Raw genomic sequence first — 144,179 nt, forward strand, 5'->3', positions numbered from 1 at the left:
ACTGCCATATCTAGTGGCTTTTTCTCAGTCATCATTCCTCTTGACCTTTCAACAGCCTTTGACACCAATAATTACTCTCTTCTTAATACTCCCTTTGCTAGATTGCTCCCTTTTTCCTGGTTCTCCTACTATCTGTCCACTCTCTGTTACCTTTGTTGGATCTTCACTGACATTATGCTCACAAATATATGGGTGTTTCCAAGGTTCTGCCATCAACTTTTTCTTCTCCACCTTTTATACTATTCTACTAGGTGATATTATGTGCTTCCATAGATCCAATGGCTCATGATTCTCAAATCTAGTCCTGACCTTTCTGTTGACCTACAGTCTTGTGTCCATCTGCTTAGTAGACATCTTAATTAATTGCCAGATCTGATGACCTTTTCTCAATCATCATCCTTCTTGACCTCTTAACAGCCTTTGATATCATCAATTACCTTCTTTTCCTTGATACTCTCTTTGCTAGGTTTTTCATAACTCCTCTTTTTAGATGAAATATATCTGAGATGAAGATAACACATATTGATAGGAGACTGGAGTTTACTTTTTTGGTAATTGCATGCCTATAACTTAGCATAATGCTTGGCATATTATAAGGAATTAATAAATGCTTTTTCATTCAAAAAAGGAGATTAATATTAAATATATAGATTTGAGAGTTCATCTACAGATAGATGATTACTGAACTCATGGGAGTTCATGAGATGACCAAAAGAGAGAATATTGAAAATAAAAAAAAGGTATATTATAGCGCCTTAGAAGGGAATGCTTAATTTTAGTGGGAAGAAGTAAGATAACGATGTAGGAAAGAATGGAAAGGAAGTCAGACAGAAAGATAATCATGAGAGGACAGTCTGACCCTACTTCTGTAATCACATCAGCACTGGGAATGGCATCTACTATGCTTTATCATTATGAAGTCTTTCTTTTTAAAGAAATATGTTTATTTATTTAAAACTTATTAGTATTTTTTTTGAATTAATGCAAAGATATTCATCAACATTCACTTCTGAAAACTTTGTATTCTAAATTTTCCACCCTCTTTCCCCCTTCCCCTGGCAAGCAATCTGATATAGGTTAAACATGTGCAATTCTTCTAAATATATTTTCATATTCAATATACTGTGAAAAATCAGATCAAAAGGGGAAAAGACATGAAGGGAAAAAAGACAAGGAAACAAACTAAAATATGAAATGATGAAAATTTGATCTATATTCAGTCTCCATACTTCTCTCTCTGGCTGTGTATGGCATTTTTCTATTATATGTTTATTGAAATTGCTATGGATCCCTTCATTGTTGAAAAGAGCCAAATCTGTAACAATTGATCATCACATAATGCTGCTGTTACTATGTACAATGTTCCCTTGGTTCTGCTCACTTAGCTTAACATCAGTTCATGTAACTTTTTCCAGACTTTTCTGAAATCAGCCTGCTCATCATATGAAGTTCTTTCAAATAAATTAGTCCACATAATTGGATCTTCACAATGGGGAGGGGGAAGAAGCAACTAAAACATTGAAGATGCCTTCTTGAGAATATACCATAAGAACTGATGCCAGTATGAAACAGTGGCTAGAATGCTTGATTGGATGTTAGCAAGATCTAATTTCAAAGTAAAGCTAAAAGTAATGGTCCCTGCTCCCTTCATGCTACAAAGCAATGTGTCTGCATGACAATTTCTGGGCATCTTATCAAATCAATGATTCTCACTAGTTTTGTGACTATGGAGAAGTCATTTGTCCTTTCTAAGACTCAACATCCTCAGTTGAAAAATGAGAATAATAATAGTACTTGCATCATTATAAAGCTCTGATGAGATAATATATGTCAAGCCCTTTGCAAACCCCGTGTTCTATTACTGGGAATGGTTCTCATTACTATTACTACAGGAATGAGGTTTGACTGCAGTTCCCAGCTGAGCCATTCTGCCAATCTTCTTTGCAGATTATGAGAAAAGCGGTAACATTTCTCTACTTTGTCTGTTCATAAAGATTCCCCATTGGCAGCAGATGAGAAATGGAGTTTCTTTGCCCAGAGGAGTATAAAGAATGGCAGATCTACATACAAGTAATTTCATAGCACATAGGGATCAGGGGCGATTGCTGTTAGCTTTATCTAAAATTAAGCAATAACCTTGCAAATCTTCCAGTGTGTGGATAAACCAATCTAAAATTTGGCTCCATATCATAGCTATACGAGAGAAAGAAAGACTGGAAGAAAAGACCCAGGCTGGAGAGAGCTATTAGAACTCAAGTACTCTACCTCTTCATTTTCATATTTTCCTCAGATATATTTGAACAAAGATTTGGAACTCCAGTCACTTCCTAGTTGTGTGATTCTGGGCAGATTACCCCATTTTGGATTCCTCATCTTTAAAATGGAGATAGTAATAACATCTCTTTTTTGTGCTGAGATGAGATAAAATATGCTGTTGTTCAGTTTTCAGTTTTGTCTGGCTCATTGTAAACTCACTTGGAATTTTCCTGGCAAAAATACTGGAGGAATTGACCATTCCCTTCTCCACCTCATTTTTCGGCTGAGGAAACTGAGTGAAGTGACTTTTCCAGTGTCATACAGCTAGGAAGTGTCTGAAGACATATTTGAACTCAAGAAGAAGAGTCTTCCTGACTCCAGACCTGATACTCTGTATGCTGTGCTATCTAGTTTACTATAACATTTATAGAGGATGTGAAAACCTTAATACTCTATATCAAGCATTCTTAACTTAAGCTTGGAGGATTAATATACTTGGATAATAAAAAATTATTTTTAAAGTGTTTGATTAACTTATTTTGACTAATATCTTAGAAATTTAACATTTCCTTCAATTATTTAAAAACACTATTCTGGAAAGGGAATGAGCATTTATATAGGATCTACTATGTTCCAGTAAGTGTAATAAGCCTTTTTTACAAATAGTATTTCCTCAAAATAACTTTGCAAGGAAGGTGTTATCATCATCCCTAATTTATAATCCAGGAAAAAGGCAAACAGATATTAAGTGATTTGTCCTTGTTACATAGCTGGGAAGTATCTGAGGTCACGTTTGAACTCTAACTCTAAACTCAGTTCTGTATCCATGGCACCACCAGATGCCTCCCAACAATTCTTTTTTAGAAAGAAGTCCATGAGGAAAGAAGGAAGGAAGGAAGGAAGGAAGGAAGGAAGGAAGGAAGGAAGGAAGGAAGGAAGGAAGGAAGGAAGGAAGGAAGGAAGGAAGGAAGGAAGGAAGGAAGGAAGGAAGGAAGGAAGGAAGGAAGGAAGGAAGGAAGAAGAGTATAAGGAAAAAGAGGGAAGGAGGAATAAAAGAGGGAAAGTGAGAAGAAAAGATGGAGAGAAGGAAGAAGGAAAATTGGGCTCTGGGAAAGAAGAAAAGGAAGAAAAAAAGGAAAGAATTTAAAAGTTTAATAACCTCTATGAAAATGTTTGTTTTATCTTTAATATGAGGATGTAGGACCAAATGACCTCTAAGATCACTGCAAGCTCTACACCTTTGCTTTTATGATTCTATATAAGGGGAAGCTATTCTTAAGGAGTAAGAAACCAAATGGCAGGTCAGGACACAAAAGACTTAAGGGAAGTGAATGAGCTTTCATTTTTTATCTGCCCAGAAAGAGAAGTGTGTTTTTGACCCAGGTATCACCAATCCTCGGTAAATCCTTTATATGAGTTAGAATTATCCCAAGATTACAGATACCATATCTACTCATTTTCTTTTGGAGCTCCAACATGGAATCTGATCCAGCTAGGTAATACAGAATGGATACAGTTGAAGATTTGGTTTAGAAAGCTCCAAATTAAAATCCAGTCTCAGACATTTATTGGCCATTTGACCCTGGACAAGTTACTAACTTCTTCATGCCTCAGTTTTCTCATTTGTAATAGGAATAATAATAGTACCTACCTCATATGTAAAACATTTTGTTAATCTACAGTATATAAATATATAATCACATTTAAAAACTGCATCTTTTTAGGACAGTACATAATCGCAGAATGATACATGGATAACTAGCAAGAAATGACTAGTCTATCTTAGGAAAGTCCTGTACAATTTTGAGAGATCTGATATCTCCATGAAGATGAAGTCAGGCTAACATGAAAGCCATTTTGCTCCTCAAACTGTGATAATAGTTTAGCTATGGAGCTTTTGACTCCACTACCCTGAGTCACTGAATGCATGTACTATGACAACAGAATTAAATAAGGAAAACATTTATCCCAAAGGGTTTTCCAAATTCAAAAAGAATGACCAAACAACCTGGAAACACAGGTGCTTTAAGTCAGAAGAAAACTAAGAAAGCATTTTTCTGTGGAAACTGGCCAACTCCTGTTAGCCTCCTCATTTCCTTCTTGTCTGCTTCTATCAGTCAGACACACTGTTTCCTCCCAATTTGGAATGAAGTTGGAAGAAGGGCACTCTGTACTAAACTCTCATGCAGGTAATCCAAAGAGAATCCAGGACCCACATTTTCTTTTCCTGTGCTGAGGAAGTCCATGTAAGGCTGTGTCATCTTACCCGCCTCAAAAGAGGGCCAATTAAGGGCAAATGGATCATTTCCTGTAAGTTGGAAGCTTGCCATTATTTAATGCTTTCATGGAGTAGTCCTCTATTGCCTAAAGGGACCGGACTTTTCCATTTATAAACGTGTTTGCTTGAAATACATTGAGTCTCTAGAGAATTCTTATGGAACACTGAGTTCTCATTCTATATTAGATCTTAATTTATCTTGATTTGGAACAAATGATTTAACTTCCATGATTTGACTTTGGAAAATTAATTTTGATGAAGTTGTTTTTTGAATAAATATACAAACATGGAGTTTACTATTTCTAGCTTGTCTCTTTCCCTTCCTCAATGCTGCCTTTCCCTACTGCCTATTGGCTTCAAATTTCTACTTCCTTCATTTTTATTTATTCCGTTCTTTCATCTTTATTTGTAGGCAGACATTCTCTTTTCTCACACATATTTTCCTTTCTCAGGAACCTTCTCTTAATACAATCTCTCATTCAGTTTCTCTCAGTCTGGTTGTTTAACACACATAGTTTCTCTTTTCTGAGCATCTCACATAAAACGTGATTTTTCATTCATGTGCACTTATTCATACCTTCTCATTCCCTTAGACTCACCAGCCTCTGATTCTCCCACAACTTCTTATGCTTCTCCATATTATCAGCAGCTGAGGTGACAATTGACTCTATCCTCACCAGCTACCACAGACATGAGGCAGTGATGGATTAATCTGAAACACACATTTCAAGAAGAATGGATTCATGGGAAGAAGTGGGAGCAGCTGCCCCTGATTGAAGAAATAATGATGACTTAGGATGAGCTAAGGTAATAGAATTAGAGTTGTTGTTTTTCCTACCTCTCCCATCCCCAACAATGGCGTATAGGATAGTGGTACTTTTTTTTCTTACTGTCACTAACATTAACAGACTGAGCTGACAACCAGAAGTGTAGGTGGTATAGAAAGCAAGGAAAGCTGATGGGAAAGGGGAGAAAAGGGATGTTTTAATAGTCACTTGGGGGGGGGGAATGGATTAAGTGCTTATGAGGTATAAGCAGCAGTATGCTGGTTTGACAGCCAGCTCTTGAAAAAAAAAATATACTACACATGACATATTCTTAAATTTGATCCATATTAGTAAGATCTTCTCTGTTATTTTCTTAAGTCTCAACAATCAACAAAATAATACATCAAAACCTGATTTGTAGAATTTTACAATTTCCAAAATATGAATGCTCACAATGACAGCTTAACAACTGGCTTTAGCAAGGCCCATTTAAACTGATGCCATCCCATAAGATCAGTTTTAGGTTACATAGATTCAGAATAGGAAGGCCATAAGGGTCTATCTAGTCCACCCCCTCATTTAGAGCTGAATGAAAACTAGATGTCATCTAGTTCATCTTCTCTTAACTTATAGACAAGGAAACTGAGACCCAGGTAGACAATGATGAAAGATGCTTTATGACTGGTAGTAACAGCAAAGGAACAGATAGAGAAGATAAAAGAAAAAAGATCCTTGTTTGGTGGAATATCTGTGGAACTGAACACATAAGAATTAATCCTCTAACTGGTAATTATAGTTGAGTGTAGTAATTATCTGGGTTTCCTTCGTGCCTTTTTAAGAGATATTCTAGAGAGTAAAACAAACCAAACCAAAAAAAAAAAAAAAAAAAAAAAAAAAAAAAAAGAATGAGCTTGCAGGAAATGTCAATTGGATATTGGCTATTTGGGATCAATTAGAGTAGAGTCTGAAGTTGGGGTTAGTAGGCCTAGGTGTGATTGGAATGAGTAAAATAAATGAATGGTTCCAAAACAAGTTATCTGTACAAATGATGGATGGTAGATCTATTTCCTGTTCTATATTGCTTGAATATGTTATCTCTATTTGTCCTTCACCTGTTTAAGTCATTCCAACTCTTCATGACTTCATCGCATTTGGGATTTTCTTGGCAAAGATACTGGAGTGATTGGCCATTTACCTCTCCTGTTCATTTTACAGATGAGGAAACTGAGGCAGATAGAACTAAGTGCCTTATTCAGGGTCACACAACTAATAAATGTGTAAAGATGAGTCTTCCTGACATTAGGCCTGGCACTTGTACACTTAATTAGCCTCTTTTAAATCACTTTTCAATCCCCTGTAACTTAGTTTTCACACATCTCATCACTCAGCTAAAAACTGTTCTCATTCCGTCACTGACAAAATATTCTCTCCTTGGTCCTCATTCTTTGTTACCTCTATAATATTGGACACTATTGACAAATCCCTACTCTTAGATAGCAACTCTGTGCTAGATTTTAGCACAGAAAACTTGTCTTAGCTGGTTCTCTGCCTAACTTCATGCTAATCATTCAGTTTCTTCAGTTGCTAATGCTCCCCCATGTCTATTACTTATTAAATATTTTATATTTATCTGTGTTCATTCTATTTCCCCTAATAGAAAGGAATTTCTTTGAGGGAACAAATTTGATTGGCATCAGTTTAAATCTTTATATCATCAGAGAGGGTGTGTACATGGTGATTAGTTTAGACATGTAATAAATGTTTATTGAATGAATGAATAAATAATCCCTCAAATATTGATAATGAATGATAGCTCTTCAAATATTAGCAAAAGGTTATTAAATCTTTATAAACTATGAGATATTATTTAAAAGTCAGAGAACACTCCTGCTTCATTTAAAAACCTTCAAAATGAGTTATTAATTACAATCTATACCTCAATTTATGCTTGATCTCATCTTGTGCATATAAGTGAGCACACTTTTATGTCACAGGGGGTGTTTTAATGGGAAGGCTATGATAAATCATTGGGAAGTGACAAATATAAAAGTTTCAATAAAATACATTAAAGAGGAAAACTGATTTTTTTTAAGAATTCCCCTCACCCTAAACTGACTTCTTAAGACTAAGGGCTTTCCACAGGCCCAATTAGTGAGAAAATATTAACAAAGCTCTTAATAGTTCTGGATTTTCCTTCTGGCTTGGAGAATCCATGAGATCTTCAACCTGGCATCTCCTGGATAAGAAGCTGATTTGGGAAACTATTTGAGTCTTGAAATAAAATTGATCTGAAAACATAAAATGGAGGCATGACTAAAAAGATCTAGCATCAAATACCAAGTACTCAATGATCTTAAGGAACACCCCAGATCATGGGAGTGGGGGCATTCTTGGCACTGTCTGGAACATTAGAAGCAGGTTCCAGAACCTGTAACAAGCTTGCCATTCACAGAAAGCTGCTGCATAAAACACGACTCCCTATCCCTTGAGAATATTTGAATTTGATGGCAGCTGCCAGGCAAGTAATAGAAGACATGTTTTTCCTATAGCTGAGTTTGTCCCAGGAAGCAGAGAACTTTTCTTTTCCATTCATTTCTTTGCACAAAATTAGAAGAGGAAAAAGAGATCTCTGAAGGAATCTTGGCTAAGCCAGTGCCTGATTTCTTCTTCTGTGCATTTAAAAAATAGCACACCCAGAGGAAATTTTTTTGCATGTTTAGATTTTATCAGCTGCCAAGTACTTACTTATTTCTTACTTTTGGTATAGGATTTCTTTCTTTTCCTGGAAGAGTTAGTCGTACAGCATTCCTTTAAAAATTCTATCATCTTCCTCATTATTGCACATGGTGCTTTTTTTTCCCAGAGAAAGGGATACTCAAATACCCCCATGACTCTAATATGGAACTCCATGGGATATCTTCTTTGCTTTTTTTAGGGACATTCCAAATATCCCAGGGTAGTTCTATTGGCCTTGTAATCAGTATTTTTATTACTCAATCACTCTTAAATATCAAAGTAATTATTTTCAAAAGTCATGAAACCAATCAGTGCTACTGAAGATCATAGATTTTTTCCTTTTGTTCAACTCTTTTTGATTCATTGTAGAAACACAAATGTAGTCAAAGGTAAGAACCTAATCAAACTCATATTTGAAGATCCATTTTACTCTGAAACAAATTTCATTACATCCTTACTTTCTCTGTGATAAGATCAGTAAATCTATCTTAGGGGTGAAATAAGTCTATCTGAAATAAACTATTAACTAATGGACTTGTTTCTTTTCAACAATGCAGTAATTCAAGGCAATTCAAGAGACTTGGAATAGAAAATACCATCTACATCTAGAGAAATAATATGGATCAAAAATTGAATTTTTACCTTTTTTGCTATTGTTTTCTTGGTTTTTTTCTTCCTCATTTTTTCCCTTTTGATCTTATTTTTCTTTGCACAACATGACAAATATGAAAATATGTTTTAAAATTGCACATATTTAGTCTATATCAGATGGGGAAAAGGGAAATTAAGTGAAGAAGGAAGAAAATTTGGAACATTAAATTTTACATAAAAGTAATGTTGAAAACTATCTCTACATGTGTTTGTAAAGGCAAAATACTATTTAAGAAGGAATAATATATCAACAACAAGGGAAAGTGAGGAACTATATGAACACAACTACAAAACATTTTCCACACAAATAAAGTTAGATCTAATCAGTTGGAAAAATATCAAGTGCTCATGGGTAGACCAAATGAACATAATAAAAATGACAATGCTACCTAAATTTATCTTATTACCAATAAAACTCCTAAGAAATTTCTTCACAGATATAGAAAAAATAATAACAAAATTCATCAGGAAGAACAAAAGGTCAAGAATTTCAAGGGAATTAATCAAAAAAAAATGCCAATGAAAGTGGCCCAGTTGTGCCAGACCTAAAACTGTATTATAAAGCAGAGGTCATCAAAACCATTTGGTACTGGCTAAGAAATAGAGTAGTAGATCAGGTGAATAGGTTAGGTTCACAGGACAAAATAGTCAATAACTACAATAATCTAGTGTTTGACAAATGCAAAGATTCCCAGCTTTTGAGATAGGAATTCACTATCTGACAAAAACTGCTAAGAAAATTAAAAAATAGTATGATAGAAAATAGGCATTGACCCACACCTAACACCATATACCAAGATAAGGTCAAAATGAGTCCATGATTTAGACATGAAAAATGATATCATAAGCAAATTAGAAAAGTATAGGATAGTTTACCTCTCCGATCTGTGGAGAAGGAAGGAATTTATAACCAAACAAGAACTGGAACTCATTATTGAACACCAATAGCTAACTTTGATTATATTAAGTTGAAAAGTTTTTGTACCAACAAAACTAATACAGACAAGATTAGAAGGGAAGTAATAAGTTGATAAAACATTTTTACATTTAACAGTTCTTATAAAGGCCTTATTTCTAAAATATATAGATAGAATAGATTCTATATTGATTGATAAGAATTCAAGCCAGTCTCCAATTGATAAATGGTAAAAGGATATGAACAGAAAATTTTCAGTCATATGAAAAGGTGCTCTAATCATTATTGATCAGAGAAATGCAAATGAAATTCTGATATACAGCTTCCTGATTGACTAAGATGACAGGAAAAGATAATGACAAATGTTGAAAGGAAAGTGAGAAAAATGGGACACTAATACATTGTTGGTGGAGTTGTGAATGGATCCAGCAATTCTGGAGAGCAATTTGGAACTATGCCCAAAAAGTTATCAAACTGTGCATTCCCTTTGATTGAGCAGTTTCTACCTAGGCCAAATCCCAAAGATCTTAAAGATGAAGGACCCATATGTGCAAAAAATGTTTGTGGCAGCCCTTTTTGTAGTGGCTAGAAACTGGAAATTGAGTGGATGCCCATCAGTTGGGAAATGACTGAATAAATTATGGTATATGAATGTAATAGAATATATTATTTGTAAAAATGATCAGCAGGAGATTTCAGAGAGGCCTGGGAGACTTACGTGAACTGATGTTAAGTGAAATGATCAGAATCAGGAGATCATTATACATAACAATGAAAAGATTACATGATGATCAATTCTGATGGAGGTGACTCTTTCCAATAATGAAATGATTGAGGCCAGTTCTGATTATCTTGTGATGAAAGAAAGCCATCTACACCCAGAGAGAGGACTGAGTGTGGATCACAGCATTTTCACCCTCTTTGTTGTTATTTGCTTGCATTTTGTTTTCTTTCCCTTTTTTCCTGTTTGATCTGATTTTTCTTATACAGCAAGACAATTGCATAAATATGTTTACATATATTTGATTTAATATATATTTTAACATGCATTGGATTACTTGCCCTCTAGGGGAGAGGGTTGGGGAAAGGAAGGGAAAATTTGGAGCACAAGTTTTACAAGAGTCAATGTTGAAAAATTACACATGCATAAGTTTTGAAAATAAAAAAAGCTTTAATAAAAAAAAGGATTAAATCGTTCACTTAGAATTGGTCCTAATAAAAAAGCAAGATGATCTATCCTAAAAAAGACTTAGGGAGGCAGGTACTAAGATATTTATATAAAATCACACAAAATGGACTTTTATTTGTGCAAATAATTTGAAAAGATTAAGGTCATATACAAAAGGTCAAAGGGAGGGCCCTTGCTTAATTAATGCCCATCCTGCCAAGTATATTTCTAACTTAGGAAGATATGATTCTTTTAATGGTTCACATTGTCAAGAGTCAGAAACCTGGACAGATTTGAAAAGCCGCAACCCATCATAAAAGTAGATTAATTACCTCCCTCATAATAGCAAAAACTCTGCCCTTCCCTTCTCCTTTTTATTTTCAGCCAAATTCAGATTAAGAGCCAGGGGTGTAACAAAAGAGAGAGAGAGAGTGAAAGAGAAAGGGAGGGATGGAGGGAGAAGGAAGAAAGAGAGGAAGGGAAGGAGGTAGGTAAGGAGGAAGGAAAGGAGGAAGAAAGGAAGGGAGGGAGGAAGGAAGGAAGGGAAGGACTGGAGGGAAGGAGGGAGGAAGGAAGAAAAGAAGGAAAGAAGGAAGGAAGGAAAGAAGGAAGGATCGAGGGAATAGCAAAATTAAAATCTTTGAATAATAAAAGAAGGATTTACTGGGCTGAAATTTATGTGTGAATGATTGAGATATATCCAAAAGAACTTACTCATATAGTTAAAAATACTTTATAGAAAATAGTGTTTGCTCTTGCCATCATTGCACCCAAGATTTTTTTAAATGGCAAGTAGAGGCTCATTAAATATTTTGACAAAGTCCCAGATACTGAGGTTTTGGAGGAAAGCCATCACAGTGTCTGGCTTGTAAAGGTTTCCTTCTATCCCCACCCCAAAGTGTGATCGCTATGCACAATTAATCTCATCCCATTTGTTCTGTTTTTATTGACCTCCCTACTTAACCCAGACCTCCTTTCTGCCATATGAATTACTCACCTGTCTAGAGCCCTTCATTAGTTGACTTTCTAATATTCCTGCCTTGTGGGATTTCCTTCACCCCAGGTAACCTACCATTCTCTGATTTCTTTATTCTGACTCAGGCTAGTCAGTGTACCTAGAATTGATTGGTTCCACTACAAATTCAATTATTCTTTCCATAGGATTTAGTAAGCTTTTTATTCATTTCTTTGTTATATCCTATGGCATTTCTCACCGAACTTTACCAAATCTTTCCCACCTTCCTTAAGAATCTCACCCTACCCCTTGTTTTTTCCATTCTACCCACTGAAGCTATTTTCTCATCTTTATTTTCTCTTTACCATCCAGATTTCCAGGGTGGTCTATATTTTCTGTCTCTGCTTCCTCAACTCTCACATTGTATCAACCCCTTGAAATGTGGCTTCTCACTCTTACTGCACTTCCACTCTTATTTCCATCCTCTTCAACACAATCCACCAATGTGCTACTCTGCCCAACACTTCCTCATGTTCTACTTCATTTTGCATTGGTTCATATACCTTTGTTTTTCTTTATTTGTAATGTTTAGAAGTTTGTTGCAATAAAAAAGAATAATGCATTACAATTATGAACAGATACTAATTAGCTATTCCCTCACAAATGTAACTTTGTTTTCAGTTCTCTCCTATTACAAAAAGTGCTACTAGAAATATTTTGGTTTTTATATTTATCATGGGTCTCCTTAGGCTATATGATGAGCAGTTGAATATTAGGGGCAAAGAGTTGACATTTTAATTATTAATTATTCCCATTTTTGTCATCTCTACCAACTTGCTGTATATGAGATTAAAAATTCAGAAATTATTTTTAATGTCCATTTTTCTCTTATTATAAGTAATTCAATATGTTCTTTCAAGTGACTGTTAATATTTTGAAATTCTTTTGAGAATTGTTTCTTCTTATCTTTTGATCATTACTTTTCTTTGGAAAGGTTTTTAATACTATATATATATATATATGCATATATATATATATAATTATATGCATTTATATTTTGGATACAAGGCCCTTATTAGAGATATTTGTTACAACTAATTTTCCAAGTTGGTCAATTCACTTCTTACCTTATTTCAATTAATTTCAAGTGAAAATTTATTAATTTCAAGAAATTTAAATGATAAATATTATCTTTTGTAACTGCAACTATCTCTTATTTAAGAAATTGTTCCTAATTCCCATAACTGTGAAAAAAGTATTTGATCTGCTTCTCATTTTATATTTTTATTGTACGGTAGTTAATATTTAGGTTATATATTCATTTTGTTTTATTATGGCCTATGGTATAAGTTAATGATTGTATAAACTAATTTCTACCATAATGCTTTCAAATTTTCCCATCAATTTTTGTCAAATAAAGAGTTCTTTCCTAGATAAACAGCAAGGTGGACTTAGAGTCCAGTACTGGACTTGGAGTGAGGTGATCTTGGGGTAAAATTTCCCAAATCTTTTCTAGCTATAATTCCAGGCAAGTCACTTAAGTTTTTTCAGCTTGGTTTCCATATATGAAAAATAAGTATAAGAGAAAGGAAAACAATGGCACTTATTTCTCAGTGTTGTTGTAAAAATCAAATGATACAAGTCATTTACATACATATAAATAACACTTTATAAATCTAAAGCATTATATATGTTATAAACTTATGTTTTTCATGAACTAGATGCTCTTTGAATGATGTTTCCCCACTTTGATACCTTTTTGGAGTATATTTCATCACCCTTTATAGAGACCATGTACAGAGACCATTCCTGGTGCTCATATGGAAATTTAAGCATAAGTTTATTTCTTTGCTTTGCTATGAATGACTCTTTAGTGGGTTGAGTCTTGTCATGCTACAATAGCATTCTATGTAAATACTAAAAGGTCAATCTGCCCCCTCAGTACTCTCCTTTTCCTGCTTGAAAGAGTAGAGATTATTTGCAGCTTTGTACTCAAGAGTCTGAGTAGGAAAAATGATGAAAAATTTAACAGGAAGCCTTTTTTCCTCATTCCAAACAACTATGAAAACATATCCTACCTACAGCAGTTTGTGTTGAGTTGGAGGTGATTGCCTTTTTTTTGTTTCCCCAACTACGTGACTGAGCAGTAATCTCTAGATGGATGCATCCAAGCAAACTTGTGACTTTCAAAAAAGCCATGAGATTTTGTGAGGTGAGCAAGGCAATAACTGTAGTATCTGCTGCATTGGTTAACAGTTAGAATAGTAGCAACAGCAGCAGTTGTGCTTTTAGAAGTTCCAAATGAAGAATCAGCCGTAAAAAAGATAGAAAATCAGAAACAAAGATGATGTTTGAATCAGACTTTTGAGTCTTCTTATGCCTTACTCCTCTCTATGTACTCTGCAGTCTAGCAATGGTGGAAGACCTGATATTCTTCCCACAAAGTATTTCATCCCATATTGTATTTTCACTGTTTGTTCCCCAAGCCTAAAATTCACTTGTCTACCTTCTGGGTTTCCTTCAAATCCCATTTAAATTTTCAAGAAAACTCTCTTTGTCCCCCTTAATGCTAGAGTCTTCCTTTAGTAATATCTCCAACTTACACACACACATACAGACACACACACACACACACACACACACACACTAATATTTGTGTCTTATTTGTACACAGTATTTGCATGTTATTTCCTCATTTACACTGAGCTCCTTGATTGAAAAAACTGGTTTTTTATGAGTGAAATGTCCATATTCATAAGATGGCTTGAGTACTTCTTTTCTTTTCTCTCTCTTCCCTCAATGGGAGAGACCCTGAACAGAAAGAAAAAAAATTGTCCCCAGCATAGTGACAGTAAGGATTGGATACCAATGACTATGAGAATAGGAACCTATTTCCTCCATTGAGAAGTCAGTCAACTCCAAAGTTATTAACCATGGGCAAATGGTGATGCCATTTAAATGACAAAAATTGTTAATTGTCGCCAACCTCCATGTCCTCAGCCAACCAGTAAACTAGTGAGGGTTAGATCACATTTACTACTTATTTCTGGTACTTCCTTTTTTAATCTGTTCTATTGATTTGCTTTTTCTATTCTTTAGTATTAAATGGGTTTCAGGATTTGGGTATTATAATATGGGGTGTCCCCCAAACTCTTAGTGCAGTTGCAAGCTCTTTAAATTTCAATGACTAGTATAATTTGAAATCTGGTAGTTTTATTCCCCCTTCATTTCTACTTTTTAATCATTGTTTTCCTTGATATCTAGTTGTTTCCTTCCATTAAATTAATTTTATTTTTATTTCATCTTAATCTGTAACATGCCTGCTTAAAATCTTGAAATAGTTTTAAATCTATGAATTAATTATAAAAGTTTTATCATATTTATTGAATTGTCATGGTCCTGAAGGGATATCCAGTGCTCATAATAATGAGCACTGGATATTCTTCCAGTTATTCACATTTTTAAAGAACATTTTGTTATTGCATCCATACAGCTACTGAGTATATTTTGATAGACTTTCTCCTTAATATTTTCTACATTTTATAGTTACATAATTATAGCTTTCTTTTCTGTTATTCTCTCCCAAAATTTTTATTACTGTATAGAATACTATTGATCTTTTGTATTTTTAGTTTGCAATCTACTATTTTAAGTTATTGATTTTATCAATTTATTTCTTTTCTGATTCCCTGATATTTTCTAAGTAAAACATCTTGTAATGAGCAAATATGGATAATTTTATTTCTTCTTTGTCTATCCTTCTCTATTTAATTGTCAGCATTTCTAGAATTGTAAAATAGCAGTAGAATAGGAGAGCAGCATTCTTACTTATTTTTTCATCTACTGGGAAAAATTATCAGATTTCATTGATTTTAGAGACAGTTTATCAAATTAATAATGTCTGTATACACATACACTTTCACAGAGACAGAGACAGAGAAACTGATTTTTAAGATTCATAGAGTTCTTAACATGAGCACTATATATTTTAAAAGTTTTTTTCTTCATCTACTGATATGATCATACAATTTTATATATTTTCACTAATTATATTTTCACAGTCATTTTTTTCAAAATTTCCCCAAAGGCATTTTACCAGGAGAATTTTTTTCTGTTTCTCAGAGACTTGTACTGAGATTCTTTTTCCATTCCCTCTAGATGCTAGGAGGGACATATGATTATGATATGAAAAAGGCAGGACATAGTTTCACATTGCAATTCTAAATGTGCTTTAAAGGAAAATAGTTGAAGCAAAATCAAACAACAAAGGTTCACTAAATCCTTCATAACACCCCAAATTGGATTTTTGCATGATTTCCCTCATTATTTTAGAGCCCTTTTATTCAGAGACAGAGATACAGAAAGAAGACAAAGTTGGAACAATTCATGATTATTGAAAAACATTCTGTTAGAAAAAGAAGTAGGGTGACTCATATAATAGACAAAAGTATAGAGAAGATACATGTTAATAGAGTTGGTTTATTTGAGAACATTGCTGTTTCAGAGTAAAGGATTGAATTCTATGGGGGAAAAAAAATCAAAAAGTGGGACTCCATGAAATGCAAAGTAGATTTTTTTTCTACAAACTCATCATTCTTACTGTTTTATGGAATCTGTATTTAAAAAGTGAACTGTCTGTTACTGACCATCTGTCAGCTGTCACACAGATCATGGAATGGAAAGAGAATTGGCACACTGGTTCCAGTTGGCCAGAAGGTAGGAAATGTAGCAGAGTCACAAATGGAAACTATTCAGGCTCAAAAACAAGTTTCTGGGGGGAGTGTGACAGGAATGAGTATGAGGCATCTTTAAAATGTTTGCCTAAATCTAGCAGTATTGGTGGAGTGGAGAGCAAACAATGCCCACATCCACAGATGGTACTTAATTAGGAGAATGTGACATCACTCATTTATTAAAATTTTTGAATTGAAACATGTATAAGGAATCATGAAGCCAAGGTAAGAGAGACAAAGATTACACAAAGGACTGACCTAGTAATTGAAAAGAAGTATTATTATTAATGAGATTTTTGCTTTATTTTGTTAATAAGATTTAATGTCTCCTGGGTATTACATATTGAGAATATTGATAAGCCAGATCAAATGGAGCAGAAAATGGCTAGTCTTGAATTGGATTACCTCTGGGAAATTACAAAACTTTATTACATCCAATCTTATTCTTGAAACAGACTTTCTTTTTATTTAAGACTGGTGTTCAACTGGACATAATGTTCTCCAAATAAGTGAAATTGAGAATCAAATAAGGGGTGATGTAAAAACATATGATGATGTAAAAGACATACTATATAACACAACACAGGAGAGGTGAGGTAGAGAATGTTCTGAAGGAAATGAACAACAACAAAAAGGAAGATATATATATATATATATATATATATATATATATATATATATATATATATATATATATATATATATATATATATATATATATATATAATGAGAGTGGGGGAGAACTAATAGTAAAAAAAAAAAGTGCTCCACTATGATTCTTATGATGTCTATAGAACACAAGGAAAGATCCAAAATTATTACATATATCCCTTGTATATAACTGGGGGCAGTATATTCACAAGTATTTCTTGAGATGAGTAGGAATTATTAGGGGGAAGATCCACATGATCTAATTACAGATCTATTGGAATATTGGAATATCACTTCTTAATAATCCCTCTTTTTAACTCTGCTCCATTCCCCACTCCATCCAACCATACCATAATAAGTGACATTGCAAAACAAAAAACAAACAACAAAAAAAAAGTAAGACTGATTATAACTGACAAAGCAAGGGTTGTGAATCAAAGATACATTGGTACATGTTTTATAACTCTTTGGAGGGGGAAAGTATATAAGATACACTTGCATTATTAATATTTCCCCCATAACTTCTTAAGTCTGTATGATAAACAAAACAATAAATCAAGTCCTGATTTGTAGCAGTTGCTGATTTATACAGTGTAAAGTCTCCCACTAAAATGTAAAATCGACTCTAATGATCTGAAAAAAGCTGAGTCCAGCACTTCCCTGGTTGTAATGTTATTGGATAAAGTATATATTAATTTAGTGGGAGCATGATGATTTTTTCAGATCTTGATGCTGAACATTGAGTATCTTTGGTGAGTGTGTTGCTTCCTGAAAGAAATAGTGTCTTTTTTTTCTTGTTTTGTTTTATTTATATATCTATATGTGAGTGATGGCTTTTTTTGTAATCTAACTCCAAGAGATTTAATATTTTTGTTTATTTTTGATAGGATTCCCTTTTTATCATTTCCTTATGGCTTATCTTAGAACTTTATAGAAATTCTGATTTTGTGACATCATTTTATAATCCTTTAATGAAATTGTTGAATTCTTTGATTGATTTCTTTTCTGATTCTCGGATTTTTCTAAGTAAACTTGATCTTATCTACAAATGGAAATGATTTTGCTTCCTGTTTGTTAATGTTTTTTGTTTGCTGATTTTTCTTTAGATTATTTCTTACCTCATTGCAATGACTAGTATTTCCAATATTATGTCAAATAAATATTAAAATAACAGAATTTTTGACTTGGAAGTACTTCTGGTATGTATTTAATCCAAGTCATACACATAAAATAATCCTAACTATGTTTACAAGTGGTTACTCTCAACTCTTCCTCTTCCTTCAAATCCTATATGCAACCAGTTGCTGAAATCTATTATTTCTCCTTTCAAAATCTGTTTTTAAGTGTTTGATTCTCTCCATTCATGCCATAATCACAGTTCACATATACTTATTTCTCTTCTGTATAGACTTTTAATTGTTGTACCTGCTTTTGTCCCTCCTTTCAACAATGTATCCTTGATAAAGTTGCTATATCAGTTATTTCTAAAGCCTAGATCTGACCATATACCTCTACTTATCAAGAAATTCTAATGCCTTCCAACTAACAATATAAAACACAAATTCTATCATTTAATATTTATAACCTTAAAAATCTATGAACTCCATCCTCCTTGTCCAAGCCTTTCCATTAACTCTTTGCACATTCAATATGCAATCATGATATTATTGATCATATCCCTCTAGACATAATATTCTCCTGTTCCCCTATCTTTTGTACTGGGTATTGAACTTGCATTATTTATTTTCTGGGGTATTGTGTGTTTCTGAGAACTACTTTCTCTACCCAGAGAAAAGATTTATCTTATATACCTGCTAGTCTCTGAGAATTCTAAAATAGTACTTCACTCCCAGGAGAACATTCTGTGAAGGTCTTACAGTATAAACTTTCTACAGCCAGAGCTTGATTTCTCCCTTTTCCTCTCCCTCCAGCCTCCTCCCCTCAAAACTCTATGTTCCCCTAATGTCTATAGGCAATACAAGGAATAATGACACCATCCCCTCTCCTTCTCTTATCCAGCTCAGGCAGTTATATTTCCACATTCCTTCAGTTCCTCTCTATCTCACTGTTTTATTTGAAATTTTTAAAAAAATGAAATAAATCTGAAAAAAAATTTCTCTGTGTTATCTTCCTCATAAATGTTAATATATTGGAACGTATGATGAATTTGAATCAGAGATGCCACTGTTCACTCATTTTAGTTGTGTTTGATTTTTTGTGACACTGTCAGACCTCTCTGTCCATGGGATTTTTGACAAAGATTTTGGGATGGTTTGCCATTTCTTTCTCCAGCAGCAAATAGAGTTAGGTGATTTACCTAAGGTTACACAGTTAGGAAGTTTTTGAGGCCTTGGCAAGGAAATAAAAATTAAATGGATACCCATCAGTTGGGAAATGGCAAAATAAGTTATGGTTTATGATTGTAATCATTTTTAGAAGAAATTTTAGAAGAATTGCATGTTTAACCTATGTCAGATTGCTTGTTGTCTAGGAGAGGGGAGGGAAGAAGCTTCCTTTTCCTGAGGATAATAATAGCACTTTGCTTAAGATTGTTGAAAGGATCAAATGAAATGTTTAAAAATAAAATATATTGTATGTAATAGTTTATATTTCATATAATATCCAATAAACTACTATATATGTGTATATGTAACAGAAAGCATACAATGTATACAGCTATTCATGTGTTTTTCTTTTTAACTCAAAAATGATGACTATTGGGGAATGGCAGAATAAGTTAATGTACATGAATGTAGTGGAATATTATTATTCTGTAAGAAATGATCAGCAGGATGATTTTAGAAAGACCTGGAGAGACTTACATGAACTAGTGCTAAGTGAATTGAGTAAAACTATGGGCACTGAATGTAGATCACAACATAGTATTTTTATCTTTTTTTGTTTTTTGCTTACTTTTTTATTTTTATTTTTTTCCCTTTTGATCTCATTTTTCTTGTGCATTATGATAAATGTGGAAATTTTAAAAATTGCACATGTTTTGATCCAGCAGTGTTACTACTGGGATTATATTCCAAAGAGATATTAAAGAAAGGAAAAGGACCTATATGTGCAAAAAGTTTGTGGCAGCCCTTTTCATAGTGGCTAGAACCTGGAAATTGAATGGATGCCCCTCAATTGGAAAATGGCTGAATAAATTGTGATATATAAATATTATGGAATATTATTGTTCTATAAGAAATGACTAGCAGGATGAATACAGAGAAGCCTGGAGAGACTTACATGCTAAGTGAAATGAGCAGAACCAGGAGATCATTATACACTTCAACAATAATACTATATGATGATCAATTCTGATGGACATGGCCCTCTTCAACAATGAGAGGATCCAAATCAGTTCCAATTGATCAGTAATGAACAGAATCAGCTACACTCAGCAAAAGAACACTGGGAAATGAGTGTGGTCCACAACATAGCATTTACACTCTTCTGTTATTGTTTGCTTGCATTTTTGTTTTTCTTCCCAGGTTATTTTTAACCTTCTTTCTAAATCCAATTTTTCTTGTGCAGCAAGATAACTGTATAAATATGTATACATATATTATATTTAACATATATTTTAACATATTTAAAGTGTATAGGACTACATGCCATTTAGGGGAGGGGGTGAAGGGAAGGAAGGGAAAAATTATAACAGAAGTTTTTGCAAGGGTCAGTGTTGAAAAATTACCCATGGATTGCCTGTCATCAAGGGGAGGGAGTAGAGGGAGGGAGGGGATAATTTGGAAAAATGAATACAAGGGATAATGTTATAAAAAAATTACTCATGCATATATAATGTCAAAAAATGTATAAATAAAATTACAAAAAAAACAAAAAAAAACTACACTGAAACACCTTAAAAAGAAAAGAAAAGAAAAGAAAAATTATCCATGCATATGTTTTGTCAATAAAAAGCTATAATAAAAAAAAATTTAAAGAAAAAAAGAAATGTGCAGTTGGACATAACCAATAAACATTTCAGAAGCCTGGTGTTCAGGGGAAAAAAATTGCACATGTTTAAACTATACTGGATTACTGGCTACTTTAGGTCTCCTCTAAGGGAAGGGAAGGAGAAAAGTTTGGAATACAAAGGGTGGATATTGAAAACTATCTGCATGCATTTTGGAAAATAAAAGGCTATTATCAAAAAATGATGATTAGATATTTAAATGAGCTCAAATATGACATTTGTATAAACATAAATTTATTATACATATAGTTATATCATATATTAGGTATAAACTCTACCATTTATATAATTATAATTTTATATACATAATTATGATATATAATATATAACTTATATATCTACCATATATTTTGCATATGATTATGTCTATACATACATATGTAGTGATTTCCTAAACTCAAAACACTATATAATATTAGTTACTAATATATTATACATAATGCTTTCACAGTTATACATTATATAATACATACCTTACTTTCCTGTGATTAGTATAATGATTAATTTATTGGTATGTTGAAAACATGACCTGTGGCACTTTTGGCTCAGCTGAATAATATTGACTTATTAACTTGCTCCTGTTTTTTCCCTCCAAGTGGCATTCCTCAAGGGTTTGCCCTTGACCTACTTCTCTTTTCTCTATGTTTTGGCAATATTTTTCATCCTTACAACTTCACTATCACTTTTTATAAACTCCTATACCTTCATCTTTTGTTATGACCTCTCCTCTGAACTCCATACTAGTAACTTCTGCCTATAAGTAGAATATCTCGATCTATATATCTTTCCAGCATCTAAAATTAAAAATGTCCAAAATTGAGCTCATTAGCCTTCCCTAAAAACTTGTTCTTCATTGTTTTCTTTATTTTTGTCTATGATTCACTTGTCTTCCAAATTATGTGTTTTAGCTCTTTTCCTTTTCTTTCACTGGTCATAGGAAATTCTTTTGATTCTACCTCCTCAGTGGTTCTTTTGGTCTCTGCTATCATTCTAGAATAAGTCTTTAATACGATCCATACCTCCTTATCTTTACTATCCACCTCCTCCAGTCTACCGTTCTTAACAATTGTATGTAAAGATCCATTCATCATTTTTATGTTAAAAAATGAACAAAAAATGTCAATGGCTCCTTATTACCTACTGAGTAAAGTTCAAATTCTTTTGCTAGGCTTGCAAATTTATCCTCATTATGGAAATCCAGTGTGGTACAGTGGGAAGATTGCATCTGATTGGGGAATCAAATGACTTGAGTTTGCATCTTGGCTCTGTTACTTGTTGAACAAATCACTTAACCACTTTATCCTCAGTTTCTCTAACTATAAAATGAGATGGGAAAAAGCAGACTAGGTGGTCTTTAAATATAACCGCAATAGTTCAGAGTAATGCACTATTAAATTCTGGTAATGATTGGTCTTCCTGAAGAGAGAAACTGAGACTCAGAGAATTTTGACAACTTGTATTGGGACCTTCAAAAAATCAGAGTCAGAGTTAAGATTAAAGCCTATACTCCTCACTTCTATAATGTATCTAAGATTGGATGCAAATCTGTGTTCCCCAGATAATTCTGTAGAAATGTTTTATCCCTAAAACCTGAGACAGATAAAATAGCAGCAGGGAAAGATGGAAGCATGCTTTTTCAATGCACAAATTTATATAGTTAAATTCATGATGCCAAGGTCTCATGACAGTACTTGGAAGTGATTGAAAGAGAGTTTTCATTACTATCTTTGCTTTTTTCACGTGACTATTAATTGAAAGTATGAGATCAGCCTTCTCAGAGTAGAGTTGGAGGCACGTCTAGTGGCTAGTTTCCTAACAATTGCTTTTCATTTGCTTTCCTTGGTCATTTAGCCAACTCTCAAGACTCCAGGGATCTTGGAACTAAAAGCACAAGACTTCAAAAATGATACAAAAAGTTAAACTAGTGAGTAATTTCAGTAAAGCACATCTTGAGAGGGCATAGGCCACAAATGGAACTGATTAGATGAGAAAATCAGACTAGATGCTAAAATGAAAATGCTAGGAGTCATAAAATATTCAACTAGGTTCTTAATTCATTGACCCTTTTTGTGGATTATACCTCTCCCAGGGGCATTTTGATCCGTTAGAAAGATGACAAGTATTGTGATATATAGCTCCACAGGCATTATTATTAATGTTAATAAATTGACTCATTTGGCTCAGGAGTTTGTTATAATATGAACATGTAACAAATGCTTATTGAAGGATGAATGAAGATAGCTCAAGGTATTCTATGCCTATGAGGACTTATGGCACATTCCTTATCATGGACCATTCAACTGTTCATCTTTTGCTTCCAGATAGGCATTTACTCCCTAGAATAAGTTCAAATAGACTGATGGATTCTGAAGATACAGTTTGTGATCTCAGGACTATGATATGCAAAATTAAAACAAATAATGGTCAACTGTGCCAAACACAATTTTAATGAGTCTCATGGCTCATGATATATATGATTCATATAGGTGTGCCTGAGTGAATAGAAAGGGCTCAGATGGTATGGTCAAGTATGCTGCTGGCCCTGACAAAGTTACCATAGTCCAGTCTTTTAATATAATCTCTCTTGAGATTCTCAAAGACCTTGCGCTATGGCTCAATGTATGAAATATTTCAAAGGAATTTACACCTCAGAAGGACACTTTTAGACACACAGGAAATATATATGTATATATATATATATATATATATATATATATATATATATATATATATATATATATATATATATAGTAAGACTCCTGACAATATGCACTCCTTCCCAGTTTCATAACACAAATCTCTGCCTTCCTGATTGTGGTAATCAAGAACTCATAATATGAAAATAACAAAAATAAATGGAACTAAGACCCCAAACAGGAGATTATGCAAATGAAAGACTGGGGGAAAGGAAAAGCTCTCAGAAGTCAATAGGAGTACAGAATGGGATTAGGAAAGAGTAGAAGGATCATTGGCTTCTATTGCGACAAAGCCTAGTTGAAGGGGGAATCTCATACAAGATGGAGTAGAAAGTAGACCAGAGGAGAAGATATTTCCAAATACCATAAAACCTCAGTTGACCTTGGGTTTTGGGTTGATAAAAAATGCCAAGTCCAGTTCCTGAGGAGTTTGCAGCCAGAAAATAAGGTTATTAGGTTATAGCTAGAGGCTTCTTGTCCGTAAGATCTCTCTCTGTTCTACCACTGTGGCTATAGACACCAAAACATGTTTCTCACCAACAGCAGGGATCAGAAAAAGGAAAAATAAGTCTTATAGCTATTGCATTGGAAGGAAAAAAATCTCCTGCATTTTTATATGAAAGATTTCATAATCTGATAATATGAAACTGAAAAATGAGCTAGCTAATACAAAAAATACTTTATTTGTAATATAATTTAGTTTAACTAAACTGTGGACTCTTTCTCCTTGGAGAATTTACAAATAGGATCATTTACATTACTAGGTTAGGGATAGTCTTGCCCAGAGGGAGAAGAATGGATTTAGTTGAATTTAGGAAGGAAACTGCAACCCAAGAATTACAATGAATTAAAAATTTTTTAAATCTATGTATCCCGAGGCAACTGATAATAGTGGTATTTTTATTTCTATAGGACTTTTATGTTTTTTCAGAGCATATTTTGCATCTAGGGCCAACATCAATCATCCTGTTCTATATCTTGCCACTACACCAGGATGGTTCTAGAGGAGAAAAGGAAATTGAAAACTGTAAACAATCTTCCTTGATTTAAATCCGACTCATTTGTCTGTCAGTGTATCACTTTTTTGATTTGATGGTAAACAATAACTACATAGTGCACACACACAAAACACACACACATACACACACAAAGATATATAGATATAGATATAGATATAGATATAGATATAGATATAGATATAGATAGATAGATAGATAGATACATATTTTTTTCTCCACAATACTCACAAGGCATTTTTTATAAATTGTACTCTTTTAAGACATGTGCAATGTTCTTTTGTTTTATAATCTGTCTGAGTCACAAATTCCAGACTTGAATGGGTGTTTAAAGAAAATTTATCATAACTCCATTTTATAAAAATTACGCTGGATTTTGATTCAGAAAAGTTAGGATTCAGAAGATCCAGTTCTCTCACTGTACGACCTTGGTTAGAATCAGCCTCTGTTGTTATGTCCAGTTACAAATCAATGCTCTTATAATGGTAAATGGGGAAAACTCAGGCTAAAAAAAGTTTCCAAGATCTCAAAGTTTCAGAAATTATATTGAAATTCAGATCCATTGATTCCAAATCTAACAATCTTTCTACCTAACAAAGCATAGCTCCACATTTCTCTAACATGTATAATATTCATGACTTAGCATTAATGATTATTTTGAAGGAAAAAGTCAGCATTCAGATCCCCAATCTACAGAATTTATTTTTTAAAAAAAGAAATTATGAGAAAGTTAACATAGTTTACCTTTGAAATGAATTAGTACTTTCAATCAAAAATAGTACTCAACATTCTTGGGAATCAAACTAAGATCCTGAACATAAACCCCCAGTTGCTTTCCTAAGTTTCACAGATCTCCTTTACACATCTCTCTAGCTATGCCGAAAAGCAATAACTAAGAAACTCGTCAAATTCATTGTGAATGTCTATGTTTACTTGGGACTTCCGACAATAACAAGAGGAACATAAATTTTAGGTTTGCGATCTAGAGAAAAGAAAGAGGAAGTAAAGTTCATACATTTTCCATGCTTCACATTATAAATTGGCAAGAAGCAGAAAACATTTTCTTTGTTGTTGTTCAATCAAAATAAATACCGTGTGAAGGTTCTCTTTAGTCTTAAATGCAGTATGAAATCATCTGTGCAAGTGGTATCAGTTACAGATCCTACTTTCTCCATTCTTGCACACACACACACACACACACACACACACACACACACACACACACACCTTATAATGTAAAGATGAAGAAATCAAAAGCAAGGCTAGAGAATGATTCAGAAAGGTGAATGATCATACACATCCTTAAGTATGGGAAATGCTCATTTCCTAAAAAATAGAAAGAAAACAACTAACAAAGCAAAATTTACAAAATTTTGGATCCTGGACTTGAAGTGCAGTTGGAATTAGGAGAAAGAGGGTGAAGCTAAGGTCAGGCTTTTACAGCAAAAGCTCTGCTTGGTTGTAACCAGATGTGAGCAACATCTCCATGGTGATGGCCAGTCAGATGCCGAGGTTATTTTTGTGTCTGTATTTAGAAGGATGGGAATTTTAATGACTTATTGATTCCATGGCTTTGGGATGAACCCGGATTTTTATCCAGCAGGAAAGAAACACTTGATGGGGTCTGTAAACAAAGCAATCTGACCTCATGTAAACATGTAAACCAGAATGGCTCCTTGAATTCACCCAAAAAGATAGTGCTGTGATTTCTGAAATATTGCTCCAAATCCCTTTTGCTGCTTTTTCATTTCAAGCATTCAAAATAAGCATCATCCTATTCTTTTTGTAGGCCATTATTCAATTTATCTGTATTCAAAATTGAGTGCTCTTGCCATTCCCACTGAACCAGGAAAGCTGCAAAATCCAGAGGAGAAGTATATTTTTGACTCGAGTCAAAGTTGTTGTTACTATTATTGTTGTTGAATCATTTAAGTTCTGTCTGATTCTCCATGATCCTATTTGGGGTTTTCTTGGTAGAAATATTTGAGTGGTTTGGTATTTCCTTATCTGACTTATTTTACAGATGAGAAAAATGAGGCAATTGTCTAAGGTCAGACAGTAAATGTGTGAAGTCAGATTTGAACTTAGACCTTCCTGACTCCAGATCTGGCACTCTACATGCTGTGCCACCTAGGTGCCCTAAAGTCAAAGTACTTAGGTTCAATTTCTGCCTCTGAAGCTTACCAACTGCCAAATTTGATAAAGTCAATTAAACTATCTGAGCCTCCTTTTTCTTATATACAAAATGAAGAATTTGGAGTCAATGGCTTCTGAGATAAACTTTCTCCTCTAGATTTTCATAAATCATGTGTTATACTACTAGCAAAAGGAAAGAAATCAGGAAGTGAGTCATGAGGGAATATAAGGGGGAAAAGATTATAATTACAAAGATCTCAAGAAAAAGAAAACTCAATTAAAGACCTTGCACACAGATAAATCGACCATGATGATGATAATTACAAAAAAGAAATATAGCTTTTACATGATTTAAATGAGTCCCAATATATTTGACTGAACAAATAACTATTAGGATAGATGACTTTTAAAGTTCCCAAGAGCATGAAAGCATAGAAAAAGCAAAGAACTTAGAATCATAGAAATAGAATTGCTTACACAGCAGAAATAATTGGAATAGAAACACGAATTCAGAGTGGCAAATTTCACTAAAGAAATATTGAGAATCTTTGTATTAACACATAGAGGTGAATGACAATCTGAAAGAAAAGCAAAAGCACAGTGAGATGGAAGGTAAACTTAATCTCTACATAATCAAAACATATTGATCTTAAAGACAAGCTGTATAGAGACAACTTAAGCACCATAGTGTTCCCAGAAAGACATAATAAATCCAAAAAAATGAACACTTTAATGCAAGTCACATCATATTCACATTTGTATATCAATTTACCTATGACAGTTTTTTGTGCATGTAATTATGTAATGAAAGCTGAAATTGCAGCTCAATAGCTCAGCTTTTCTGGAGTGTTAGGGTTAAAATTGTATTCAATTGGCACCATTTAGTGTATTTAATTATGCCATTAATTATAATTAGAATACTTATAATTGTCCATTTTTGTTGTTCAGTCATTTTCAGTCATTTCCAACTCTTCCAACCTGAAAATAGAAACAAACTTTAATATAAATTTCAAAGTCAAGAAATAGGCTAGATAAAGGAGCAAGTGACAAAAAAGAACGTAATCATAAAACTCCACTGTGATAAAAGAAAAGCTCAAGATACAAATTCAGAAGAAGACAATTATGTAAAAACAGACACAAGCAAAGCCTCAAAAAGTATGAATTGAATAGAAGCTCATTAGAAATTCCTGGAGGAAATAAAAATGGTTTTTAAAATAAAATATGAATGGTAGAAAAAAATTGGGAAAAGAAATTAGGTAAATGCAAGAAAATTATGAAAAAATAATCAGTAGCTTAGTAAAAGAGGCATAAAAAATACTAAAGAAAATAACACCTGAAAAAAAATAAACAGAGAATGAAATGAAAGAGATACAAAAGCTTACTGAAGAAAATAATATGTAAAAAATTAGAATTTAGCAAGTGAAATCTAATCATTCTCTGAAACAATTAATAAGAAACAATAAACAAAGTCAAAAGTTTTTTTAAAAAAGAAGAATCTATTGCTATTCTAATGAAATATTTCATTAGAAAAATAAACTGACCTAGAAAGGTAAATGCAAGAAAATTATGAAAAAATAATCAGTAGCTTAGTAAAAGAGGCATAAAAAATACTAAAGAAAATAACACCTGAAAAAAAATAAACAGAGAATGAAATGAAAGAGATACAAAAGCTTACTGAATAAAATAATATGTAAAAAATTAGAATTTAGCAAGTGAAATCTAATCATTCTCTGAAACAATTAATAAGAAACAATAAACAAAGTCAAAAGTTTTTTTTTAAAAAAGAAGAATCTATTGCTATTCTAATGAAATATTTCATTAGAAAAATAAACTGACCTAGAAAATTATCAAAGAGAGATGATTTAAGAATTATTAGACTCCCTGAAATCCAGGATCAAAAAAAGAGCTTAGAAATTATATTTTAAGAAATTATTAAGGAAAACTACAGTAATATCCTAAAACCAAATGATAAAATGCAAATGTAAAGAATCTACTAATCACATCCTGAAAGGTATTTCAAAATGACAACTCCCAGAAATAGTATAGCCAAATTCCAGAGCTCCCAGGTAAAAAAGAAAATATTACAAAGAGCCAGAAATATAATGAGTTTGTAGTCAGATTTAAAATTTAGGAGCTGCCATGTTAAAAAAGAGTAGAGGTTGGAATATGACATTCTGGAAAGCAAAGCTAAGGTTACAAATCACCTGCCCAGAATAATCCTTCAAGGGGAAAAATGGAAAATTTAATGAAATAAGGTAATTTAAAATATCAGAGATGAATAGAAATTTTTTATTTTCAAATATAAGACACAAAGAGCATAAAAATATAAACATGAAAGAAACATCATAAGAGATTTAATAAGGCTAAAATGTTTATCATCCTATATTAGAAGATTACATAACTCATAAGAACTTAATCATTTTTAGTACTTTAGATAGACAGAGAGCAGTGTTGGAACTTGATCTATTGAGATAATCTAAAAAATAGATTGGCAATTAAGATGGATTCACTACGTACGAGAAGGGAGAAGACTAGGGGAAATATTACATTAAAAAGATAAGCAGTGAGCACTCTTTGTGGTGGCCAGAAACTGGAAACAACGTGGATGCCCATCAGTTGGAGACTGGCTGAATGAATTGTGGTGTATGAATGTTATAGAATGTTGTTTTGAAAGAAATGACCAATAGGATGATTTCAGAAGGGCCTGGAGAGACTTGCATGAACTGATGCAGAGTGAAATGAGCAGGACCAGGAAATCGTTGTATACTTCAACAACAATACTATGTGATGACCAATTCTGATGGATGTGGCCATTTTTAACAATGAGATGAACCAAATCAGTTCCAATAGAGCAGTAATGAACTGAGCCAACTACACCCAGCAAAAGAACTCTAGGAGATGATTATGAACCACTACATAGAATTCCCAATCCCTCTAATTTTGTCCGCCTGCATTTTGGATTTCCTTCACAGGCTAATTGTACACTATTTCAAAGTCAGATTCTTTTTGTACAGCAAAACAACTGTTTGGACATGTATACATATATTGTATTTAATTTATACTCTAACATAGTTAACATGTATTGGTCAACCTGCCATGGGGGGGGGGAGGGGAAAAATTAGAACAAAAGGTTTGGCAATTGTCAATGTTGTAAAATTACCCATGCATGTATCTGGTAAATAAAAACTATTAAATTTTTTTTAAAAGGTAAGCAGTGGAATTAAAAAATGGAGACGAAGCAGGCAAACCTGGAACCTCAACCTCTTCTGAATTGATTCAAAAATATACAGACTCAATTGCATATAGAACTCTTACAATGCCAAGTGGAGACATAATAGGAGATAGAGTAAAAGATAGGGGAAATGATAAAAGGAGATAGTGGTCAGACTTTTCAGAAGGAATAGGGTAAAAAGAGAGCAAGAAGGATATCATAGGATGAAAGGAAGTACCTAATTAATAATCATAATTGAGAATGGAAATAGAATGAACTCACTTGTAAAAAGCAAATTAATAACAGATTGAATTAGAAACCAGAATCTAAAAATATAGAGAGTTAAAATAAGGGGCTAAAGCAGAATTGTCTGTGTTTCAGCCAAAGTTTAATAAAAAGGGCAAGGATAACAATCATGATCACAGAAAGCAAGGTTAAAATTTTGTCATTATTCATTTGTTTCAGTCATGTCCAACTTTTCACGATCACATTTGGGGTTTTCTTGGCAAAGATACTAAAGAGGTTTGCTATTTTCTTCTTCAGCTAATTTTGCAGATGAGGAAACTGAGGCAAATAGGGTCTAGTAATTTGTCCAGATACCCAGATAGTAAGTGTCTAATGCCAGGTTTCAACTGAGGAAAATTTATTTTTCTGGCTTCAGACCTGTCACTCCATCCCCTGTACCATTTACCTTCCCTAAAGCAATTTTCTCCAGAGGTCTAATTAAAAGAGATAAACAGGAAAACCCGCATCTTGTTTAAAGACAGGATAGACAATAAAATAATATCAACTATACATATGTGTGTATATATCTATGTATGTATTTGCCCAAAACATTATTACATCCAAATTCTTAAAAGAAAAGTTAATTGACTCTAATTTATAAGAAATCAAGCTATTCTCCAATTGATAAATGGTCAAAGGATATGAACAGACAATTCTCAGATGAAGAAATTGAAACTATTTCTAGCCATATGAAAAGATGCTCCAAGTCATTATTAATCAGAGAAATGCAAATTAAGACAACTCTGAAATACCACTACACACCTGTCGGATTGGCTAGAATGACAGGGAAAGATAATGCAGAATGTTGGAAGGGATGTGGGAAAACTGGGACACTGATACATTGTTGGTGGAACTGTGAATACATCCAGGCATTCTGGAGAGCAATTTGGAACTATGCTCAAAAAGTTATCAAACTGTGCATACCCTTTGATCCAGCAGTGCTACTACTGGGCTTATATCCTAAAGAGATTTTAAAGAAGGGAAAGGAACTTGTATGTGCAAGAATGTTTGTGGCAGCCCTCTTTGTAGTGGCCAGAGACTGGAAACTAAGTGGATACCCATCAATTGGAGAATGGATGAATAAATTGTGGCATATGAATATTATGGAATATTATTGTTCTGTAAGAAATGACCAACAGGATGATTTCAGAAAGGCCGGGAGAGACTTACATGAACTAATGCTGAGTGAAATGAGCAGGGTCAAGAGATCATTATATACTTCAACAACAATACTATATGATGATCAATTCTGATGTGGCCATTTTCAACAATGAGATGAACCAAATCAGTTCCAATAGAACAGTAATGAATTGAACCAGCTACACCCAGCGAAAGAACTCTGGGAGATGACTATAAACCATTACATAGAATTCCCAATCCCTCTATTTTTGTCTGCCTGCATTTTTTATTTCCTTCATAAGCTAATAGTACACTATTTCAAAGTCTGATTCTTTTTGTACAGCAAAGCAACCGTTTGGACATGTATACATATATTGTATATAATTTATACTTTAACATATTGTCAACCTGCCATCTGGGAGGAGGGAAGGAGGGGAAAATTTTGAACAAAAGGTTTGGCAATTGTCAATGCTATAAAATTACCCATGCATATATCTGGTAAATAAAAATTATAATTAATAAAAAAAAGAAAGAAAATCACAACTACTACACAAAGGTTAAAAAGAAAGAAAAAAAAAAAAAAAAAAAGGAAAAGTGAGTTACAGGGGAAAATAGATGCCAAAACAATACTAGTAGCACTCTTATAGCTACATAAATCTAATTATAATATAGGTAAGTAAGAAGTTAAGGAGATTAATAAAATCTTAGAAAAGTTAGATATGATAGTCCTCTGAAGAAAATTGAAGTTATGTAAAAAATGTCCATAAAAGTCATATGAAATAAAACATAAATCCCACTTCCCCCCAAAAAATCCTCTTAAGTAGAAAAGTTTTTAAAAAGAAAATTATTTGATCTGTATTCAGAACAATCAGTTCTTTCTCTGCATTTGCATAGCATTTTTCATCATGAATACTTCAGAGTAGTGGTATATCATTGTATGGCTGAGAATCACAAAGCCATTCACAGCTGATCATTCCACAACATTGCTATTACTTTGTACCCAATACATTTTATTTTGCTAAATTCATGGAAGACTTTCCAGGATTTTCTGAAAGCATTCTACATATCACTTCCCACAGAAAAACCATATGTCATCATAATCATATGCCATAATTTAGTCATTTTCCAATTTATGGGAATTTCTTCAATTTCCAATTCTTTGTCCTGAGAAAAGAACTGTTAAAAATATTTTTTTGTACCTATAGCTCCTTTCCTTTTAAAAAATTTTATTTTATTTTTCTTCTCTTTTGCAATTCCTGTCTAGTAATGGTATTGTTAGGTCAAAAGATATACATGATTTTATAATCTTTTGGACATAGTTCATATCTGTTGACTATATGTAAATTGCATCATTTCTCATTTCTCTTCTCGATTTTTCCTTTCTCTCTCTCTCTCCAACTTGATTCTCAAAATCCAGACTTGTGCCCTCTGTCTATATATATGCCTTCTAATTGCCATAATAATGCAAAAGTTCTGAGTTGCAAGTATTATACTCCCATGTAGAATGGGAGTACATTCTTCCATGTAAACAGATAAGCATTATTAAGTCGCTTATGATATCACTTTCCTGATTACTATCTTATGCTTCTCCTGAGTTCTTTATTTGAAAATTAAAATTTCCATTCAGCTCTGCTCTTTTTATCATGAATGCTTGAAAGTACTTTATTTCATTGAATATCCATCTTTTCCCCTGAAGGATTATACTCAGTTTTGGTAGGTATGTAATTATTGGTTGTAATCCTAGCTCCATTGTTCTTCAGAATATTGTATTCCAAGCCCTTTGATACTTTAAATTAGAAGTTGCTAGATCTTGTGTTGTCCTGATTGGGATTTTATTATACTTGAATTGTTTCTGGATGCTTGCAATATTTTCTCCTTGATCTGGGAGTTCTTGAATTTGACTATAATATTCCTGGGAGTTTTCATCTTAAGATAACTTTTAGGAGGTGATCAGTGGATTCTTTCAATTTCCATTTTGCTCTCTGGTTCTAGAATACCAGAACAGCTTTCCTTGGCAATTTCCTGAAAAATTATGTCTAGGCTCTTTTTTATCTTGGGTTTCAAGTAGACCAATAATTTTTAAATTATCTTTTCTGGATCCATTTTTCAGGTCAGTTATTTTTCCAAGGTAATATTTCACATCATTTTCTATATTTTCATTCTTTTGATTTTGTCTTTTTTGTTCCTTGATTTTTCATAATTCACTAGCTTCTATTTGATCAATTCAAATTTTTAAGGAATTATTTTCATCAGTAAACTTTTATACTTCTTTTCCCATTTCTACAACTTGGTTTTTTAAAGCATACTTCTCATTAGCCTTTTGTATTTCTTTTTTCATTACTTTCATTTCTCTTCCCAATTTTCCTTCTAGCTCTCTTACTTGATTTTCAAATTCACTATTGAGTTCTTCCATGGTCTGAGAACAATTCTTAATTGTCTTGAAAGCTTTAAGAGGAGGAGCTTTTACTTTGTTATCATCTGCTGAGAATGTATTTTGATCTTTTTTTTGTCATCATAGTAGCTTTCTATGATCAGAATCTTTTTTCTGCTCTTTGCTCATTTCCCCAGACTATTATTTGATTGTTAACTCTTAAAACAATGCTCTGTTTCCAGAGTGGAGGGTATAGTTTCCCAAGCTTCAGGGGATTTTTGCATATGTTTTCAGAGATCATTCTAGGGATGTAATCCACAAACAATCTTTCCTGCCTTAGAACCTTGAGGAGGGTTCCTCGGTTACCACTGTGGCTGTAAATTCTTTTGTGCTAAAGCAACAAAACCTTCCTCAGTAAGTAAAGAGGCCTCCTGTTATGGACCAGAACTCTGAACTTGAAACAAAGGATTCTTACAAGGTACTAAGTCAGTGGAATTGATAGAGACAATAGTTATCTAATTTAGCATTGTTCAACATGATGGATTTAATCCTACAAGGAGATGTTATGGGTCAGAACTTGAAACAAGTTACTAAATGGAATTGAGGAGACAATAGTTAAATCTAGTTTAGCATTGATTTAATCCTACAACAAATAATGGTTTCCTAGTGATAGGAAATACTTATAGGATTAGTTTGTACTCAGTGTACAGCATATAAGCAAGAAGCTTCAGGACCAGAAAGGACAAATGCACTATAAGCTCTTGGAGACTGAGACCCATTCATTCCATCTTCCACCTTTGTAGTGGCTGGAGGCTAAAGCCTTTGAATTAGGGGAGATTCAGAAGCTAGAGAAGGCAGGCGGGAGCTCAAGCTCTGGGAACCAAGGAGAGAGAAAGACCTCTAAGAAAACTAGCTGAGCCCCAGGAAAAGAGACAAGACTTTGAAAGAGATAATAAAGGATTTGGACTTTAACACCTGACTACTTGTGTGGAGATTACTGAACTGAAATTAAGGTTGCTCCCAGAGACCCCAAGAAAACCTCAACAGAGAATATTACATTTTAGAGAGAATATTACAATCTCCTATGGGTGGAAGCCTCCAGAAGCTTCTACTGCCACTGCCTGCTCATAATTTTTTGGTTTCCCAAGGCTCTCTCATTCTGGTTGAGACAAATCCTTCCTGCTGACTCTCCAAGTCATCTTTGGTGTCTCTAGGCTGAGAGGACTGGAAAATTTCAGTACTGCCACTGGTTCAGAGACCCCAAGGTCTGTTCCTGCATCAGTGGTACTCAGGCTGTGATCAGGCCAGAGCTGCACTATGATGGCCTACACAGAAACTGTATACTGGACTCCCACCCTGGTGCCACAGACCTGCTGTCTGACCAATCTTTGGCTAGAAAATGATTTTACTCCTTTTTTTGTGTGTTCTGGTGTTCTAAAATTTGTTTACAGTCAATATTTAAAGGAATATGAAGGGTTTTAGACAAGCACTCAGGTGAGTCTCTACCTTTACTCAGACATCTGGGCTCCAATCTCCATTTCCTTTTTTATGATATCTTTGCCACAGAAATCTAGTGCTGATATTACTGAATAAAAGTGTATGCACAGTCTTATAGCCTTTGGAGAATAGCTCTCTAGATTGGTTAGATCTATCCACAACTTCACCACCAATGCATTAATGTTCCATAAATTTCCCAGATTAACAGAAATAGAAATAAATGTATCTTAGAAAACTGAATTAAACAAACAATAAATGACTTCAATAAGAAAATAAACCCCAGAATAAGCTGGATTCATTAATGAATTCTACCAAATACTTAAGGAACAATTCATGCTAATATTATATGAACTACTTGAAAAAATAGGTAAATTCAACACCTATTCCTATTAAAAAATACTAGGAATCCCAGGAGTAAGTCATATCTAACTAAAACCAAAAGCAAGCACTATCTGTAATGAAGATAAAAAGAATGCTTTCCAATAAAATAAGGGGTGAAACAATATCCATTATCACCACTCCTATTCAAAACTGTCTTGGAAATAGTACCAATAAGACAAGAAAAAAAATAAATTGAAGGAATAAAAATAGGCAGAGAAGAAACAAAAATATCATACTTTGTGGTGATATGATGGCATTTTTAGAGAACCTTCAAGAATCAACTAAAAAAAAAACAAACTAGTTGAAAACATTAACAAAGTTGTAGTATGCAAAATAGACCCATGTATATGAAGTCCTATAAAATACCAAAAAACTCACAGTAGGAAATAAAAAGACAAATTCCATTTAAAATAACTCCAGATGCTATAAAATATTTAGATGTCTACCCACCAAGACAAATCCAAGGACTATAGGAACACAATTACAAAATCTTTTTTCACATAAAAAGTTTTTCTAAAAAACTAGAGAAATATTTACTGCTCATGAGTCAAACCAATAACTAACTCTCATAACTTTAAATTTTGCTGAAAGGACTCATACACAACCAATAAATGTATATATTCCAAATGACAACATTTAATTATCTGAGCTATAAGAAAACATTGACAGCAACATAATCATGACAGGAGTCTTTATTATTCCTTTATTAGCTTTGAATAAGTCTAATAAAAAGACAAGCAAAAGGGAAAATATAGAACTGAACAAATATCTAGAGAAGTGAGAAATTGCCTACACATTTTGAACCAGAAACCCCTTTGCTAGATTTATATGCCAAGGAAGCTATTGATCCTCCTTCCCCTCCTTCCAAGCAATTCAATATAGTTTATACATGTACAATCATTTTAAACACATTTCAATGTATGTTATGTTGTGAAAGAAAAATCATAACAAAAAGGGGAAAAAACATGAGAAAGAAAAAGCAAACAAAAAAGGTGAAAATCTTAGGCTTCAATCTACAAGAAGACTTGTCCTCTTTACAATACTTGTTTGCCAAGGAAGCCATTGAAAGGAAAAAAGTCCTCACATACTCCAAAATATTTGCTAACAAATATTTTGTGATAGCTAGCAATTGAAAACAAAGTAGGTGCTTATCTACTGGGGAATATCTAAGCAAATTGTGGTATGTGAATATAATAGAGTTTTATTGTGTTTTAAAAAATAATATGTGTGAAGAATATAGATAAGCACAGAAAGATCTATATGAACTGATGAAGAATGAAGTAAGCAGAACAAGAAAACAATATACAAAATAATTTTTATTTATTTATATTTATAATTATTTTTACAGCAATCAAAATGGAAAGAATGGTACAAAAAATCAAAAGTAAAGGCAGCAAAAATTATAAAAATCAAACCAATATCCCAGATGAAGGGATTCGAGAGAATATCCAACTCATCCCTTTATGGAAGTATGAGATTCACAGGTGTTATGAATTTCACTTATTTTCAAACTTTTTCTACATATTACTGAGTTGTGATTTTTTTTTTCTTTCCAAATATACTATTTTCTGTATGTAATGGTTTTCTAGGAGGGGTGATGATTTAAGAAAGAAAAGATATAACTAAAAATTATTATTTTTGAAAACACCTCATATATAAACTTTTTTGGACAAAACGAAACATATGGAAAATATTTTTAAAAATATTGATGATGCTGGGCTATTTCTGTAGAAAATTAATCATGCTATCAATAGAGCAGAAAGCACAGGGGAAATGTCAAAGAAATGGATTGTTTTTTTCCTTTTCACTCATGCAGTATTTTGAACCAAGAAAACAAGGTTTCTTTTGTCTTTCTAGACAAAGCATTGTCAGCAAGCACAATTAGTTTGTAAATCAACTGACATTCTTGGAGCAAATGACCTTAGATATCAAATTTTAAAAGACATGAATTCATTGTTCATTTTCAAAAAAAATAGTGACTCTAAATAACCAATTGAAATAATTGATTAACATTCTGTCTTTCATCTCCCTTTATTTAAATATTTTTGAAAAGAGAAAAATATTCCTTAAAGACTAGTTAGAATGTCACTATTCTTTTCTAATTTCTCATTTAAGTTAGTAGTATCTTTACTTCAAGAAGATTTGAGTTCAAGTGCCACTTCTAAAATACACTGTACATGTGATTTTTAAAAATTTATTATAGCTTTTTATTTACAAGATATATACATGGGTAATTTTTCAGCATTGACCCTTGCAAAACCTTCTGTTCCAACTTTTCCCCTCCTTTCCCTTACCCCCTTCCCCAGATGGCAGGTAGACCAATACATGTTATATATGTTAAAGTATGCATATATGATTTTGGGTAAGTCCTTCAACTTTTCAGTGCCCCCAATTGGCTAAGATGATTAGAAAGATGCCAATCTACATTAATAGAAGGATTTTCTTTACTAGGTGCTCCCAAAATCCAATCAACAAAATCATACTTTTGCAGACACTTGGTCTCCCAACCAAACAAGTCCTTAAAACAAGGCTCATCATCATTTTACCAATAAATGGATGTTTCTCAGATGCACATATCTATAGATTAGTGAAGTCTATTTGCCAATCACATAGAACCCGAGTCAGGAATGAAGCTCGGCATTTCTGCTTCCCAGACTTGGTATTGCCCCATAAGGTCTCTCTTTTTGCTTCTTCTAAGTTGACACTGTTCTTTTACTTAACATCATGGGATTCTGCTCTGATTAACACAGCTGGCCATTGCAAGTCACTGCTGTTTGATAGGAGTTGAGGCCAAAAGGAGTTTAAAGGTTGATAGAGTCAAGGCTGCTTGCCAGTGAGAATGTCTTGTTGTCCATGTTCCACAAAAAGGGAATGGCCTCAAAATCCCCATAATTTTGGCATAGTGCTTTTACTTCTGAAATCCTGCTTTATCTGTCTGGGGAAACCACTTTGTGGACATTTCTAGGATAGAACATATGAGCCAGACATGTCATTTCAGAGAGAATCCCAGAGGGAGAGAAATCATGAAGCAGTATTGAATGAGACCTGGAACTCACAAAGCAATATAATAAGGAAAGCTCAGAATAACACAACAGATTAGCAAGGTCCAGAATTTTAGTACCTCTCACATTGATAAAGCTTCTGAAACCTCCGACTTCAAGGGGTCTTCAAATACTGAAGATACAGAAAGATTTCCTGATTTTATTTATTTGTTTGTTTTTTAGGTCACCATGTCTTTATTAAATACTTCATCTTCTCTCTGCTCATTTCAGAGATTTGCCAGGGAATCCTCATAATACAGCTTGGGATTAGTTTAGCCCAGATCCTATTGCATCATTCTTAAACAAAAGCACAAAAAGATCAGTGATTATTTCTTTTGTTGTTGTTTGTCTTAAAATTTATTTATATAATATTTCCCCAATTACATTTAAAACAATTTTTTTTACATTTGTTTTTAAAACACTTGAGTTCCAGAGATCAGTGATTATTTCAAGATCACAAAAGAGGTTCAGTTGTAAAGTCAATCAACAAGTATAGTAAATACATCCTAGCCACGAAATTAGGCACTGTACATGTAAAGAAAAAAAAAAAAAAACACAAACAAATAACCTCTGTCCTCAAGAAACTTTTATTTGGAGAAAAATATAGACAAAACATGCAAAAAATAAATATAATACACTATGCTGTTAAGTTCATGTTTTTTTCTTTGAACCAAAATTACCTTTTTCAGGAACAGAAGAAAGAAAAGTCCTTTTCTTTCCCCAAGATCCTCATATTTCCACTTTTTCCTTTATTCTCCATATCATCAAACATAAAGTCCTCTTTTTAGTCTAGAATTTTCTTAATGAAAAAAACAGAAAATGGATAAGGCATCGAATATTCTTTGTTCTCTACAGTAGTCCACAGGATTCTTTTCCTCTCATTATATACACATTCACACTGAATACTTAAGGACAAGACAAAGGAAGAGGAAATCAGATTTGCAACTTGCAATCAAAAATGGGAATGACAGTTTCTCCATTGATATTTTTGTCTCAACTCCAGCTACACCTAAAAATCATGGCTCTTTTGAACTAGAAAGGACTTTAGAAGCCATCTATCCTAAACCCTACTTTACAAATAAAGAAATCAAGGTCCCCAGAGAAATTACTTAATCAAAATCACACACATGATATCAGAAGTAGAATTTGATTCCAGATCTTCTGATTCAAGTATCCTTTCCACAGTACTCACTTTCTCCTTTTCAGTTCTCTGCAGACCAAGTTCTAATTCCTACATAGAAGAAAAGTACCGTACTATGATACATTCTCAAGATCTGGGGCATCCTAGAGATGGAAGTGAGGAGAAACAATGTATCAGGTTGGATGGGGATAATCCTTTCCCAAACTAAGGTCTTCTCTACTGTTTTTTAGTGTAGTCTGTCTTCCAGATTAAAAGCAGTAGTGTCCTGGACCCAGATGCAAAGGGGAGAGTGAATTTGCTAAATTTTCAATATATATTATAAACCAGGACTCTATTGTTTTGTTGATTATCTAAACTTATGAAAATGTAGATTATTCAGACAAAATTCTGTAGTGTTTGCATAGAATTAGTTGTTAAACATTTACTAGAATAATTCTAGCAGAGATCATTTCAGGAGAGGAAAAACAGAGGAGGGAGAGAGCTTCTTAACTTACGTTACACAATAGCTTTCTGGGGACACTTCTTTCTTTACTTCCTATCTGGAGACTTTTTATTTCTCTTGAAGTCTGGCTCCAGAATGTGTGCCTATGGAATGAGCAAAAAGGTTCTTGGCCTGCTAAGTTACTTGTCCTAAGTACAAAGATCTTCCCCTATTTTGGAAGTGCCAAAAGTCTATAAAGAAAGTCAGATGTCTTGAAGGGAAAACTGCTGGACCAGGAATAAAGAAACCTGATCCTAATTCCAATCTTAGGGTCTAGGAGAGTTAGGCTTCATTTGACTCCACCACAACTGAGAAAGCTGAATGAGTTTTCCTCTATTGACTACATGCAAGTCTCAGTTTCTTCTTTTTTTTAAGATGAAGCTATTGGATTAAGAGGTTCCCAACCCCCCCATTCACTTTTATTAGGAAAATTTGAGTTGGGCTTTTTATGAAAAATAGCTCCTTAAAATCATCTTTTGCTCTCCTCCCCCAAAGGATAGATAATATATTTTAAGAGTTACTATTCTGCATCTGGCACTCACCAATCAGGCTTTATGAATATCAAGAGTAAAAAAGAATGAACCTCAATGCCTAGCTATCAAAAATTATTAGCTGAAATGGAAGGCTAAAAACAGTATCTGAAACTTCTGGGAGGTAAGATGGGTATCTTTCCTAGACTATGATATCCCTGCACTACTAAGGCTATAGTGTCTACTTCTCTTCTCTTATCCTTCCCCTTCCAACATATGACAGTCCCTTTCCTATCACATGGTCCTAGAGTTATCTATGTAAGCTCTATGCAAAAATTCCTAGTTATGACTCTAGCTATCCATACTACTGGCAGAGAATTGGGTTCAGCAGATGGATGTGATTTATCACATTATCATGTAACCAAATTTGAAGCTGGATTTTGATTTAGAAATACTCCTTAAATCAAAAATCAGAAATTGATGAATATTTTTCAAAACTATACATTGTCATCATGACAGAAATTTATTTGAATTCAGAGTAGCTTTGAATACACAGAGATTCAATCAGTCATGGTTTAAGTGGTAAATATCTCAATTGATACCTGTTAAGTCCAGGCTAGCTCCCTGAGGGCTCAGAATCAGCCAGTCAGGATAAGCAAAGTCTTTGCCCCATGTTGGGTGCCAAAATGTAATGTTCAAGTTCTTCTTTAAATTGTAAATCGTTCTCTGGGGGCAGATCTCTTGGGGAGCTTCTGGAACCAGCCTTAGTTTTAGTTCCAGTATCAATAATCCCCAAAATGCAGCCAGGAGTTAAAGTCCAGATCCTATATTGTATCCTTCAAAGTCTTGAATCTTTTCCTGTCAGAAAGTCTCCAGCCAGCTTCAGTCTCTCGATCCCTCCAAATCCAAAGCCTACAGCCAGCACGAAGGTAGACATGGGAATGAATGAGACTCTGCCTCCAAGAGTGTGGGATTGTGGGTTTCCAAGAATTCAATCCTAGATGTGGATCTCCAGGAAGTCCATGAGCAGGCTTTTCTTTTAGACTTGTAAATCTGCTGGACTTGCGAATCCACTGAATCCTATCTCTGAATCTCCTCCAGCTTCTCCGAAGTGCTCCCCTTGATTCACTCCAGATTCCCAGAGAGTGGGCTTTTATATCCTCCCAGAGAATGGGCTTGTGGGTACTCCCTGGGCTTGTGGGAGCTCCTTAAAAGTATGTTCTCTTAAAGGTGTGAAGTCTGATGTGTGAACCAATGAGTGAGCTCCTTTAAAGGTGTAAACTCCTTTAAAGGTATGAACTCCTTTAAAGGTGTGAACTCAGCGTATAAGTACCTTGTAAGTTATAAGTACCTAACAGATACTCTCAAATAATAAAGCTTTTAAACAAATTCAATTGGGAACCTGACCTTACGGAAAGACCTCTGACATGTAGATATTACATTTTGGTGAAGGGAGATGGGCATAGATGGTAAGACAAACCAGAAAATCATAAAGCTACTTCAGGAAGTTATTTTGGAGAGAGAACAGGATAAGATCAGACCAAGGAAGAACTCATCTGGGGTTATAACACCAGACGAAATATCCACCAGGCAGAATCCTATTAAATTATTCTTGCTCAATAAATGCTATTTGTTTATATCAAAGTTGTGATCATACTCTCCAAATTTTAGCACCGTTGGTTATAGCTGAAATCACCTCAGTCTAGTTAAGGATATTCTAAGAGTATTAAGCAGGGAACCAAGCAATACTATAGGGAATTGAAAACACAGAGGAGTTGAGATTCTTGTTTTATCATTAAAGAGTCCTTGCAAAAATTAATCATTAATCAATCAACAAATATTTATTAAATGACCACTGTATGGCCATATATCAGGTATGATTCTAAGCACTGACAGAATCAATAAAGTACAAAGAGTGAAACAATTCCTATGCACAAGAAACTTACATTTCAATTTTGTAATAATAATTCATTATTTAGTTTCTAAAATTATTGGGAAACCAAGAAAACAGTCTGATAGAAATTGAGCATAGACCAATATCATATACCATTCACCAAAACCATAATTCTTTACATATGTTAAACTACACACATAGTGTGTAACTATATTCCTTTTGGTACTATAGAATGTATGTCTACACTGTACACTGATCTACCTTTCTATTTCATAGTCAGTAATACATAATTGTAATAATTACTGCATTATAATATAGTGTAAAATCTGGTACTGTGAAACTTTCCTTCTTTACATTTTTCCCCAATTAGTTCCTTTTCTATTCTTGTCCTTTAGTTATTCCAAATGGATTTTGTTATCATTTTTTCTAGTTCTATAAAATAATTTTTTAGTAATTTAATTGGGATGGTATTGAATATATAGATTATTTCAATGAGCTTTTTAGTTGAATTTTTTAGGGTTTTCCCAGTATGTCATCACATTATCTGAAAAAAAAGAAAATTTAATGTTATTACTTCATTCTTTATTCTGATTCCTTCTATTTCTGTTCCTTCTCTTATTGCTATTGTTAGGATTTCCGATACAATATTGAATAATATTGCTGACAGTAGGAATCTTTACTTCACTCCAAATTTTATCTTTTTCTAATTTACCTGATTCATACCTAATTTTAGCTTCTCTCCATTACAGATAATGAGTTTAGGTGAATGCTTCTTATAAATTTAAGGAAAAGTCCATTTATGCTTATGCTTCAAATGTTTTTAATAGTGTTGTACTTTATCAAATGTTTTTTCTGCATTTATTGATATTATCATATGATTTTTGTTTATTATTCAATAATTAATTATGTTAATAGTTTTTATGTTAAACAATCCCTGTATTGCTGTATGATTCTCACTTGGTCATAATGTATATAATCTTTGTAATATATATATAATATAATAATATAATATATATAATAATATAAACTTTTAGCTAGTATTTTATTTAGGATTTTTGCATTCATATTCATTAATGAAACTGCTTTATAATTTTCTTTTTCTGGTTTAGGTATCAGTATCATATTTGTTTCATAAAAGGAGTTTGATAGGACTCCTTTTTGCCTATTACTCCAAATAATTTATTTAAGATTGGAATTAATTGGTTTTTAAATGTTTGGTACAATTCACTTGAAAATCCATCAGGTTCCAGTGTTTTTCTCTTAAGCAACTCATTCATAGCAATTTCTTTTTCTAAAAATGGTTTATTTAGATATTTTATTCCCTTTCCTGCTAATCTAATATTTTTGGGCAGGTTGCATTTTTGTAAATGTTCTTCCAGTTTATTTAATTCATTAAATTTATTGGCATATAGTTGGGTAAAATAACTCTTTATGATTGCTTTGATCTCACCTTTTTCATTTTTGCTATTAGTAATTTGGTTTTCTTCCCTCTTTTTAAATATCTTATTAACCAATATTTTGTCTATTTTTAAAATACCAATCACTAGTTATATTTATTAATTTTCAATGGTTTTCTTAAATTCAATTTTATTAATTTCACCTTTAATTTTTTAGCATTTTTAGTTTAATGTTTAATTAAATATTTTTAATCTTGTCTTTTTCTAGGCTTATTTAAAAATTACATTCCCATTTCTATTGTCTGTTCTTTTTTTTATTGATACAAGCACTTAGATTAATAAATTCCCTCTGATTACTACTTTTGCTGTATCCTATAAATTTTGATAAGTTGTTTCATTAATGTCATTTTCTTTTATGAGATTACTTGTTTCTATTTTTGCTCTTTAATTCATACATTCTTTAAGATTAGGTTGTTTAGTCTCCAATTAGTTTTCTGTTTCCATAACCCTTATTAAATATATTTTTATTACAATGTGGTTTGTAAAGGAAGCATTTAATATTTCTGCTCTTCTGCTTTTAGCTATAAAAATTTAGTGTCTCAATATCATGGTCAGTCTTTTTAAAGGTGTATATTTACATATACATAAACACATATATATATATATATAAATTCAAAATTTTATTCACTTTCTTAATTTCTTTTTAATATTTTTGTCAAATTTGTTTAGTTCTGGGAAGGGATAATTAAAATCTCCTTTATTATGGTACTCCTATCTATCTCTACCTGTAATTCATTTAACTTTCTTTTTAAAAATTTAGATTCTATAGTACTTACCCACCTATGTTTAGTATTGATAGGGCTTCAATTTTCTATGGTACTTTTAATTATGATATAGTTTATCTCCTTTAATTAAATTTATTTTAATTTTGACTTTTTCTGATATCATGATTGCTAAACCTTAACTTCCCCCCCCCCCATTGGCTGAGAAATAATACATTCGATTCCAGCCTTTTATTTAAACTCTGAAACCTCTTGATTTTAAATGTATTTCTTATCATTCTTTGTATGCCTGTAAGCAGCATATTGTCAGATTATGAATTTTTTAATCTATTTTACTATCCATTTCTGTTTTATGGATTTATCCTATTCATATTCAAAGTTATAATTGATATTTGTATTTCCCTCTATCCTATTCGTCCTCACTATTGTCCTCAGTCTCTTTTTTTACCTTATTCCTTCTATATTTTAATTGCTTCTAATCATGATCTTTCTATTCCACATCCTTTTAAAGAATTGCTTCCTTATTTTCTCCCCTTACCCTCCTTTCCCTTGTTCTATCCACTCCTTTAAGGATTCCTCCCTTTTCTTCTTCCCTCACTCTTGCAAATTTTTATGTACCCTTCAATTCCTTGCTCTTTCTCCTGTTCCCTCACCCTCCACACTCTCTTATTTCTTTAAGAATTTAGACTTTTATACCCTGATATATATATATATGTGTGTGTGTGTGTGTGTGTGTGTATACATATACATATATATTTATTTATATGTATACACATATACATATATGTTATTCTTTCTTTAACCCAGATCTGATTACAGTAGGGTTTTAGTACTAAAAGTCTTCCACCCCAACTTAACTTCTCTATATCAGTTCTCCCTCTTATACATCATTTGTATGAGATAATTGTTCTTTTTCACCTTTTCTTACACAGATTTGCTTTTTAGAATGACCATGATATCAGAAAAAGTCAAAATTAAAGTAAATTTAATTAAAGGAGATAAACAGGTAAACTATATCATAATTAAAAGTACCATAGAAAATGAAGCCCTATCAATACTAAACATAGGTGGTAAGTACTATAGCATCTAAATTTTTAAAAAGAAAGTTAAATGAATTACAGGTAGAGATAGATAGAAGTACCATAATAAAGGAGATTTTAATTATCCCTTCCCAGAACTAAACAAATTTGACAAAAATATTAAAAAGAAATTAAGAAAGTGAATAAAATTTTGAATTTATATATATATATATATGTGTGTGTGTGTTTATGTATATGTAAATATACACCTTTAAAAAGACTGACCATGATATTGAGACACTAAATTTTTATAGCTAAAAGCAGAAGAGCAGAAATATTAAATGCTTCCTTTACAAACCACATTGTAATAAAAATATATTTAATAAGGGTTATGGAAACAGAAAACTAATTGGAGACTAAACAACCTAATCTTGAAGAATGTATGAATTAAAGAGCAAAAATAGAAACAAGTAATCTCATAAAAGAAAATGACATTAATGAAACAACTTATCAAAATTTATAGGATACAGCAAAAGTAGTAATCAGAGGGAATTTATTAATCTAAGTGCTTGTATCAATAAAAAAAAAAGAACAGACAATAGAAATGGGAATGTAATTTTTAAATAAGCCTAGAAAAAGACAAGATTAAAAATATTTAATTAAACATTAAACTAAAAATGCTAAAAAATTAAAGGTGAATTTAATAAAATTGAATTTAAAAAAACCATTGAAAATTAAATTAATTGACATTATTTTTGGTGTGATCCCAATTTTTCTCCTCTCCTATCTTCTAAGTTTGTACTTTTTGGATTTTTTTGGACTCTGATCTTCTGATGTTTATGAATTTCACAGGATGCCTTACTTATTTTCTTAGTCTATCTCCTCTTAGGACTTTTTAAAATGATGACTTTTAAAATAATAAGATTTCTGTGTGTTTAAGAATGAAGTGGAGCAATGATACCTTATCCTGCCTTTCTTTCTCTCATCATTGATGGGTTTGCTTGGATCATATTTATAGTTTCTAATCCCAATTTCTTTTTAGAATCAAACAGGTTGCATGATGCCTGTTCTCTACTACCATTTCTAATAGAAATGGCCAAGCTCCCAAGAATGAATATCTTTCTTTATGTGTTCTGAACTCTTGTGATCTTGTAATGTTTGGACTCCTTCAAGATTAGGGAGAAGTTGGAACCTGAAGCCAGAACAATATTTTTCAAATAGGAGCTGTGGACTCTGAACAGTAGATAGGGAATGAAGTATCTCTTCTGTTTTCTGGACCCTCATTTCAATGAGGTATAAGAAATGCTTATAGAAAATCTTCTAAGCATCTTCCTGATTTGCAGACACTTGGCATTTTGGCCACTTCTTCAAGACCAGTTGGATCTTTTTTTGAGTGTAGGGGGGCCAAGGGCCATGAAAGTTCTCAAAGGAATAAACCATGATGACACAATTTAAAATCCACTGATCTAGCTGAAAGCAGATTTGGGGCAGGCTGAAAGCATTATTAGCCTTTAATTGACTGAGACAGATGGATTTGTCTTTTCAGAAAGGTGTGTGTGCTTGGGAAGCTTCAGCTTCATGTTACATTACAGGCTATAGTACATGTATAAATATCATTTTAAATTAAAAAAGAAAGTCTGCCAATCCATGGAATGTCTTTTTTAAAATTTGGGATATAATTAACATTGTTGGGTAAATTATATTTGGTCATGATCTTTTTTTTTTTTTCTCTTGGATATACAGTATTCCAAGTCTCTTGATCTTTTAGGATAGCAGCTGCTAAGTGTTGTATAATTCTAACTATGACTCCACAGTATTTGAATTATTTTTGACTGTTGCTCATATCTTCTACTTTAACCTGGGTTTTTTGGGATTTGTCTATTATATTCCTATATGTTTTCCTCTAAGGATCTCTTTGAAATGGTGATTGGTAATTTTTTTTTTCTATTTCTACTTTCCCTTATTCTAAAACTTCAGGGCAATTTTCTCTGTGGTTTTGCTATTGCATCAAGATATTTTTATCATAGCTTCTAGATAATCAAAATATTCTTAAATTTTCTTTGCCTGATATCTTTTCCATATCATTTTTCTTATGAGATGTTTTATATTCCCTTCTACTTTAAAATTCTTCTTTTATATCCCAAAGAAATACTAAAGAGCGGAAAGGGACCTGTATGTGCCAAAATGTTTGTGGCAGCTCTTTTTGTAGTGGCTAGAAACTGGAAGATGAATGGATGTCCATCAATTGGAGAATAGTTGGGTAAATTATGGTATATGAAGGTTATGGAATATTACTGCTCTGTAAGAAATGACCAGCAGGACAAATACAGAGAGGCTTGGAGAGACTTACATCAACTGATGCTGAGTGAAATTAATAGAACCAGAAGATCGCTGTACATTTCAATGCTGTATGAAAATGTATTCTGATGGAAGTGGAAATCTTCAACATAAAGAAGATCCAACTCACTTCCAGCTGATCAATGATGGACAGAAACAACTACATCCAGAGAAGGAACACTGGGAAGTGAATGTAAATTGTTAGCACTACTGTCTATCTACCCAGGTTACTCATACCTTTGGAATCTAATACTTAATGTGCAACAAGAAAATTGGATTTACACACATGTATTGTATCTAGGTTATACTGTAACACATGTAAAATGTATGGGATTGCCTGTCATCTAGAGGAGGGAGTAGAGGGAGGGAGGGGATATTTTGGAAAAATGATTACAAGGGATAATGTTATTTTAAAAATTAATCATGCATATATACTGTCAAAATTTATAATAAAGTGACTTTGTTTTCAATAAAAAATTAAAAAAAATTCTTCTAACTTTTGATATGTTATAATGTCATTCACTTCTCTTGTCCAATTCCAGTTTTCCAGACATTTTTTTTCCCTTAAGATTCTGGCTCTCCCTTTCCAGATAATTGGTTTTCTTTTCATAATTTTCTTTGTTTTCTTGAATTACTATTTTTTCAAATTTTTGCTTTGCCTTACTTATTTGATTTTTAAAGTTATTTTTCAAGTTTTCCCAAGATTTCTTTTAGGAAGGATGACCATTTAATATTACCCTTTGGGATAGGAAAGGGTTTGTTGCTTCAGTATCCTCTGAAAATAAACCCTGATCTTTTCTATTTCCATAGTAGCTATCTGTGGTTTGGTTCTTTTTTCTTTGCTTATACATTTTTGCAAAATAATAAAATAAGGGGCAGGTAGGTGATACAGTGGATAGAATACCAGTCCTGAAGTCAGGAGAACCTGAGTTCAAATCTGGCCCAAGACACTTAACACTTCCTAGCTGTACGACCCTGGGCAAGTCACTTAACTCCAATTGCCTCAGCAATAATAATAATAATAACAACAATAATAAATACAAGACAATTTTAGAGGGACAGATCTAGCAATTGGGAGAGATCATACAAGGATTCATGAAGATGATATTTGGGCTTCATCTTAAAGAAAGGGAAATCCACAATGAGGTAGAAGTGAGGAAGGAGTGCTTCATGAAAATGTGGAATGGCCACAGTGCCAAATTCCAGCAAAGAACTAGAATGTTGTGAGTTATATCAAAGAAGACTGGTTAAATTGGGGTCATGTGATATAGAGCTTTAAAATCTAAATAGAGGAATTTATATTTTAGCCTAAAGGCATCTGAAAGTTACTGGAATTGATTGAGTAGAGAAGTAATATAGTCAGATCTATTTAACCCTGTCATGTCAAGGTTTAGGAAAGAGAGAAAATCCATCTTTGATTCTTAATCCAATCATCCATCGTTGGCCTGAAGAAGATAGGACATATTAAGAGGCTGATTGCAGACTTCAAGAAGATTGCAAAGGCCCTGTCTTTTTAAGTTAACAAGGATGGAAGAATTGCCAGCAGAGAGCACCACACACATATGTAATGGGGAGAATAGCCTTGTCAAGGCAAAAACAATAGAGAAGATGCTTTAAATACACAGTGGCATTTAAAATCAAACAGGTTCTTTAACTTTCTCAGACCTGGATAATGACTAAAAGATCAGGGAGACTAAGGAGATAGTCCAGTACTTATTGTTACAGTACTTGTCTGCCACATAATAAGTGTGACACCATAAATATTTCACAATCTTCCTAAACCAAGAAAAATAAAGCCTTTCCAATTTTATTTTAATTACTTTTTGGAATTCCATTCATTCAAAAATGCCAATGCATTTTTCCCAGTACTATTCCCATCTCTGGAGAGAAGGCCTGGAGAAATTGTGGCATGTGACATACATGTAGGAGGAGAAAACAGCCTCCTAGTTTTCTGTTCCTTTAGTTTTGCTTTTAAAAAAAAAACAAACAAAAAAACCTATAGTGAAATTCTATTATTCTCCCCTACACATACCTCATTCCCAAAGTTGGCCTTGTTAATTCTTTTTTTAAAACACAGCACCAATAATCCTATAACTGACATTTCCTGAAAAATAACTAAAGTAGTTTTGGATGGTTTCCTTGAAAGGAAGCTCTGATTAAATAAAGTTGTATACACAGAAGCTTTCTGATAAATAATGCATGCGTTACATAGCTTCCAGCCAATTCATTTGGCCTGAACAAATAGACACCTTCCCCACCTCCCAAATACACAGTTGAGGGGACAGAAACTACACAGTTTCACTGTGTCCTGCTATGTCATCAGCCAATGTTCAGCATTCTCTCTTCCCCACAGAAACCTCAACATTGAGCCCTCACTTGCATACTGTACATACAATAAGATCTTTCATTGCAGCAGATCCCAACACTTCCTACCTCAGGGCTACAATCACCACAGAAAGAAAAGAGAGGGATCTTCATGTTGGGGATCTCCCTTCTAGCTCCCTAATTGGGAGGAAATAGACAAAGGTAGTTAAAGAAGGCTTTGGGGAAAATTCTGCAAAGAAGTTCTCCCAACCACCATGATCCTACAAAACTGCAACAGTAGAAGGTGGAAGAGAGCATGTCAACTTGGATTAATTTTGAAATATGTCTGTGCTTTGGCTGCTGTTTAAGTTTCTAAGGTTAAAAAAACAAGAGAATAAAACAAAACTAAACTAATAGAATTATAGCCAACCTTTCAAAGGTGAAACTTTTAAAACTTAGCAAGAACTTGTTCTCAGATGATGGACTCAGTGATAAATTGTTTTCCTTTACATGGAGGAGTGCTTCTAGATGATACAGTAGACCAAATGCATGGCCTAGAATCAGGAAGACATCTTCCTGAATTCATATCTAGCCTTAGATACTTACTAGCTATATGAGCCTGAGCGACTCAGTTAACTGTCTCAATTTCCTCATCTGTAAAATTAGCTGGAGAAGGAAATGATAAACCATTTTTGCTAAAAAAAATCCTAAATGGAGTCATGAAGAAACACATCAAAGGGGATATTAATTCATCAGGGCGTATGGAAACTCATTCCAGTAAAGTAAATATGAGGAACATCAAATCAAAGAGAATTCCCTGGGGAATTGAGTAATTTGCCCATGGTCACAGAGCTCAACTTGAACTCAGTTCTTCCTGAGTCTAAAGTAAGCCTGCAGAAGACTATATCATATAGATTCCATCAATAAATGATCTCAAATTCTTCATTAGCAGCTCCCCCAATATATCTAACGATAGCTTTATATTTAACAGTCACAAGTACACTAGATTTTAATGTTTTCAAAATTTTTAAGATGAAAAAAAAAATTATCTTTGAGGTTTATTTTGCAAAAAAAAAATATATATATATATATATAACTCATTATAAACCAATAGTTTACAGAGTTTATGAAATGATACTCCTTTTTTGCAGAAATATCCCCACTTATCATTTTCTCTAAAAACTATGTAAATAATTTTCTGAGCTTGTATTTCATTTATGTTTAAATATTTGTCACAGCTTTATAACACCCAAACTAATCTTCAACATATAACAAAATGGCATACATGGATATTTATTGATAAAATCACTTATGATTTCTATAACATAAAATAATAACCATAACAATGTACTAGGAGGTATCTAATTCTATGGATTTTGCCTAGCCTAGGGTCTAGTTGAAATGCAAAGAGGGAAAATGGGAAAGAATGTTGGAAATGATGGTATTTTTTTAATCAGTAAAAATAATAAGTATTTGATGCATATTATTAACATTTTAATTTCTCTCTTGATTTCTAATAGAGCTGTTTTAAGTCTCAAGCACCTCAGTAATGCCTCATTCACAACAGTTTAAATCCTCATGCTTTGGGGAATTAATGGTTTTAGTCATTTGTGTATACTCACCCACATGTTCACAGACATAAACACATATCCACTGAACCCAAAATAAAGTGAAAGGAGTGGTCAGAGTTTTGTTAATACCAGATGAATGCCACTTTCTGTAAAGTGTTTTGCAAACTCCAAAGTATGAAAAAATGTGATCCCATTATTATTCCAGAAGCCAGTCTTAAAATAATTAGATTTTTTGGTATAATAAAAGGTGACCTCTCCCTGATGCTTCTATTCAGCATTCAGACCTTTGTCTGGAAAAATAATTGTCCCAGTGAAGAAAGCTATTTTTTGGAAAGAATGAAACCATCAGAATAAATCAATTCCTTCTAGAATCCTATAAGAGAACACCACAGAAGGATCTAATGTTCTTTATAAAGAAAGACTAAAAATAATAACTTCACCATCAATGGAAGTGAATACTTGAAGCAATTATCCCATCTGGTTCAGGAAAAAATATTCACAAACAACCAAGTTCACTGGAATTGACTTTAAGGCTAATAATTACATGAATAATTCAGGAGAAAGTGGATATTTTTATCTGAAGAGGTATTCTGGAGCCAGTTTGAACTTGTGAAAGACACTGTTAAATTTTCATTGCGAGCTTTTGCCCCTCAGAAATAGGCAAAGATGATAAATAAGACTTGATTTATTATTTTGCTGATTGTGTGTTCTGAAGAAAGTGTCAACAATGCAGATTAAACTAAAAATGCTGTACATACTTTTAATTTTCCTGAGAGTCAGGTTGTTAAACATTTACTGTCACACCCCTGGGCTGCCTCATAAACATTAGTTGAGCCCAGCAGGAATGCCAAAGAAAACTGAAAATGAAGTCATCACCAGACTGGAGGCCTGGTGACTGGAGGCTAATAATAATAATAATACCTGTTATTTATGTAGATTTGCAAAATGATTTATATCCATTGTCTCATTTGAACCTCACAGTATTCCTGAGCAGTGTGAATGGAGAACTGACTTTAGGGTTAGAAAGAAATAGTTTCTAGGACTATTAATTGAAGGAAAACTGTTGATCTGCTTTGGGGGAGAGAATTTTCTCCCAACACTGATGAAATTACTGGTTCAGGAATAAAAAAGAAAAAAAGAATCACATCTAATCTGCTATAAAGGACTATATCTGCTCATAGTGTCAAAGATCAGAATTGTTATAGCAGATAAGTACAATTTATTTTGATACAAAATTTTACAACAATACAAGCAGGCTTCTAAATAAATTTAAAATTCTCAATCAGCTCTTACTTTTGTCTGACTCTTTGTGATACCATTTAGGGTTTTCTTGGGTTTGCCATTTCCTTCTCCAAGTCATTGTACAACTGAGGCTAAAAGGGTTGATGACTTAACTCAGTGTTGTTATAGCCAGTAAGTATCTGAGGTCAGATTTGAACTCAGGAAGATTAGTTTTCCTTATTCCAGGTCTTGTACTATCCATTATGGCTCTACCTAGCTGCCCTTTCAACTCTTACTTATTACTATCTAATTGGTCTTTTTATTTTTTACCTTCAGTCTATTCCCACTCTCCAATAGATACTCCATGCTATCAAAATAATGAAGAAGGCTGAATCAAATTAGATTATTAGCTGCTCCTCAAACTCTGCTTTTCAAGCATTCACTTAAGACTGTCCCCTCATGCTTAGAACACATCTCATCTGTATTTTGAAAAATCCCTCTTGTGCTTCAAGATATAGTTCAGGCATCGCCATCTAGGGGAGGGGGTGAAGGAAGGAAGGGAAAAGTTGGAACAGAAGTGATTGCAAGGGCAATGTTGAAAAATTACCCATGCATATGTCTATATATATATATATATATATATATATATATATATATATATATATATATATATATATATAGTTCGGGCATTATCTTCTCCATGAAGATTTTCTTAAATTCCCGCACCATAACTGGCCTCTTCCTCTTTCCAAGAGCACTCTGCCTGGATCTGTCCTTTGTCCTTATCATATTTTATCTCATATCATATTTGTTTACTTGAGTATGTTGAAGCAGTGAGTTAAAATGGAAAAAGTGTTTCATCTAAAGTTAGATGATCTGGGTTCAAATGCCCACCTGTCTTTTACTACTTATGCCATTTTGAAAATTTCTTAGCTTCTTGATGCCTCAGTTTCCTCATCTATAAAATGAAGAAGTTACATTAGATGAGCTACTTCAGGTCAAAAAGATCTTAGTTTAAATCTGGCTTCAGATACTGGCTGTGAAACCCTAAGCAAATCACAACATCTGTGTAACTCAGTTTCCACATCTGTAAAATTCACATAATAATATCACTTATCTCTAAAAGCTATTATGAGAATAATATGTGATAAAATTTGTGAAGTGCATTGTAAACTTTAAAGTAGCATATAAGTGCTAATTATTATAATTTATAGAACTCTTCACTTCTAATTCTTTGATCAAATGTCTTATTTTTCTTTGAAATGGTAAGCTTCTTGAGTGCAAGGATGACAACATTTTTCATCTTTATGTGGATCAGATCCTACCACAGTATTATGTATATTTAATAAATCCATCCATGAGCATTTATTAAGCAACTGTGCTTAATAAGCCTTCTGTATCATTAAGTTCTATGTACTAGAAAGTATAGGAATTTAATAAATGTTTACTGAGTTTAATGGGGCACATAGGTGCATCAGTAGATAGAAGAGCTGGAGTCAGAAAGACTTCTTCCTGAGTTCAAATCTGACCTCAAACACTTACTAGCTGTGTGAGACCCTGGGCAAGTCACTTAATCCTGTTTGCCTCAGTTTCCTCATCTGTAAAATGAGCTGGAGATGGCAAATAACTCCAATATCTTTGCCAAGAAAATTCCAAATGGAGTCATGAAGAGATGGAAATGACTGGACAATAGCAACCAAAAAAAACAAATTCAATAGGGAGGAGGGGCTATTTTGCTAACTCTAGAGGAGCAATTTCTCTTTCACTTCTCTCCTAGTCTTTTTTCCCTAACTCTCTAAACTTTTCTATTATGTTTCATCTGTTCTTTACCACTGGAAGATTTCCCTATCCCTGTGGCCTTCTAATCCTGGAAACCCATCCATCTCTGGGTCCCTTTACTCTCCAAACTTCTATTTTGAGGAAGGATTTATTCCAACCATCCTTCAATCCTCTTCCAGGTCCTCTTCTGACTTGGCCTTGAGCATCATAGTCTTCTCAAAGACTGCCTGCCTTTCATCTCCCTTCTATGTATTATCTATCTGAAAAACAGAACATCTAACAAATTTCAGTAAAAAGATTATAAAAAGATGCCTATTAACAAATGAACATTCTCCAAAATAATATCTAACTATGATATATAAATATAAATATAAAGAAACTATATGATATATAAATCACATGTGGCTAAAGCAGGGTTGGTTTTTTTTGTTGTTGTTTTTTGTTCACAAATTCTTGGTTAGTTCCCATAGAATGAGTTGCACATCTGGAATGACTCATTGTAATTAAATAGTTTGTTGAAGCAAAAGCATTCTGAAGGAATTCCAAATATACTGTTGTTTTTCTGCATTGTTGGCCCTTTCTTGTAGAAAGGTCTAGTACACAATCTTTTTTTTTTCCTTAGAAAAGGGGGAATTTTATTTCAAATAATCTTCAACCTACAAGGAACTTTTGAAAATCACTTAGCTAAGAAAGCAATGTAGTACAATGGAAAGAGTACTCTATGTGGAATCAGATTCTTTAACTCTGCCATGATGCCTGTTTGACATTGAACAAGTAACTCTATCTCTCTGAGACTCAGTTTCTCCATTTGTAAAAATGAAAGAATTAGTCAAGATAATTTTGACATTTCTTTCAGATCTCAAACTATTATCTTTTAACTTTAAGTTCCTTGCTATGAGGCAAGACAACAACAAGAACAACAAAAAGATTTGTCATTTATCTCCATTAGTTGAATAGAAAGACTTAGATTAGATTTAAGATATTTTTATTTTATTCCTAGTTTAGACACACAGTAGCTGTGTTACTCTGGATAAATGATAAAAACTCTCTGAGCCTCATGTTCTTCATCTATAAAATTAAGGGGTTAGTCTAGATGACCTTTTATATCTAAATCTATGATCCTATAATCTTTGGTCCACTATCATGAGAGAGGACTATAATTACTAAACCTACTGGGCCTACAATTACTGACTCCTCATTTTAAAAACAATAAAAACTATGACTACTAAAGTCTTCCTGACTTCCCTGGAAGGTATGGATCCTATCTGATCTTTCTAGGGTTATGATTTCTCATCTATAAAAGGAGGAAGATAAATTTAATGACTTTCATGATTCCTCCCTGAGATCTTGGACTCTACTAGATAAACTTTTGATTTAACTTGCTTGGTATTCATCTGTTTCCAAATCATGAATCCAATCATATGCCTTCTTGCCTGCAGCAACCTCCTTCTAGCTCCTCCTTATGTGTTATTCCCTACGATTAGATCTCAAGCTCCATGAGAGTAGATGCATGTATTTCTATCCCTAGAAATTAGTGTGGATGCTTGGTATATAATACATATTCAATAATTGTTGCATTAATTCTTTCATTCATTTTAATTCTGTGAAGATGAAGTAGAATTAGTTTAAGAAAGTGGGAGGAAAGATATATAGTATAAATAAATAAATTAAAACTTTTTTTTTTCCTTCCTCTGGAATTTCTCTTGGCCTTATTGTTATGGAAGTAGCTCTTGCATGATCAAAATAGCTAATTCTGGAGAACATATCAATGAAGAAGCAAATGTACTCTCATTATGACCTCCCAACTCCATCTTCCTTACAAATAATAGAGATATGTATGGGAAAATGAAAGGATGCTTAGTATTTAATTAACATATCTTTTGTTATTGTAAATCGTAAGATCATACAATCTTTGTTTTGGAAGGGATACAAAGTTTTAGAAGTTGAATCCATTCTCCCACCCAAATAAAGATCTGAATTGTACTATACCCAACCAATGGTCATTTGTTATCTGATTGAGACCAATGGTGAGGAACTTAAACCCTACTTGGAAACCATTCTTTTCAGAGATAATCTTTTTTCTTATATTGATAATCTTTTCCTTTTATTAAGACTTCTCATCTTTACCCACTGATTACAGGTCTCCCCTCCTAGAGTAAAATTTTCTTTTACTCATTCACCCTTCAGATATTTGAAACATTATTTCATGCCTCTCCCCTTGAAATCATGTCTTAAACAGGCTAAAATTCTTACCAGGTGGCAGCCTATTACTAGAACTTAGGACACAGATCTTTTTTTACTTAACTATGGTACATGATATCTATCTACGTAACAACAGAAACAATTGAAATGATAACAATGCCTTAAAATTTGCAAAGCACTTTGTAAGTATTTTTTCATTCAATGCTTAGAGAAGTTTTATAAGGTAGGTGATAGTGTTATTATTCTGCTGCTCACTAGTCATCTTCCAACTATGTCTCCTGCATAGTTGACTCCATGGCTCCTTTTTGAATCTTCAGCTTCTGATTGGTGAAAGTTTTTTACTATGAATCTTTCCAAAGGATGCTATGCTGCCATTCCTTGGCTACTTTCATGTCATGCTTTGTCTTTCCCTCCACTTCTATTGTAATGCCAGAGAAACTGAGGCAAGATAGAGATTAGAGAGTATTTAATAATTTATCTAAAAGAGAGAGATTTACTGGGACCAAATGGATCCATGGTTTGGTCCCAGGGATGAATGAGACTATCGTCTCCAAGAATCCAGCAAACAATGTGAGTTCTCAATGACATATATACACATGGCTCAGACTCAGGGGGTAGACTGAGGCAGGGGCAGAGTCAGAGTGCTGAGAACAGGAACAGGACTCTGACAGGGTGGGGTGAGCCACCAGAGAGGGGGATGACATAATAGGGGGCGGCACCCCAGGAGATGGGGAGAGGCATCTTGATAAGATGGCCTTTGATATTCTGATAGCTTGGGATGGGAAACTGAGTTGGGATGAGAAAAGAGAACTATTTTAGACTAGGAATCAATCTGATGCTATCCATTTTAGAAAAGGACAGTTCAATTTAATTGCCCAGTGACTTTGCCCACATCTCTGGGACTTCTTAGCCTAAATTTCCCTCCCTTACTACTATTCTATTATTTATATATGTTGTCTTCTCTTATTGGAGTATAAGATTTTTATGTGAGTAACAAGATGACCTTCTAGACATTTTCTTTCCAGAACTCTCAAGCCTTTTCAACATAGGAATTCTGCTATAAAGATAAAGCAACTTCATTTATCTTCATGGTCTAGGAAACCCAGAATCTAAAAGATTAAAAGAAAATCTTTTAAACTGATGAACTTACTAAGTTCACTTAGCAACTGTATCCTATGCTACCAGAAAGAAAACTGAACCAACAGACCCAAGGACATGCCACAGCCATAAAACAAAACTCACACCTATTCTCACCCTAGAACTTCTCTTTTTTTCCAATGTTATGGAGCCCTCTGGCTCCAGGCTGTAGAAATTTGCTAAGGGAATGACAGCCAGATTGACCACAGCCCATCAGAAACAAAAGTTTGCTGGGAACTGCAATTCTATAGCACTATTGCTGCAAAGCTCTGTGCTGGGACAGAGAATTGAACAACAGAGAGAGGGACAAGGAATCACAGCAGGATACTGTGGGTTGAGGGTGGAAAACTGGGGGAAAGGCTGTACACAGAATCTAGCTGATGACTGTTCTGATCACTCAAAAGTTCCTGAGGAAGAGACCTAGGCAAGTGAACCACTAACTGTCCAACATGGGAGGAGGCTGAGATACTTTGAGATCTAGATCCCAAGTAAGAATAGAGGGAAGAGTATCAGAAAGTGAATGATAGGGGAGATAAAACTGAAAATACCAAGGATACCAAAGAAAACTCAAAGAACCTGTACATAAACAGGAAAAAAAATCAACCAAAGGAAAGATAGCCTCCAGATTTAGCAAACAAGTTCAGACTTCTATAAATAAATGCTGGAAAACAAAGGAAAATAATCCAACATTTGATGAGATAGAAAATCATGTGGAATGTAAAGAGAACATAGAAACACAACATTGTTTTAGTATGATCCAAAAGTTAAATTAGAATCATGAGAGTAAAATAGAAAAGATGGAATCTTTAAAAGTAAATCTCACCAAATAAACAAAAAGACAACAATGCAAATACATAAAAGTGAAGGATAATCTAGATGAAGGGAAGCAAAAAAAAAGTACACATTAAAAGAATATATATACTCTGTAGGCCAGCAAAATATACAACTTGAAGACAGTATGTATAAAGACCACTTAATTGTAGATCTCCCAAAAGAATAAGAGAGAAAAAACCTTAACACTTCATGAAAGAAATAATAGAAGATAACTAGTGAAATTTCAGTTGAAAGAATTCATAGATCACCTCCAGAGCAACAACAACAACAAAACCAAAACCCAAAGCTACAACTACACATCTTGATTACATATAACAATTCAATTCAGAAACAAGTTTTGTAAGCTATCTGGAAAAAAGCCTTGAAATTCAGAAGAAAGGACATTGGAACAAAACAAAACTATTTTGAACACTAAAATGTGGAAGGAAATAGAATGATGTGTTCTGAAGAACAATGGAACTCATGATGTAACCAGGGTGAACTATTCTGAAATCTGAACTTAACCACATAGAACAAAAGATGGATGGCCAATAATAATGAAGAGTGCAAAATGTTTATAGAAAGAACATTAGAACTGAATAAATTATTTACTTCTTGAATATCTCAACCAACAGAAATGTAAGACTATGGAATACATGCAGCAGGCAAGGACAGCAATAGCAAGAGCAACAGAACAACAGAGAAAGAGAAGAGTAGAAGAGTCTCTAAATGTACACAAGGAGATGAGGTAAAGAAGGAAATCTGGTACAAGAGACAATGAATAAGAGGACAAAAGGTATTATGGACATAACAGGTAAAACATTACCTACAAGTAAATGTTATTTTTATGGGACTGTATTAGAACATGGGAGAGTCTATGAAGGGGAGGAGGGGAACGGGGTGAAAGAGAGAAGTGTGAGATGCATCCAGGTCAAATCAAGGGCTAGCGAGGAGGGAAAGTGACTTCAGTGGTCTCAGAAACAGGAGCCTATAGAAATGAGGGTGAAGAGGAAGGGGGAAGATTATAAAGGGGAAAAGGAGGCCTTCTCTGGTGGAGGTTCTACTAGTAGTGTTCTACTGATAAGAAACGTATAGAAGAGGAGTGGGTCGCATAAACAATTTTTAAAATAGTATAAGCTTCTTGAGTGGAGGAAATGCATTTTTTGTGACAGATACTTCAGTGAATAAAATGCTAGAAAACTTGAGTTCAACTGTACTATATACACTTAGTATCTGTGTGATTCTAGGTGAACCGCTTTGCTCTTTCAACCTCAGTTCCCTAATCTGTAAAATGGGTATAATAATGGTACTTATTCTATAGAGCCTCTTAAATGTTGGGAAGATCAATTGAGATAACAAAAGTAAAGTGTTTTGCAAACCTAAAAAGTACTATGTAAATGTTAGCTGTCAGCATTATCTTATATTTGTATTTCTATTGCTCAGCATTATGCCTAAGAAGTGCTTTTCAATTTATTATTTTACCAATTATAAGTGAAGAAACTTGAGACTGAAAAGGTTTAAGGGGCTAGTCACATGCTAGGAAATATCTGAAGTAGGATGCACAGACATTATCCTAGTCCTTGTATCTGGCACATGGTAAGTGCTAAGTAAATACTTATTAGACTTCTTGCAATTGCAGTTTCATATATTTAGAGCTGGAAGAGACTTTTAGAAGCCATGTAATCCAACATCCTCATTTTATAGATAAAGTAACTGAGTCTCAAGGAGGGTAAGTGATTTACAGGCAGAAAGGATCAAAGAAAGCATCTGAATTTGATCCTTTGACTACAAAGTCAGGGTTTTTTTCTGCACTACTCTGCTTCCTAAGAGAGCTCAGTCTATTGAAAGGTGGTCAAGTAGGGGGTCTAAAAGATCTTGTTTTCCCTATATTACATTTCAATACTATAAAGTTTTTGAATCCATTTTCCTCACTATTCACCTTCCTCCCCATCTGAAGTCCACATTTCACTTCTTTACTTTCTCCATGTTTTGTTTTCAACTTATCCATCTACTCCCTTGTTTGTTCTTCGAGCCAGACCACAAAAGTTAAGTTAATTGAGGCTTTATGGTTGAAGAATTTTCCTCCAGGGGTGCATTTATATGCTCCTCCTATCTATTCAGACTTCCACCTTTCTCTCAGCTTAAAATCTCCTCTTCCTCCCTTGCTCAAGTTAAATGAGGACAGACCCACTCTGTTTGAAAGAAGGAAAAAAAAAAGTGGTGAATGTCTTTATTTTTAAGTGGAAGAAAACAATAGGATGACAGCACTCTTAAGAATGAGAGAGAGACAGACAGACAGACAGATACAGAGAAAGACAGACAGATAAGGGTGGAAGAGATAGACAGTCAGAAACAGAGACAGAGAAATAAAGAAACAGAGAGACAGATGAGGGCAGAGAAAGACAGTCAGAGACAGAGATAGAGAGATAGAATCAGAGAGAGAGACACAGAGAGTCAGACCAAAAAAGGAAGCTAAGTTCTTTCCACATTAAAGAAAGACTATTTGGACTATTATTTGTTAACTATCAAAAAAACATAGAATAAAAGGCAACAGGAGGATAATTTGATCTATGGAAAGTCTATTTAATACTTCAAACCTCAGACTAGGCCACAGGTCAAGACCTGTGGTTATATTTTTAGGCAGGGACATATTTATATATTTCTTTATCATTATTTACTTATTTACAAAAGTATCTTTGATACAAGAGAATAGTTATGAAATGCATTGCAAGTTTGAAAGAGGGGTTCACTGAAGTCATTAAGAGTGGGGTTATTTTAAAAAACAATTTATGGCAGGTAAATCAAACCTGAAAGTTAAGGTCTCCAATTATCCAGTCTATTATTCCTCCTATTAGTAGAATGAAATTGACAACATCAATCTGAGTTACCTGGCACAGATGATGACTTTCAAGACTAGCTATTTGCAAGCTCACTTATAATCTAATTATGGGGACCACCAGTGAAGTTGCCTTGAATTATCATTAGTGAATTGCTTCTTTAGCCCTTAAGTTCAGAAAAATCATTCTTATTTCTATGTTCAATATTTCCAATTAAGAGTTCATCACAATATCTGTAAAATGGAATTCAGTTCAGTTACATGGATAGAAAAATTAGTCTTATCCCTGCCAACAAATATGTGACCTAAAGCAAAATCGCTTAATTTATTTCTGAGAATCTCAGTTGGTGAGTTCTCTTGCCTTTGTGCTGCTGAACTTGAGGCAAAAGAAATAGTTGAAATAGTACCAAAAAGCCATTTTTGCCATATTACAAAGAATGTTAGAGCTAGAAGGAATCGTAGAGATCTTCTAATCCATCTGCCTCATTTTACAGATAAGGAAACTGGAAATGGATAAGTATTTTCTTAAGGCTACTTGCAAATCTGTAGCCAGAACCCTGGACTCACATCTCATCATAACATTTTTTTACATTATAATGTGCTCCATTATTTGTAAACGTCCATTTTTCTTCATAATAATGATGTGAACTCTTATAGATTCAAGTCTTAGCATTATGCAGATGACTCCCTGATCAGCAAATAGTAAATACTTTAAAATGTTTTTTGATTGATTTAATCTTAGTTTCCTCATATAAAAAGGGGATAGATCTTCCACTACATACTGGATCAACACTAGGCATTTTGTCTTATGTCTTGCCACTGAATTCAGATGACTCTGGAGGAGGCAGTGAAACTGATGACTTTTCACAACTATGTCTCACTTAAATCAAATCCACTCACAAGTCAAGACATTACCTTCATGGTATCATTGGTCCTCTTCAAGAATGAAGGACAAACAATAAACAAAACAACACAAAATGGGAATAAAAATGGCAAATGAGAGTTTTAAAATTTTTAACATTGTACCTGGCATATGTAGGCATTTGATAAATGCTTACTTCTTTCTTCCCCCTGATCTTAACTTTTTTTTTTTCTCTTTCAAGGACATTGGCATCCTTCTGGTCATTCAGATATGAAAACTGAATCATTCTCAACTTTTTTCACTTACCTCTTCATAGGGATGACCATATAAATGAAATTCATGAATGTTTTTAATAAGAATAGTATTATAGAAAGCTAAGAAATTTTTGTTATTACATGGCTTACATAGGAGAACATTTGTCCTAGTGTCTTCATTACAATTTTTTATACAATTAACTGCAGCAGGTCTGGATTGCCCCCAAGAGTGAAGTATTCTCCAAGGTAACCAGAGCTCTAAGCAGTGAGAATTTATCTCATATCAAGCAAAGTGATTTTCCTCAAGGAGAAACTAAGGAATTAAGATAAGTCTCATAAGATATACATCTTGAACTGACCCTTGAAAGGAAATAGAGATGAACTGGGAGAGTATTCTAGTCATCAGAAGGGCAGCCTGTGTGAAAGCATGGAGAAATAAGATGAGATTTTATGAATGGAAGATAGAAAATGGAGAAGAGAAACTTGCATCCATCCCAAAGAGGAGATGCAATGTGATTTAGTGGGAGGTGCACTAAAATTAAAGTTAAAGAACCTTGAAGACAGTGTGACCTCTGAGTCACTTCAAAATACTTGCTTACCCACCTCAAAGGACTCTCGCTAGGAAAAAATGTACACTATAAGTGGCCATAAAAATGTGAGCTATTGTTCCAATAATACAATCATCTGGTGAAGGTTATTGCTGACAATTTCAGGAATCATATTTTTTAATATTGTTGGTGACACTCTTTTCTTGCCCAAAGTCCCCACCTCGCTCTGGTATGGACTGACTTTTGTGACATGAAGGTTTGTCTACCTTCCTAGGGGTGAAGCACATCTGTCTTTTGCCATTGATCCCATTGTTATTTTCAGTGGTTTCATAAATGCTTTGCTATGTGGCAAGTTTATAAAAAGCCTTGCAATGTGGGAAAGCATTCTGCAAGATGGACACTGGAACCAATGAGAGACTCAAGCATATTTTCTTTGGAAAATTATATGAAAAGGGATCAGAGAATCCCTGGAGTGACAGAGATGTCTCACAGTGGAGTGGTACTATGGAAGGCTGAAGATTATAGAATCTAGAAAGGACCTGGACTCAAATTCCAACTCTTTCATCTATTATATGTTTTCAGCTTCCTCATCTATAGTATGAGGATTTTGAATTAGATTAAGAGTGTCAATATTAAACAAAATAAGTTTAAAAATACAATTAAATATGAATAATATTAATATGTATTTAAGTCAGTATGCATCTATAATCAACATGCATGGTTTAGTGGCCCTTGCTTCTAATTTGAGTTCATCACCACTATACCAGATAGCCACTGAGGAGTTTTCTGGTGCTCTAGCTGTGATCTAGAATAGGGCTTCTTAAGCTTTTTCCACTTGCAACCCCCTTTTTGCCTAAATTTTTTTTTACATGATCCTGGATACACAGGTATGTAAATTAGGCAAACACAGCAAATATTTACTGATAATAAATCATAATTTCACAACTCCGCTACATTCCCATATAGTAACACAAATTTAAGAAGCTAGGACCTAGAGAACTAGCAAGTGACCTCATTTCAGGAAAGGAGAAAAACATATTTATTAGACATGTAGAAGTATTACCCTAGTAATTGGCACATAATAGGCACTTAATTAAATCCTCATTGATTAACTGATTAAAAGCTGGTGACATAAGGTTTTTTGTTTTTTGTGTGTGTGTGCCCTGGCATTGAGGATATTTATAAAGTAATTTTTCACAAAGAGGACACTAGAATCTAGGGAATCAGAGCAGACTTCAGAGAATTTAAGACTTGAACTGAACTTTTATAGAAAGTAGAGATAAAGAGAGAGAATATTCCAGACATGGAAAGGGCAAAGATATGGAGCTAGGATATGGAATGTTTTTTATTGAAGATTTTTTTTTAATTTTCAACTCCTCTTTCCCCTATCTGTTCCCCAGATAGCAACTAATCCAATATATGTTAAACATGGTAAAAAATATATATATGTTAAATCCAATAGAGGCATGCATATTTATATAATTATCTTGCTACACCGAGAAAAATCAGATCAAAAAGGAAAAAATGAGAAAGAAAATAAAAGTCAAGCAAACAACAACAAAAAGAGTGAAAATCCTATGTTGTGATCCACCCTCAGTTCCCAGTCCTCCCTCTGAGTATAGATGCCTCTCATCATCACAAGATCATTGGAATTGGCTTCAATCATCTCACTGTTGAAAAGAGCCATGTCCATCAGAATTGATCATCATATAATCTACTTGATTATATGATATACAATGATCCCCTGGTTCTACTCATTCAACAGGGAATTTTGTTATGTGGAGAATAGAAAATAAGGACCAGAAAGTTCCAGATTAGTTGGAACTTCAAATTTATGAAGAAGAGTAATCTTTATTAAAGCTAGAAAGGTTTATTGAAGTCAAAGTAGGGGCCCAGCTATTCTCTAAGAGTCCTTGTTAAGGAGCCCATAACAAATTAATGACAGCAGAATGAATTGTTCAGCCAGAGCAACTTTTGAAAACAATAGAAGGTATAAATGGAATTATGACAATGGCAGAGGAGTGTATATATATATATATATATATATATATATACACTCTGATAAAATTGAAAATAATCACAATAATTACAACAAACATTGATTAAATGAATTAAAGTTAGTGAAGAATTTTAAATATATCTTCTCATCAAGCTTCAAACAAGGACTCTTTGAGATAGATATTATTCTGGTTCTTTTTATTCACTCTCTTATAGGCATTGGCTTCTCCAATGAGAATATAAAGTCCTTGAGAGCAAGGACTATCTTACCTATATGTATCTTCAATGTTTAGCACATTTTCTATGGCTAAGACTGAATGAGGAAGCCATTAATATAAGTAATTCTGGATGAGAAAACTTTTTTTTCAATACAATTGAGCACCTGCCCTTTAACTTACAATCATAGATAATATCATGAGGGCATCAAGAGGTTAACTGACTTGCCTACATAATAAGTGTCTGAGGCCAAATTTGAATATAGGTATTCCTGACTCCAAGGCTTATCTACTGTTCTACCTAACTGCTGGGTAGGAGTTCAAAAGTTACTACTCTGGGAATATGGACTCCAAAGAAAATTTTAACATGGCAATCATTCAACATCTATAACTAGTCCATGATAACAAATTTTCAAGAGGCCAAGTTATTTGTTCAAAATCATGTAAACAGAGATATCTCTTCTTATTTAGTGTCAGACAAAAGCTTTCTAAATGATTCCCCTTCCTGTTTTCCTGGGCATTGGGTCTGAGAACTGAATATCTGACTCACTCTTTGTGAAGCTCCAGAGGGTGAAATTATATAATTCTCCACAGGTATTTTGGCAACTCCTTCCGACATTTGACTTTCTGCTCATCTCTATCTCCTAGTGAAGAGAAAAGACAAATCTTCCTTCATAAGATTCAAGCTTCAGGAGTGGACAGAATTTGTTGACAAAAGAACTTTGGTTCCCCTTCTCTCTTATACCATAGAGATATTTCAAAGCAGAAAACAAATGAACTTCTGCTGATAAATTCAATATTTTACTCTCAGAGAAAGTAAGGCACAAACTCTCTCATAATGAACCCCTTTAGTGAGTTTGCTCCTCTAAGGGGTACAGAAGATTTGAAAGGACACTTACTGAAAATATCCCTTTGTCACTGGTGATTTTTCTCCAGATGTGAAGAACTCAACCCAATTTGTTCAAGCAAAGTAAACAATCAACAAAGACTCTGGAGTCTTGAGTCAAAATCTTGAAACTAAATCCTGTATAATCTTGGACAAGTTATTTAACTCTCAAGACATATTTTCTCATCAATAAAAGAGAGATAACAATATGCCTTATAAGATTGTTGTGAGACTCAAGCAAAGAAATCAATCTAAAGCATTTTGAAATTTTAAAAGTGCTATGTAAATGTTAGCTATTATTATTATGACCAATATTTCACATTTATATAATTATGAATAGTTTAGAAATCTGACCTCAGAAGCTTTGAAGTTGTATGATCCTGGGAACATCAGTTGCCTCAATTTTGCCATCTATAAAACGAGCCAGAGAAGGGAATGGCAAACCACTCCAGTATCTTTGTCAAGAAAACCCCAGATGAAGTAACAAGAGATTCAGACACGACTGAAACAATGCAACAACAACCAAATAGTTTATAAAACAGTAGGGTCAGGAAGACCTGAATTCAAACAACCTTAGGCATTAGACTCTGGGCAAGTCACTTGTTTTCTGCTTCAGTTTTGTCATCTATAAAATGGGATAAGATCAGCACCTGTTTTCCAAGGTTATTGTGAAAAGGAAATGAGATAATAAATTGTGAAGTACTTAATACAGTACCTTTTACATAGTAACTACTATATAAATGTAGTTTATATAGCACAGTATGTGGTACATAATAACTGCTATATAAATGTTACTTAATATTATTATAACTTGACTTTCAGAAGTCAGTTACTCTCTGCTTCAATTTTGTCAAGTGTAAAATTGGATAATAATAGCACCTAGATGCCAAGATTATTGTAAGGAGGGAATAAGATAATACATTGTGAAACACTAAGCACAATGCCTGGTACATAGTAACTGCTATATAAATGTTATTTACTATTGTTATTACTTAACTTTGGTCAAGTGAGTTAACCTTGACCCATCTTAGTTTCCTTAACTGTAAAATCATTATGAACAGTATCACTCCTCAGGTTGTGATGAGAACAAAATGAGATATTTACAAAAACAGGACCTGGCACATAGAAGGCATATAATAAGTGCCTGTTTCTTTTCTCATTCTGTTCAATTAAAGAAATAAAAAGACACAGAAAAGGTACAAAACTTTGCTCTAATATCATACAGCTAATATCATATCATTGCAGGACTCAGGTCATGTGACTCAACCCAAAGAGCTTTTAGCCAGACAGCTTGCTCTTTTAGGATCATAGAATTAAGAGCCAAAAGGAATTTTAAAGGATCTAATCCTCTAATTTTATAGATAAGGAAATTGAGCCTCAAAAAGGGAAATACTTTGCCTATGGTCCCATACCTGGACTAGAATTCAGACATTCTAGAACAATCTGATATTCATCATTATACTTCCCTTCCTGCTCCACTGACATTAACCAACCAGAACTGTTCTAATACAGCTATGATCTAGTACCTGCTGTTATTGGGAGATCATTTGGCCAGTTGTAGCTGGTGGTGCAGTGAATAGGGCTCTGGAAATGGAATCATGGAGACTGAGTTTAAATCTGACCTCAGACACTTTCCAGTCATTTAACTTCATTTTCCTTAACTCTACAAAATGAAAATTTTAATAGCACTTACCTCTGAGGATCACATGAGATATTTGTAAAAAGCAACTAGCAAATAGTAGGTTCTGTATACATACTTATTCCCTTTCCCCTTGTAATTCCTGTGTATTGATATCAAAGGAATCTTTTTATTAACCAAAAAGTAGCAGGACCAACCAAAGATAGAGAAAAGTAGAAATACCATGGAATGGTGTTTAGAGCATTCTAGGTGTAATCCTGATAGACAAATCTCTTTTGGTTCCTATTCCCTAAATTGGCCCCATGCCAGGTGGTATAGAGAACAAATGCATGTCATAGACTAGGCTAGAAAAAGGGTATACACAGGAAATATGCCATTGTCTAATAGTGTATGCGTATATAACACTTTAAATTCTGCAGTGTACTTTCCTCAAAATAATTCTGTGAAATAAAACAAGTATTATTATATCTGTTTTACAGATGTGGAAATTGAGGCAACTGACAGGGGCATGGAGATGGGTAGAAAACTAAGATTTCTAAATCCAAAGTTGAGTATGATTCTATTACAACATACTGCAATATTTTTACCATCTCAGTGTTATATTTCCTTCTCTTTCTCTCCCTGTCTCTGTCTGTTTCTTTCTCTGTCTCTTTCTCTCTATCTCTCTTTTTCTGTCTTTCTCTTTTTTCTCTTTCCAACCCTATCTCTCTCTCTCTCTCTCTCTCTCTCTCTCTCTCTCTCTCTCTCTCTCTCTCTCTCTCTCTCTCTCTCTCTCTGTATAAATATATATATATGCTTTTGTCTCTATCTTTAGAAACAACAAATTTTGTTTGTTCAATTGTCAGTTTTTTTTCAAATCAAAGATGGGGAAAAGATGCTTATTATTCACACACACATACACACAAACACACACACACACACACACACACACACACGCGCGCACGCACACACATACACACATGACCTTCTATAGAAGTGGAGTAATAGAGCAGAGATGCCAAAGAGGAAAAAAAAAAGAATAATATTAGTCCCAGGAAGAAAAATTATATATAAAAACAAAGGGATTAGATGACATCATTGTTCTCAGTTGCTCTGGAGAAAAGGAATGTTGGAAAGTAAATGGCAAATTCTTGTCCTAAGGGACAGAAGACAAGTTGAAAACCTGTTACCATTAACCATGCAAGTCTAGCAGGGCTTAATCTCACCAAATACAGTTCTAACCTTAACTAAATACAGGTAAATACCTTTGTGTTTATTCACCTATCATCTGTTTTCCATCTGTGCACAAGATAACTGTAAAGAAGAAAATAGTTAAGGATGACTTATTGAACCAATTTCAAATATGGTCTAAATTGTTTCTCATACTTAGGCCCTTTGGAAAGCATTCAATAACTTTCCCACACCAATTATACTAGTGGCTTGAAGTATTCAAGAGTCTCCCAAAATAGACCTCCATAACAGCAATTGTCCTAGAAGAATATAATATGCCCAATCAATTTGTAAATTTGAAAATTTAGCATTCAAGAAGTTCTTTATATTCTTGGATAATTTACTTACAGTTAGGATGTTATCAAAAAAAATCTCAAATTTTCAGCACTATTCTTTGATTCTGATTAACTGAATTGTGTGTTTTTACAATTTTATTTGTGAAAAAACTTATAAAATTATTTATTAAAACTCTCAAGTTTAAATAATGTCAAGAAGTACTCTGCTTAAAGACAATAGATTTTATAAAACAAGAAGGGAGGAGAGGGAAACTGAAAGTGCTTCATCAGTCTGTTAAGTTACTCCCAATTTCTGCCTAACCCATTCATATTTCTATCTCCAAATTTTATATATAATCTTCCTAACTTGCCATGAATAGTTTTCTTGGAATTGGACCCTTCCTGGGTTTATTTATGACTGAGACTTCTGACAACCCTGATATCAAAAGCTTGTTAAGTGCTCAGACTACTCACTAGGGTTTGAAAATCATTTCTATAATTGCCTTCTTTCAAGACCTGCTGCTTCATTCTTTACAGGCTATGGTATGAGAGAAAGAGAGACAGACAGACAGACAGAAACAGAGAGAGATCTTTATTTATATCTTTACTTATATGACCATATATGTATATTTATATAATTATATCTCTCTATCTCCCTTTATATATCTATCTCTATCTCTTCTCTGTATATCTATATACTTCTGTCATTTCTCTCAGACAGAAATAGGTAACAATAATTCCAATGGTAGTGATTACTTAAACTTTAGAAATTCTTTTGTGGCCTGAAACTTATAATTTGGTCTTTGATACTACTGCTGCTTAATGAAGTTCTATCTTAACCTTTAAAGAGACAATTGAATCAATCAATCAATTACCTCCTCCACTTTAAGTAAATGTTATGATGATAACTTTATAAGAAAAGAAAATAACTTCTCATTAAACTCAATCAATCATAGATTGTAGAAGTGAAGTGAAATATAAGGGAAGAAAAAGTTCCTTATTGAATTTGATGTCCTTGAATATCATTGAATGGGAAGCCAAAATAGCAACAATCTACTTAAACTCTCTCAAACCCTTTCAAACAACTTTAAAATAATTTCTCAAATACAATTTTGGAGTGGCAGAACCAGCAGAAAATTAAAGTGAGAAATTTTTCCATCCTTAGAGCTCAACTTTAACATAAATTTCAAAGTTAAAGAAAAAATCGGTATGGAAAATGAACAGACAACAACTGAAACAACAATAAAAAGGAATTGACCAGAAAAGCATCTGTGGTGGCAGGGAAGACTAAAACACAAACTCAGAAAACAATAATGTTGAAAATCCATAGAACTGATTCCTCAAAGAAAATGCTAATTGGACACAAGACCAATAAGAATTCCTGGAATAGTTAAAGAAAGAAATGAGAGGGGGCAGATAGGTGGTGCAATGGATAGAGGACCAGCCTTGAATTCAGGAGGACCAGAGTTCAAATCTGGTCTCAGATACTTAACACTTCCTACCTGTGTGACACTGGGCAAGTCACTTAACCCCAGCCTCGGGGGCAGGGGGGAGGGGCAAGAAAGAAATGAGGATGATAGAGGAAAAATTGGAGGGGGGAATGAGTGATGTTAGAAGATTATGATCAAAGAATTTGATCTTTGGAAATTGGAAAGAGACACAAAAATTCACTGAAGTAAATAACACAAAAACAGACTAGGTCTAATGGACTAAATTGATTTTTTAAAAAGCATAAAGAGAACACCTTAAAACATAGAATTCATCAAATGGAAAAAGAGGTCCAAAATTCAGAACATAATTTTCTACAAATTAGAACTGGGCGAGTGGAAGCTAATAACTCCAAGGGACATCAAGAAAAAATAAAACCAAGTGAAGATAATGAAAAAATAGAATGAAATGTAAAATATCTCATTAGAAAAACAACTAAGCTAGAAAATATATCAAGGACGAGTCACTTAAGAATTATAGGACTCAGAGCAGCTAGATGACATAGTGGATAGAGCACCAGACCTGAAGTCAGGAGAACCCAAGTTCAAATCTGACCTCAGACACTTAACACTTCCTACCTATGTGATCCTGGGCAAGTAATTGCCAATTTACCCCAATTGCCTTTGGGGGAGGGGGAAGAAGAATTATTGAATTCTCTGAAAACCATGATGAAAAACAAAAAACAAAAAAGAACCTAGACATCATATTTCAAGAAATTATCAAGGAAAATTGCCCTAGTATTCTAGAACCAGAGGGTAAAATAGAAATTGAAAGATTCCACCAATTATCTCCTGAAAGAGATCCCAAAATGAAAATTCTCAGGAATATTATAGTCTAATTCCATAGCCCTCAGGTCAAGGAGAAAATATTGCAAGCAGCCAGAAAAAAAAAACAATTGAAATATTGTAAAGCCACAGTCAAGACCACACAAAATTTAGTAGTTTCCATTTTAAAGGAGTGGAGGACTTTGAATATAATATTCTGGAAGGCAAAGGAACTAAGATTATAATCAAGAAAAACCTACTCACAAAACTGAGTATAATCTTTCCAGGGCTGGGTAGGGAATTAATATTTAATGAAATAAAGGACTTTTAAGGATTCTTGAAGAAAAGACCAGAGTTGAATAAAAAATATGATATTCAAACACAAGATTCAAGAGTGCTATAAAAAGGTAAGCATGGAAGAGTAATCATAAGAGATTCATGTTTACATTCCTATCTTTATTAGGGTAGTTCAAAAGAGGGATTCTACGTAGACAAAAACATGAGTGCTAAGCTTTCAAACTTACAAATTGATAGGTTATGTTGGATTCTTTTAGGACATCAGATGCAATCTAGACATCATATTTCTTAGCTTGGGAGACACTTGAATACTTCAAACCAGTCCCAAGATGAAGGGTGAGGATTGGGGGTAGAAATTGGGGTAGCTGATTCATTGCCTTTGAAAGGCCTAGCTATAAAAACAATTTAAGCCATATTAGAATTTCTTTCAATAAGTTATCCTTACTATTTTCTTCTCTGGGGTTATTTCTTGTCTACAAATAGAGAACAAAAGATGAGAGGTAAATACAAAGGTATTTACCTCTAAATATATGTTTACCAAATGCTCATTCCTTTCTCCTATAATGATTTGGCTTCCTCTACCATGTTCTGAGTATTACAATTTGTTTTTAAAATATTTATTTAATTGAATTAATCATAAAATAATTGAATAAATTGAATTTAACTGATTCCTTCAGTTTTTCCCTTTTCTGGAATATTTCATGCCAGAACCTTCTTCCATAATACAACCCTGCTACCTCCTTCTCTACTACATTAGAAGAGGAAAGTCAATCATTGAAGATTCTAATCATCTGCATAAACTTACCAGTTGTTCTCAGCATCCTTAACATGCTCTGTTGCATAGTGATGATACAGTATTCCCGCTTAGTGGAAGAGGGTCAAGAACTTAATATTATTACTCATGTACAAACTCTTCTGAAATGTCATCATTGATTTCCTTCTCCTGAAATGTTCAGAAGACCATTATAATTATACTATTCTGGGTTTCATTTCTTCTCTTTTCTTGCATGTCTTATTTTGCAAATGTCAGTTGCTACCTTTATTGGCAAGGAATGAGAAAGGAACGAAACTCCCTTATTTTTGAGGTAAGGGGCTGCTTTGCTTTTTTTTTCCCTTTTGCACTTGTATCCCCTGTTTCTTCTCCTTAGATGCCTTTATTTAAACCACATAGAATTGACTTAAAAGACAATGAAGATAGAAGGTGGTCTAGTTCCTCTGCAAAAACCTTTTTAATTTCCAAACCCACTGTATGACAATAGAATAACATAAGTAGCACCTCAAAATTCATATGCAATTCTCTCATTTGAAGTTATTATTCAACTGTTATCATAGCTCAATGGCCTGCACTCAAGTTTTCAGTTTTACCCATCAGCAATTGGTTCAAAACAAAGGCATTTAATGAAACAGGATAGTAAGAAATGTAACAATAAAATATTTTCTCTTTAACTCTAGGACACATTCTTCCAGAAATATACAAGCTAGCAATGGGAAGTTTATACACACAGGACACCCACATGGAGGACACCCATATGAAGAAAATATGTTCAAAGCTTAATGACATATAGAATACACAGACAGTAAAACACATATGGACAATGTAAGAGAAACATGTGGTTAGGGTCATGAATGATGGGTGTGATCCTTTGATGCTACTGGGTTGTCAATTTTTTTAAACAATATCATTCCACTGTTCCCCTTGGACCTCCTTCTTATTAGTATTCATAGTGTGTATCTTCTATCAGATAGGTGTTCTCTACCAAGCATTGCTCTTTGCTGGTCTCACAAGACTGCTTCTTAACATTGCTTTTCTGGCCCAGTAGTAACTGTCACTGTCAAAATTGCTCCACTAGACACAAAATTGTTGAACTCCTCTTTCTTTCCAATTTCTCATTTCAGTAGAGAATCTATGTTTTCCTTGAAGGAAGATGAGTTGATTCTGGTATCACTCTTTTACTTGATACCTATAGTTCCCCCCCCAGTTCCTATCCTTTATTAGTATAACTCTTTTAGAAATATAAAAGAAAAAAAAACTGTTACCTTAGTCCTGTTCTCTTAAGGAATAATGCTTTTTTTTTCAGATCCTTGACTAGAAAGGACTTTTCTCTCTAGGAATCTTTGTTCCCCATGTCAAGTTCTCTAGAATGTAAAGTAAAACTGTTCCTACCTAACTGATGACCTTAGGCTCATTTACTATTTTTGAACTGTATTTTCTGGTCATTGAGGCCTGACTCTCTGCCAGATACCATTCTTTAATGTGAGATTTGAAAGTCCACATATAATTCTCTCTATTTAACTTGAAATAGCTCAACTTAGATCATAATTTCCAAGAGCTCTGTGGTTATGGTTCCCCTTAGTTTATAAATTTCAAGATTCTTTTGTGTCCCATATAAAATGATTGGTAGATGAAGCATTACTAAGTAATAAGGTTAATATATTCTGTCCCATGTCCATCAATTGGAGAACGGCTGAACAAATTGTGATATATAATTATGATGCAATTTTTTTGTGCAATAAGAAATGATATGGGAAATGGGTTCAGAAAAATCTGAGGTGATTTACATGAACTGCTGTAAAGTGAAGTGAACAGAACCAGAACATCAAACACAGTGACAGCAATATTGTAACAATGATCAACTGGGAAAGACTTAGCCACTCTAATTAAGAGAATGATCTAAAATAATTTCAAAGGACTCATGATTTTTAAAAAATGCTATGCCTCCAGAGTGAGACTGATGACTTCTGAGTGAAAACTTTTTCTTGTTCTTGGTGATGGTGATGATGGTGGTGGTGGCTTTGCAATATGGGTGATATGGAAATATGTTTTGCATGATTTTTCAAGAATATTAGGTATCATGTTACTTGACTTCTCTCAGTGAGTAGAAAGAGGGTGGCAGGAGGGAAAGACCTTGAAACTCAATTTTTTTTTTAATTTTAAAAGATAACATTTTGAAAAAGAACTAGCATTTAATTATCTAAACCCATTCATTCTCAGACTCAAAAATAGCTAAATTAGAAAATCTTTTTCAAGCTATGAGCTTTCTTTGCATGTGATTTTATACATTATAGGTACTCAACAATGAACTCAACAAGAACAGACATTGTGTTGTATAATAATAATAATTATGTAGTGCTTTAAGATTTGCAAAATATTTTATAAATATTATTTCATTTTACCCTTACAACAAATCTGAACAATAGATGTTATTGTTATCTCCATTTATGGATGATGAAACTGAGGAACAGAATGGTAAAGTAACTTGTCCAAAGTAGCATGGCTAGAAAGTGTTTGAAGCTAAATTTGAACTCAGGACTTCTTGATTCCATGTCCAAGACTGTCTATTCTTCCTCCTAACTGCCATGTGGACTTTATAATCTCCTCCAAGACCTAGCATAGTATGCTGACCATGGTAACTAATTAAAATTGGTTGTGTTCCTTTTGTTTACACCTTACAATTAGTTAAAATTAGTTGTATGGGAACTCTGCAAAGAAAACCCCCTCTAGTAAGGAAGATCAGCTACTGTTCTGCAACTTCTGGCTCTTTTTTCTGCCAAGAAATTAAATGACTTGTCCAGCTCACAATCTATTGGAGTTTATTGTAAATTGAATTTATTTCCTTTTGGCCACTGATGGAAATGAGAAGGCACAGAAAACAATGACCACTTGTATTTCCCCATATACACATATCCAATTCTTCCTGACCAAACTATTGACTTCAAAACTTCCCAAGTTTACCCCATTCATCAGTAAGTACCTAAATACTCCAGTGGTTTATCTAGTAAACTGAGTTACATGATTAATTCATTAATTCCAGAAAATAAAAAGAAATGGGAAAAAACAAATACAAGTAAGTTGAAGCATTGCTTTAGCCTTACTGGTGGCTGGCAAGGATAATAATAATAATTGTACAAAGCCAGGAAATCATTTTTGGAAAGCCAGGAACAGAAAACAGGAAAGGCAGAGCTTCTATTCACTCTCATTTCAAAGTTCCTCTCTCATGTTGTTGGGCCATTGAGGATAATCCTAGTTTGTTGGAATTTTTGTAGAGTCTGAGTCTAAGAATTAGACATCAGGATCTGGCATTTGGGGTTGAAAGGTCCTGGACTTTGATTCCTTCTGGAGTCAAACAAAAGTCTTTAGAACCAGACATACTGTTCTCTAACCAATCAAAGAAATTATAAGATCACAGAATCATAGATTTAGAGCAGTTAAATGGAGCAAGGAATAGAAATATAAAGCTGTCAAGATCTGAGTTCAAATATGACCTCAGGTATTTACTAACTGTGTGACTCTGGAAAACACACTTAATTATCTATCACTGGCCTCAGTTTCCTCATCTGCAGAATTGTCGTAAAAATAATAGTACTCATCTCATAAAGCTATTGAATACTTCATTTTACAGATGAGGAAACTGAGATCCAAAGAGACTCATTGAACCTGCTTAAGTTCTCACAGATAAGAATCAGCAGAAATAGAATATAAATCAAAGTTCTCCAATTCTTACAGGCTCATTGCACATTACTTATTTCCTCTTGCTCTAGGTTCTTACAAAACCATCCTAGTAATGTTCCCTATACTAGACCACTTTTTGTCTCAATTCTTACCCAGTTCTTAGTCATTAAATGGGTATTGACTTAAATAAACTGAGACCTGGAGACCTGAGAAAGATCTTAATTTTAAAAGGACAATGTCACCTACTGCATCCTGGGTCATCACCAGTCATCTTAACTTTTATTCTGCCACTGAACTTTGATGACGCTGGAGAAGAGAGTAAGACAGATGACTTTCCACAATTCTGCCTCACTCATATTCAATATACCTGTTAGTCAAGACATCTTGGAAAGTCAGTTTAACATTTGACAATATACCTCTCTATTTGTGTCTTGTTGTTGTTGACTTTCCAAGAAAAAAAAATGTTAATGACAAACTTTGAAATTTAATCTGAATTTTTAGTGTTTTCGTCTCACTTTTTTAAATCTAAAAATCAACTAAACAATAGCCAGGTCCTCATATGTAGCATTTGCCCATTTTTGAGATGTAAATACTCACACTGAAAATTTGACAATTAATTCTCATAAGTCAGTCCAAGTTGATTCCCATACACCTTTGCCTGTATGTGCTATACCACCTTCCAAATGTGTACCTCTGATTGAGTCTAGAACATACACTTATTTTCACCTCTACTTTTAGACTCTTAATTTCCTTAAAGTCTTAGCTCAAGTACTACCTCCTACAAAAGGTCTTTTTTAACCTCTGAATTTTTTGTCTTCTATCATATTACTTTGTGTGCTTTTAAAAAATAAATTACCTATGCTTTAATTCTTATGTTCTCCTCACTCCAGGAGAATACAAATTTCTTGAGAGAAGAAGCTATTGTATTTTTGTATCCCAGGATCTAGTGCAGTACCCAGCAGACAGTTGTTTTTGTTATTATTGATCCTTCATTTTCAAAGACCAATGACTTGGTAATATATTGACTTGATGTAAATTGGATTTAAGTAAGGAAAAGTTTCACAAAGGTATCAAAATCACTCTCTCTTGTAGAGTTATTGTAATCCAATGTCAAGACAAAAATCAAAATGATGGCAGTGGCTTGAGGTACACTGGATGACCTTAGCATCTTTGATACCTGACCAAACTTTAAGCACTCCATAGAATTTGCTTCAACTGCCTTCATGACTATTCTCATCTGCCCATTCTGCATAGCACACAATAGCTATTTAATAAATAACTTAATTAAATTTTTAGAAAACCAACTTAGATAATCTTCTGTATATCCCATTAAAGTTCAACTCCAGTAATTCCTCATGGCATGAACGTAATACTGCATTAAGAAAGACAATGACAATGGAAGGGTAGCTAGGTAGCATTATGGAGAGAGTACCTGACCTAAAGTTAGGAAGACTCATTGTCATCAGTTCAATTCTGTCCTCAAATATTTTCTATGTGACCTTGGACAAATCATTAAATGGGATAACAAATAGTAGGACATGACTGACAAACAACTGAACAATTGAATGCCAATGAAACTTTTTTTTTTAATTAAAGCTTTTTATTTTTCAAAACATATGTATGGATAACTCTTTGACATTAACTCTTGTAGAACTTTGTGTTCTGATTCCCCCACTTCTCCCATCCCTTTCCCTAGATGTCAAGTAGTCCAATATGTGTTAAGCATGGTAGAAATATATGTTAAATCCAATTCATGCATTCATATTTATACAATTATCTTCCTGCACAAGAAAAATCAAATCAAACCAGAAAAATAAATGAGAAAGAAAATAAAACGCAAGCAAATAACAACAAAGAGAGTGAAAATGTTATGTTGTGAACCATACAATCCTCTTTCTGGGTGTAGATGGTTGTCTTCATCACAAGATCATTGGAACTGATCTGCATCATCTCATTATTGAAGAGAGCCATGTCCATCAGAATTGATTGTCATATGTTCGTCTTGTTGCCATGTACAACGATCTCCTTGTTCTGTTCATTTCACTTCGCATTAGTTCATGTAAGTTTCTCCAAGCCTCTCTGAAATCATCCTGCTTATTATTTCTTATATAACAACAATATTCCAAAACATTCATACACTATAACTTATTCAGCCATTCTCTAATTGATAGGCATCTGCTCAGTTTCCAGTTTCTTGCCACTACAACAAAGGCTGCCACAAACATTTTTGCACATGTGGGTCCCTTTCCCTCTTTAAGATCTCTTTGGGATATAAGCCCAGGAGAAACACTGTTGGGTCAAAAGGTATGCACAGTTTGATAATTCTTTGAGAATAGTTCAAAATTGCTCTCCAGAATGGTTGGATCCATTCGCAATTCCACCAACAATGTATGCTAATGAATCTTTAAGTAAGGACCCAACAATCCAAAAAACAGTTGAGCCAAATTGAAAAAGGCTGATTATTAGAAACTCATCTATCAAGCACCTAAAATTATCAAACCTGAAACTGTATTATAAAGCAGTAGTCATCAAAACCATTTGGTACTAGCTAAGAAATAGTGGTGGATCAGGGGAATAGATTAGGTACACAATAATCAAGACCTATAGTAATCTGGTATTTGATAAAACCTCAAACTCTATTTTCTATTTTATATATATATATATATATATATATATATATATATATATAACTCACTATTTGACAAAAATTGCTGGGAAAACTAGAAAATGATGTTGGAAACTTGACATTGACCTATATCTCACACCCCATACCAAAATAAGATCAAAATGGGTACATGATTTTGGGATAAAGGATGATAACTTAAATTAGGAGAGCAGGAGATACCTATCAGATTTTTGGAGAAGGGAGGAATTTATGACCAAAGAAGAACTAGAGAACATTATGAAAGGCAAAATGGACAACTTTATTTACATTAAATTAAAAAGGTTTTACCCAAACAAAACCAACAGAAACAAGATTAAAAGGGAAGTACAAAAGCTGGGGGAAATTTTTATAGCTTGTATTTCTGATAAAGGTCTCATTTTTTAAATATATAAAGAATGTGGCAAATTTATAAGAACACAAGTCATTCCACATTTGATAAATACTCAAAGGATTTCATGAAATTAAAGCCATTTATTATTATATGAAAAAATGCTCTAAATGACTTGATTAGAGAAATGCAAATTAAAACAGCTCTGAGGTATCACCTCACATCTCTCAGATTGGCTAAGAGACAGAAAAAATAATGATGAATATTGGAGGGGATGTGGGAAAACTGGGATACTAATGCATTATTGATGAAGTCGTGAAATGTTTCAATTATTCTGGAGAACAATCTGGAATTATGCCCAAAGAGCTATAAAACTATACATATCCTTTGATCCAGCAGTGCCATTACTGTGTCTGTGTCCCAAGGAAATCAAAAAGGAGTGGAAAGGACCCACAGGTGCAAAAATGTTTGTAGCAACTCTTTTTATGATAGCAAAGAGGAAAATGAATAAATGTCCATCAGTTGGGGAATGGCTGAACAAGTTGTGGTATATGACGATAATGGAATATTATTGTTCTATTGATGAACAAGCTAATTTTAGAAAGGCCTGGAAAGATTCATGTAAATTGATGCTGAGCAAAACAATCAGAACCAAGAATACATTGTATACAATAACAACAAGAATGTGTGATGATCAACTATGAAAGAGTTGATTCTCCTCAGTGGTTCAGTGACTCAAAGCAATCCCAATACACTTTGGACAGAAAATACCATCTGCATCCACAAAAAGAATTGTTGAGACTGAATGTAAATCAAAATATGCTATGTTAACTTTTTCCCTGTTTTTTTTTTAATCTCTCCCATGGTATTTCCCCTTTGTTCTTATTTTTTCTCCCAACATGATTCATAAAGCAATGTATTTTAAAAATAAATAATTTTTTTAAAAGAAACTTATTTATCAGTTGATGACAATAGTAATTCTCAGAGATCTAAGACATCTTAAAATGAGGAAGGGATTCGAATGAGTATCCATAGAAAGAAAACCTATACTTTAGGAAGCAACCTAGTACAATAGAATCAGCACTTCTCTAAAGTCAGAAGACCTCCATTAAAATCCTGACTTTTGTACTAATCACTTGTATGAGGCAAATCACTTTACAAAACTGAGGGTCAGTTTCTTCATGGACAGAAAAAAATAAATTGGATTCTGTGAGTCTGAACTCCCTTCCAGAGCTGAATCTGTGATCCTATAATTAATATGTGGGTCTTTTAAAGCAGTAAAGTATCAAGATTAGGAAAGTTAGCAATCCAATTTTACCCTTAATATTAACAAAGTATAACTTCAATTCAATTTCTATCTATATCTCTGGCTCATACTCATTTACTTGGAAGACATCTTTAATGACCAGTTGGTGACTAGAGGATGTCATACAGATTTCCCAAACTGTATTCAATGAAACCCAAATACATTAGCATAAATATTATTTCCATGAGAAAATATCAAATGTGATTAAATTACCAAGCACGGTTTCAGAGAACTGATGATGAAATATGTTATCCATTAACTGATACAGAAGTAATGGTACAAAATGATACAGAATAATTTTGGACATAGTCCAATGTTGATATTTGTTTTGCTTAACTAGGTGTCATGATTGCAAGGATTTTGTTTATCTAAATTTTTTTCAACAATGGGGATACAAGAAAAAGTTAAATTTTTGTTCACTGAAAAAAATTAAAATACTAAACATGAAATTAGTTATCAAAGTACTTATTGTTTGGTAAGAAAATCTACATAATTTATTCTTCTCTGCTCCAAAATGTCCTTGATTCCTTTTGTCCAAGACATATCCCATACTTAAAATCTCTTGGACCAGGATTTTTGACTTCTGGTTTTCTATGTCCTGCTCATTGTATATGGCAAAATCATTTGGTGAAAATAATGGCCTCATGTAATTGGAAATCCTACATAAGATTTATAAGAGAAAAGAAGAGGCACATGGAAACAATCAAAAATGTTGAGATCAGAGGATAAAAGACTAAGGCCCAGCAGCATCTTGTGAATATTAAACCTAACTTTCATGTAGAATTTTATAGCTACAAAGCATTTAACACACAGTGTCTTACTTATTTGATTCTTACAACAACCTTGCCAAAAAGGTAATATGCTCCACTTGGTGGGTAATGACACAGAGGCTTGAAGACCAGTAATTACCAACCCATGGCTCATTCCACTCCAAAACATAGTATCCCTTGTTGACACTTCATTAAGGAAAGTCAGCCCTGGGGAGTTTTACGTATTCCCAGAAGGTAGAATTGGAATTTTTTTTTTATTCTTTCCCCTTTGACTCACATATGCTATCCAGAAGCCCCTAAATCCACTAAAACATTTATTAAGAATCTCAGATATCTTAAGGATAATATTCAGACACCAGCATCCCTGGACTACAGTTCCAGATGGTCAGAGGCCCTCTCCTCCATCTGAATCTAACATTTGTATTTGGCATTGACACACACAGTGTCACACAGTGAACAGGGATAGAGACAGAGAGACAGACAGACAGAGACAAAGATACAGACACAGACAGAGGGAGAGAGAAAAAGACAGAAAGAAAGTGTCAGTGAAAAGACACAGAGAAAGACAGAGATAGAAAGTGACAAGCAGATTCAGAGAAAAGGAGATAAGGTCCCAGGGAGAGACACAGATAAACAGAGAGAGAGAGAGAAGAGAGAGAAGATGAAGAGAAGAGAGAGAGAGAGAGAGAGAGAAACAGAGAGAAACAGAGAGAAACAGAGAGAAATGAAGAGAAAAAGAGACAAAGAGAAAGGAGAGATAGACAAAGAAAGGTACAGTCAGAGACAGAGAGAAAGAGAGAGATAGAGACAGAGAAAGACAAGCAGACAGAGATATAGGCACAGGGAGAGACAGAGAGACAGACTGAGACTTCCTTAGAATTCTAATGAGGGCTAGGTTCTTCTCTGAATAATAATTTTAAATACATAAAATGCACCTTGTAGGATTATAAAGGAAACCAATCAAAATGAGATAAAGATGTAACTTTTTTCCCATCCAAGTTCACTGAGTCCCTGAAGGCTCCAGATAACTAATCCTGGTGCAGAATGTATCCATAGGGAACACTCAGTGGGTCTCCTCTGCAGTTGGGTAATATAGCAGAGAGAGCCCTGGATCTAGAATCAGGAAGAGCTGAATTTGTATCCTGCTTCAGATACTTATTGTTGTATTACCCTGAATAAGTCACAACCTCTTATAACCTAAGTTTTTTCATCTGCAGAATGAAGGCAATAATAGTCCCTCCTAAGGTTATTGTGAGGACAAAACAAGAAAAAAAATTAGAAATCTCTTTGCAAGCTTTAAAACACAATTTAAATGCTATTATTATTGTGCCATGCCAAAAGAGTCACCAATCTTAAACTCCATGCAGTCAGATCCTGGGACCTTTTTTTTTTTTTTTTCTTTCTCTTGAATCTGAATGATTGATCTTATATTTGTGTATCATATTTTGCAATAGGTTGCAAAGGACAGTTGACTAGATCAGAGATTCCATTAAATGTGGTCCTCTACATTAAATACTCTTGCATATTCTACTAAACATAATCAAAGAATAAAAATGGAATGAAAAAAATGTTAAACAAAATGGCATGACCACTCATGATCCCAGAGAGCTGATGCTGAAGAATGCTTCCCACCTCTTTAGATTCAGTTTCTATAACATGAATTGTCTTGTCCTAAACACTTGATTCAGATCTTTTTCCTATTGAGCATCCTTGCAAAGCATAAAGAGAGAATCTATGTAAATTTTTGTGTGCAAACTCCTTCCCTCCTTCCTCTCCTTCTACAATTTTGGCCTTCAGTGACAATGCCTCATTTTTGAGACAGACAGCTCCAGTTTGTCCATTCCTAGGAGAGTTGGGGCTTCAGTACAAAGACAGCAGTTCTTCAGAGGGGTACTAATTTCCTTGGGGAACACAGGCTCAGCACATACGGGATTTGGAAACCAGGCTACAAAGAGAAGACTCTAGAAAGTAGCTGAGAGGAAACAGGTGGTAGAGTTGAGGAGGAAAACTGTTTTATCAGCCAAGACACTAGTTAATTCTTAAGGGAGAAAATGCAGGAGGAAAGCAAATAAGGATGGCCTCTCTGACTAGACAGGAACTCAGATATGAAAATCCAGATTAAGAGTAAGATCAACCTATAAGATTTTTAACAAGACAAGAAAGAATTAGAGCTTGTTTTGTAACTCCAGGAAAAGCAGCTTGGGCATGAACAGTAGCAGGGAAATTCTGCCTGTGTCTATATGGAAGTGAGGCTTAAAACAGTTTGAGGGAAACATGGATAAGATTGAATAAGAAAAGTCTAGATGGTTATTAAAATCTATAGAAGGGAAGCACAATTAACATATTCATAAATCATGTTTTTAATGTACCCTTTCACTGTTAAGACTGAGCATCTATTAATTTACACAGGTTATTACGTCTTTTTTTCTATTTATTTTTTATTTTTTATTATAACTTTTCATATGCAAAACATATGCATGGATAATTTTTCAACACTGACCCTTGCAAAAACTTCTATTTCAACTTTTCCCCTCCTTCCCTCCACCTCTTCCCCTAGATGGCAGATAGTCCCATATATGTTAAATATGTTAGAGTATGTGTTAAATATAATATATGTATACATATATATATATATATATTTATACAGTTATCTTGTTGCACAAGGAAGATCAGATTTAGAAAGAAGGTAAAAATAACCTGAGAAGAAAAAACAAAAATGCAAGCAAACAATAACAGAAAGAGTGGGAATATTATGTCGTGGTCCATACTCATTTCCCAGTATTCTTTCTCTGGTTGTAGCTAATTCTGTTCATTACAGATCAATTGGAACTGATTTGGATCCTCTTATTGTTGAAGAGAGCCATGTCCATCAGAATTGATTATCATGTAATATTGTTGTTGAAGTGTATAATGATCTCCTGGTTCTGCTCATTTCACTTAGCATCAGTTCATGTATGTCTCGCCAAGCCTCTCTGTATTCATCCTATTGGTCATTTCTTAAAAACAATAATATTCCATAACATTCATATACCACAATTTATTCAGCCATTCTCCAATTGGTGGGCATCCCTTTAATTTTCAGTTTCTAGCCATTATGAAAAGGGTGGCCACAAATATTTTTGCACAAATGGGTCCCTTTCTCTTCTTTACTATTTTTTTTGGCATATAAACCCAGTAGTAGCACTGCTGGATCAAAGGGTATGCACAGTTTGATAACTTTTTGAGCATAGTTCCAAACTGCTCTCCAGAATGGTTGTATCCATTCACAACTCCACCAACAATGCATCAGTGCCCCAGTTTTCCCACATCCCCTCCATCATTCATCATTATTTTTTCTTGTCATCTTAGCCAATCTGACAGGTGTGTAGTGGTATCTCAGAGTTGTCTTAATTTGCACCTTTTCATATTTCTAGAAATAGTTTCAATTTCTTTATCAGGAAATATTATATCCTGATTACAGCTGAAAGCATTGAAAAGCAGAATGTAGATCCCTGCCATTAAATACATATAAAATACTCACAAAATTCAAATGCAACAGCACTTATTTTATAAGTAATTTTCTAAAGTTTTTTATATGAACTAGTACCACCACTGCAAAGAACTTTACTTAAAGCAAAACATTTTAATTAAGGCAAATATATAATTAACTTTGATGGTAAATAAAAAAATATGAAACTACTTTATTAATTCTCAAATTTTCCAGTTCCCGAAACTTAGATGCTAATATATGGAGCACCATGTAAAAGATCCTTTAGTTTTTAACATTTTTTTCAGCCACACAAGTTACTCTTTACTTTCAAACTTAACTCATCTATCACAAAGCTGTCACCACTTTCAGATTCTGCTCTGTTTTTTTTTTTTTTTCCACCATTGAAAAGATTGACTTATTGGTTACAAAAAAGGGGCTTATTTTCCTATCCTCCCACTAAATGGCTTTCGGACTTCAATCAATAGCTAAACAATGAATCCCTTATTGCCATCTTTCAATAAAATTTTAAGAAAATTCTACCTATGAGTTGCTGACCAAATCTATATAGAAAGGTAAAAAAAAGATTTCCTTTATTTAACCCTTTATTATGTTCTTGGAGAACTATCATTTCTCTACTTCAGTTAGCAATTAGCTTGTTTCTAATATCCAGGAAGAAGACAAAAAGATTAAAAAAAAAAAAAAGGAGGAGGAGAAGGAAGAGGAAGAGGAAGAAAATGAGGCAAAGGAAAAGGAAGAGGATAAGGGGAGAGAAGAAAAGATAGAAGAAGAAAATTACTTAGACCAATTATGTGGGGTCCATATCCATAACTAAAGGAAGGTCATCTTGCCACATGGCAGAAAAATTAATGAGCTCTGACAAAGTTATCTCTGAGTATTTGTTTCCTTCCTTAACTCTTATCCCATAATGGTAGTAGTGGTGGATGTAACCTCATCCCTGAATGTGCTTCCTTCCCCTCTTTTTAGTCTTAACAACTTGTGATATCCCAAGACCATCCCTAGCCTAATTGCTTATCTAAAGGGCAAAAGTTGTAAATGATAGTATATGCATATGGCATTCAGTCCTTTAGCATAAAGTAAAGTTTTCTAAACCTTTTTTATTTATATCATGGACTTTGTTAATATTGTAGTGAAGCCTATTGACCCTTTCTCAGAATATTTTCAAATGCACAAAATAACATATATAGGATTATAAAGTAAATCGGTTATATTGAAATAATTATCATAGTATATTTTAGCATGTTCAAAGACTTTGGTAATTAAGAACCATTTGGTCTAAAGAAATTTAAGCTCTTTATATACAATACTGTATAGTGGATAGATAAGATTCAAGATGATATGGGTTCAAATCTAGCTTCAAAAGCTTAAAGCTGTGTGACTCTAAGCACATCCCTTTACTTCTATAAGCCTCAGTTTTCAAATCCATAAGATGAAGGGGTTGTGTTCATTTGTCTCTATTTTCCCTTCTAACTCTAAGTCTTTGATGTTATGATAATTTGACCTAGAATTTCACACTCTTTCCCCTGTTAATAAATATAGTTGTTAATAAATATAGACTAGAGTTCAGTGTGCTTCATTTGGTTCCCATTGAAGCTACTGGGTGGCCTTTTTTTTCCTCAGGACAACCATATTTGCACAATTCTAACCAAGATGTTCTAAAAATATGAATATCTCTGGCAAAACCATTGCAAAGAGAAAGCTTTATATCTAACCGATCATCTGAGTATTCAGAAGCAGCTGTGTTGGAATAGATCAACATTTCTCATATCACAGATGTCAGGGCTTATAGAAACCTCTAGATGCCATCTCATTCTTTCCTTGACTTTTTCCAAAGTACACTCTCACAAAAAGGAGTCTGATCTTTTGGGAAAAGTCTGTTTTAGAGTATCTGTACTCTTTAAGTGAACATGATATCTAATCCAGTAGCACACACCTGTAGCTCCTTTAAATAAATGTTTTAGGATGATGATAATATTCAGCTGACCTTTACAGGGAGAGAAGTCATTACAAGTATTAGAGTAACATCATCTATTTTCTGCTAAGCATTGTACAGATCATTGTAACTATTTACCCAATTTGACTGCAACATGGAGAACAAACCTATAAACCTTTGCTGGAAGGTACAACTATATGCAATACCAGGATGTTATGATCTCCCCCAGGCACAGTACAGCACACACACGTTTCCCTGTTGCAGCAGAGAAAGCAATTGTAGGGAGAACCTTACCCTCTGGCTTCTCTCCAGCCTGTGCCAAAATAGGAAATGAGACAGACAAAGCAGCCGATGTGTAGCTGCCTTTGGCGGTGATTCAGTCTATAGACATCTACAATTCTAAGAAACTGGCACTGGGCTCCAGTCCACCAGCCTGCACCTGGGAAGAGTTTGGGCAAGCCAGAAAGTTGGAGGTTAGAAAGGACTCCTCATTCAAGATATTCCATCTTCCAGTTGTGGGTATTTTCACTGGCTGCCCCTCATGCCTAGAATTCTCTCTCCCTCCTCATCACCCCCTCCTGGCTACCTTCAAATCCCAGCTAAAATTCTACCTTCTCCATGAAGCTTTCCCCAATTTCCCAATGGTCCTATTAGACAACAAAGTACCATCAGCAACAACAACTATATAGTATAGCACAATTCTAGTGTTTTCGTTCTGTTCATTATCTCTTGTTATTCGTACAATGTTGTTTTCATATTGTATCCACTTTTGGATTGTAAACTCCTTGACTAAGAGAACTGTCTTTTATCATTCTTTATACCCCCAGTGCTTTTAAGGGTTTAAGGTTTGCAAAGTGCTTTTCATTTATTATGAAATACTTATATTATAAAGTAAATACTATTATTAGTTTCTAAGATAAGGAAATTGAGATTGAAAGAGTTTAAGCAATTAGCCTAAGGTCATACATTTGTCAAATTCTTCATGACTTAAATTGCAATATTCCAGCCTCAATGATATCACAGGTAAGATCAAAGCATGTATTTGTGGAAGCATATATATACATTTATGTTTATAAGCTTTCCTTTTTTGTTTCCAATCAATCTTTAGAATTAACATATCCCTGTGAATTAACAAGGGCAGCTAAATGGTGCAGTGGGTTAAGCACTGGGTTTGTAGTAACTTCATGAATTTAAATCTGGTCTCAGACATTTATTAGCTGTGTTACTCTGGGTAAGAAATTTACCCTGTTTGTCTCAGTTTTCTCATCTGTAAAATGAGCTGGAGAAGGAAATTGCAAACCATTCCAGTGTCTTTGCCAAGAAAACCCCAAATGATGTCATAAAGAACTACATATGACTGAATAACAACAACAAAATGGAATGACAATCATAATGATGATTAATGATGAAGATGATTATCAAAATGCTATTGTCCTCTTCACCTAAGACCTAATTTAAAAAAAATTATCCCCAGCTACTCATAAAACTTTTGCTAAGCATATAAGAGCATTAGCTCTTGTGCTTTGGTGGAAGGAGAACCCACATGGATTAAGTCATATAAATATTGAATAGGGCTACATAGTGAAGACAACACTGGACTTTTGAGTCAGGAAACCTTAGAGTCAGACCCTGACTTTGACATACTTTTGGGACAGTAGGGCAAATCATTAAACCTTTCTGGGCTTCATTTTCTTTATCTGGAATATAGCTATAATAATATTTGCAGTGCCTATCTTATAATGGACAGATGAAAACAATCTCTTCCAATGGCTATGGAGGTGATTAAAGTAGACACTGCTTGAACCTTCCAGCTTTAACTGAAATTGAATATATCAAGGATATCCACTGCATCCTGGGCCATCTCTAGCTGTCCTGATCTTTGTCTCACCAGTGAACTTTGATGAGAGTGAGACTGATGACTTTGTACAGCTCTGCCTCATTTAAATCCAATTTATATGCAAGTCAAGACATGATGTCACTGATCCTCTTCAAAAACAAGGGATGAAAAACAATAATACCTAACATAGAGTTCTTATGAGGCTGAATTGAAATAACCCATACAATACATTTTACAAACTTTATAAAGTTACAGAAATACTGAAATAAAAGTTCCCATAAGAGGAAATGTAATATATTAGGTTGGGACTTGGAACCGGAAAAACAAAGTCTTGAAATTTTCTTCTTCTATTTGTTAACTATAACTACCTATATCATTTTACTATTTTAAACCTGTCTACTCATCTGTAACACTGGAATGAGTATACCAAAAGAACTGACCTTGAAGAATTTGAGTATGTGTATTTTAAATGAGAATACACATATACAAATTATGGTTTAATTTTTTTAAAGCATTATGTAAATATCAATCATCATTTCTCCTATTAAGAACACAACATTAAGTGCACATGCTTCTGCTATGGGGTCAGGAAGTAGTATCTTTGTTACAGGAAATCCTTTACAATATGATCTGTCTTGCTCTTTATTTGTAAAGTGGCTAAGCCTTGTTAGAGATGAAGTCTGGGGCCATAGAATAGAGCAAAGAGCAGTAACTCCCTGCAAAGTGAAGAACATGTTTGACTTTTGTAGGGAAGGATAATTTAAGGTCCTAGAAAACGAGGCCCCAGGCACCATGTACTAAAAGTTGCTCAAAATGTTATAAGTTCAAGTTATACATGTAAGGCACAAATAACAAAATTTCCCAGAATATCAATGACCCCCAGGGCCAGCCCTGTTTAGTAACATGTAACTACATGTTACTATCAAATATCTCAGCAGTGTATATTGGCTAAGGAGCAAGAAGTCAAAATAAGCATCTATGTCTAATGATAGTCATAAACATGAGAAGCATTAAGTAACTTATAAAACTCTACCTTGCCTATAGTCAATGAGATTCACTGGCAATAGAAGGCAACTATATCTAATTGTATTGTTACCATTTATATTTTAAGCAATTTTAACTAGTTTACAGTTTAATCAATGTATCCCCTGCCTTTATAAACTTCATGTCAAAAATAATTAATCTTCTTCATTATGTCAATATATTAACTACATGTATAAGTGAATACATAATAACACTGGTTGTTGAATATTCAGACACTATATGAATAAAATGCACAATTTGATTTGAAATCTAAAGGAACTTTAGAGATTATCTGATCCAGTTCCTTCACTTTTACAGATGAGGAAAGTTAAGATTCAGAAAGGATACTTTCATTCATTCAATATGCATTTACTAAGTGCTTGACACATTGCTAGGCACTGAGATTGTTCAACTATTTCAGTCATGTCTGACTCTTCATTATTTCATTTGGGGTTTTCTTAACTAAGATACTGGAATGGTTTGCCATTTCCTTCCTAGCTTATTTTACAGTTTGAGAAAACTGAAGCAGAGTTTGTCCAGAGTTTCACGTTAAGTTTAAGTGATGTGTCTTCCTAACTCCAGGTCCGGCTTTCTATCCACTATAGTGCTACCTAGCTTCCCTACTGAGGAAATACAAAACCCAAAGTTGAAACTACTTCTAACCCTCAAGGAGTTTACTTTCTCTGAAGGTAAGAGGAAGGGGAAGTTTCCTTGTGTTTAAAGAGAGAGAGAGAGAAAGAGGGAGGGGGTGAGGGAGGGAAGGAGAGCAGAAAAAACAGCATTAAACCTTGATCCTCTGAAACACAATTCAGTCAGTTATGAAGGAGCCATGAGTTTTCTTTACATAGTCATGGTTCACCAAAATGTTACTAATAAACAGAAAGAGCTACCAGTCCTGGGTTGTTCCATGTGGGTCCTGCAGATGGTGCATGGATTAGGTTCTCATATTTGTGTTCATAATACAACAGTGCCAATTCTGTGGCTTCTGGCATGAGTTAATAATTTATTCATAATATTTATTGAAAATCAGATCATAGTTAGTATTTTACAAATCTTCCCACCAATGTTGGCTAATTATTTCTACTGTGGGTGAGTGGGTGGTCCAATGGTTTCTTGACCCCAGAAGACATTTGCAAAACCCAAAAAATTATATAACCACTATACCAAAGTACATGATCCTTTTGACAAGCATCACATTTCCCACAACTTCAGTAACCTGGCTAATTCTACAATTTCTTTTGTATCTATCCCTTCTTTTCCCTCCCCCCATATGTTATCTCACCCTATCCCACCCCCACATATATACACATTATAATGTAACATCATGGGAATCAAATCCATTATGAGACAGTACAGTTTTGTTGGACTGGTCTTATTCCATGAGCAAATGATGATAGAATCCCCAAAACAAATTTTTCATAGCCAGATGTGTGGTGTCATTGATTACTCCACTAAAAGCTCTATTAAATAAGGGAAATATTTCTTTAAAGGCAAACTTAAAAGTCACTAACACCCACCCTTGACCATTTCTCATTACATCCAATACAAATTTCTCTCACCCCCACCCAACTTTGCCAAACAACATCGTAGTTTTTGTTTTGTTTTGTTTTGTTTTTTTAATGATTACTGATTCCTGCTTGTTATTTAATGTTGTCTCTATATTGTTACATATGATACTCCTCTAATTAAAAATGTCTTCCCCCATCTTTCTATTGACTATATATATTTTTTACCTTTGTCTAATATCAACTCAAATTTAACATTTTTTTTAAAGATAAACCTACTGTGCTTATTTCTTTCTTCTAGTATAAATATATATGTATGTATGTGTGTGTGCATGTATGAGTTAAATTGCATTAATTCCCATTTATTTATACTTAGTTAAATTTCCCAATTCTTTTTTCCCCATTATTCTGGAAACTCCTAAGATTAATTATTATCCACCTCCTTAAATGATTGAAAAGTCATAAATATTAAAATTTCCTAACATACATTTTTTAATGATAAGCTGATTGATATAACTTTCAAAAGTTGAAATTAGTCATTTTGATACTTTGGATGAACTGGAGAGGGTAGTAAGTAAAGTATTCTAATTGTGGGAAAGAAAGAGATTGCAGGCCAGTTTAGGGAAAGAGAAAAGGATAAGGGTGAAACTAGATTGCACTGCAGTGTACAGAGTGCTAAACTTGGAGTCAGGTACACTCATCTTCATGAGTTCAAATCTCATCTCAGACATGTATATGAGTGGAACTTCTGAGCAAGTCACCCTCTTTGCCTCATCTATAAAATAATCTGAAGGGGGGAATGGCAAATCATTATAGTAACTTTTTCCAAGAAAATCCAGATGAGGTTTTGCATGAAAAAAAAAATGGCAGAACAACAATAGAAGGGTAAGGATGCATCTAGGATTTGTCTGCAAGTTGATCCTCTGGTAGCTTCCTATTTTCGCTAGAGTCTTTTGCTATTTAGGTACTTCGCTCAGTTGTTTGTATTTCATAAAGAGAACAAATACTATCAGCACCTACAAAATTCCACTACCATAGCAAAACACATGTTGCCCCACCCTAGTTATGGCTCTGACTTCCAATAAGTAGGAACAAAAGGATGGATGAGTTAAAGTGTTGAATAAATTATAGTACAATCCTTACTTTGTCAAGTTGAGCTTCAATTTTTAGAACTTCCTATTTCCTTATTATTAGAACATGAAGTTTTCTCTTTATAAACCTCACGTTAATAGAGAGTGAACAATTACTTTCTTTTTACTAACAAAAGGTGAAATAAAAAGTGAGCATTGTCCTTTTCTTTGAGGAGTCCTTCCAGACTAACAACATGTTATGATTTTTCACTTATTTTTATAAACGTTTGTTCAAATAATTTTGTTTAGAGGTCACATAATGTAGTGAAAAGAGTTCTGGATTTGGACTCGGAGGTTCTGTTCAAATCCTGAGTATGTCACAATATGGCTTGACTTCAGTTTCTTCACCTGTAAAATAACAAAGTTGGATTCAATGAACATTCAACTTCCTTCTAGCTCTAAATACAGGATCTTGTGACCTTTCTTATTCTAATTCACTTAGAACTTCAGTCTTCATTATTGAAACAAAGATCAATTATTTTCAAATTTAAAAAAAAAAGATTAAAGATTGACTAGAGAGTTTTAATTTATGCATATTGAGCCATTGACCCACTGATTTTATGGAAATAGTTCTTTGGTTGTGAGAAGGATCCAATTCTGGAATATGAGAGCTACATATGTTCCACCAGAACATGGGTCTTCTGGTTAACATTCTTACTTTCTTCACTTCATTATATTCAACATGAGATATTCTTCATAAGCTATCATTCAGTTAGTGGCTATTTTTATGATGATGAATCTTTCCAAACTAAGCTAGGCTGGTGACATATACATATACATAGCTATATACATATATCATATAAAATACATATACTTATATAGTCTTCTTAATCAACTAATAGATTGAGTATATTTTCTATCTCTTTAGAGAAATATGCTAGTAAAATTTTAACTGGCTCTCCACTTCCAAGCCAAAAAAATGTATTTATGGCAAACTTTTAAGTTTAATTCACATTACTAATATTTTCTTTATTATGTTCTTATATCAAAATAATCTAAAAGATAACAAATAAGTGCTGATTTACAGTGTTTACCAATTTCCAAGGTGTGTATGCTTACATAGAACATTTAATGATCAATTCTCACCAGCTAGTTTGAGTTAACTCCATCAACACCCCTGTCTTTCATCATTTTAATTGCTCTTTCCTGAAACCTTTCAAGTTCTTTCTAAATGGAGGCCCAGATGAAACTTTATACACCACCTGCCTTTACAGTCAAACTGTAAAAATAAAGTCATCACCAGGGCTGAATTTAGTAAATGGATTACTTCCAAGTTCTTATACATAATGCTGCTATCACCACACCCTAATAATATTTAGAATTACAGAATAATATCACTAACTCATATTTGGCAATACAATTGAATAGATAGTATAGCTACATTGCTTCATGCTATATTTATATCTGTATATATTATAAATACATATAGATATCAATAGATTATAGATTTATATACATATCTTCATTTATATAGAACTCTGTTATTCATCTTATAATATATAATATCTAGCTTATAGTATATAGATACAGAAAGGAAAAGAAAGAAGAAAGGAAGGAAGAGAGGAAGGAAGGGAGGAAGGAAGGGAGGAAGAAAGGAAGGGAGGAAAAGGAAAGAAAGAATGAAGAAAAAGTGTATGAAACTATTTAATCTGTAATGAAAGGACAGCAGAAGGGACAAAAACAAGATCTCATATTTAGAGGGAACTTTTGTAGTTACCAAGAATCTTCATACATTTTATTTTAGTTGGATCTCAACATATGTGAGATAAGTAGTATGTGTGTTAGTATCTTATTATACACATAAGTAAACTAAAATACAGTGAGGTAAAATGACCTCCTCCAGTTCACAAAGCTAATATGTAACAGACTCAAAAATTAAATTCATGTTCTCTGATTACAAATGCCTCTTGTCTGAATTGTCTCCTCAAAAGTCATAACTACATTTTCATATGATTGGAAAGGGTCCTTCTGAACAAACAAATGATGATCCCTATCTACCAGCCCCCCTAATATCCAAAAGACCATAAATAAGATCTTGCTATTTAGAGAAAAACAAGGTTAATAGCTATCCCATGGTGGTGATTTACCCATTTTGGATGCCTCCAGCTTTCATTCCTAAAGGAAAATACAGACATGGAATTTGATTTCTGCTTTGCTCTTAGCTCATTGTGAGACTGAGAAACATAACACATGATCTGACCTTCTTTCTTTGTCTTCCTAAATGCCAAGGTGCTCTAACAGAGCTCCCTGAGCTGTGATGCTGGCATCTTTCCACAAGTTCATGCCACAGGCAACAAGCCCTACAGAGTTCATATGCCTAATGATTATATCAGATGTTCTGTGTTCTAACATGTTGGAACTACAGAGGAAATGGCAAAAACAAGGTCTTTGCCTAGTCCCCTTTCCCCCCTCCCCCACTTAGTTGTTTGATAATAATCCCTTTACAAGCCAAGAAAGATTGAAAACTTTATAAGAGAATACAATGACATACTCCATCATTGTTTCTTAGCACAGAACTTCTGACAAATTGCAACTAATTGATTCCATCATAATGAAATGTATTTCCAATTTACCATGCTTCATTACAACCAGAGTACCAAAGTGATCCATCCTCTCAGTATTATGTCCTTTTAGAAACTTTGCCTAAGAAACTAACATAACTTTCAGGATTGTTATAAAACCTTAGCCAAAGAATCAACTTCTTATTAGTTTGGAAAGAAGTAGAGCAAATCACAAATGCAATTAATGGAAGTGATTTAAATAGAGGAAGAGTAAGCATTGCAGTCTTGCTAACGTATAAGAACTCAAATAGTGATGTCATCCAAATTAGTTCTACCTTTTAATTCTAAATCCTTCAATTCAAAAAATCTTGATTTTATTAATTTTTTATTTATCTATGTGTCAGGCACAGTGCTAAGCAACTAGGATTGCAAAGACAAAGATCCAAATTGTTTATACTCTTGGGAAGCTGAATAATCAGTACACTAGGAAGTAAATGCAGAGAGCATAAATAAAGTAACTAAGAAAGAAGCAAATAAGCTTTGGAGGAAGATCAGAGGAAAACTCATGCAGGAGGTGACAGTTTGTGCTTTAAAGGAAGCTAATGATTCTATAAAGCTAGTGATTCTGTGATGATGAAAAAGAAGTACATTTTTTGATTGAACATAAAATTTATCATTTTATTAAAGCTTTTGATTTTCAAAACATATGCATAGATAATTTTTAACATTCACCCTTGCAAAACCTTATGTAACAAATTTTTTCTCCTCCTTTTCCCCATCCCCTCCCCTAGATGGCAAGTAATCTAACATATGTTAAACATGTACAATTTTTCTATGCATATTTCCATAATTATCATGCTGCATAAGAAAAATCAGATCAAAAAGGGAAAAAAAATCAGAAAGAAAACAAAACGCAAGCAAACAACAAGAACAATAACAAAAAAAGTGAAAATACTATGTTGTGATTCCCACTCAGTCTTTCTTTCTGGGTACAGATGATTCTCTTCAACACAAGACCATTGTTCCTATCTAACATCTACATGAATCCAAGAAAACCAATAGGAGTAAAGTAAAATCAGAAAGTAATAAAAGCATCAATATCCCAAATAATTTTGTCAGTGATGGCTAGCTTCAAAAATTCTATACAAGGGGGACATATGAAATTCTGACTAGGAAAAGCTAATATACAGGCAGAGGCAGCTAGGTGGCACAGTAGAGTACTAGTCTTGGAATCTGGAAAACTTATCTTCATGAGCTTATTTTAAGCAAGTTACTTAATCCTGTTTGCCTCAGTTGTTCATACATAAAATGAGAAAGAAATGGCAAATCTTTCCATTATCTTTGCCAACAAAACCCCAAATGGGGTCATGAAGAATGAGACATGAGTGAAATAACTGAACAGCAACCAAAGTATGCATGATGCTTTAGACACTCTATGATACGGTTGGAATGGACAATCATTTTTAGAGTGGCCAAAACAATAAGCATACTAGTATTAACAAGTAGAAATCAGTTGTCAATTATGGTAATCAATCAACTATCTACTTTGTAGTTTATAGAAAAGGCAGAACAACCTGTTCCTTTCTTTGTTTTTCTAGGGAGAAGCCTATCCCTTCTAGAGTCTTGAATATGGGGACGAACAATCTACTTTTGCTGAGAAGATCTAATCCTATCTATATCCTAAATGTAAATCTAGTTTCAACACAACAGAGAACCCAATGCAAAACTCTTTCATGGCAGTTTTCTTCAGTGCTGGGCAAATCAAACCCTGATATCTCCTAGGACCAAGGAGCCAGATCTCAACCCATGAGATAGCAGTCCACCCCCATTACCACAACTATTGTACCTGCTTCCACTACATGCCCTCAGTCATTTTTGAAGAATATGATACTATAGAGAAAGGCTTCACCTTCCTGACCACCACCACCATGAATTGGTGACCAAAAATAGATAACCTTTATTTAATCCCTATAATATCCCTTTGAGATAAATGTTATTCTAATTTTCATTTTTAATCTGAGGAAACTAAGACCAAGACAGTAACATTAAAAGATTTGTCAGTCACATGGCTCTTCAGAGGCTGAGGCAGGATTTGAATTAGGTCTCCTTAATTCCAAATCTAACACTCTGTCTACTGTGCCACTGTACTATGACAAGCTACCAAATGTAAGCCCAAGAGCCCTGAGAGTGATGGTAATTCCTAGAGCACTTTTTTCGCGCCCCCCCCCCCCCCATCATATTGGGAAGCAATGTCTCTGTATATTAAAACCTGCTTCTGGGTAATATGTCTTTTCTACTTACCCAACTATTTAAAAAAGTGGGAAAAAAATCCTTTGAAATGTTATCTGGTTCAGTTTTCTTGGGGCCTCTGGAAGCAGTCTTCATTTCAGCTCAATAATCACCACGAGAGTAGCCAGAGGTTAAAGTCCAAATCCTTTATTGTCTCCTTCAAAATCTTGTCTCCTTTTCTGAGACATGGACTATTTCTCTCCTTGGTTCTGGGAGCTTGAGCTCCCGCCTGTCTTCTCTGCCCTCTGAATCCTGCTGAGGCTCCTAGTTTATATGCTCTACACTGTGCATAAACCAATCATTATATCACTAGGAAACCATTATTTGTTGTAGGATTAAATCAATCATACTGAACAATGCTAAACTAGATAACCATTGTCTCGCTCAATTCCACTGACTTAGTACCCTGTAAGAATCAAGTTTGTTTCAAGTTCAGAGTTCTGGCCCATAACAATCCTTGACATAGAACTCCTTGGCAATGTAAAGTGATTCAATGTGAGAAACAAATATGATGTATCAGTAGAAATAGCATTAAAGAAATTGAATTACTATTTGCTTTTCTCTTGTATCCTATAAAGATAATGGGGCCTCTCTATCTAACTTGTAACTGAAACTTCCTATGTACATCTTCCATTTTAGAATTTTTTATATATGTATATACATCTATATATATACATACATATACATATATATATATACATATAATACTTTTTGTAAAATAAGTATTTTTTCATTCATATGTGCAAAATATTATTCTAAATTCTATGAACCTAGCCAATAAATAGCCTCTACCCTGAAAGGATCAAATCTTTCCCTTCTTATTATCAAAAAAATATATGTCAAGCCTGTGCTCTGGAAAATGTTAACACATCAAGAAATCCTGAGGGCAGCTAGGTTGCATAATGGATTGAATACTAGGCTTAGAAACAGGAAGACATCTTCCTGAGTTCAAATCCAGCTTCAGACACTGTCTAACTGTGTGACCCGAGGCAAGCTACTTACTCCTGTTTGCTTCAGTTTCCTCATCTATAAAATGAACTGAGGGAGGAAATAGCAGAGCACTCTACTATCTTTGTCAAGGAAACTCCACAAAGTCACAAAGGAGTCACAAAGAGTAAAACATGACTGAAAAATGATCTAATATAAACCAGGGATAAGCAAGCCACTCAATTTCCTGAACCTTGGTTTTCTCATTTGCAACTTGAAAAAAACAAACTAGTTTCAGAGACATAATTAAGAACAATTAGATGTTATAAAGTATAACCACTCTTGTTCATGATTTAAGTAAAAAGGAGAAAAAGATTATAGAAACTAAGGAACTGGGAGTTCAGGGTATATGATAAGATAAAGAAAAAGGATTCAGAGGATAGTAAGTTAGGAATTGTACTTATAGGGGAAAAAGAAATATGACAACATCTGGAATCTGAAATAAAAGAGTAAATGTTAAAGGAGGAGAGGAGATTGCTGAGTGTCAATCTAAAAAAGAAGTTCTGAAAGTAACTGTGAGACACAAGAAGCATATCAACTCTTCCTAATAAATGGTTGTGATTTGTCTTTCTTTTTCAGAGAGAGTTAATTATATCAGAGTGTTGTCTTGACTGGTGCATGAATTGGACTTAAGTGAGGCAAGGCTGAATAAAGTCATCAATCTCCCTCTCTTTTCCAGAGTCCATCAAAGTCCATGGAACAACAAAGGTCAGGACAACTGGTGATGGCCTGGGATATAGTTAATGATCTTGGAGTCTTCCATGTCTGTCAAGCTATAAGTACTCCATAGCTCCTGCTTCATTCATCTTCAATAGCCATTGGACCAAATTGCTCTCATCTACCTATTCCATCAGGGAATTCTTCACATGTTTGGGGTTGACAGCCCGATAACGTGCCGATGGGTATGAGGCCCATTGATTACCTTTGACCTAGTTTAACTTGTGTACCAAGAAGGTTTTTATCAAAATGTGGTTGCTACACATGAGCCGCAAGTCAGCATGTGCTTCTTGGAGCCACAGGTGAGAGCTGGGTGATAAGTGGATACCAAAGATGGATACCAAAGATAGATGAAGAGTCTTCAACAGGGCTTGGTCAAACACTCATACCAGTTGTCTTAGAATGCCCTTTATATCCCTAATGTCTAATGATGTATGAAAGAAGGAACAAGCTATCTAGTCTTTGAACTTCTGCTAAGTATCTAAAGGAGAAAGTTAGATTTGAATGAGCCCTGGAAAATGAAGAAATGTTAAACAAAGAGAGCTACATTTTTAAACTAAAAAGAGTTTTCCAATGGATCCAGAGGAAACAGAAGACAGAGGAATTTGGACAATTGTTTTTCCTCGTTCTATGTCTGCATTTACCATCAGAGAGTAGAGCAAAACTTCTTAAAATGTGGCTTGTGATTCTACATGAGATCATGTAAGTGAATTGGGAGTCCCAAAATTATGATGTATTATTAGTAAATGTTTGATTTGTATACCTGTATTACATACTATACTATGAAGAGCAGTCAAGAGTGAAAAAAGTTTAAGAAGCCTGGAGTAAAGAGCATGCAGTCCACAATGTTTTTGCCACTGAAACTCCTTTCAAATCCTGACTTTACTGATCTGGAATGTATCACATGGCTCATGGACCATGGTCAGTCAGAGTGTCAAGAACAGTATTTCTCAGAGAAAGGAAGGGAGGGAGTCAGAAGCTCAAGTCCTGAGGAGAGAGAGAAATAGAGACAGAGACAGATGACAGAGATAAGACAGAGACAGACAGAGAAAGAGAGATGGAGATGGAGACAGAGAGAGAGACAGAAAGAAAAAAGAGAGAAAAAGAGACAGAGAGATAGAGACAGAGAAAGAGAGAGAAAAACAGACAGAGATAAGAGAGAGAGAGAGAGAGAGAGAGAGAGAGAGAGAGAGAGAGAGAGAGAGAGAGAGAGGAGATCAATTAGCCATTGGTATTGTATAGTCTTCAGGACAGAGATAACAGGTCTCTGAAACTTCTGCCCTATGCTAGGCCCAGCTATACTTGAATAGTTTCTAAAATCCCTTGGAGTTCCAGATCTATCACCTATGAGCTAACAAACCCAGTAGGCACAAAACCATACCTAGCACATGACCCTCTGGGAAAGATTCATAAAAGCACCAGGGTAAAAAATACATGATCTCAAACAACTCTTTAAAGCAAATTCATTTGGGCAGATGGGAGATATTGGGGAACAAGTCATCATGAGGGGAAAGAGGTCACAGGTAAAGAGTGGAGAGAGACAAGAAGCTTAGGTATGACTCCCAGTGAGCTGTAAAGGGATAAGCTGGGGAAGGGAGGGAGGACAAGACAAGATAAGACCAGACCACAAAAAAACTCATCTTGCAGTTGGGGAATCCAAAATGGGAAGTTTATGATCTCATAACTTCCTGATTAAATGAATTATACTTGCCAATTAAGTGCTAGAGTCAGTTTTGCTTTTTGCTAAAGGAATGTTAAGTACTTATAGTGGTCTCTAAGTCTATGCTTTCATATGCCCTGACCCAGCTCTGTATAGGAAACCAAAAGACATTTAAACTACACTGTTTCCCTGACCAGGATATGATTCACCTTAAGGCTCTTTGGAAGGCAAATTCTGAGATTCAGAGGGTTACATCTGACCTAAAGAACGTGCTAGTGAATTCAGGAGTAGAACAGGAGACCAAAACAAATACTTCTTGGTTGGCTTGGACAGTTCTACTGAAAAGAGAATTTATAACGACTCTAATGAACTAAAAAAAAAAAAAAAAAAGTAGATATACTCAGTTATATATACATATATATATGTATATATATACATATATATATATATATATATTTGAGTGTGCTTATGCATACATATGTATATACATATAAATATATGTACATTATTTGTATACAGTAAGCACTTAACAAATATTTTTGTTAAATATGTATGTATGTGTGTCTTTTTACAAAGCAAGTGCCCTGTTGGATCCCTCTCAGGTATAATACTACTAACTCATTATCCTGTTATTTTAGTGGAGACCAAAACTGAACCACAGACATTGTCTCTTTCCTCTTGGCACAAGTGGACGCTGATTATTCCAATCACCCATCTCAAGTGTGGTTTTGCATGCTACGTGATTTCATTCTAAGGAATTTATAGAGAGGTGAAGGAGTTTAGATAAAGGCACATGATTCAGACTCACTCACACAAAAAGAAAAACCTGGTTGATTTCTTCCAATCTATGATAGGTCCTCTACTAGCACTTCAACTTAATTTGAATTCTGCATTTACTATGTACCAATCATGTGCAAGGTACCATATTAGGTTTTGAAGGTACAAAAACAAAAGCCAATAAACCTGAAATCTGGTACACAAGAAAGCTTACATTCTACTTGCTCTAAATATGTAGAATATATTAACAGTTGGACTTTTAATCAGGCAAAAACTTTTAGCTGATGACATCTAGACAATGTCACTGATTTAGTCATTCAATGCACATTTACTGAATATCTTCCATTTTCCCCACCCTCCAAGACATATTTTAGTGCTTCATGGTAGTATGAAGATGATAATGTGATCGTATATCATATATCTAATATCATAAATGCTGATTGGTTCAGATATACTAGAAGAGTTTTGATTTATTTAGTACTGAAAAGCTTGAATTCTGATCCTGACATCATGATGTTTGGCAAGAAGATGCCAGGAAAGTATCAAAAAAGTGAAAACTAAATAAATACCCCCAAATTGATAAATGACTGAATAAATTATGGTGTATGCATGCAACATAATATTTTTCCCTGAGAAGCAATGAATATTAAAAATTCTCTTAAAGATAAGACTTTTATGACTTTATGTAAAGTAAAAAAGAGTGGACCTAAAAGAATCAAATCTATATTGACCAAGCTAATGAAAATGAACACACTAAAAGATATCAGAATCAAATGAATGCACTAAGAAATCTATTCCCACAGACTAATGATGAAATCTATCTCCCTTTCCTCAATAGATGAGAAATGTCAAAGACTTTTTAAAAAAATATTCTAAGTTTGGATGTCTTGACTTACCTTCTAATAATAATAATAATAATAATAATAATAATAATAATATTTATGTAGTGCTCATTAAGTGTCAAGTACTGTTTTAAGCAATTTTAAAATATGATCTCATTTTATCCTCACAACAACCCTGGGAGGTAGGTGCTATGTTATCTTCCTTTTACTGGTGAGGAAAGTGAGGTTAATTAACTTGTCCAGGGTCACACAGCTTTTAAATGTCTGAGGCTAGATTTGAATTCAGTTCTTGTTTATTGAAGGACTGGTAGTCTATCCATTGTGACACCTACCTGTCCTCATAACTGGACTTCTTTTATTAAGGGTACAATAACCATGGATTGCAGATGGTTCTATTGGGCAAGAAATACTAGGAAAAAATAATGTCAATTTTTAAAAAAAGCATCTCTATTAATACCAAACATACATGTCAAGGGTATCTTAAATGTAAGAATGAGAAATGAATAGGCAGACTTTTACAGACATTTTACATTTTTACAGCAACATAATTGACTGAAAGGTGGAAAGAATATAAGATCTTTGGATACTGATTGACTAAAAGAGCACTTTGAATTGAGAAAAAAGATTTTTTAAAGTCTTTCTTTGAATATGAATGAATTTCATGAATATGTTGGAGGGGAAGACAATCTTTTCTAGGAGATTGTGTTCAATTGTTCCACATTTTATCAGGGACATTAATAAACTGAAAAATGTCCAAAAGAGGGGAGCTAGGAAGATGAGGGAATGAATTTTTACCATATGAGAAGAGGTTGAAAATACTAAACATTTTTAGCTCAGGGTAAAGAACGCTTAGGAGAGGTGGGGCATGAGAGCTGTCTTCATGGATTTATACCAATGACACATGCAAGAAGGATTAGGTTTGCTCGGCTTGATCCCAGAGGGAAGAACGAGTAATGGGTGGAAATTGTAAAAATAAAAATTTAGAGGTGGTGGAAGACAGGAGTTTTATTCTCTTTTGTGTCACATAGCCCTGGAAATCTGGGGAAACTTTTGGACCTCTTCTCAAAATAATAGTTTTTAAATGCACAAAATAAAATAGGTAAGGTTATTAAGAAATTCAATTATAAAAATAGTTAACTATATTTCTATTTCTCTCTCTCTATGTATATATATATATATATATATATATATATATATATATATATATATATTTCTGTCTGAGAATGTCTGTGTCTTTATCTTTATTATTGCTAGCTTTATACCTAAATATTTGTCTGTGTTTGTGTCTACATCTGTCTGTCTGTCTCTCTTTCTCTCCCTCCTTCTCTCTCTCTCTCTTAAGTTCACAGACTCTTTGTTAAGACTTTCTGGCATTGGTAGCATTTCCTGATGATTAGAGCTGATCTCAAAGTGAATGGGCTACCCAAAGAGTTTGGAGCACTCTCTTCACTGGATGATTTGAAACAAAGCCTGAATGATGACTTAGGTCAGGTATAAAAAGGAATTCTTGTTCAGATATAGTTTAGCTTAGATGGTTTCTTAGGTTGCAACTCTGACACCTTGTGCTATTTGAGGGGTTATCAAGTAGAAGACTGACTTTGTTTTGTTTTTTAAGTGCAAATCTGACAAAAAAAGATAATTTGGGCTCAATTTGAGGTAAAAATTCCTAAAACCTAGAACTGTCAGAAAGAGTGAGAGGGTGTCAGAGAACACTAGAGGTTTTCAAATGGAGGCTCTTGGGAGTGCCATGGAGAAGAGTCCTATTCAGGGATAGGTTAAATGAGGTGACTTCTGAGGGTTCTTCAAATATTATAGGCACTCATAATCAGCCCCCTTGTTTTGTTAAGTGTGGGGAGAGATACAACTATTCCCTCATCCTCCTAGCTCCCCTCTTTTGGACATTTTTTAGTTTATTAATGTTTTTGCTAAAATGTGGAACAGTTGAGCACAATCTCCTAGACCAAATTGTCCTCCCCTCTAACACATTCATAGGAGCTAATCTTTTTGGAAGAAAGACTTTTTAAAAAGAACATTTTTTTCTCAATTCTGTCAGGATTAGATAAAGTGGAGTTCTTTCTTATAATTGTTTCTATTAAATTGAAAATTTTTTATTTCAGGACTTGAGCTTCATTAGGCCAACTTCCCCTTTCCATTAGCAACTTTATTCCATAATATTGCTATGTCTGAACATTTAACTAAATTCAATAAGCATTTATTGATTACTTACTGTAAACTAAGCATTGTGCTAGTCATCAATTTTCCATTCCAGCCTAGGAAGGATGCCTTTACATGCTGGGAGAAATCTGAAATTCATATATTCATTCATTCATTCATTCATTTGCATAAGCAGGGGGATTAGTTGACAGAGATAAAAGAAGATTCAGGGGAGACATGCTAGATATTTTCAAATATTTGAAGGACTGTCATATGGAAGTGGGATTAGATTATTTTTTTGTTTAGCCCCAGAAATAAGAATTAAGAGTAATGGTAATAATTAAAATATGACAATTTTTGAAATAGTATCAACAGAATTAGTCATCACAGTTCAGTTGTTTTGGTTATGTCCATCTCTTCATGATACCATGTGGGGTTTTCTTGGCAAAGAGATTGGAATGATTTGCCATTTCTTTCTCCAGCTCATTTTACAGATGAGGAAACTGAGGCAAACAGTGACTTATTTAGGATCACACAGCTAGTAAGATTTGAACTTAGGTCTTCCTGACTCCAGCCTGGCCTTTATTCTTTGCTCCACTTAAATACCCACAAAGAATTAGAACTAATCAGAAATTTAGTTTTGCTCAGGATCATATAAGACTAGATGGTCTCTGAGCTTCTAGATCTAGCTACTATAGCAATATCCTTCTAGCCTAGAAAGGAATCCTTTCCAAGAGTAGATGAAATGAGTTCTAGCACCTCTAAGGCAGCACATTAAATGGTAGATAGGAAGAAGAAGAGAGGAAACAAGCATTCATTAAGTACCTACTATGTACCAAAGCTCTGTCTTTGGAAGCAGCAAACCTAGATTCAAATCCTACATCTTATACTTATTGCCTGTATGATTACTAACAAATTAATTACTTTCTATAACTTCATTTCTTCATCAATAAGATAAGAAGTTTGGAATGGATGGTTTCCGTGATTCCTTCCAGATAGAGATGTATGATCTCCTTATCCAGAAACAAGAAGAAATAGTAGTCTATGAACAATCCTTAGTCAATGAACTATGGAACTGGTAACTTCCATGCCTTGCTGTTGATTGGATCCAAAAGTCTACCTGGCCCATGAGATTATGATAAGAGGAACAAGGATGCCGATAATTAGTAACTATGGATTCTCTGCAATTATTAGCCCTCCTCAAAGGACCTCTCCTTCACACTCTGGGATACAAAAGGAAGATGCATCAGTGTATGAAAAGGACAACAGTTTGGGATGAAATGCTAATTGCTTCTTAATGTTAAGGATGAATTTTTGGCAGGATTCACGGAAACCTATGAACAAGATAAAGGCACGTTTTAAACTGCCCCAAAGTCAAAGCACCTATTCAAGGGGAAAGAATGTGGCAAGCAGCATGTGCCTGTGGCCAGAAACTCAACATGTTAAGTAGAGCAAGGGGAATCAGTACAGGCCTGTGTTATGAGCTGAATGTAAAAAATGCAGCTTACAAGTCTCTTGAATTCTTGAGACACTGGGATGGTTTTATTCTCGGCAGCTGCCACATTACTAAATAATGAAGTTCTGTCTTTGGGCTGACACATAAGCAAGGTGATTCAGCAGTCATGTCATCCCCTGTGAGATACCCTATCTGCTAGAAAAGAGAAACCCTTTTCAGGTACATAAGAATGGATCTGTCTCAAATAACCTTCCCCTGCCTTTGAGGCATGTCTTACAGAAATTTGACCTTGAGGCTCCAGGAAAAAGGCCAGAAAGGATACACATGAACCAGTGCCATAGCTTCTGCTACATACTCTGCTCCTTGGCCACTCCCTACCTCAAAATGGGTTCTATAGTTGATTCAGCACTTCTGGATATTCATTAATTCTATAGTAAACACTGGATGAAACAAAGCCTAGAATGGAAAAGATAGCAATTCTTTCCTCAAAGATTATATAATCCCATGTATTTTGCAGTTATTTGTATGCATATGCAGGTAAATAAAAAATTCATAATGTATTAAGTGAGTGATTGGGATCAAATAGAGGTTTATGAGGTACAGAAGGGATAAAGTTGATTGAGTCTGTACTAAGTAAAACACCAATATGGTGAGTCCTTGGGAGTATGGACAAACCAAGTTTCTTAAGGATGGGTGAACTGGCTCAGATCAAAAGAAGAAAGTCAAAATTTTCGTGTGTGCGTGTGTGTGTGTGTGTGTGTGTGTGTGTATGTGTGTGTGTGTATGTGAGAGAGAGATGAAAAAGAAAGAAAAAGAAAGAAAGAAAGAAAGAAAGAAAGAAAGAAAGAAAGAAAGAAAGAAAGAAAGAAAGAAAGAAAGAAAGAAAGAAAGAAAGAAAGAAAGAAAGAAAGAAAGAAAGAAGGGAGGGAGAGAGGGGGGAAGGTGGGGGAAAGAGGAAGGGAAGGAGGGAGGGAGGAAGGAAGAAAGAAAGGAAAGAAAGAAAGAAAGAAAGAAAGAAAGAAAGAAAGAAAGAAAGAAAGAAAGAAAGAAAGAAAGAAAGAAAGAAAGAAAGAAAGAAAGAAAGAAAGAAAGAAAGAAAGAAAGGAAGAAGAGGAAGAAGAGGAAGAAGAAAGAAGAAAGGAAGGCAAGAAGGAAGGAATGAAGGGTAAACTGGAGCAAGACAGGAAGGGAGACAGGAAGAATGGGAGGGAGGGAGGGAAGGAGAAAAGAAAAGATTACATAAAAGAAATTATCTCCACTATATTTCTCTAAAGATTATATGTATAATCAGAGAATTGTATCATGATTATTTGAAAACTTTGATTGTAAAGGAATGCTTTAGAGACTGTCAAATTTAAAGGAAAGGGGAGGATGAACAGGAAATAAAGATACAAATTAAGGTAAACAGTCAGAATAAGTATCAAGAAGAGAGATCATATGACACCATGGTATCCTTAAATACAAGTCTAAACACCTCACACAAGAATCTCCAGCTTTTCCCTGAGTGATTTCCACAGAAATTCATGAGTCAGATGGCGTTAGGCTTTAGATTTTTCTACCACAGGACTGTAATTTGTGGAGTGACTATTTCTCTCAATATGCTAAGAAAAACAAGTTGGCATTTAATTATAATCCCCCTTGACACTGTAAGAAGTTTGTACTAATTTTTGTATAAGTGACCAAGAATAATTCCATTTTTTGTATTCTATTAATATTTACATTGTCTTAAATAAATACTTTTGCTGTTGGATTGTGAGTCATACATGATCAGATAGTAATACTGCATGGAAGGTAGAGGTGAAAAAAGAATAAACAGTCTTCAGGCCCTGATTTAAATTATTTGCATTAATTAATGTGCCATTGTAAAAAAGCAGCAGCGGGGTCCAGAGCCAAAGTTCTTTGACTTTCTAGGATCCCATTTACTATAAGGGATTTTTTAATCTCTTATTCATTCATTCATTCGTTTATTGGTTGGTTTATTGCTTTATGAATCATGTTGGGAGAGAAAAATCAGAACAAAAGGGAAAAACCATGGAAAAGAAAAAAAAAAAAAAAAAGAAAAAAAGAAAAAAGAAGTGAACATAGCATGTATTGATTTACATTCACTCTCCATAGTTCTTTTTCTGGATGCAGATGGCATTTTCTATCCAAAGTCATTGCTTTGGATCACTGATTTAGTGAGAAGAACCAAATCTTTCAGAGTTGATCATTGCACATTCTTGCTATTAGTGTATACAATGTATTCCTGATTCTGCTTGCTTCATTTAGCATCAGTTCATGTAAATCTTTCCAAGCCTTTCTAAAATAAGCTTATTTTTATAGAAAAATAATAGTCAAATAATAGACAAACAACTAAACAGTTTGTAATGAGGCAGTTTCAGAACAACAACCTATTCAAATGAATAGCCTGAACCATCTCTGGATGTCATATGTCATAGCATCATCAACTCACACTACCAGAAATTAAATTCCTACTGGGAGAGGATACAAGAATCACCACATTGTGTAAGAAGCCTATGACAGGGAAAGAAGCCTTTGGAAAGGGACAGGGACACCATGATTGCCTTATTAGAACAATGATAATAAATATTGGGGTAGAGCCAAGATGCTAAAGAGTCCACAGGTCTTTGAGCTCTTCCTGGTTTCCCTCAGATGAACACCATATCAAGCTTCTGAACTGGTTTTAGAATGACATGACCTACAAATATTTGAAATGTAAGAAATTTCTAGCAAAACATATTTTGGAAGAACTTCAGGAAAAGTCTGTTTCAATTGGGGAGAGGAAGGAGTTTGGGAGGGCAGGGCCAAGTGCAGTCACATTCCTAGGAACCCCCCCATTTGCCAAGGAAATCTACCAGGAGTCTCTTAGCAAAAATACAGCAGCATTGACTACTCTGTCCTGATTCAGAAGGCTGTGAATTAGCAGACTAGCTGTGAGACATCCAGGAAACTACAAAAGACAAATAGTGAGCTCCTGAATCCCAGCATAATGTGGGACATGGCTATACTCCCCTAGCATGGAAGGAAGCAGCAGCAGCAGCCTGAGGGCAATGTGAAGCTGCTATCACTTGTAGAGGAAGGTTGGGACAATCTCCTTTTCCTCCCAACCTTTAAAAATGAGCCAAAAAAAAAAAAAAAAAAAAGCAAGAAGAGCATTGACTGTAGGTCATCATTTCTATGGAGAGAGGGAAGAACAGATCTCACACTCTGAGTACACTAAAGGCAAAATATCTCCAGAATAACCCCCAAAGAGTGATATGAGTTAGTCTCCATTTCACAAGGCTCTCTTGGAAGAATTCAAAAAGGATCTTAAAAGAGAGTTTGAAGAAAAATGGGTAAAGGAAATGAAAACTTTGCACGAGAGTTTGGAAGAGGAAACAGAAAAATTATCTGAAGAAAACTTTAAAAATCTATTTAGTGAGATGGAAAATCTTACAAAATAGATTCAATGAAATAGAAAAAGAAAACAACTTATTAAAAAACAGAATTTGTGAAATGGAAAAAATCCAATGAACAAAACAATTCATTTAAAAGTTCAATTGGCCAAATGCAAAAGGTGATTTAAAAAAGCTAACTGGAGAAAATGATTAACTAAAAATTATAATTGAACAAGTGGAAGTGAATGACTCAATAAAACATCAAGAGTCAGTCAAACAAATGAAAAAAAAATGAACAAAATAGAAGAAAATGTAAAATATCTCATTGGAAAAACACCAGATCTGGAAAATAGATCTAGGAAAGACAATCAAAGGATTCTTGTACTATATGAAAACTATGATGTAAAAAAGAACCTAGACAACATTTTTCAAGAAATCATCAAGGATAAATAGTCAAAGGATATGAATAGACATGCAGACGAAAAAATTAAAACCATTTCTAGTCAGATGCAAAGGGGCTCTAAATCACTACTGATCAGAAAAATGCAAATTAAGACAACTCTGAGATACCACTACACACCTCTCAGATTGGCTAAGACCACAGGAAAAGATATAATGATTGTTGGAGGGGATATGAGAAAACAGGGACACTAAAATATTATTGATGGAGTTATGAAGTGATCCAATCATTCTGGAGAGCAATTTGGAACTATGCCCAAAAGGACTATCAAAATGTGTATACCCTTTGATTCAGCAGTGTTTCTACTGGGCTTATATCCCAAAGAGATCTTCAAGGAGGGAAAGAAACCCATATGTGCAAAAATGTTTGTAGCAGCCCTTTTTATAGTGGCATGAAACTGGAAACTGAGTGGATGCTCATCAGTTGGAGAATGGCTGAATAAGTTATGGTATATGAATTTTGTGGAATATTATTGTTCTGTAAGAAACGACCAGCAAGATGATTTCAGAGAAACCTGAAGAGACTTACATGAACTGATGCTAAGTGAAATGAGCAGAACCAAGGGAAATTGTACACAGCAACAACAAGATCATACAATGATCAATTCTGATGGACATGGCTCTTTTCAACAATGAAATGATCTAGGCCAGTTCTAATGATCTTCTGATGAAGAGAGCCATCTACAACCAGAGAGAGGACTGTGGAAACTGATTGTGGATCACAATATAACATTTTCATTCTTTGTTGTTATTTGCTTGCATTTTATTTCTTTCTCATTTTTTTTCTTTTTGATTTGCTTTTTCTTGTGCAGCAAGATAATTGTGTGTACATATGTGTGTATGCATATATTGGATTTAACATATATTTTACCATGTTTAACATATACTTGTCATGTAGGAAAGATGGTGGAGGGAAGGGAGGGAAATTGGAACACAAGGTTTTGCAAGGGTTAATGTTAAAAAATTACCCATAAATATATTTTAAACATTAAAAACTTAAATTAAAAAATAATAATCTTTTTTAAAAAAGAAATCATCAAGAAAAATTACCTTAATATCCTAGAACCAGAGAGTAAAATAGTCATTGAAGCAATTCACTCTTACTTTTTGAGATTCCAAAATAAAAACTCCAAGGAATATCACAGCTAAACTTCAGAATTATCAGATCAAGGAGAAAATGTTATAAGCAGCCAGAAAGAAACGACTCAAATATTGAGGAGCCACAGTTAGAATTACTCAGGACCTAGCAACTTCCACTTTAACAGACTGAAGAGCTTAGAATACATTATTCCAAAAGGTAAAGAAACTTGGAATACAGCTAAGAATAAACTATCCAGCAAAACTAAGTATTATCTTTCAGGAAAAATGTGGATATTCACTGAAATAGGTTAATTTCAATTACTTTTAAAGAAAAGACTGGAACTGAACAGAAAACTTGATCTTTAAATATAGAACCCAAAGGAAGCATAAAGAGGTAAAAATGGAAAAAAAAAACTATTTCTTTTAAAAGTTAAAAAGTTTACATCACTATATGAGAAGATGATATGCTTAACTCTTGAGAACTGTATCTCTGTTAGGGGTATACATAGAAGGTGTAGGTATAATTTGACTTTATTGTGATAATATAAATAACAAGCTGAAAATGGAAAAAAGATTGTACAGGAAGAAGAGGAAGGGAGAAGTAAAATGGGGTAAATGATATCTCATGAAGAAGTAAAATACAATTGAGGGAAAGAATGGAGAAGGATGAGCATTGTGTGAACCTTAATATCATCTAATTTGGCTCAAAGAGAGAATATCAGGCATATTTAGTTTGATAGAGAAGCTTATCCCACCTGATAGGGAAGTAGAAGGGGAAAAGGGAAAGGAAAGGGGGAGTCTAATAGAAGGAAGAACAGAAATAGAAGGGAAAGGGATACTAAGAAAGGAGGAGGGACTGTGAAAGAGGAGGGATGTTTGAGGGAGCTGGTGGTCAGAAGCAAAATACTGGGGAAGAGGGAAAAAGGGAAAGGAAAGAGAAAAGAATAATTTGAGGAAAATAAGATTGTGGGAAATACAGAGATAATAATTTTAAATGTGAATGTGACTAGGATGAATTCTCCCATAAACCAGAAGTGGGTTGCAAACCACTATCCTTTTCTAAAGGATAAAACAGGTAAGAAAGTAATAACAATACTAAACATATATAAACCAAGTGGTATAGCATCCTAATTTTTAGAGGAGAAGTTAAAAGAGCTGCAACAAGAAATAGACAGCAAACTATATTAGTGGGGGATATTAACCTTGCTCTATCAGAACTACATAAATAAGAAGTTAAGGAGGTAAATAGAATTTTAGAAAAGTTAGATATGATATGGATTACATTGAATGGAGATACCAAACCTAAAACTATGTTATAAAGTAGCAGTCATCAAAACCATTTGGTACAGGCTAAGAAGTAGAGTGAAAAATCAGTGGGATTGATTAGATACACATGACATGATAATCAAAGCCTATAATACTCTAGTATTTGACAAAAATTGATAGGAAAATTGGAATATATTTGGAACTTGGCATTGATCTACATCTCACACCTCATACCAAAATAAGGTAAAAATGAATACATGATTTGAGCATAAAGAATGATACCATAAACAAATTAGGAGAGCAAAGGATAATTTACTTATCAAATCTTTGGAGAAGAGAGGAATTTATGACCAAGGCAGAACTAGAGAACATTATGAAAGGCAAAATAGGCAATTTCAATTACATTAAATTTAAAAGTTTGTGCACAAAAAAGAAAACCAACAGAAATAAGATTAAAAAGGAAGTACAAAGCTGGGAAAAAATCTTTACAGGCAGTGTTTCTGATAAAGACCTCATTTCTAAAATATATAAAGAACTGTGTCAAATTTATAATAATACAAGTCATTTCCCAATTGATAAATGTCAAAAAATATGAACAGACAATTTTCAGATAATGAAATTAAATGCTCTAAATTTCCTTCTATGAAATGCTCTAAATCACTATTGATTAGAGAAAATCAAATTAAAACAATTCTGAGATACCCCCTCATAACTTAATATTTTTCCAATTGATTAGATCTAACTTTATTTGTGTGGAAAATATTTTATAATTATGTTCATGTAGTTCATAACTTTGCCTTGGCAGGTAGATTCCCAAGTAGTTTATATTATCTACATTTATTTTAAATGAAATTTCTCTTTTTATTATTTGATACTGGACTTTGTTGACTTCCCCCATCACCATTACTATTCAATATTGTTTTTGAAATGTTAACTTTAACAATAAAAGAAGAAAAAGAAATTAAAGAATTAGAGTAGGTAATAAGGAAACCAAATTATCACTCTTTGGAGATTATATGGTGGTATACTTAGAGAATCAACTAAGAAAACTACTGGAGACAATTAACAAGTTTAGCAGAGTTGCAGGATATAAAATCAATCCACATAAATCATCAGCATTTTTATAAGTTACCAACAAAGTCCAGTAGCAAGTAATAAAAAAGAAACATATCAAGTATTCATAGGTAGGCTGAGCTAAACAATAAAAATGACAACACTACCTAAATTAACCTACTTATTCAGTACCATACCATTCAAACTCTCAAGAAATTATTTTACTGAACTAGAAAAAATAATAACAAAGTTCATCCAGAAGAACAAAAGGTCAAGAATTTCAATGCAATTAATGAAAAAATGCAAGTGAAGGTAGCCAAACTGTACCAAACCTAAAACTAAATTAGATAGCAGTGGTCAGCAAAACCATTTCATAATGGCTAAGAAATAGAGTAGTTAATCAGTAGAATAGGTTAGGTTCACAAGACACAATAGTCAATAATTATCATAATCTAGTTTCTGGGATAAGAATTCACGATTTGACAAAAATTATTAGGAAAATTGAAAATTAGTATGGCAGAAACTAGACATTGACCCACACTTAACACCTTATAACAAGATAAGATCAAAATGAGTTCATGATTTAGACATAAAGAGTAATACTAAAACCACATTAGAAGAACAAAGGATAGTCCACCTCTCAGATCTGTGGAGAAGAAAGGAATTTGTGGCCAAAGAAGAACTAGAATACATTATGGAATGCAAAATGAATAGTTTTTATTACATTAAGTTAAAAATGTTTTGTACAAACAAAACTAATGAAGACAAGATTAGAAGGAAAGCAGTATATGGGGGAGGAGGGGAAAAATTTACATCCAAGGGTTCTGATAAAAAAACCTTATTTCTAAAGTATATAAAGAATTGATTCAAATTTATAAGAATATAAGCAATTCTCCAGTTCATAGACGGTTAAAAGATATGAACAGACAAATTTCAAATGAAGACATTGAAATCTTTTCTAGTCATATGAAAAAGTGCACTTTATCACTTTTGGTCAGAGAAATACAAATTAAGACAACTCTTAGCTACCACCAGTATATACCTCTCAAATTTGCTAAAATGACAGGAAAAGATAATGATGAATGTTGGAGGGATGTGGGAAAACTGAGACATTAATATCTTGTTGATTGACTATGAACTGATACAATCAGTCTGGAGAATAATTTGGTACTATGACCAAAAAGCTATCAAACTGTTGCATACCTTTGATCCAGCAATATTCCTACTAAGCCCATATCCCAAAGAGATCATAAAAAAGGGAAAGGACCTATGTGCGCAAAAGTTTTTGTAGCAGTCCTTTTTGTGATGGCAAGGACCTGGAAATTGAGTGGATTCCCACCAGTTGGGGAATGACTAAATAGGTTATAGTATATGAAGGTTATGGAATAGTATTGTTCTATAAGAAACAATTAGCAGGATGATTTCAGAAAGGCCTGGAGAGACTTTCATACTAAATGAAATTTGTAGAACCAAGAAACAATGGTCACAACAACAATGAAATTATACATAAATCAATTCTGATGGCTGTGGCTCTTTTCAAAAGCAAAGTAATTCAGGCCAATTCTAATAATCTTGTGATGGAAGAGTCATCTGCCCCCAGAGAAATGACTGTGGGGACTGAGTGTGGATCACAACATATTTTTTTTCACTTTCTTGTAGCTTGCTTGGGTTTTGCTTTCTTTCTCATTTTTGATTTGATTTTTCTTTTACAGCATGATAATTGTGGAAATAGGTGTAGAAGAATTGCACATGTTTAACATATATCAGATTACTTGCTGTCTAGGAGAAAAGATGGGGGGGAAGGGAGAAAAAATTTGGAACACAAGCTATTACAAAGGTGAATCTTGAAAAGTTATCTATGCATATGTTTTGAAAATAAAAAGCTTTATTAAAAAGTGAATAAATATTTGCATAGCACTGTAGTAATATTTGTCAGTATCATTTCATTTGATCCTACTTGAGAAAGAAGATGCATAACTATCTCCATTTTGCAATGACTAAGTGTCTGATGCCATATCTGAACTCAAGTCTACCTTACCCCAGATCCAGGTTTACATCTATTGGGTCATCATAATTCTGCATCAAAGCAATGGAACTATGACTTGCCTTACTGGCAATAGTAATGGTTCTTCCATCCCCTTAAATGCTCCAGCTAAGTATTCTCTTTCCAAGCTGCATTTCAATTTAATTGTTCATAAGACATATATTGCCTGTAGATCTGCTGAAGTTTCCTAACAACTATAAAATAGGTTCTCTTTTGGTACCCTTCAATGTTGACTATCAATTTATCCTCACACTTTTAGGCCAATATTGGCTATCTTTCCTTCAGAGAAGATCCATTAAAGAGGACTCATAGGATGAAAAAGTGGGTGCTGTCCTTCAGCATCACCTTTGATCTTTGGCTACAAGGATGTCCCAAAATGCTTTATACTGTGCAATTTAAAGAAATTCCAAACCTTCAAACTTCCATACCATCCAGTTCCAAGGAGTTTCTAATAATATGATAATTGCTTTGTCAGCAGTTCTACTAGTTGTTTTAATCTCTCACTAAATGGTGCTAATCTCCTAGAGGGTTTTATGATGTTCTTCCAAAGCACCATTTGAGGTGGAGATTCCTACAAGTAACCAAATGTCATATTACTTTTATAATCCCATAATTGATAGTAATTATCAGTAATTATCATGTAGAAGGATTTCTGGGACTTAGGTAGAAGTTGTATTTTAATGTTTCTCTCATTGTTATTTTACAACACAGAACACTGCCCTTTAGAGCATAAGTGGCTGCTGTGAGCTCTCACGGACTAAGAGAAAACAAGGGCAAAAACCAAAGAGTGTGTTCTAGACCTGTACTCTATAAGCAATGCTGCCATGATATTGCAAAGTGTATGTGTCATTTACACGTCTGGAAAATAAAAGATCTTTGGAGTACTAGGTCATAACAGCTGGCCATAACTTAAAAGAATTTTTTAAATTAGATACTGGGAAATTAAAGGTGTCATGGGAATCTTTAATTAGATTTTTTTATTTTTAATTTAACTGGAATTTTATATTTAATATGACTTGATAATTATATGTGTGTATACAGACACAAATAAAAGTTCATGTATTTTTATATGAAGCCATGCATTACTCTCATATTATATATGCACTAAATATACTCTCCTCATTTAAAAAATAAATTGACCCAAATGATAGAAAAACTCATTAAATATCAGACTGTAAAATGTAGCTTCTTCTTTATGAAGCAACGTTATATCCAATCAAGACAGTGGTAGTTCATCAGAGAAACCTATGTACTACAACAGTGAACAGCTGTATAAAATGGAGCAATTACATCTGAGAGAGAATGTAAAATCATTCCCCAAATTTTAAACTAATTCTTCAACCCATACATCTCTTCTTTCTCTATATTGAATTATTTTGGTTTCCCATATAAGATAAAAAAATTAATTTGGAAGAGACATTAAGTATATCTATAATCCAACTCTTTCATTTTAAATTTGAATAAACTAAAATTTAGATAGACTGAAACATTTTTCCAAGATTACAGAGGTAATAAGAATTTGAACCTAGATTTTCTGATTAAATACATCAGTCATTTCATTGTGCCACATTTGCCTCTTGAAAGCTAATTTATGAAATAATATTTTTTACTCTGAGACTTTATAGAGAAATTATTCTAGAATAAAGAATAAATATTCAAAACTAACAAAAGGCAAGTACCTATGGTTGTTTTATGTACAAGGAAATTCTCATGGAAGTTATGAATTATATACTTCATAAAGCATAGGATCATAGAATTAGAGCTAGAAGGAACCTCTGAAGCTGTCGTCTAAGGAAGCTGAGCCATGGAGAGATAGGAGGGGTTCTTGGCACATAGTAGGCACAATACATATATTTATTCTCCCAATTCCCATATTGATTATTTCCTTTTTATCCTATCTATAGCTTATTTGCACAGTTTTTATATGTTGTCTCCCCATTTAGACAGTGAGCTTCCTCAGAGCAAAGACTGCCTTCTGCCTTTCTTTGTAATCTCAAAGCTTGGGGGATAAGGAGGGAAAAAGAAAAAAATATAAATAGATGTATTCTACACACAAGCATGTGTGTAAAGTCTGGGCTAGCTCCCTGGAGATGTTAAGAACAGCCAGAGTCAGGATAAGTAAAAGTCCTTGGTCTTTAGGGGGAGAAGTGAAGGAGACCAACAAACTGCCAAAGGCTCGCCAATGATCTTTCTCCTCCTTGTCCTGCTGAAAAGTCTCTGGCTCCTCTCACACCACCCTCTAATCCTCCCTATCATTATCTGTATACACCAAACATCAAGCCAGCACAGAATAGTGAGAAGGGCCATTTTTCCAAACATATGCTAATAGAATTATTATCCAACAGGTAATTAGCCTTAAGTGCTAGGTTGCCTGATTCAAGCATACCTTTTAAGAGTTTCAGCCCTTTACACCTGTATTTATATACACACAAATAAACATACACCAGTGGCAATAATAGGCTTTTAAGAATTATTTCATTACCAACTGATATCATGTTACTTCTTTGCTGTCACTAAAGATATGATACCATAGAAGGAACACCATTAATACCAGTTGGAGAGAAACATTCTCACACAGTAGGTTATCAGATTTCAGGATATAATTATGTGATTTCATCAAGGGTTAACCTCAGAAGATATAGATCACAATGTATTTAGGCCATTTTTGTCCATATCTTTTCACAAGTCTTTTATAAAAGACAAATCTGTTGGAGGGGTTCTTTTCAAAGAATATTTGAACAAATCCACCCAATTATTGTTAAAATTACAATAATACCTTGAAATAACTGGAACTATGCTCAAAAAGTTATCAAACTGTGTACATCCTTTGATCCAGCAGTGTCTCTACTGGGCTTATATTCCAAAGAGATCTTAAAGAATGGAAAGGGACCTGTATGTGCAAGAATGTTTGTGGCAGCCCTCTTTGTAGTGGCCAGAAACTGGAAACTGAGTGAATGCCCATCAATTGGAGAATGGCTGAATAAATTGTGGTATATGAATATTATGGACTATTATTGTTCTGCAAGAAATGAGCAACAGAATGATTTCAGAAAGGCCTGGAGAGACTTACATGAACTGATGCTGAGTGAAATGAGCAGGACCATGAGATCATTATATATGACAACAAGAAGACTATACACAGATCAGTTCTGATGGACATGGCCATCTTCAACAATGAGATGAACCAAATTAGTTCCAATAGAGCAATAATAAATTGAACTAGCCATACCCAGCAAAAGAACTCTGGGAGATGACTATGAACCACTACATAGAATTCTCAATCCCTCTATTTTTGTCCGCCTGCATTTTTGATTTTCTTCACAGGCTAATTCTTCACAGGCTATTTCAAAGTCCAATTCTTTTTATACAGCAAAATAACTGTTTGGACATGCATACATATATAGTATTTAATTTATACTTTAACATATTTAACATGTATTGGTCAACCTGCCATGTGGGAGAGGAGGTGGGGGGAAGGAGGGAAAAAATTGGAACAAAAGGACTGGCAATTGTCAATGGCATAAAATTACCCATGCATATATCTTGTAAATAAAAAGCTACAATAATAAATAAAAAAACAAGGCTTATCATAGTTAGCTTCCATTTAAGTTTGAACAAAAGACAAGAGTTGTGGTAGATTAATTGATTCATGAATTGGACAGAATGTGGGGCAGACTAATACCAGATCTGTTTTCAAAGCACATTAAACATGTCATAAAGCAGATATAAGGGCAGCTAAGTAGTATAGTGAATAGGGCATGATGTCTGGAATCTGGAAGACCTGAGTTCAAATCCAATCTCAAAGGCTTACTAGCTATATGACCTTGGTGAGTCACCTGTTTGCTCCAGTATCTTTCCCAAGAAAACCCCAAATAGAGTCACCAAGACATAACTGAAATGACTGAACACAACAAAAGCAGCTACAACCTAACTATAATTCAATCAGTGTGATCAATATTTTATTTTATTTTTATGTATACAAAATCTAAGCATGCTTGAAAGTTTTGAATTCATGGAGAGGAGGATGGTGATCTCTTAAAGAAAATATGGGGAAGGAGAAGGGAAAAAGCATTTATATAGTACATACTATGTGCCCCATGTGCTAAACTCTTTTTACAAAAGTTTCATTTAATCCTCACAATGACCCTGAAAAGTAGTTACTGTTTCCTAGCACTATTTTATAATTGAGGAAACTGACGCAAAAAGGGGTTAAGAAAATTGCCCTTTAATTCAGATTTTCCTAACTCTAAGCAGAACACTCTTTCTGTTGTGCCTGTGAACTCATCAAAAACAAACTATGGCTAAATTACCTGCCTAATTTTCTTTTTGACAGGGTAATTTTAGACTGGTATATCAGAGAAATACTATACCTGAATCTCAGCCAGGCATTAGGCAAAGTGCTTATTCATGTACCTAGAGACATGAAGCAAAGTTATGGGCAGAATGATTACACGATAGGTATATCTAAAATTAGTCAAATGACTAAACTCCAAAAGTTGTGATAAATGAATCTATCTTCCTAGTGAGAGAAGTTTAAAGGATTGTCACCTTTCTATATGTCCTTAGCCTGAGCTGATTAACTTTTTAATCAATGATATTCAAGAGTAATAAATGACAATCTTATCAAAACCATGGATGAATCCAAGTTGGTAGGATAACCAAGATGAAGGATAATAAAAGTAGGATCCAGAAAGTCTGGGACAGGGTAAAATTATGGGCTATCAAAGTAGCTAAGAAATTTAATTTCCTCCTTTAATTATAGAAGTGGAGGACAACAGGTGCAAAATTTACCACATGTGGTCTAGTGTTGGTTGTCTTTGATGCACTTTTTTTCTTTTAAAAATTATACTCATCAATTTGGAATTATACTTTAAAAATTATCAAACTGTGCATACTCTTTGACCTAGCAGTGTCTCTACTGGGATTATATACCAAAGAGATCTTAAAAAAGGGAAAAGGACCCACTTATGCAAAAATGTTTGTGGCAGCCTTTTTTTGTAGTGGCAAGAAACTGGAAACTGAGTTGGAGAATGATTGAATATGTATAGTATATGAATGTTATGGAATATTTTTGTCCTATAAGAAATGATCAGCAGGATGATTTCAGAGAAGACTGGAGAGATTTACATGAATTGATGCTAAGTGAAATGAGCAGAACCAGGAGATTATTATACAAGTCAACAACAAGATTATACAATGATCAATTCTGACAGACATGGCTCTCTTCAACAATGAGATAATTCAAACCAATTTTAATTGTTCAGTGATGAAGAGAGGTACATATATCCAGAGAGATGATTGTGGGAACTGAGTGTGGAACACAACATAGCATTTTCACTCTATTGATGTTTTCTTGCATTTTGTTCTCTTTCTCAAGCTTTTTTTTTTCCTTGTTGATACATGTTTTCTTCTGCAGCAATATATATATATATATATATATATATATGTATACATATATATATATATATATATATTGGATTTAACATATATTTTAATATATTGAACATGTATTTGACTACCTGCCATCTAAGGGAGGGAATGGGGGAAAGGAGGAAAAAAATTTGGAACAGAAAGTTTTGCAAGGATCAATGTTGAAAAATTATCCATACATATGTTTTGTAAATAAAAATCTTTAATAACATTTTTAAAAAATAAAAATCATGCTCATAAGGAAAACATTGAGAGTAGGCTAAGGGAGAAGAATATAATTAGAAGTCAATGTGACATAAAGACAAATATTAAATAAGCACAATAGGATGAATCTTGGAAAATAATGAAGCTGAAAAAATATGGATAAATGTAATATCCCATACTTGGGTTCAAAAATCAACTAGATAAGTACAAAATAGTCTAGATGCAGCTCATTTTGGTGCAATATTATAAATTTTTGATTTGTATTTGGAGTACCTGGGGGGTTGAATTCCAGCTCTGTCACTTGCTACCACTGTGAGCTTAGGAATGTCGTCATTCTGGACTTAAGGGAATAAAGTGGAGTAATGAGCAAAGAACTGGGTCTAGAATTAGGAAGGTTTAACTTCAAATCTAGCTTCAAACTGGAATATGTATATATGTATATAAATATATTTGTATACATGTATATGTTTACATAAGTATATATGTATATATACACACACATTTATATATCTATATCTATATATGAGAAACTAGAGTATTTTTGTCATTTCCTTCCCCAACTCATTTTACAGGTAAGGAAACTAAGGCAAAACAGGGTTAAGTGACTTACCCAGTGTCCTATAGCTAGGAATTATCTGAAGTCAGATTCGACATCTGGAAGATGTCTTCTTGACTCCAAGTCCAACACTCAATCTTTTGAGCTTCACAACTGTGCCAAAGTGCTGCTGATGTTGTTGTTATTGTTTATTCTTTATTCTCAAAGAGAACCATGACATTCAGGAATTGACACCATGACATGCAAGTGATTCGGATATAAGTGAGGGAAGACTGTACAATATCACCAACTCAGTTTGCCCTCCAGAGTTATCGTGGTCTAGTGACAAGATATAGATCAGGATGATTGGAGATGGCCCTCCTCCAAAGTGCTATGTAACTGCTAGCTGTTATTATTATGATTACATTTCCTGAATCCATAAAATGACATGTAAGGTGTCTATTCTGGGAGAGCTAAAAGTGAAAGATGGCAAAATCACAATCCAAAGTCTTTTTTTTTCTTTCTCCATTTTATATTATTTTTATTCTGAACATAACACAAAATAAAATGAGCATTGTAGAACAAGAGAGAATTCTTTATGAAGCTGTAAATTTCTGTTATATGCAGTGTATGCATTTATTTTAAGTATATAATAAATCTACTACCATCCTGTGTGGAAAAAAAAAAAAAAACAACAGAAGTTTGTCATGAGAATGAGTTACTTTTTAAATAACCATTTGCTCAATCCATTCAGGATAGTAGAATGAAAAAAAAATGAGAATATTTTATTTTATAACTTGGTGCTTCTTAAGAGAATTGTGGCCTCAAGGCTATTTAGCAACACTGGTTCACTGTTTGCCTTTTCACCCCAAGGTGATAGTTGTACCATGAAGAGAGAAGTAAGAGAAGTTTCTTCTGAGAACTTATGAAAAAAGAATGGCAACTGAGGACAGTCTGCTTGATTCAACTTTAATTGAAGTTATACATTAAAGAGGAAATGCACTATGACCAAGTGGGATTTATACCAGGAATGTAGGACTGGTTCAATATAAGAAAAACTATTACCATAATCGATCATATCAATAACAAAACCAATTATCACATGATAATCTCAATAGTTACAGAAAAAGCTTTTGACAAAATACAATCCCCATTGCTATTCAAAACAGTAGAGAACAGGGATAAAGGGAGCTTTAGTTAAAATAATAAGCAGTATCTATCTATAACCAACAGCAAGCATTAATTATAATGGAGAGAAGCTGGGCACATTCCCAATAAGATCAGGGGTGAAACAAGGATGCCATGATCACCACTTGTTATGGGAACAATTTTCTAGTGGCTGCTGGGTATTATGGGAGCCACCTGTTAGTGGCTACTAGGGATCTAATTCTGACCAGCAGAATAAATCCTTTCACAAGAGAGGATGATAATACAAGAAGACTGAGAGGCATTCTCTTGCATTCTCTGATCTCTCTCCTTTTCTGTCTTGCCTCCAATTTATTTCATTCCGAATTCACAAGTTAACATCTGCCTCAATAAAGGCCTATTTGCAATTCCTTCAAGTGTGTTATGATTTACAGCTGGAGGAGCTTTTGGAGAATCGATCTGCTTCTTCACACTATGGCACGGTCCTTAACAACCACTATTATTCAACATTGTACTGGAAATGTTGGCTGTAGAAATAAGAAAAGAAAAAAGAAATTAAAGAAATTAGAATACGCAATGAATAAATAAAACTATCACTCTTTTCAGATGATATGTTGACATATTTAGAGAATCCTAGAAAATCATACAAAAATCTACTCAAACAATTCATAGCTTTAGAAAAATTGCAGGATATAATATAACCCCACAAAAGTCATTAGCATTTCTATATATTACTGACAAAGCCCATCAGCAAGAGATAGAAAAATTCCATTTAAAAATTATTGCACACAAAATAAAATACTTGGGGGTTTATCTGCCAAGACAAGCCCAAGAACTATATGAACACAATTACAAAGTACTTCTCATACAAATAAAGTAAGGTCAAAAAAAAATTGGAATAATACCAATTGCTCATGGGTTGGCCAATGACAATTCTGCTTAAATTGGCCTACTTGTGTATTGCCATACCAATCAACCTGCCAAAAAAAGTATTTTATAGAAAAGGTACTGCCAAAGCAAGCACCAAAAAGTATTTTATAGAAGTAGAAAAAAAATAATAACAAAATTCACCTGGAAGAACAAAAGTTCAAGACTATCAAGGGAATTAATAAAAAAAAAAAAAAAAAAAAATACAAGGGATGGTAGCTTAGCAGTACCAAACCTAAAACTGTATTATAAAGCAGCAGTCATCAAGACCATTTGGTACTAGCTAAAAAATAGAATAGTGGATCAGTGGAATAGATTATTAGATACATATGACACAATAATCAAAGCCTATAGTAAACTAGTATTTAATAAACCCCCAAAATCCAGCTTCTGGAATAAGAATTCACTTTTTGACAAAAATTGCTGGGAAAACTGGAAAATAATATGCCAGAAACTTAGCATAGACCTACATCTCAAACCTCATACCAAAATAATATCAAAATGGGTACATTATTTGGGAATAAATAATGACACCATAAACAAATTAGGAGAACAAAGGATAATTCACCTATCATAATTTTGGAGAAAGGAAGAATTTATGACCAAAGAAGAACTAGAGAACATTGTGAAAGACAAAATGGACAACTTTAATTATATTAAATTATAAAGGTTTTGCACAAACAAAACCAACAGAAACAAGATTAAAAGGGAAGTACAAAGTTGGGAGAAAATCTTATCAACCAGGGTTTCTGATAAACATCCCATTTCTAAAATATGTAAGGAACTGTATCAAATTTATAAGGATACAAGTCATTCCCCATTTGATAAATAGTCAAAGAATATAAACAGACAATTTTTAGATTATGAAATTAAAGCCATCTATAGTCATATATAATGCTCTAAATTACTATTAGAGAAATTCAGATTAAAACAATGCTGAGCTAGCACCTCATACTTCTCAGATTGACTAAAGTGACAGGAAAAGCTAATGATAAATGTAAGAGATGTGGGAAAACTGGAACACTAATGCATTGCTAGTGGAATTATGAAAAGATCCAGCAGTTCTGGAAAGCAATTTGAAACTATACCCAAAGGGCTATCAAAATGTGCATACCTTTTGACCCAGCAATGTTTCTACTGGGCTTATATTCCAAAGAGGTTTTAAAGGAAGGGAAAAGACCCACATGCGCAATAACGTTTGTAGAAGCCTTTTTTATAGTTGTGGGAAACTGGAAACTAAGTGGATACCCATCAGTTGGAGAATGGCTGAATAAGTTATGATCTATGAATGTTATGGAATAATGTTGTAAATGATCAAGAAAATTATTTCAGAGAGACCTGGAAAGACTTACATGAATTGATGCTAAGTAAAATGAGGAGAACCAGGAGAACATTGTGCACAGCAACAGCAAGATTATGTGATGATCAATTCTAATGGATGTGTCTCTTTTCAACAATGAGAAGATTGAGGCCAGTTCCTGTGAAGACTGAGATAGAACCCTGGATACCTTAGAATCAGCCGGAGTCAGAATAAGCAAAAGTCCTTGATCTTTATTCTTGGTGTTTATGGGTAGAAGTAAATTGGATGGACGCAGGATTTCCATGACCTCTTCTCTCTTCATCTACCACCAAAGTGACTTTGGCTTGTTTTACTCCACCCCCTAATCCCTCCCACAATTCTCTGTATACACCAAAAGATAGAACCAGCACAGAATAGTGGGAAGGGCCATTTTCCAAGCATATGCTAATAGAGTATTGTCCAATTGGTAATTAGCCTTAAGTGCTAGGTTGTCGTACCCCAGTGCATCAACTCAGTCTTTGAGCCCTTTGCAAATTCCAATGATCTTGTGATGATGAAAGCCATCTACACTCAGAGAGAGAACTGTGGAATCTGAGGGTACATCACAATATAATATTTTTCTTTTGTTGTTTGCAAGAATTTTATTTACTTTTTCATTTTTCTTTTTAATCAGATTTTTCTCGTGCAGCAAGATAATTGTATAAATATGTATACTTATATATATGTATGTGTATATATATATACATATATACATATGTATATATGTATATATATATATATCTATATATATATATATACACATATTTTACCATGTTAACATATATTGGATTATCTGCTATCTAGGGGAGAAAGTGGGGGAAGGGAGGAGAAAATTGCAACACAAGGTTTTGCAAGGTTAATATTGAAAAATTATCCTTGCATATGTTTGAAAATAAAAAACTTCAATAAAAAGGACTAATTCTGAGACCAAGATACATATGTTATCAATTATAATTGTTACTTGTTATTATTATTTTTTCTTTCCCTGAGGCTGGGGTTAAGTGGCTTGCCCAGGATCACACAGCTAGGAAGTGTTAAGTGTCTGAGACTACATTTGAACTCCTGAATTCAAGGCTGGTGCTCTATCCACTGTGTCACCTAGCTGCCCCCTACTTGTTTCTTTTTTAACATTGTGTCTACCTATCTTACCTCAGTAAACATTCAGTGTCTCTACTAATTGACACAAAAGAAAAAATGGAGGAAGTGCCTACTTTGTGCCAGGTATTATATTAAGCACTTAACAAATAAATTTCCTTTAATCCTTGCAAGAATCCTAGCAGGTAGGTGCCATTATTGTCCTCATTTTACAACTGAGGAAACTGAGATAAATTTAAGTGACTAACCAGTGTCAGTGTTATAAGAATTGCTTAGGGACAGGAGCAAGGAGAGAGAAAAAAAAATTTTGGAACACAGATTTTGTAAAGATGACTAGCTGTCACTGGAAACATTTAGAGTTATAATCCTGTTGTCAGCCATGTATTTTATTTATCTTATAATTTGAAGAAAATCTTATTCATCAACATTTAAAATTCTAGATTTAGAGCTGCAAGAGCCCAGAGTGACTAAGTGATTGCCCAAAACTAAGACAGAAGTAGAATTCAAAATTGGTCCTCATGGTCCAAGGGCTGTTTTTCATTGTACCATATTACATAATTCAAATCTCACCTTATGCCTCCATCTCTTTGTTTACAAAGTAGAAATAAATATGTTTGAATTTACCACGTTTAGAAGGGACCTAAATTTGTCAGACCAGGGTTTGAATTCTGCCTCTCTCATTTGCTACTTATGAGACTTTGGGTTCAGCATAGTCTCTGTTGGCTTTAGCTTCACCATCTATAAAATAAGAGTTTTTTGAGAGAAGATGAAAATGTAAAGTCAACAGGCCTTCTAAACAGATTGGATATGTGACCCTCTGAAAGTCATTTGGCTTTCTTCAGCCTCAGTTGCTACATCCATAAAATAGGGAAATAATATCATGTTTAAAACTAAAAAAAGGATTGACGTTCTTAGGGCTGCTTTAAAAAAAAAACAAAGAGAATTCTGTTAGTTGAGTATAGATGAGAAGGTGTTGTTCCTGTTATTTCATTTTCAAAGAGGACAAATGATATCACACAGGTGATATCTTGATTCACCAGTGAATGGGATTTAAGTGAGGCAGAGTTGCAAAATATTGTTACTTTCATTCTCTCTTCTACTTTCATTGAAGTCCAGAAGTAAGACAAATTCATGAAAACTGGTAATGGCCTGAGATGCAGTGGTTGGCGGTATCTTCAATGGATGACCAGGCTGGAATTGCTCCACACAGCACCTGCTTGAACTTCCTTCCTGACTCATGGAACAAATTATTCTCATCTACCCATTGCAATTCCAACTTGGGAGAATTTTCACATGTTTGGGGTAGACATCCCCCTACTCATCAACAAGTTGGTTACTCTCAGCTTGCTTTAATATATCTGCTCAGACAGTTACATCAGGGTGTGGTTGCTGAACATGCTACAAGTGAGATTTGGGTAAAGATGGGCACCAAAGGTAGACGAACAGTCCTGAAAAGGGCTCACACTAGAAGTACACAGAATGAAGAAAAGAAAGAAGAAAGCCTTGGCATGAGATGTCTTGCTTCTCTGTTTTCCTATAAAACCCCAGAAGAAAATTTTAATGAGCCTAATATTGCCAGCATAAGCCAGAAAATAAACAGATTTTGTTATAAAGGATTTATTTTTGTTTTCCTCTTCATGTGGAGGAAGGGGAATGATGGGAAGAAATATGGTTAGGGTGGCAAGTAGAAGGGAAAAGAGGAAAAGAAAAGAGGATCTTTGAGTTATTTTTTTTAAATAAAGAAAAGATAATGAAAAGAAAGAAGCATGGGAAGGAGGACATTTTAAAGAGCATAGGTAAAATTTATTATGGACTTAAAAAGAGAAAAACATTCTATATTATAGGGAGCCATAGTTTTGGATATAATCCTCTTTCTGTTCTGCTTTGTACATAGAAATGCCCATTTTATTTGGTGTTTGCTAAATTCAGAATAAAAATTTAATGAAAAAAATAAGATAGATGGTGTAGTAGTCAGGAACTCTAATTTGCCTTCATTAAGCAGATATTTGTGCTATTTATAATTCAAATGATAAAAACAGCACAGAAACACAATGTGGCCTATTCAAAAGGCCACTGCAGAGAGAAATGGCTTCAAAACCATTGCTCAGATAGTTGTTTATTTTTAGATCTGGGGCAAATCGATTAGCCTCAGCTTATTTTAATAAAATAACTATAATAATATGTGCATAACCTGTAGCCACAGAATTGATATGAGGAAATATTTTAATACTCATAAAGCTCCATAGAAATGTGAGTTATTATTGCATTACAAATTTGAGTAAAAACTAATGAGAGAGAGTGTGATGTAATTAAAAAAAGAGGAATGAAGAATCAGAGAACTTGGCTCTAAAACTAACAGATTGTATGTTTAGACAAATAAGTACATTTTATTAAAATCTAGTTATCCCATTTTGAAATAAGCACATTTCCTAAATGCAAAAGTGGTGTTGTGTATTTATCAATTTCATACATGCCAACAGGCCACATCTTTGAACCCGGGAATTCCTCTGAATGGAAAGAACATTAAATGGTCCTACCCATAAGACTTCCAAAAGGGTTCATGAATATTTCCAGGAGTACTGGGAAGCAAGATCTTTAAGCTACATGGATTGTCTTAGGGCTGTATGATGAAGTGGAAAGAAAGTTAAATTTCTTTAGAAGTCACAAATAATCAATTTTCTCATGTGTAAAATAATGTGTTGGACAAGAAGGTTTCTCAATTCTCTTTTAGCCTATGAATCTCTAAGGCAGGGGGTCTTAACCTAGAATCCATTCTCAGAAGTGCAGGAACACAAATGAAATTGCAGATGAGGGAGAGAGACAGAGAGAGAGAGATAGAAAGAGAGACAGAGACAGAGAAAGACAGAGAGATAGAGAGAGACAAAAAAAATAGAGAGAGATTGTATTTCTATATAACTGATTTCCTTTATAATCCAATATTTTTGTATTTCAATATAACTATTTCAATGTAGCTCATAATATAATGTTAAAATACATTACTTTATGAGCTACATTGAAACAGTTATATATTTTAGTTGAAATAGTTATATAGTTTATGTGTTTAAAGCATATTCTGAGAAGGGGACTATAGGCTTCACGAAATTTTTTAAAAGATCATTGATGCAAACCCAAAATTGATAATCCCTGCTTTATGTTTTCTTGTAGTTCCCAATTTATAATCTCATGACCTATTTAGAGATAAAAGGCATTTCTCCCAGACTAAGGAATACGCTTCTCACATGCAGTATATTGAAATGAGGAAATTAAAGTTAATTGAGACAAAAACAAATTGTCTTTTCTCCCACATTTCCCTTTCATCACTTACAGTTCTTATCATGAATACAAATATCATTTACCTATAGTTCAAATAAAGTACAGGAACAAACCTAAATGAGTTACTTATTGATGTATGTCCAACACAGTTCAGGGAAAAGACCAATCTTGGAAAAGCGCCCACCTCCACACCTCAGTGGAAAATTCCAGCACAATGTTTGGAGGGAAGATGCTGATGTTTGAGATTGCCACAAAAGTCTGAGTTTCACCTCTCAATAGCTGTGTTTCTAATTGGAATATGCTAAACAAGTTAGCTTGTTTCTCATGATTATGGAGTATTAATCAAGATTAATCATATTCTTTTAAACAACAAGGAGAAAACCAGTGGGCACATATAATAATCAAGAATTGTTCATCTTTTGCTCTTTGTTCTTAAAGAGGACCATGATATCAGATAGGGGATGACATGACTCATGAGTGAATTATATTTAAGTGAGAAAGGGCTGTGCAAGGTCACCAGCCTTACTACTCTCTTCTGGAACCACCTGGGTTCTGTGGCAACATGTAGATCAGGATGACTGCAGATGGTCCCCAAGAGAAACAGAGAAAGAAAGCAAATGCTGAGTGTAGATGCCACATGTCTGTAATCCCTGAAGCCCAGGGAAATGAAGCTGGTGAATTGCTTGAATTCATGAGTTCTGAGCTACAATGGAATGAAAACCATAAGAATTTATATGATAAAATCCTGAGGGTGGAGCAGGAGGTGAGGAGCACCAAGTTACCTAAGTAACTCAGGTTGGAAATAAAATAAGTCAAAGCCAATCAGCAGGTGGTTTTGGCCTATCTATGGCTACTGGACTCGCAGCCTGGATGAGATAAAAAGAGCCAGAGAAAGAGGGAGGAAGGAAGGGAAGGAAGGACGCAAGGAAAAGAAAGAAGGAAGCTTATTTTGTCTTAGGCATGGCCTTTAAAGAGACTCTTTTAATCCTTATTTGAAATGAAATATTAAGTACACATTCCAGTGAATTTCTGTGCAACCCTTACTATAGAGATGTATCTGGATCCAAAAGTATCTGGATCTTTTCATTCTCTGTAAGGGCCCAAACAGGCATGCATTTAGGTATGATGTAGACCCTTGGCAGAGTATATGACCCTTGTGTATCAGAAGTAGATCTATGAGTGCATCCACAGGCCACCCCCAAGGCTGTGAAGCCACATCTGTTTGAATGTTCCAGATGTTCACATAGTCCATTTTCCTCAGAGGAGTTCCAGAAATATTCAGAATTACACTAGAATGGCTAGAATCATTCTATGGTCTCCCAGGGTGATGCTCTGAAGGGGATAAATGACATTCATTTGAATGTGTACATTTTAATATAATTGTTTTAAAAACAAATCCAAAAAAGTCCTTTTAATTAGCTTACATTCATGGAAGATTCTGTGACCCTCTGCCTATAGTAATTAGAGAAGGGGAGAAGGAAAAAACCTTTGAGTACCTACTATTTGTCAGGCACTATGCCAATTAATTACACTTATTATTTCAATTGATTCTCACAATAATTCTGCCAGCTAGGTGTTCCCTTTGGGGGAAAAGGATTAGATAACTTGTCCAAGGTCACATGGCTAGTAAATGTCTGAGGTCAAACTTGAACTGACTCCAGGCCAGCTTTCTATCCACTTCATTCACCTGGTATTACCACAAATGGAGGATAGGTGGGATTAGATAGATTCACCCAGGATCTCTCTGCTAAGGCTTAATTCAATCTTCCAAAAGTTAAATATTCTATACTTTAGACAGATTATAGATTTAGATCTGAAAAGGGTCTTAGGGAATCATCTAATCCAAGAATTCTTTACTTGAGATCCCTAGACTTGTATTGTTTTTCGTTTTTCATTTTAATGCTTGTATTTTCATATAATTAATTTTCTATTTAATTATAGGTATTTTATTTTATACATTTAAACATATTATTGTGAGAAAGTATCCATAAGCTTCACCAAATTGCCCATGGGCTCCATGATGCATAAAAGGTCAAGCACAGCTGAGAATCAATCCAAGCCTCTTATTTTAGAATTAAGTGAATTGAAGTGCATAAATGTTAATGACCTAGATAAGGCCATAGATGTAAGTAGCATAATCAAGGTGAGAAGCTGGGTCCTCTGAGTCTCTTTTCATTTAGGACTTCACATCACAAAAACAAAGAAATTAAATTGATTCTGTCAAAACAAAACAGATAGTTCTCCTTCTAATTTTGTTTTTAACCTCATTCAAAGTGGAATTTGCTCTCACGGATTTCTTATGTGTGTTCTAAATATTCTTTCAGTTAGCTCTCTGACCCAAGACAGTCTGTGGTGGGAGGGCTGCCAGAGCAGCTGGTAGATTGAGAGTGCATGTGAGTGTGCTTCCTTACCTAATCACATTGAAACCAGCTTACCAGGATACCTTCATTGAGGGGTGGAGAAGGACAACATTGTGACTTCTGGAAGCCTGTCAATATTGGAAGAGGAGGGAGGTAAACATTTAGATTGGCCCCAGTGGACCAAATGTGGTTTTTGCAGTCTAGTTTAACAAGAGGAAGGAATTCTTACCTCCATCATTATCATTCCAAAAAGAATGATATCATAACTTCTCCATGGCCTTATTCTCACTGACTTTTTCTTGTCTGACAGGCAGCAATGTATCCTTGTAGAGTATACCTTTTTCATAGTAGGTCCTTAACAAGTGTTTGTGGTATTGAATGCATCTTTAACATAGCCATAAATTATTTTTCTTGTCTTTCCCCAATCCTACCCCTCCCCACTAGTGGGAGTTTATCCTTCAGTGAGAGTTTATCCTATAGCTATCTAGTCAGGCTTTCTTCCTAACACTTTTGTTTATGCCTGAAGCAATTAAGGAACAATTAGGTGACACAGTAGATAAAAACCGGTCTGGAGTCAGGAAGACTTATTTTCCTGAATTCAAATTCGGCCTCACGTTGTGCCTAGCTGTGTGACCCTGGACAAGTCAGTTAATTTTGTTTGCCTCAGTTTCTTCATCTATAAAATAAGCTGGAAAAGCAAATGGCAAACCACTCCAATATCTTTGCCAAGAATACCCCAAATGAGGTCAAAAATAGGTGTACACAATTGAAAGGACTAAACAACAACAGGCAATCAATCTAATTATTATTAAGCACTTACTGGCATCTCAATATCACTATGTTTTATTCAATTCTACGGAAATTTGATAAGTACTTATCAGTTTACCACCTACTATATACCAGTTACTGTGCTAGGAATTTAGTGAGAAGGAGATGGCCTTTGTCTTTTAATCCCCTTCTCTACTCCCACATACTGAAATCCTTGATCTGCCATCTTAAGTGAAATGAATGATCATTACCACATAAGTCTCAAGACTGCAATGAACCAGTCTCAGGTTCACACTGGGACAAGTCCCACCAAGATCCACCCTGACAAATTTCTGGCCATTCACTCATTTCACTAGTCAGGTATATTTGTCATGGAATTACTCAAATTAATATCTTCTTTTAACTTTGAAGATAACAAATAACAGAGACCTAACTTATCTTGGGTAGATTCCACCTTTCCCCTTGGCACCTGGTAGAGAGAGCTTTTTTCTACAGTATTTTTAATTAGTATTTACAGAGAAGTTTGCTTAAGATTGCATAGCACCATTCAAAGCCTGGAAGGTTAGTTGTTAATCCCAACCTTTGCATGAAAGAAGCTATAATTGAGAACAAAAGATGAGTTACAGTGTAATAAATTTTTATTTTTATTGTTCTTTTTTATTGCTCTTTTCTCCCATGTTGATTCGTCCATCAGTCAGAAGTTAATAAGCATTTATTTAGCACTTAATGCATACCAGATACTCTTTTGTAGATACCCAAGAATAAACAGCCTCTGTCCTCAAAGAGAATAGTTCTAATACAGTAAATAACATGTAAATAACTTACATATATGTGTGAGCATATATATGTGTATGTGTATATATTTATATATGATATAGAATAATAAACAACTAGCTTAGTGTTTGGGAAGCTGTGAAGGAAGGTGTAGGAAAGGAGAGGTATTAGACCAACTACCAAACTGAAAGTCTATAGAACCTTTGTGCTGTATGCTTGTGAAACCTGGACAATATATCAGTGCCATGCCAGTTAACTGACTTGCTTCCATTTGAATTGTCTCAGGAAGATTCTAAAGATCATCTGGAAGGATGAGATACCAGACACTAAGGTTCTTTCTTGAACCAAACTTCCAAGCATTCCAATTCTACTGCAGGGAGCACAATTCTGTTGGGCTGGCCACATTGTTCAAATGCCAAATGTATACTTGCCAAAAAAAAATTTATGGAGAACTCACACAGAAGACCAAAAAGTAATTGGAAACTGAATAATCTCATCTTAAAGAATGACTGGGTGAAAGAGAAAATTATAGAAACAATTAACAATTTCACCCAAGATAATGACAATGATGAGACATCATATCAAAATCTTTGGGATGCAGCTAAAGCAGTAATAAGGGGAAATTTTATATCTTTAGAGAACTCACACAGAACAAGGGCTCACAAGGTGGTCAGAAAAAGCAATATGAGGACAGTCTCAAGATATCTCTTAAGAATTTTAGAAATGATTTCATGACATGGGAGACATTGGCACAGGATGGCCCTGCTTGGTGTAACCTCATCAGAGAAGGTGCTGGGAACATACTAGAAATGAATTAGTTCAGAAAAAAAATGTGAGATGCACAAAGTTAGAGAGTGTATCCCAGATGTTTATAGGTACTATTTGTGTCTGACCTGCAGCAGAACATCCCAAGCTCATATTGGTTTGATAAGCTATACCAGACACACTATAACTTAATTGTAACATAATGATGTCATTTTGTTCCTTTGAGAACAAAGGACAATAACAACCAACAAATAGTAATAAATAAATAACATATTGATATAATAAAATATAATTACATAATAAATATAATGCATTTATTTATATGTAACATTGTATGAATATTAATAAAATATATATTTTATAATATGCATATATAATAAATATTACATACATATATTGTCTATACTGAGTAAGTAAATGTAATCTGAAAGAAGGGATATTGGCAGCTAGGAGAGCAGGAAAAGGCAACCTTCAGAAAGTAGAATTTAAACTGAAAATTGAAGAAAACCAGAGAAGTTAAGATGTAGAGGTGAGGAGGAATACCATTCCAGACTTGGGGGATAGCCAGTTCAAAAGCATTGAAAGGAGGGATTGAGTAGTCTATTCAAGGAAGCACAAATAGACCAATGTTGATGGATTACATAATGTTTGGAGGAGAATAAGATGTGGGAAGGCTGGAAATGTAGGAAGGGGACAAATTGTGAAGAGTTTTAAAGATTCAAAAGAATTTGGTTTTGATTCTAGACGTCTTAAGGAGATCGTGGAAATCATTGGGTGAGGGAAGGAAGCTTTGGTTCTCAGATCCACACTCTTCACAGGAAACTTCTGGGGTCAATAAGAAATCAAGTCAACAAGCATTTATTTGGCACTGTAAAAACTCTAGGGACACAAAGAAAGGAAAACCAATAAACAAAACAAAACAAAAATCCCACCTCTCAAAGAACTCTGAGGAGATAATATGCAAATATCCATATGCAAATAAGATATAAATAGGATAAATTGGAGACAGATGAAGAGGAGAAAAGTTTTGTATTGACTCTCACTTTGGTCCTTTCTCCACTGCTGTTCATCCTCCATTTTGAAGAGGACCAGTAACATTATAGGGTGGTGTCTTGACTCTTGCATGAATTGGATTTAAGTGAGGCAGAGTCATCAACTTCACTGTCTCTTCCAGACTCATAAAGTCCAGACGCAAGATAAAAGTCAGGATAATTGGTGGATGTCTGGATGTTGTGGATAACCTCGGTGTAGTCAATAGTTTTAAGAACTCTACAGCACCTGCTTCAACTGCCTTCATGGCCACTGGAAAAAATTGTTCTCATCCACCCATTTTTCTGAGAGGAGTTTTCATATACTCTGGTAGACATCCCCTCTTAATTCATCTACCTCAGAAGAGCCTACTCAGAAGATGAGGTCAACTATCCACAGCTACATTCTCATCAAAAGTCAAGGATCCCCAAGGTAAATTCTCTCCCCACATAGTCAGGAGAGATTTCAATCCATAATTGTATTTCAGCTTTTATGTTTGACTGACTTTTTTTTTGTCAATAAATTAATCACTAATTTCTCTCCCCTACCTTCCTTTAATCCTCAGGAATTCTGGAAAAGGAGATTTTTCCCAATCATTAAGGATTAAGAAGATGCTAGTTATTTCAAGAGAAGACACTTAAATCTTGGTCTCAATCAGTGCCTGGTATTTATGTTTCTCTTATTGTAAGAGTTTATAGGAGCTTAGCTCTAGATAGAAATAGCACCCTTTAGAGACTACCCGATCAAAGCCCTTGGTTTTACAGATGAGGAAATTGTGACGCAGAATGGTTTACAAAATTAGATAGAATGTATCAAAGAAGAGATTGAAACTCAGTGGCTACCAGAGTTAACACTCTATTCACTGTGCCATATGGTCATGAATGATCCTACAAAGTTATACATGTACCTCATGAAAACATTTCATGAAACATGTGAAGGTACAGTCTGTTTTTGATCTATAATATATTTAGTTTGGCTTTAAATCCAGTCCAGAGGCAGCTGGTAGCTCAGTAGAAAGCTGTCTGGAATCAGGAAGTTCAAAGTTCAAATTTGGACTCAGGGGCTTGAGTTGGCTGAGTGACCCTGGACATGCTATGTTATATCTGTTTGCCTCAGTTAACTCAATTTAAAATGCACATAATGATAGTCTCTACTTCGAAGAATTGTCATAAAGGTCAAAAGAGACAAAATTTATTTAAAAGTTCTGATCAAAGTATCCAGCACATACTAAATGCTCTATAAATGCTCCTTCCCTTGTGTGCAGAAATATAAGCTACAACAACTTGGAAAATATCATTTGTCCTGACAATATGCTTGTTGACTTTAAATACAATGAAGTTAAGGGAAAGCTATCTCCTTTATGTTTTGGAATCATTTTATTGACATAAATGAGATGTAGCAATTGCTTGAATGTAGTCCAAATTCCTTGAAAAAATAACAGAAGCATTTCATTTTGTTTGCTTTTACCAGACTAGTGATTTCATCAGCATAAGAAACTACTGGTGAGGAGTTTTTCTATCAATTCAAACCCCTGTATATGCTCTGTAAAGCATAGTCTTAAAAACTTTTCTTGGGGATATTGAAGATGAAATTATTTGTCTATGCTTGTATAACTAGTCTGTCTGAAGCTGGATGAGAAGCAGATAGCTGGGGCTCTGGATAGAGCTTTGAATCATTTAAGAAGATCTGAGTTCAAATATTAACTCATATACTTGCCTGCTTTGTGATCTGTGACAAATCATTTAATACTTCCACCTCAGTTTCATCATCTGCAAAACAGGCATAATACTAGCACCTCCTCTCCAGGGTTATGAGCATTTTAAAAATGCTTCAAGGGGCAGCTAGATGGTACAGGTGATAGAATATCAAGTTCTAGAGACAGGAGGACTTACATTGAAATTTTACCTCAGTCCCTTACTAGCTATCTAACTGTGTAAATCACTTAACCCATTTACCTTGAGGGAAAAAAAAGGTCCTTTGAAAATTTGAAGTGCTATAAAAATGTAATACTGATATCAGTATTATTAAGCAGGACTTCTATGCAAGTTTTTTTATTTTAAGGGACTGATCTTTTTATCCATGTCTCATTTTGCCTTTCTATAATGGTCATGGAACATTAAAGAGAAACAAAAATACTGTTTTCCTCCTAAAGTGGAAGTTACAATAAACTTATTTAAGAATCTCCAAAGTACTATTAGAAAGCCTCATTAATAACTTTTCAAATTAGATTTGAATTACATAGAAGAGGTTACTATAGGATGCAAGTGAGTCTGCCCAAGACACTTAACTCATTTCCTTCCCTTAAGGGACATTTATTTCATTACTATGTATTTTTTCCCTACTGAGATGACACAATGGAAAGATCTTTCCTTCTCCACATACTGAGCTATGGGAAAAGGCAAAGTCAGACAATCCAGCTGCAGACCAGGAAATCAAGTCAGAGCTGCTAGGCGTAGCGTCACCTTCAGAGCTTAAATCGTCCCCCAAATTAGCTATTGATCTAAGCTCTCATACAAACGGTAATCTACAAACAAGACCAAAACACTCAACAGAAAGATGATAGTTTGAAACTGTTCATGTGTATACTTTGAAGATGCCAGTTCATTAGAGAAGAGAAAGAAATAATTTAATGAACACTCATTTAGTGTAACAATTTTTACCTTGAAGCATATGGATTGTGGATTTTTTTTTTCAGAAGAGAGGTTGCCTATGAAAGTGGATATGGAAAATGATATTTATGATTTTTACTAATCCTTAACTGAAATGTTGCATTTTCTTCAGTTGTGAATAATGTAGAGGACAAATATTGTTTTCTAAAGGGATCTATAAACTCCACCAGATTGCCAAAGGAGTCCATGATAATATATAGAAGAGCAGAAAGCGTACTGGAATTGAGGTCAAAAGGATCTATGTTCAATTTCATCTTTGTCATTTATCAGCTGTGTGACCCTGAATATTAAAATTCTCTGAATCTCTGTACCCTTATTCATAAAAAGGAGACAATACTTATACCACTTCACTTACAGGGTCATTTTGAGAACTATAGAAATATGAGCTGTTATTATTATCCTTCCTAAGAGTTAAAAAAAAATATTTCCCAGGGCTAACTTCTCTCAATAGATTTAAGCTTAGCAGGCTCCTATGATGACATCATTTATCCTTCTAGACATCTTGTTGACTTTAAGTTACAATTCAGTTAAATGATATCAATTTCTTTGTGATATTCAGAATCATTTTATTGTCATAAATGAAGGTGCAGCAACTAGTTGAGAGAAGTCCAGATTCTTTGAAGAAATAAGAGTAGTGTGTGTGTGTGGAGTGGGGGAAAGGGAGAGAGGGCAGAAGGAAGAGAGAAAAAGAAATTAATGAGACCTGTGGTATCATCAGTGTAAAGAGTTCTGATGAGAAATTTCACCTAACAATGTACTAAAAATAAAAGTGATCCGTCAATATCAGATGGACAGTTATGTTACTTTCATCCCCATTACCAGCTCATCAAACCACCAGGGCAAAATCAGGGCATTTCCAGAGAAATCATGTTTTCAGTTAGTTCTGTCCTCAGCCTTTTGCAAAATTCCTTTTATGACAAGTGGATACCTGACTTGTTGGCGTTATTTCCTCTCTTTTCTTCCCAAGCAATAAACAATGGGCTCTTTTAAAACTTGTTCTTTCTGCATGTGTATGTTTGTGTTAGTTTTGGGAACCTTGAGTAAAGAAAAAGCATTTTGGCACAGAAATTGATTTTCAGATTCATCCAGAAGTGTTCCCCTATTTTCTTTGCTATAATGAGGTAGATATCAAAATTTAAAAAAGAGTTCATTGACTCTTAATCCTTCAAGGGATCCCTTTCTATTGGGTCACCAACCGAATAACTTGCTAAAGCACTGATAGCAATGCATGGGAATGAGATCTGTGTCCAGGAAGCTATATCAGATACTCAAATAATAAGCAATATGTTCTAGCCTGCTGCTTTCCAACTCTTGGCCAGGTGAGGACCACTATTTTATTCCTATATAGGCTAATAATAAATCTATCTAATTAATAAACTAATTAAATAGAATGACCCTAAAGTATTTTATCATATAAAAAGCACAGGTAAGAATAAGGGATAAGTAATGGAAAGCCTAAATACTTTATTGGTAGCTACAAAATACTGAAAAATCTGGAGTAAGACACACAGCTTGGTGAATGTGTCTTCTATGACAGATTAATAGGAAGACATTGATAAGGGATGAGTTTTAATCCTCACTATTTGAGGCAAAATGTCGGTGAGAATACAGATGCAATAAAACATCTAATTAATGGAGAATTATTATTAGCTTCATGAAAAGGAACGTATCATACATACAGTGACTACTACTCAGCTATTAGAAATGCACTATCAAATGCATGTCTTAGTATGGTACTACACATGGAGAAAGAAAAATCTTTGTTTGAATCCTTAGATATTTATTAGTTACATGACTGGGCAAATCATTTAAACTCTCTGAGCTTCAGTTTCCTTATCTGTCAAATAATAATAATAATAGAGTCTAGCTTAGGGGGGCACCAAATGAAATTATAACTAAAATGCTTTTCAAAATTTTATGCATTATATAAAACTAGCTAATACTGAAAATGGCATAGTGTACAAACATTTATTACTGTATTTGGCACCATATGAGAAAGCAGTTTGTTTGGTTTTTTTTCCTACCTAAGTGTTGACATTGGGAAAAAATAAATTAGCAGAAATGCTAATTGGGGAAAAATTAGCAGGATCAAGTGTGGATTAATTGATTTGACAAAGACCGGAATGAAGAGCAGTTTTATAGGTGGTAAATTTTGTGTTTTGAGATCTGATCTAAAAACCTAAGAGGGCATCAACAATATAGAATTCATTTTGTTGATATCTTTTTCAGATCATTATCTTATTAACTGGCCTGGTTGGCCCTAATGGAATCCAATAAGTAGCTTCAGTGACTTCCTTTTTGTGCCCATGTATAAGAAAGATTAGCATATACTAGGCTTCTGGTTTTAATTCTTTCTGATAAAGAGAGGGATCAAAGTGGATAATTTAGGCTCACTGGTTGGATGCTGAGGATTTGAAGAGTGGGGAGCAAGGTTATAGCTCTTGTTTCAAAATCAATTTTCTGAGTTGGTAGTATCAAATTGAAATAGAAATGGGACCACTAAAACATACATAATGGTCTCTATCGGCCACAGATTTAGTTTAAAAATGTAATGTTAGCTATGTGTTGCTGGATTATTATGTACTTTGTTAAATGTTTCCAAATTATGTTTTAATCTAGTGGGCTATTGGGAGTATAGCAGCTAGTGTTTGAAACCTCTGTCCTAAGTCACCGAAATTCATTTATGAATACTGATTCTTTCATTTATAGGTTTCTAACTAGATAACCCTAGTACTGTTTCTGTTTCCTTGACTTTCCATGTAGACTATAAAAATAGTGAGAAAAAGATCAATCCCCTACCTGCCTCTCCAGGAACTTTCAAGCTGATATATGCTCCAAAAGAGCTAGAGAATGCAAGCTATTATTTTGATCAGCATTTTATTATTTTTATAATAACTTTTTTATTTTTCAAAATATATGGAAAGATAGTTTTTAACATTCATCCTTGATCTTGTGTTCCATATTTTTCTCCCTCTCTCCCCACATCCCTCCTTCCCTAGAAAGCAAGTAATTCAATATAGGTTAAACATGTGCGATTCTTCTAAACATATTTTCCCATTTATCATGCTGCACAAGAAAAATAAGATCAAGAAGGAAAAAAAAGAGATAAAAAACAAGCAAACAACAACAAGGTAAAAATACTATGCTTTGATCCACATTCAGTTTCCATAGTCTTCTCTCTGAATATAGATGGCTCTTTCCATCATATATCTATTGAAATTGTCCTGAATCGGGGGCGGAGCCAAGATGGCGGAGAAGAAACACATGACTCAGTGAACGTCCTCACTCCCTCACAACCAATTAGATAAATTAAGTCTCAAAATTAGCTCAGGACTGATAGATACCACAAGGACTGGAAGCACGACTTACCAGCTGAAGAGAATCTGGAGTTTCAACAGGAAAGGTCAGTTCTCAGGGGAGGAATAAGAAAGACCAGCACAGACGGTGGGGTAGGGGCACACTGCGCCCATTGCGCTGGGAGGGGCTCTGGGATCAGAGAAGCCACTGAGGTAAAGGAATCTGGCACAGGCTGTTAGCTCTTCTCTGCTAATTATTTAGCAGTTCAGAAGAGAAAGCCAAAATATTTTAAAACTCAGATTAGATTTTCCCCGGACCCTGGGGGTGACTCAGGCACAGATCTCAGCACCAGGGGGTGTGGCCTCAGCTACCTCCTGAGAATAGTTAAGAGACTGACAAGTGGGTGGATACAGCCCAAGGCAACACACACTGCCTCGCTTAGCTGGAGGGAGTGGAACTCAGCTCCAGGAAGTCCCAGAGAAGCGGAACCTTTGAACTAGGGACCGCGGTTTCTGGCAGACACTTCCAGTTTGAGCGCAGGGGCTTCTTACGTCACCTGCTGCAGACACCCACTCCCCACCCGGACACATAGGCTGGGCTTCTTGCTGTCTTCACTATTCTACACCCTCGAAGCACAGTAGTGCTAATCACCTCTGAGGCACTCCCAGGGAGAGGGTGGGGAACTCTCTCCCAGAGCTCTCTCTTAGCTCAGGCTCAGGAGCCGCTGCATCCATCCGGTCTGGGAGGAAGCTGGTAAAGAAGTAAATAATTTCCTACCCCAGAGACAGACCCCAAAAGATTTTTTTTAAGTATGAGCAAAAAAGCTAGAAAAACCATAGATTCCTTCTATACAGAGAAAGAGCGGGTGTCCAACCCCGAGGAAGTTGACAGCAGAGAATCAGATAACAACCTAAAGGGGAATGATTCCTGCCCCCCATCACATAACTCTCTCCTAGAAGAAGCTCTTAAAAAATTGAGGGAGATCGAAGAAAAATGGGGAAAAGAAAGGGAAGTTATGATAGAGAATAACAATGTCCTGAAATTGGAGTTGGAAAAAATAAAGAATTCACAGGAGATGCAGGGAAACAAAATTAGTGAATTAGAAAAGGTTAAAAAAACACAGGAAAGTAGGATTTCTGAATTGGAAAAGATAAAAAAGTCTCAAGAAAATAGAATTTCTGAATTGGAAAAAGAAAATAATTCTCAAAAAAAAAAAAATTAGGGAAATGGAAAAAAACTCAATAGAGCAAAATAATTCATTTAAAAACGAAATTGGGCATTTACAAAAAGAACTAAAAACTGTGAAAGAAGAAAATAACTCCTTAAAAGTCAGGATGGAACAAATAGAAATGAATGATTCACAGAGAACCCAAGAATCAGTCAAACAAAACAAAAAAAATGAGAAGCTGGAGAACAACGTCAAATACTTACTGGGAAAATCTATAGACCTGGAAAATAGATCTAGGAGAGATAATCTGCGGATTATTGGACTTCCAGAAAACTATGACCAAAAAAAGAGCCTAGATTCTATTTTACAGGAAATTATCAAAGAGAACTGTCCAGAGATAATAGAAACAGAAGGGAAAGTAGATGTGGAAAGAATTCATCGAACTCCTTCTGAAATAGACCCTAAAAAAAGAACACCACGGAATATTGTGGCTAAGCTGCAGAATTACCACACAAAGGAGAAAATCCTGCAAGCAGCTAGAAAAAAACAATTTAAATACCAAGGTGCCACAATAAGGGTCACCCAAGATCTGGCTGCCTCCACATTAAAAGATAGAAGGGCCTGGAACCTGATATTCCGAAAGGCAAAAGATCAAGGACTGCAACCAAGAATGAACTACCCAGCTAAGTTTAGCATCTTTTTCCATGGAAGAAGATGGTCATTCAATGAAACAGAGGAATTCTATATGTTTCTAAGAAAAAAACCAGACTTAAACAAAAAATTTGATCTACATCCACAAGACTGAAGAGAAACAGAATAAGGTACACAGAACCCTTGAGAACTGTAACTCTGTTGTGGGTATATAAAAAATACTCAAGGATAATTTGATTTTACTGATATAAAAGAAAAAAAGGGGGGTGTGGTAAAGGGAAGGAGGTCGGTTCAGAAAAAGGGGAAGGAGTGATAAAAAGAGGAAAACTACATCCCAGGAAGAGACATAGAAAATACACCATATCGGAGGGAACTTAGTGAGGGGGAGAATCATTGTGTGAATCTTACTCTCATCAGAAGAGGCTCAAAGAGTAAATAATTAACATATTTGTTTTTCAGAGAATTTTCTCTCACCTCATTAAAAGGGGGGAGAGGAAAAGGGGAAAGGAAAAGGAGAATAAGTGAAGGGACTTGGAGGGAGGGGGGAGGGATCCTAAAAAAAAAAAAAAAAGAGGGAGGGTTGCGCGTCACAAGGGGGGTCTGTAAATTAAATATTGGGGAGGGGGATCAGGGGGGTCAAGGGAAAAAAGTATAATCTGGGGATAATACGATGGCAGGAAATACAGAATTAGTAATTTTAACTGTAAATGTAAATGGGATGAACGATCCCATCAAACGGAGACGGATAGCAGATTGGATCAAAAAGCAGAACCCTACAATATGTTGTCTACAGGAAACACACTTAAAGCAGGGAGATACATACAGAGTAAAGGTAAAAGGTTGGAACAGAGCTTATTATGCTTCAGGTAAAGCCAAAAAAGCAGGGGTAGCTATCCTTATCTCAGATCAAGCAAAAGCAGAAGTAGATCTCGTTAAAAAAGATAAGGAAGGAAACTATATCCTGCTGAAAGGTAGCATAAATAATGAAGCCATATCAATA

The 144,179-nt window shown here is 34.2% G+C and overlaps 2 long non-coding RNA genes across 6 annotated transcripts; one reads left to right on the top strand and one right to left on the bottom strand.

The window, feature by feature from the left end:
- Positions 1–25,993: 25,993 nt before the first annotated feature.
- Positions 25,994–67,479, bottom strand: LOC141555912 (uncharacterized). Of its 2 annotated transcripts, none has more exons than XR_012486382.1 (3): positions 67,336–67,479; positions 66,646–66,739; positions 25,994–27,907 (listed from the first exon to the last, which is right to left on the bottom strand). It is a non-coding gene; the product is annotated as an uncharacterized LOC141555912 (long non-coding RNA). The 2 variants fall into 2 exon arrangements; XR_012486381.1 differs by lacking the exon at positions 25,994–27,907 and adding an exon at positions 41,412–43,364.
- Positions 59,771–107,028, top strand: LOC141555913 (uncharacterized). Of its 4 annotated transcripts, none has more exons than XR_012486383.1 (4): positions 59,771–60,196; positions 91,035–91,141; positions 99,544–100,283; positions 105,969–107,028. It is a non-coding gene; the product is annotated as an uncharacterized LOC141555913 (long non-coding RNA). The 4 variants fall into 4 exon arrangements; XR_012486386.1 differs by having other exon boundaries at positions 91,058–91,141; XR_012486385.1 differs by lacking the exon at positions 59,771–60,196 and adding an exon at positions 88,017–88,107.
- Positions 107,029–144,179: the final 37,151 nt, after the last annotated feature.

Source organism: Sminthopsis crassicaudata, chromosome 2, assembly GCF_048593235.1.
Source record: "Sminthopsis crassicaudata isolate SCR6 chromosome 2, ASM4859323v1, whole genome shotgun sequence".
Classification (NCBI taxonomy): Eukaryota; Metazoa; Chordata; class Mammalia; order Dasyuromorphia; family Dasyuridae; genus Sminthopsis; species Sminthopsis crassicaudata.